Below are 144,179 nucleotides of genomic sequence, written 5' to 3' on the forward strand. Positions count from 1 at the left end.
TGTGTGTGTGTATGTGTATAACTCTGTCTGTAATTGTGTCTGTGAATGTGTGTGTATGTTTGTGTTTGTGGTTGTGTGTGTATGTTTGTATATGTGTATGCACTATGCCAGTAAGCCTGATCTTCAGTTTCTTGGCAATTTCTCGCATGGAATAGCTTTCATTTTTCAGAACGAGAATAGACTGGCAAGTTTCAGAAGAAAGTTATTTGTTTCTGCCCAAATTGAGCGTGTACTTGAACCCACAGTTGTTGATGCTCCAGATACTCAACTAGTCTAATAAAGGCCAGTTTTATTGCTTCTTTAACCCCTTAGTGACCAGACCACTTTTCCATTTGTTGACCGTTTGGGACCAAGGCTATTTTTACATTTCTGCGGTGTTTGTGTTTAGCTATAATTTTTCTCTTACTCATTTACTATACCCACACATATTATATACCGTTTTTCTTGCCATTAAATGGACTTTCTAAAGATATCATTATTTTCATCATATCTTGTAATTTACTATAATTTTTTTTATAAAATATGATGAAAAAATGGAAAAAAACACACTTTTTCTAACGTTGACCCCCAAAATCTAGACATTGATACCACCCATTAATAGTTTTGTTGGGTTCTCAGAGGGCTAAAAGGCCTTATTTTTATGGGGACGCATTCCAGTTTTCCAACTTGGAATTTTCACATCTGTCATCATGCACCCATGTCCTATTGGGGACATTTCTGAAGCCGGCCAATGTAATTTACCCCCATTAAACCATATATTTTTGAAAAGTAGACACCCTAGGGTATTTGAAATGCTGGTATTTTGTACACTTTCCATGCACTTATTCAACCACCAGTCTTTGTCGAACTTTTGGGTAGTTATTTTTTTTGTGCTATTTTTCACACACATTGTACTTTAGGCATGGATTCTTAGTTCCTGTTATGTGTTACTGCAAAAAAACACCTAAATATGTGTTCAACAACATCTCCTGAGTATAGTGATACCACCCGTAAATAGGTTTGTTGGGTTCTCAGGGGGTTAAAAGGCCTTATTTTTAAGGGGCGCATTCTAGTTTTCCAACTTGGAATTTTCACATCTGTCATCATGCACCCATATCCTATTTGGGTAATTTCTAAAGCCGGCCAATGTAATTTACCAATATCAAACCATATATTTTTGAAAAGTAGACACCCGAGGGTATTTGAAATGCTGGTGTTTTAACACTTTCCAAGCACTAATTCAAACACCAGTCTTTTGGGTAGTCATTTTTGTGTTATTTTTCACACACATTGTACTTTAGGCATGGATTCTCAGTTCCTGTTATTTGTTACTGCCAAAGAATACCCCAATATTTGTTCAGCAAGATCTCCTGAGTACAGGGATACCACCTATGCATAAGATGGTTTGGTTGTTTGGGGTTTGCAATGCCAAACTTTTGACATGTGTTTGTGATTTTTTTCAAATTTAACATATTTTCTTTGACTATTTTCTTTTGGGGGGCCTTTTTACATACCCCATATTATTTGCTCACCATGAACATGCATATATTTCAGAAGTTGAGACCCCAAGGTATTGTATATGGTGTGCTTTGATGCCTTTGATGCAATCGTTTTAGCCAAATAAATTGGAGAAAGTGTATGGTGGTATTTTTTTAATTTTCATTTTTACACACACATTGCTTTTTGGCTATGATTTAGGAGAGACTGTTGTAAGTTATTGCAAAAAAACACTCCAGGTTGTTTTCTGCAAGACCTCCTGAGTACACCTATGCCCCCATGCAAAGGTATGCCAGGATTTTGGGAAGGTCCTGTTACAATTTTATGACTTGTAAATTTAGTTAAAAATGAGAGTATTTCTTCTGATAGGCCTATCTTTAGTTTGGGGCCTATCGCATACTCCAGTTTTATTTATTGCCATGAAAGTGTATATATTTGAAATGTTGATACCCAAAGTTATTTTATATGGTGTGCTTTGATGCCTTTGATGCAATTGTTTTAGGCAAAGAAATTTAAGAAAGTATATGGTGGTTATTTTTCGATTTTCATTTTTACACACACATTGCTTTTGACTATGATTTAGGAGAGCCTTTTGTAAGTTTTTGCAAAAAAAACCCACTCCAGATTGTTTTATGCAATGCACCCTGAGTACACCTATGCCCCCCATGCATAGGTTTGACAGAGGTTTTGGCAAAAATAAAAAAACAGCCCCAAATTTAGAACTTATAAAAATAGAGTTGTGAAATGTAAAAATCTGGCACAGTAAAAGTAAAAAAAAAAAAAAAAAAAAGAAAACCTCTAACAGTGAACATAGCCAAAAAAAGAATAACGGCAATTTTTAATTTTTTACATTTTTTTAAATGGACCATTGTATGATACCGCTTGAAGCAGTCCCCAATGCAGAGTCTAGGCTGTCCAGGGCAATCAGGACAGTAATATATGGTGTCCTTTCTCTGCCCCCTCTTGGTACAGACTCTGCATTTTTTTTTTTAGGTTTCTGCTTTGCGGCAGTATGGGGGATTTTAAAAATAAAATGTGTAGCCCCAACTCTCCCATCACCGCCCGGGGAGCAGGTGCAACTTGGTACAAAATCCCCAAAATGATCTCGAGCTGAAACTGTAAAAAAGCGTTGTGGGTTGCAATCTGCATAAAAGGGACTTGAAACCCAAATTTTTTCTTTCATGATTCAGATAGAGAGTACAGTTTTAAACAACTTTCTAATTTACTTCTATTATCTAATCTGTTTCATTCTCTTGGTATCATTTGTTGAAGGAGCAGCAATGCACTAATTGTTTCTAACTGAAAACATGGGTGAGCCAATCACAATCGATATATATATATATATGCAGCCACCAATCAACAGCTAGAACCTAGCTTCTCTGCTGCTCCTGAGCTTGCATAGATAACCTTTTGGCAAAGGATAACACGAGAAGGAAGCTAATTAAATAATAGAAGTAAATTGGAAAGTTGTTTAAAATTGTATTCTCTATCTGAATCGTGAAAGAAAAACTTTGGGTTTCATGTCCCTTTAAGCAAATTGCAACCTATTTGTACCAGTCCCTTGTCTTCTGCATAATTAGGTAGGACTGCAGCAGCTGATCTGCCAGATCAGCCCCACCCATATGCCGGTTATAATCCTTGATGCACACTGGCTTCCTTATGATCTCAGCTCTGCCACATACAGAAACTTCCACAGTCCTCTCTGTGTGGATAGTGGTAAGAAGGAATACATCATTTTTGTCTTTGTACTTAAAGGGACATTAAACCCCACATTTTTCTATTATGATTCAGATAGAGAATATAATTTTAAACAACATCTCAATTTACTTCTATTATCTAATATGCTTCATTCTTTAGATATCCTTTGTTAAAGAAATAGCAGTGCACATGGGTGAGCCAATCACATTGCAGCCCCCATTGCTATATGCAGCCACCAATCAGCAACTAATGAGCATATCTAGATATGCTTTTCAGCAAAGGATATCAAGAGAATTAGGCAAATTAAATAATAGAAGTAAATTAAAAAGTCGTTTAAAATTGCTTGCTCTTTGAAAATCATGAAAGAAAAAATGTGGATTTCATGTCCCTTTAACTGCCAATAGCTCCTCTTGGTGCAGAGCTGAGATCTACCCCCTTCGTAGCCAGGTGTGAGCAAGTTGTCCTGGGAAACCTGCGCGGTTCATTTTTTTTTTTGAGTTTGAGGATTTTTTATTTTTTTTAAAGCTTCAAAAGAGCTTTATTAAAATATTTATGTTTTCACAATTACAAAAACATCAAGTCAATTTAGTTTACATTGCTTTAAAACACAACTTTCTGCAACATATAATAATCCACTCTCTGCTGTTCATATATAAATGCATAACTATGTCTGTGGAACCTTGACTTTTGCCCCCCCGTTTTGCGGACCACTTTTGGGTCCTGTATCCTATCTGTGTGGGCTTAAAATTGAGGTTGATTTGCATGTGGTTCTATGGGGATGACAAAGAAAGATCTGCATATACCTAATCCGAGCCCTCACTGGGTCTCGTTAAGATTAACTGAAACAGTAAGATTGTGAGATTGTGCACTCCCAGAGACATCGGTCCAAGTCGAGTCCTACTTTTAGCTTGGTCTTTGCCTTATATGTGTTCCACCTTGCTTTATTCAATTTGACCGAGGGGGAGAGGCATAAGGGGAGAGGAAGGAGATTGCTGTCTTGAAGGGGGGGGGGGGAGGTGGGTTTGTTGTATGCATGAATGATATTATTGTTTTGGGTTCCAGATATGTAACATCATTTTGTGTATCTCCACTGTACTGCTTCTGACATAATAGTACCGTTTTAGCTATAAAGGGTATCTACCTGTTTTTCCCATTCCTGGAAGGTGGGACTTACGGTGGTCTTCCAGTGTCGGGGATTAAGATTTTTGCACTGCTTATCGTTGTTAAAAGTAGTTTATGTTTCGCAGTGTGATTGAATCATGGTAGGTTTGAGAATAGGAGTATCTTAGGGTCTCTAGGGACTATAACCTCTAGTATTTTACAAATATGTGCTATGGTGTCTATCCAAAATTGTTGGAGTTTGGGGCATTCCCACCACATATGCAGGATAGTGCCCTCTTTTGAGCAGCCCTTCAAGCACTTGCCAGAGGAGGATGGGTATATGGTTTTTAGTCTGCTCGGGGTGAGATACTACCTGGTTAAAAATGTAAGGTTAGTCTCCTGTACCTGTTCTGAAATGGAGGCTGTTTTTGTTATTGATGAATATGCTTTTCCAGGTGCTTAGCGTTAAATCTAGGCCCATATCTCTTCCCCAAGCCCTTGTGTATGTCGGGAGGTGGTCCATATTATGTATTTGGTGTTTCTTGTACAGGATGGATATTAAGTGTGGGTGGGAACTCTTAGCAGTACAGAGTTTTTCAAAGTCAGTCATTTCCCTTAGCAATGATTTCTTGTTTTTGTGTGAGGAGATAAAGTGATTTATCTGTGCATATGCCAACCAGTTTAGATGTGGTTCTATATCCGTTAAGTCCTCTCACATTTTTATTTTGTGTTGCTGTGTCAAGTGAGATATTGTGTTTTGCTCAACTGACTGTCCTAGGTCTGTGTACCGTCTTGCCAAACCCAAGGGGATGGCCGGGTTACCCATGTATGGTGTCATGGGGGATGTTGGGGTAGATATATGCGTGGAGGTGGGGATTATCCTATCCCAGGCTACAAAAAATTCCTTGAGGAGAGGGTATTTCTCTATAATTGGGGGCCGGTCTTTTCTTTGTATCCATGCTATATGCCCAGGATTGTTTGTGTGTAGGATAGATCTATCTACTTGTATCCAGTGTTTTGTGGTATCGTTCGTGCTCCACTCCACAAGTCTTTATAACATTATAACTTGTCTGTAAGTCTGAATGTTTGGGACGCCCAATCCCCCCTCGTCCTTTGGCAGGTACAAGGTCTGCTTGTTAATTCTTGATTCCAAATATATGCCTCCAATGCGTTCTGGAGTTTTGCAATATAATCTGCCGGTAATGGGACAGGGAGTGTCTGTAGGATGTAAAGGATTCTGGGCAGGACATTCATCTTTATGACGCTTACCCTACCCAGCCAGAACAGGTTTTTATTTTTCCAGTTAGAGAGGTCGCCAATTAGCGACCCCTCCAGCTGTTTGTAATTGGCCTCGAACAGTATGTCTGGGTCCGCTGACAGGTACACCCCTAAGTATTTCATTCTATTTAACTGTCTTCTGAGCGGGCACAGTGACATTAATTGAGATATTCTCTCCTCTGTTAAGGTTATATTCAGAACTTGATGATTTGGTGACATTTAATAGAAAGTTGGAGTGTACTCCGTAGTCCTGTATTATTTCCAGGAACCGTAGGAGGGATGATTCCGAATTCCTAAGTGTTAACAGGATATCATCATTGCTAATTTATGCTCTGTGTCGTCGAGTCTAACACCTGTAACCCGGGAGTCCGCGCGGATCTTAAGGGCCAAGATTTCTATAGATATTGTGAATGGAATTGGAGAGAGGGGGCATCCCTGCCTAGTACCATTCATAATTCTGAAGCTCTCGGATAAAAGTCTGTTAACCTTAATCCTGGCTGATGGGACTGTGTAGAGGGAGAAGATCATCTCTATGGAAGGCCCACTGAAGTCCATTTTCGACAGGGTAGCCCTTAACCCTTTTCACCCTGTCAATGGCCTTCTCGGCATCCGTGGATCTCAGTGTCAGTGGTACCTCCTTATTTTTTGCATGCGAGATTAGTTGCAACACCTTCAGGGTGTTGTCCTGTGCCTCTTGGCCAGGGACAAAGCCCACTTGATCTGGGTTGATCAGCATCAGGAGAATTTTGTTTATGCGCATGGCCAATATTTTTGCATATATTTTTACGTCGGAGTTAAGCAAAAAGATTGGACGGAAATTCTCAAGCCTGTCAGGTGTTTTGCCCGGCTTTGGGAATTCTGACATGTTTGCCTTAAGTAGGTTTTGTGAGAACCCGTCATCCTCCCGGAGCGTATTGTATGTGTCTGCTAGATGTGGGATTAGTATCTGTGAAAATTTTTTGTAGTAAGCAATTCCAAAACCATCTTGGCCAGGACTTTTTCCAGTAGGTGTATCTTTTATCGCTTTTAAAATTACATTGTGCGTTATATGTGCTTCTAATTGTTTTGCTTCTTCTGCACTAATCTGTGGAATTTCCAGATCCCCAAAGTAAATTTCTAGGTCAGGTTCTATGTCTCTGTTGTGTATAGTTGTGTCTAGCAGTGAAGTATTCATTTTCAAGTTGTATAATGAGGAGTAGTAAATTCTCACTGCTAGATTACGAGTTTTGTCGGTAAGGCTGTGCGGTGCTAACGAGCAGTTTCTGCTCACCACTCACCTACAGACAACGCTGGTATTACGTTTTTTTTTAAACCCGGCGTTATCCGCAGAAAAGTGAGCGGAGAGCAAAATTTTGCTCAACATCTCACTTCAATACCAGCGCTGCTTACGGTAGCGGTGAGCTGGAAAAACGTGCTTGTGCACGATTTCCCCATAGGAATCAATGGGGCAGAGCTTGCTGAAAAAAAAAATAACACCTGCAAAAAAACAGCGTTCAGCTCCTAACGCAGCCCCATTGATTCCTATGGGGAAATACATTTTATGTCTACACCTAACACCCTAACATGAACCTGAATCTAAATACCCATAATCTTAGACTTATTAACCCCTAATCTGCCGCCCTCAACATCGAAGCCACCTGCGTTATATTATTAACCCCTAATCTGCCGCTCTGGACACCGCCGCCACCTACATTATAGTTATGAACCCCTAATCTGCTGCCCCCAACATCGCTGACATCTGCATTATATTTATTAACCCCTAATCTGCCGCCCCCAAATGTCGCTGCAACCTACCTACACTTATTAACCTCTAATCTGCCGCCACCGACATCGCCGCCACCTGCATTATATTATTAACCCCTAATCTGCCGCTCCAGACACCGCCACCACCTAGATAATAGTTATGAACCCCTAATCTGCTGCCCCCAACATCGCCGACACCTACATTATATTTATTAACCCCTAATCTGCTGCCCCCAACGTCGCTGCCACTATATTAAAGTTATTAACCCCTAATCATAACACCCTCCTAACTTAAATATAATTAAAATAAATCTAAATAAAATAACTATAATTAACTAAATTATTCCTATTTAAAACTAAATACTTACCTATAAAATAAACCCTAAGCTAGCTACAATAAAACTAATAGTTACATTGTAGCTAGCTTAGGGTTTATTTTTATTTTACAGGCAACTACCCTATACTAAATTACAAATAGCCCTTAAAAGGCCTTTTTGAATCAGCTCTTTTACCTGAAAAAAAATTACAATAACCCCCCAACATTAAAACCCACCACCCACACACCCAACCCTACTCTAAAAACCACCCAGTCCCCCCTTAATAAAACCTAACACTAACCCCTTGAAGATCACCCTACCTTGAGAAGTCTTCACCCAACCAGGCCTCAACGAATCCGGGTGAAGTGGTCCTCCAGACGGGCAGAAGTCTTTATCCAAGCCAGGAAGAAGAGGTCCTCCAGACGGGTAGAAGTCTTCATCCAGACGACATCTTCTATCTTCATCCAACCGGCGCGGAGCGGGTCCATCTTCAAGAAATGCGTCTCGGAGCATCCTCTTCTGTCTTCATCCGACGACTAATTGGATCAGCCAATAGGATTGGATCAGCCAATAGGACTGATTGGATCAGCCAATAGGATTGAACTTCAATCCTATTGGCTGATTGCATCAGCCAATAGGATTTTTTCTACCTTAATTCCGATTGGCTGATAGAATTCAATCGGAATTGAAGGAACGCCATCTTGGATGATGTCACTTAAAGGTACTGTCATTTAGTCGTCGGATGAAGACAGAAGAGGATGCTCCACGTCGGATGTCTTGAAGATGGACCCGCTCCGCTCCGGATGGATGAAGATAGAAGATACCGTCTGGATGAAGACTTCTGCCCGTCTGGAGGACCTCTTCTTCCCGGCTTGGATGAAGACTTCTGCCTGTCTGGAGGACCACTTCACCCTGCTTCGTTGAGGACTTCGGCCCGGTTGGGTGAAGACTTCTCAAGGTAGGGTGATCTTCAAGGGGTTAGTGTTAGATTTTATTAAGGGGGGATTGGGTTGTATTTTTTTTTACAGGTAAAAGAGCTGATTACTTTGGGGCAATGCCCCGCAAAAAGCCCTTTTAAGGGCTATTTGTAATTTAGTGAAGGGTAGGGCTTTTTATTATTTTGGGGGGCATTTTTATTTTATTAGGGGGATTAGATTAGGTGTAATTATTTTTAAAAACTTGTAATTATTTTATTATTTTCTTTAATTTTGTGTTTTTTGTTTTTCGTACTTTAGATAATTTTATTTATTTTTCTTTAATTGTAGTTAATGTAGGTAATTCATTTAATTATAGTGTAGTGTTAGGTGTAATTGTAACTTAGGTTAGGTTTTATTTTATAGGTAATTTTTTATTTTTTTAGCTAGCTAGTTATTAAATAGTTAATAACTATTTAATAACTATTGTACCTAGTTAAAATAAATACAAAGTTGCCTGTAAAATAAAAATAAACCCCAAGCTAGCTACAATGTAACTATTAGTTATATTGTAGCTATCTTAGGGTTTATTTTATAGGAAAGTATTTAGTTTTAAATAGGAATAATTTAGTTAATTGTAGTAATTTTATTTAGATTTATTTAAATTATATTTAAGTTAGGGGGGTGTTAGGGTTAGACTTAGGTTTAGGGGTTAATACATTTAATATAATGGCGGCGACGTTGGGGGCGGCAAATTAGGGGTTAATAAATGTAGGTAGGTGGCGGCGATGTTAGAGACGGCAGATTAGGGGTTAATAAAATGTAACTAGTGTTTGCGAGGCTGGAGTGCGGCGGTTTAGGGGTTAATATATTTATTATAGTGGCGGCGATGTCCGGTTTGGCAGATTAGGGGTTAAAATTTTTATTTTAGTGTTTGCGATGTGGGGGGGGGGGCTTGGTTTAGGGGTTAATAGGTAGGAAAAATCCCATTGAAGAAATAGGATACGCAATTGAAGTAAGTGGATTTGCGGTATTTTAGAGTTGCGCCAAAAAAGCTAGTGGTACACCTGTACCTGCAAGACTCGTAATACCAGTGGGTGTTAAAAAGCAGCGTTGGGATCTCTCAACGTTGCTTTTTAACCCTAACACAAATCTCGTAATCTAGCAGTCAGTGTTTCTGCGATGCCCCCACTATACTCGTGTTTTTTTCCCTTGTTTGTCTGTGATACTTGTTATGTATGCCTTAAACTGCTTCCGTTTTATAGCTTTTGAAAGTAATGCACCGGGCTTATTGCCAAACTCAAAATAATGTTGTTTTAAATGGAGTGCTCTTCTTTGCACTTCCTTAATTTGTAGTGTCTGGAGTTCTCTCTTTGCCCCCATCAGGGAGTTAAATATGTCAATAGAGGTTGTGTCTTTCTTATGCTCCCTCTCCCAATAGGCAATTTGAGCTTTTAATGAGTTATAATACTGTCTAGCCTGGTTACGTTGTTGTCCCTTGAGTTTGATCATTACCCCTCTGATGACAGCTTTATGAGCTTCCCATAGTAATGAGCGCTTGACTTGGTCAGTTTTGTTTAGCCTAAAGTAGTCCTCTAGTTCTTTTGTTATCTCTAGTTTAGTTAATGGGTTATTTAACAGATTCTCGTCTAGGCGCCAAATGTACTGGAGGATTGGCTTCTCTGGCCACTCAAAGTCACTTATCACTGGTGCGTGGTCCGACCAGGTGATTGGTGAGATGTCTGTGTGATAGACTTGTGAAAGCATTGCTGGGTCTGTCAGTATGTAGTCTATTCTAGAGTACGATTGGTGGGGGTGCGAGTAAAAGGTGTAATTCCTTTCTTTTGGGTGTAACACCCTTCATGTGTCCCACAGCAGGAGCTGTTGCAGCTGTGAATTTATTGATTTTAGAACTCTTTTGGGAACGCTGGAGGAGCCGCTAGATGTATCTACGTTTGGGTCCAGGGGTGCATTAAAGTCCCCTCCCAATACCACCTCGCCCTTGCCAACCTTCAATATCTTTTGCGCAACTATTTTCATAGTGACATGCTGTTGTTGGTTGGGCAGGTATACGTTTACCAAGGTTACATATCTATTGTATAATAGACCTACCACCAATATATATCTTCCCCCTTTGTCTCTTTCCACATGCGTAGGATGAAATTGTGTGGTGTTATTAATAAAGATTCCTACTCTTCCTACTTTTGCTGGGCCGGAGGCCATAAATATGTTTTGGTATCTGGGATTGAGTACTTTTGATTCCCTGCCTTTTCTAAAATGGGTCTCATGTATGAAGAGTATGTCTCCTTCTTGTCTATACATTTCTTTAAAGGCTATGGACCTCTTTTCAGGGCTGTTAAGGCCCTTGGCCCTTGTGTTATCCCATACCCCCAGAGTGGCATTCTGGTAATGTTTGCCCGCACGTATCATGTATTTACTAAAGTCTTTTTGCATAAATTTTCTATTAGTTCCTGGGGATTCTGCCAGTGTAAGTATTGCACCTGTGAGTATACCCTGCAGGGAGTGTGTGGATGTTTAAGTTATTTCTGCATTCCCTATGTCCCTGTGAGCTGTACCCTGTGTGTGGGACCCTTGGTGGCCTCGTAGGTTTTGGTACCTCCGGCCTGGGTGTGGCGCCTGTTCGGCATATTTTGCCCTTGTTTTGAAGGTATAGGCGTATGAGTTGTATGAGTTTAATCACTGGCTAGAGTTGTGCCTGTGGCATCCCGTGTCTTAACAAACAAAAAACATTGAACAACAGGACAGTCAAATAACATAGCAATTATCAACATTACTACTTGCTACTTATTAGATTTTTATTAACTCTACGTGTGTGCCTTCGCCCAGGTCTACTCATGGACAATACGCCCTTAGCCCATTGTTTAGGGTAATCAGTTAAGACAAATTAGTCCCAGTTACCAAAATAGCTCTGTTCTGCCCTCTTGAATGCTGGGTGCGTACCACACTTCTCCCTCCAGAAAGTGGAGTGCACGTGACCTGTGCTAATCCCTATCTAACTCCATGAACTGAAATTTAAACTAAATAACATTAGGCGGATGACAAACCTCAACCGTGGAACTATAATAACATTACCCCTCTGCTGCCGACCTGTCTACTTTCTCAACCCTTGCTATCAGTTGTACCAAGCAGCAAGCAACTGGACACTGGAATACCTTAGCAGCTATCCAAAGTGTTATCTGCTACTCATTTAACCTTTATTTACCCTGTATGTGTATCATCACCTAAACTTATTCAAGTGCAATATACCCTTAACACATTGTTTGGGATGAGCGATTAAGGTAGGATGGGCCTCACGGCCAGTATGATTCTGTTCTGACCCTTCTCTGTGTTGACTATGTGCAGTACCTCTAGCTCTACTGTGTAGGGTGCGCTTAACCTGCTCTAATCCCAATCTGAATTAACATTCTTTAAATTGAACAATATAACATTAGGCACATAATACATTTTGGCAATAGAACTTTAACAACATTACCCATCCGCTACTGAGCTGTCTGCATTTTTAGTCCCTACTGCCATTTTGCAGTATATGTGGAGTCCTTTCATTATTGATTTTGCAGAACATCAGGACTTTTTGCGTATTTCTCCTTTTCTTGTAGGATTTTCTGGTGGGGTATTTCTATCCGGTAGAGACTGTTCTTTGGGAGGTGTGATTCGTACCTGTAGTACCTCGCAAAATTGTTCAAAATCATCTGGGCCTCTGTACACTACTGACTTATCTCCTTTTGTTATGGTTATGCTGACCGGGAACCCCCATCTGTATGGTATGCCCCGTCCTCTCAGAACCGTGGTGATGAATTGCAACTCTCTTCGCTTCTGGAGGGTGATTGGTCTGAGGTCCGCGTACACTTGGATAGGCACTCCAGCATGTGTGAATTGGGGTTTCTGTCGTGTATGTCGCAAAATTTCTTCTTTTTCTTGACGGTTCAGGAATTTTATTATGACATCCCTCGGCGGGGCTTTGGTCGACGGCTTGGCTCTAAGGGCTCTGTGCACCCTCTCCATAATCACATCTGGTGACGTGCTGGTGCCTTTGATTGTTCTAAAGAAGTCTTGTAGGTACCCCAATAAGGCTGTTGGTAGAACACTCTCTGGTATTCCTCTAATGCGAAGTTGTTTCTATGCCCTCTGTTATCAAGGTCCTCCACTTTTTCTAACAGGTTTTGAATAGTTTCCTCCTGATTGTACATGAGTTGCGACAAGTGGTGTACATCTTGGGTTGTGATATTATGGCTTTCCTCCAAAGTAACTTCCCTGTTGTCACTTTTAATTTCTTTGAACATATTGTGCATATCCGCCATAGCAGATTTTATGTCTTCTTTCAAGGCCAGTAGTTTTAAATCTTCTCTTGTGATTTCTGTGTGCCTTGTGGATGATGGTGGGGCCTCAGGGCTCACTTCTTGCATCTCCCTTAATGGCTGCGCTTCCTGCGGACTGTCTGCTGTAGTGTGTGACAGGCCTTCCACTGTTTTCAGATATTGGTCCATCATCTTTCTTTTGGGATGGATGTCTACTTTTAATGCCTTTTTGGCTGGCATTACCCCTCTGTCTATCTGTGTGGTGCCTCCTTTATAATGTTCAGTTGTTTTATATAACCTGCATTGTGGTGCTACTTCTATGCCACCTAGTGTCAGTGCCGTGAGGGGGCCTGTTTATGCTTTAGATCTTTCACTATCCTCTCTGTAAATACTGCCCCTTAGCTATGGTGTTATTCTGCATAATATGCCCTCTTATGTACCTTTTGGAATGTTGGTTGCTCACCCCTGATATTTAGCTTGCCGGGTCCTTTACTGTGGCTGTTAGACTCCCAAGTCCAGCAAGCCACATGATGTACTAGACACCACCGGCCCAACCCACAGCTGCCGGTTCTTTGTAGCATGGCTTTCTCTGTCGCAACTTTCTACCGCACACTGCCAGTTAGGGTGTTGTACGTCCTTATCCCTTCTGCTGTGATGAACAGCCTGGCTCCGGTGATGTCCGGCGTTTGAACTGCGGATGCTGCAGCCTCAGCTGTTACGAGTGAGTGTCGCTCCGGGAGTTCCGTTGTTCCCCCTGTGCTGCAGGAACAGGCTGCTTGGCTGCTGTATGTAAGGCCTCCACCTATGTGACTGCTCACTTGATCGGGTGGGCACTGATAAGGTCAGCAATGTACTTCCCTGCTGCGTCTGTTGGCCTATGCGCCCCGGTCTGTGTTAGGCCTCCTCGGTTGCACAAGTGGTTACCGGCTCAGTTGATATTAAGGGCGGGACTGCGGGTATGCTCGCCAAATATTCTGTGGTGGTTGTTTAGACTTTTAATTGCTCATTCATTTGCCACACTGGAGGATCATGGCCTAGGAGCTGTTCTAGCAAGCAGCCATCTCACTGCGTGGCCAAGCTCCGCCCCCTGCACTGTTCTTTTTAATTGTACTGCAAGCTACTGTATCAAAGCAATACAGTAGCTTGAACCAAAGGATACTTGTATAATAATTATCTAAATACAAGTGGTACCTTTTGTTCATTAAGGGTAATATCAGGTCCCAGACAATCTTGCCAGTGGTTCCCATATGTTCTGGGCAACCTGGAGGGTCAAGGTGGCTAAACTTTCCCTCATACACCCGGAAGGCCTGAGTATACCCAGTCTCGCTGTCACAGAGCATATACACCTTTACCCCATACCTGGAGTGCTTGGAAGGAATATACTGCTTGAATCCCAGCCTTCCCTTATACTTCATCAGGGATTCATCCACGCATATATTAATTCCAGGTGTATAAGCCTCTGCAAAACTGGCAGCAAAGTGGGTAATTAGGGGGCGGATTATACAGCCTGTCAAATTGCGGATGCTCACTAGGGGGGCACAGGCTGTTGTCGCTGAAGTGCATGAAATGTAGAATCATTTCATACCTCTTCCTTGACATACTCTGGGAGAAAATGGGGGTAAAGCAGATGGGGCTGCTGCTCCAGTAGGAGCGAATGGAGGGTTTCTTTATGATGCTCATCAACATAGCCAATGCCCAGAATTTTTTTAATTCTGGCACATCGATGGGGGCACATTGCTGCTTTGTCAAATATGTTTCAGGCTTTGCAGCATGGAACTGATGGGCATATAAATTAGTTTGGGCGACAATGTTCCCCAATACATCATCGCCCAGAAACACCTCCAGAAACTGTTGGGGACTAAATCCTGCAACATCTATATTGATGCCAGGATTTGCTGTGATGAGGCGTTACCCACACTTCAGTGGCAATGGCAGCAACATGCCTCCTTCTGGAGCAGCCACAGATACATTAGTTGAGACTGTATCTAAAGATGTACCTGGCAGGGTCAAAATTGGGGTCTGATTCAGACATAGAGGCATCTGACTCTGATGCAAGGATGGCATATGTCTCCTCAGTACTATATATTCTCTGTGACAATATTTTATCTGTCACAGAAAAAAAAAATTACTTAAAAAAAAATCCACACAAAATTTAAATTAACTTAATTAACTAATTGGCTCTGAAAAGAGCCTTTGGGTTTTACAAAAACAAATCCTAAAAAAAATTAACCCCTAAAAAAATGCACAGAAAAAAAAGTACAGCTATGCTACTGTCAGGGATTTATAGTGATCACTGGCAAGCTAGGGGTTAATGGCTCTGAAAATTAAATTAGCTAAATGGCTCTGAAAAGAGCCTGGGTCTCACAAAAAAAATTAACCCCTAAAAAATGCAAAAATGTACAGCTATGCCACTGCCAGTGATTTACAGTGATCACTGGCAACTTGGCAAGCTAGGGGTTAATGGTTCTGAAAATTAAATTAAACTAGCTAAATGGCTCTGAAAAGAACTTTTGGGTCTCACAAAAAAATTGCTAAAAAAAAATAAACCCCTAAAAAAATGCACAGAGAGAAAACAAGTGCATCTATGCTACTGCCAGTGATTTATAGTGATTACTGGCAAGCTAGCGGTTAATGGCTCTGAAAAGAACCTTTGGGTCTCACAATTTTTAACAAATATAGGAAATAAATCTCTCTCTCCTAAACACAGATCTCTCTCTCTCCCACAAAAACGCAAGTGAGGAGAGGGAGGGAGATCCACACTGGTCAGAGTCAATATTTACAAATATTGACATGATCAGACAAATGGGATATTTTATTGTAATTTTTTTTATTGTGGCAAGCTCAGATTAGATGACCCTAGCCTGCCCCTATGATGAGGCAGGCTAGGGACACCCCCAGAGGCCCCATGATGCACTGGGCATCTCCATCTTTGAAGCCTCATGGGGGTGGGGGAGGGGGGCTATATGGGGCTTATTTTACATAAAATATATATTTTTATGTTGTGTTTTTATTATTTTTTTGTTACTAACTAAGTGCCTCGACCCACCGAGGCACTCAGCACACAGGCAGAGCATCGGAAGCCTGTCCGATCACTTCCGATGCTCTGCTAGACTGCCGGGCTCCACATGGAGTGAAACCAGAAGTGATCACTCGTGGGGAGTGATCAATCTGGGTCCCGGCAGTCGGGAACAGTATTGCAGGATGCCGCATCGCTGCAATACTGTTAGAGTGGCTGGAAGCGATCTCGATTGCTTCCAGCCCTCAGATTAGCCGACAACGTGCAGGGTAAGTCCTTGGCCGTTAACGACCATTTTTGGAGGACGTACCCTGTTTGTCGACGGTCGTTAAGGGGTTAATCAGCACAACAGTTTTCAGCTGTGCTAATATAATTGCAAAAGGGTTTTCTAATGATCAATTGACCTTTTTAAATGATAAACTTGGATTAGCAAATGTCATGTGCCATTGGAACACAGGACAGATGGATTTATAGTGATCACTGGCAAGATGGGGGTTAATGGCTCTGAAAAGAACCTTTGGGTCTCACAATTTTTAACTAATATATGAAATAAATCTCTCTCTCCTAAACACAGATCTCTCTATATCTCCCACAAAAACGCAAGTGAGGAGAGGGAGGGAGATCCATACTGGTCAGAGCCAATATTTACAAATATTGACATGATCAGACAAATGGGATATTTTATTATCATTTTTTTTATTGTGGCAAGCTCAGATTGGATGACCCTAGCCTGCCCCTATGATGAGGCAGGCTAGGGACACCCCCCAAAGGCCCCATGATGCACTGGGCATTGCCATCTTTGAAGCCTCATGGGGGTGGGGGAGGGGGGCTATATAGGGCTTATTTTATATAAAATATATATTTTTATGTTGTGTTTTTATTATATTTTTGTTACTAAGTGCCTCAACCCACCGAAGCACTCAACACACAAGCAGAGCATCGGAAGCCTGTCCGATCGCTTCCAATGCTCTGCTAGACTGCTGGGCTCCACGTGGAGCGAAACCGGAAGTGATCACTCGTGGGGAGTGATCAATCCGGGTCCCGGCAGTCGGGAACAGTATTGCAGGATGCCTCACTGCAATACTGTTATAGCGACTGGAAGCCGTCTCGATCGCTTCCAGCCCTCAGATTAGCCGACAACGTGTAGGGTACGTCCTTGGCCGTATATATATTTTTAAATTTAATATACACAATGTATTTAGGTAATGGCGGTCATTTGCTAGTATTTTTGTCTGTTATTCTTACATAGCCTTTTGCACACATTGCTCTAGAGAGAGCAGAAGACAAAAGTTGTGGCTTTCCAAGTGTTTGAGACTTAGCTGTGCAACAATATTATTATTTTTTTGTTACTAACTAAGTGCCTTGACCCACCGAGGCACTCAGCACACAAGCAGAGCATCGGAAGCCTGTCATCGGAAGCAGAGCATCGGAAGACTGCCGGGCTCCACGTGGAGCGAAACAGGATGTGAGTGATCAATGGGGGTCCCGGCAGTCGGGAACAGTATTGCAGGATGCCTCAACATTGCTTCCAGCCCTCAGATTAGCCGACGACATGCAGGGCACGTCCTTGGCCGTATATATATATATATATATATATATATATATATATATACAGGGAGTGCAGAATTATTAGGCAAATTAGTATTTTGACCACATCATCCTCTTTATGCATGTTGTCTTACTCCAAGCTGTATAGGCTCGAAAGCCTACTACCAATTAAGCATATTAGGTGATGTGCATCTCTGTAATGAGAAGGGGTGTGGTCTAATTACATCAACACCCTATATCAGGTGTGCATAATTATTAGGCAACTTCCTTTCCTTTGGCAAAATGGGTCAAAAGAAGGACTTGACAGGCTCAGAAAAGTAAAAAATAGTGAGATATCTTGCAGAGGGATGCAGCACTCTTAAAATTGCAAAGCTTCTGAAGCGTGATCATCGAACAATCAAGCGTTTCATTCAAAATAGTCAACAGGGTCGCAAGAAGCGTGTGGAAAAACCAAGGCGCAAAATAACTGCCCATGAACTGAGAAAAGTCAAGCGTGCAGCTGCCAAGATGCCACCTGCCACCAGTTTGGCCATATTTCAGAGCTGCAACATCACTGGAGTGCCTAAAAGCACAAGGTGTGCAATACTCAGAGACATGGCCAAGGTAAGAAAGGCTGAAAGACGACCACCACTGAACAAGACACACAAGCTGAAACGTCAAGACTGGGCCAAGAAATATCTCAAGACTGATTTTTCTAAGGTTTTATGGACTGATGAAATGAGAGTGAGTCTTGATGGGCCAGATGGATGGGCCCGTGGCTGGATTGGTAAAGGGCAGCGAGCTCCAGTCCGACTCAGACGCCAGCAAGGTGGAGGTGGAGTACTGGTTTGGTCTGGTATCATCAAAGATGAGTTTGTGGGGCCTTTTTGTGTTGAGGATGGAGTCAAGCTCAACTCCCAGTCCTACTGCCAGTTTCTGGAAGACACCTTCTTCAAGCAGTGGTACAGGAAGAAGTCTGCATCCTTCAAGAAAAACATGATTTTCATGCAGGACAATGCTCCATCACACGCGTTCAAGTACTCCACAGCGTGGCTGGCAAGAAAGGGTATAAAAGAAGAAAATCTAATGACATGGCCTCCTTGTTCACCTGATCTGAACCCCATTGAGAACCTGTGGTCCATCATCAAATGTGAGATTTACAAGGAGGGAAAACAGTACACCTCTCTGAACAGTGTCTGGGAGGCTGTGGTTGCTGCTGCACGCAATGTTGATGGTGAACAGATCAAAACACTGACAGAATCCATGGATGGCAGGCTTTTGAGTGTCCTTGCAAAGAAAGGTGGCTATATTGGTCACTGATTTGTTTTTGTTTTGTTTTTGAATGTCAGAAATGTATATTTGTGAATGTTGAGATGTTATATTGGTTTCACTGGTAAAAATAAATAATTGAAATGGGTATATATTTGTTTTTTGTTAAGTTGCCTAATAATTACGCACAGTAATAGTCACCTGCACACACAGATATCCCCCTAAAATAGCTATAACTAAAAACAAACTAAAAACTACTTCCAAAACTATTCAGCTTTGATATTAATGAGTTTTTTGGGTTCATTGAGAACATGGTTGTTGTTCAATAATAAAATTAATCCTCAAAAATACAACTTGCCTAATAATTCTGCACTCCCTGTATATATATATATATATATATACATATATTTAAATTTAATATACACAATATATTTAGGTAATGGCGGTCATTTGCTAGTATTTTTGTCTGTTATTCTTACATAGCCATGAACCAATCAGCCAATCGGATTGAACTTGAATCTGATTGGCTGATTCAATCAGCCAATCAGATTTTTCTACCTTAATTCCGATTGGCTGATAGAATCCTATCAGCCAATCGGAATTTGACGGACGCCATCTTGGATGACGTCATTTAAAGGTACCTCATTCGTCGTTCAGTCATCGGCCGGGATGGATGCTCCGCGTTGGAGGATCGAAGAATGAAGATTGAAGATGCCGCTTGATGGAAGATGCTGCCCGATGGAAGAAGACTTTGCTGCCGCTTGGAGAAAGACATCACCGGGATGAAGAATTCTTCTTTGCCGCTTGATTGGACATCGCCCGGATCGGATGAAGAGTTCTGCCCGGCGGGGTGAATACAAGGTAGGGAGATCTTCAGGGGGGTAGTGTTAGGTTTATTTAAGGGGGGTTTGGGTTAGATTAGGGGTATGTGGGTGGTGGGTTGTAATGTTGGGGGGTGGTATTGTGTTTTTTTTTCAGGCAAAAGAGCAGTTTTCTTTGGGGCATGCCCCCACAAAAGGCCCTTTTAAGGGCTGGTAAGGTAAAAGAGCTTTGAACTATTTTTAATTTAGAATAGGGTAGGGAATTTTTTTATTTTGGGGGTTTATTATTTTATTAGGGGGCTTAGAATAGGTGTAATTAGCTTAAAAATCTTGTAATCTTTTTTTTATTTTTTGTAATTTAGTGTTTGTTTTTTTTTGTAATTTAGTTTAGTTTAGTTTAATTGTATTTTTAGATACATATTTGTAGTTTATTTAATTTATTGATAGTGTAGGTGTATTTGTAACTTAGGTTAGGATTTATTTTACAGGTAATTGGGTAATTATTTTAACTAGGTAGCTATTAAATAGGTAATAACTATTTAATAGCTATTATACCTAGTTAAAATAATTAACAATTTACCTGTAAAATAAATATAAACCCTAACATAGCTACAATGTAATTATTAATTATATTGTAGCTATCTTAGGGTTTATTTTATAGGTAAGTATTTAGATTTAAATAGGAATATTTTAGTTTATAATATAAATTAGATTTATTTAATAAGAATTTAGTTAGGGGTGTTAGGGTTAGATAGAGTTAATATAGTTAATATAAATACTATAGTAACTATATTAACTATATTAACCCTAATATAATTAGGGTTAATATAGTTAATATATATAATATAATAACCCTAATATAATTAGGGTTAATATAGTTAATATAGCTGGCGGCGGTGTAGGGGGATTAGATTAGGGGTTAATACATTTATTATAGGTGGCCGCGGTGTAGGGGGATGTAGATTGTAGGCAAAAGAGCAGTTTACTTTGTGACAAAGCCCCGCCAAAAGCCCTTTTAAGGGCTGGCAAAAGAGCTGAATTCTTTGGGGCATGCCCCGCAAAAAGCCCTTTTAAGGGCTGGCAAAAGAGCTGTTACTTTGGGGCAATGCCACGCAAAAAGCCCTTTTCAGGGCTATTTGTAGGGTTAGACTTAGGTTTAGTGGTAGGGATAGTTTAGTATTTTAGGGGTTAAATAATTTAATATAGATGGCGGCGGGGTAGGGGGATTAGATTAGGGGTTAATAATTTTAAAATAGATAGCGGCGGGGTAGGGGCTCACTTTAGGGGGTAGGTAAGGTAGATGGTGGCGGTGTTAGAGGCTCACTTTAGGGGGTTATAGATTTAATATAGCTGGCGGCGGTTTAGGGGTTAATAACTTTATTAGGTTGCGGCGGGCTCCGGGAGCGGCGGTTTAGGGGTTAATACATATTTTATTGTTAGGCTAGTGAGGGGGGATAGCGGATAGAGGGTTAGACGTGTCGGGCTATGTTAGGGAGGCGTGTTAGACAGTGCGGGTGATTTAGACTTTAGTCAGGTTTTGTAGGCGCCGGCAGTTTCTAACGTGCCGTAAGTCACTGGCGACGCCAGAAATTTGTACTTGCTCAGATTTCTGGACATCGCTGGTTTATCCGACTTACGGCACGTTAGCATCTGACGGCGCCGTATATGGGATAGCTCGAGTTGCGAGCTGAAACTGCGGGCGACGCGGGTTCCCTCGCTTGCGCCGCAAACTACGATCTATATCGGATCGCACCCCAGATTTGCATAATCAACAAATGCATGAAAAAAAAAGAAAAGAAAATGTGATAGCAATTAGTCTGAACTTTAAATGAGTAGTGAATTTTTTTCTGACAAATTTCAGTTATCTCTATTTCCACTCCCACTGCATCATGTGACAACCATCAGCCAATCACAAATGCATATATGTATATTCTGTGAATTCTTGCACATGCTCAGAAGGAGCTAGTGACACAAAAAGTGTAAATAAAAAAGTGTGCACATTTTTTTAATGGAAGTAAATTGAAAAGTTGTTTAAAATTGCATTCTCTATCTGAACCATGAAAGTTTAATTTTGACTTGAGTGTTACTTTAAAGGGACAGTCTAGTCAAAATTAAACTTTCATGATTGAGATAGGGCATGCAATTTTAAACAATTTTCCGATTTACTTTTATCGTCAAATTTGCCTTGGTCTCTTGGTATTCTTTGTTGAAAGCTAAACCTAGGTAGCCTTGTATGCTCATTTCTAAGCCCTTGAAGGCCACATCTTATCTCAGTGCATTTTGACAGTTTTTCACAGCTAGATAGCACTAGCTCATGTGTGCCATATAGATAACATGTGCTCACTCTTGTAGAATTATTTATGAGTCAGCACTGATTGGCTAAAATGCAAGTGTGTCAAAAGAATTGAGATAAGGGGCAGTTTGAAGAGGCTATTTATACAAGGCAATCACAGAGGTAAAAAGTGTATTAATATAAGTGTTGGTTATGCAAAACTGGGGAACTGGTAATAAAGGGATTATTTTTGACCAGGGGATTGTTTTGCCCAGAGCTTTTATTTGGCAGTGATGATGGGACCCAGGACTTCACTGGGGGAGTGTAGTGTAACTCTCAGTGAGACTGTGGGACAAACTGAGTCTGAGCAGGCAGCAGCAGAGACAGTAAGGAGCAGCAGCAGAGGAGGACAAGCAATGGGGCTGAGCAAGGTATGTGCCGCCAAGTACAGTTGCCTTATACTTATAGTGAGGTTTTTTGTGTGTGTCTCTATCTAAGATAGGGACTGTATAGCTTGCTTTGTTTAACATATTGCCATGCCATAACATGTGTGTGTGTGTGTGTGTAGGTCTCTGTGTGTGTGTGGGGGTCTGTGTGTGTTTGTGAGGGGGTCTGTGTGTGTATGTATGTGGGTCTGTGTGTGGGTCTGTGTGTGTGTGGGTGTGTTTATGTGTGGGTCTGTGTGTGTCTGTGTGTGTGTGTGGGTCTGTGTGTGCATGTGTGTGTGCGGGAGTATGTGTGGGGGGTCTGTATATGTGTGTGTGGGTCTGTGTGTGTGCGTAGCTCTGTGTGTATGTGTGGGTCTGTGTGTGTGTCTGGGTCTGTGTGTGTGTTTCTGTGGGTGGGTGGGTTTGTGTGTGTGTGTGTGTGGTTCTGTGTTTGCAGGTCTGTGTGGGTCTGTGTGTGTATGTGTGGGTCTGTGTGTGTGTGTGTGTTAGTCTATGTGTGTATGTGTGAGTATGTATGTGTGGGTCTGTGTGGGTGTGTGTATGTGTGGGTCTGTGTGTGGGTGTGGGTCTGTGTGTGTATGTGTGGGTCTGTGTCTATGTGGGTATGTGTGGGTCTGTTTGTGTATGTGTGAGTTTGTGTGTGTGGGTCTGGGTGTGTGTGGGTGGGTCTGTGTATGTGTGGGTCTTTGTGTGTGTTTGTGTGGGTGTGTGTGGTTCTGTGTGTGTTTGTGTATGTGTGGGTCTGTGTGTGTATAAGTGGGTCTGTGTGTGTATGTGTGGGTGTGTGTGGGTCTGTGTGTGTGTATGTATGTGTGTGTATGTGTGGGTCTGTGTCTATGTGGGTATGTGTGGGTCTGGGTGTGTGTGGGTGGGTCTGTGTATGTGTGGGTCTTTGTGTGTGTTTGTCTGGGTGTGTGTGGTTCTGTGTGTGTTTGTGTATGTGTGGGTCTGTGTGTGTATGTGTGGGTGTGTGTGGGTCTGTGTGTGTGTGTATGTATGTGTGTGTATGTGTGGGTCTGTGTGTGTGTATGTGTAGGTCTGTATGTGTGTGTGAGTATGTGTGTGTGTGTATGTATGTGTGTGTATGTGTGGGTCTGTGTGTGTGTATGTGTGGGTCTGTATGTGTGTGTGAGTCTGTGTGTGTGTGTATGCATATGTGTGTATGTGTGGGTCTGTATGTGTGTGTGAGTCTGTGTTTGTGTGTATGTATGTGTGTGTATGTGTGGGTCTGTGTGTGTGTATGTGTGGGTCTGTATGTGTGTGTGAGTCTGTGTGTGTCTATGTGTGTATGTGTGTGTGTGTGTGTATGTGGGTCTGTATGTGTATGTGTGGGTCTGGGTGTGTATGTAATGATAACAATCTGTATATATATGCAGCCACCAATCAGCAGCTAGAACCTAGGTTCTTTGCTGCTCCTGAGCTTACCTAGATAAACCATTCTGCAAAGGACAACAAGAGAAGGAAGGAAATTAAATCAGGGGTCTCAAACTTAACTTACCTTGGGGCCACTAGTCAAGTTTTCTTCTCCCATGGAGGCCTCTTCCAAAATTTTGTGTGTGTGTATGTGGGTCTGTATGTGTGGGTCTGGGTGTGTATGTAATGATTACACATATGACACACAGTCATCACTGATAGTATCTGTTTAACAGAGCATTCATATATATATATATATATATATATATATATATATATATATATATATATATATATATATATATATATATATATATATATATATATATATATATATATATAGTTTAATTTTGTTCAAAATTGTGGAAGCGGCCTCCATCGGAGAAGAAAACTTAACTAGTGGCCCCAAGGTAAGTTAAGTTTGAGACCCCTGATTTAGACAGAACATACAATTGTTTAACAACTTTCCAATTTACTTCTATTATTTAATTTGCTTCCTTCTCTTGTTATCCTTTGCAGAATGGTTTATCTAGGTAAGCTCAGGAGGAGCAAAGAACCTAGGTTCTAGCTGCTGATTGGTGGCTGCATATATATACAAATTGTTATTGGCTCTCCCATGTGTTCAATTAGCAACCAGGAATGCATTGCTGCTCCCTCAACAAATGATACCAGAGAATGAAACAAATTTGATGATAGAAGTAAACTGTAAATTTGTTTAAAATTGTACGTTCTACCTAAATCATGAAAGAAAAAATTTGGGTTTCATGTCTCTTAAAGGAAGATGAAGTGAGAGAAAAGGGAATGCAGGTGTCTATTTTGTGGTAAAATAGAGAATGTATATTTCCTGATTTTGGGAAAGGATAGGGTACAAAGCTTTATGCAACCTCTAGAATGTCCCTTGCCCATCACTGACTAAAAAGTACATTAAACATATCTTGCTAATGTGTAAAAACTGTACTTTGTCCCACGCTCCCTAAAGAAGCCAAAAAGCTAGTTCTGTAACCTGCAATGCGGCAAATCAATTTACTGGATTTTGAAAACCCAGATTACTGTTCAGCTTTGCTAGGTAGTGTGGGACAAGCACAATATTTTACACCAAAGCAAGAGGTGATAAATGTCCCTTTAATGCTAATGCATTGTTATTTTACAACATTGGGATGACAATAAAAATATTGTGTATAGTCTAGATACCCTGTTGTTGTTGGTACCTGGTGGTAAAGTTTATAACTTCAATAGCATTTAGATAGAATTATTTTAATACTGTGTTAAGGTCAATAGCAATAAAGGCTGTGTAAGTATTTCTTAGCAACAGATTCCCTTAATCAACTGCGACACCTCTTTAGAGAGGGTATTACAATCTCTACATGGAAACTGTCTTATTTAATGAAGCACTATTAGGAGCAGATAATTAAGCAGGCACAATACTGTTCCCTGATGTCCCTTTGTAGCAATATGTGGCTCTGTCCTGTTTCCTCTCCTGTTCTTTGTGCCTTAAGTACAATGTCAACAAGTGAGACTAATTCTCAACACCACACTCATTCTGGACGTTACAGACAAAGTGTCGCCAGTATAACCCTGCGTGGAAAATCCAGAGGTGGAAGGGAACCAGTATTAATTAGTTTGGAAGACGCCAACTTCTTCACATGTGTAACGTGAGCTTTTTTATTGGGAAAAAGTAAAACAAGCATTACATTGCTTTCTGTTAGCCCAGTAAAACAGAAGGTGATCCATAAATATGTATGTTACGCTGGGTTGAAAGTATTTTCTAGGCTGGTTTCCAGAATCTTACAGTAACAGCCCTGCTATTGTAAAGCCGCAGGTTTGTTAGAGCTATAATTTTCAAGTGATCTTAGTTACTCTCACTAAAAAAATTAAGCCTGTAGTGGTATATATGGTGAAAGTGTTTTCTCTGAGAAAGGTATATCTTTTGTGCAAATGGAAGAAAGGAAAATTAGAAAATGCAGCGCAATATGGGTTGCGATACCTTTGTTTTCTTGGATTTCATCTATCATCTATCTATCATCTGTTGGTCCATCTATCTATCTATCTGTCTGTCTATCTATATCTATCTGTCTGTCTGTCTGTCTGTCTATCTATATGTCTGTCTCTATCTGTCTAACTATCACCTATCCATCTATCTATCTATCTATCTATCTATCTATCTATCTATCTATCTGTCTCTATATCTGTCTATCTATCACCTATCCATCAATCAATCAATCTATCTATCTATTTGTCTATCTGTCTATCTATCACCTATCCATCTATCTATCTATCTATCTATCTATCTATCTATCTATCTATCTATCTATCTGTCTGTCTGTCTGTCTGTCTATCTATCTGTCTCTATATCTGTCTATCACCTATCAATCAATCAATCAATCAATCAATCTGTCTATCTATCAATCACCTATCCATCTACCTATCTGTCTGTCTATCTATCTATCTATCTATCTATCTATCTATCTATCTATTTATCTATGTGCAAAGCCTTTAACCATCACCAGTAAGTCTAAACTCTACAAAAAGGGCTAGTAGGGGCTTGCAGAATTTGCTAATTTTGTCAGTGTAATCTATCTTTGCATATGTCAAACCTTTGAGTTTACAAATATACTGCAAATATTAAGTGGTAATAGTCCAGCAATCATGTGATGAATCAAAATGTTCTCACTTAAAACGACTATGACAAGATTCTGTGCAAGATTATATAACTGAGTCACTATGAAAAATGTACCTAAGAACATCATTTTTTTATATCTATTTAGTAGCAGTGTCCTATACACAAAAGCATCCAACCATCCTCTATTTTGAAGGATCTCTGTCTGCTGTGACTCCTACATCTACCCAGACCCTTATAAAGGTTTGCAGAGGAACACCTAGCCATGTGTCTAATCTGTCCAATTCACACCCAGCACTGCACCGCTCCTCCTCTAATATGATGTGACTCCAACCAGTTTGTAAGAACTTCCACCCCACATCTCCTTAATTAAGCCACAAGCCATACCATCTAGGTAGTTTCCTTCTTTATCAATAAATAAGACACATTTCTTTTAGGTTTACTTGTCTTTCATTCCAAATCTCCAGACATAATTCAATACTGAATATCAGTAATCACGAATTGGATAATTTATTACATCCCTTAGACCTTTTTAAGTTCTGAAAACTGGAAGTAGTTATTGGCTGGTATCTTTGGATATAAATGGCACTTGGGGCCTATGGTAAGCTCTTTCTTCCCTTGTTCTATCCGTATGTGCACGGTTTCCTAACCAAAACTAACAAAAAATGCTCTGAAAACAGGCTTAAAAACCTTTTGAACCTGGCTCTGTAATTTATCTCTCTGACAGAGTTACACATGCCCTCTCTCCTACGCTCTGTGTTCATTCACCATTTCCAGATTTGCTCTATTTATAATTTAAATGCACGTCCTAAGCAACTACAGATCAAATTGTTAGGGAAAAAAATGACTTTTCTCTTGTCTGGTGTTTGTCAGCTCTCTCAAGGAAATCTTTAATCAAAATTTGAGATAGCAATCTGAGTTTTCCAATCACTAGTAAAACCTGCCCAAAAAAAGTAATCTAATTTTGATAAATATTCTAGCAAGATATTTTTATTATATAATTCCTACTTTATTTTTAAGAAAAGCTAATTGACTTTAGATAATTTAAGAAAATTAATTTATTGAAGAGGATAACATATACATTTTGAAATCCCCTGTTTTGTATTGATTTTAAATAACATTTGACAACAATGTTTTTTAAAGGAAATACAGTAGGTTTGCATAACCAACACATGCATGAAAAATAGATAATGCAATAGCATTTAGCCAGCCTGAATTCCAAATGAGTACTGTAGTAGATTTATTCCTGAAAAATATCAAAGATATGTTTATTTCCACTACTCCTGTATCAGCCAATCACAAATGCATATACATATATTATGAAATATTGCACATGCTCATTAGAAAGTTGGTTAAAATGGCATGCTCTATGTGACCTGAGTGTCCCTTTAAAGTAAGCACAAAAAAAGTGTAGCAGGTTTATCTATCTCATTTCTAAAGTCAATGCTTTCTTAAATCATGATGCATGGATATACCGGAAGTAGTCCCATCAGAACAATCCTTATCCTTTCCTAGAATTATAATTTACATTTTAATGAGGTGGAACCATTCGTTAACAGGACTTCAAACACTATGTATTGCTATATTTAACATCTTCAAGGGATCGCAAATGTCCCTCATCTATCAGGACACTCCTAAATTGGGTCTTCTGTCACTGCTTTTTATTATACATTCTGGAAAACCAATTACATTCCAGGTTATCTTTATGCTTTGTGTGACCAAATGGCCCCTAGATAACAAAATCCAGTTTAGATTACAAAATCTCCTACCTAAGCCTCCCAAACCTCACCCTTGTGTTGTGCAATAGCCTGATATCAGAGGACCAAGCCAACTTGGGAAAAATGCAAGTCTGTATTCAAAATCAAAATGACCTACCTAATGTACGCGATTTGTCAGCAGATACATGAATTGTAGGAAAATATACACGTTGCAATATGTTATGCTTCAGGCAGCCATATTGTTTTGGAATGCCATTTAAAAAGCAAGCAAAAATACAAACAAGCTGAAAATCTTTACCATCTACTTTGTAAGAAATGGAAGAAACAGATAAATAGATGTGCAAAAAAATACATAATTTTCTTCTTAAACGGAAAGAGTCCACGGCTGCATTCATTACTTTTGGGAAATACAGAACCTGGCCACCAGGAGGAGGCAAAGACACCCCAGCTAAAAGGCTTAAATACCTCCCCCACTTCCCTCATCCCCCAGTTATTCTTTGCCTTTTGTCACAGGAGGTTGGCAGAGAAGTGTCAGAAGTTTGAGATAGTCTCTTATGGACGGTAGTACTCTTCGTAATGGGACTTGAGTTTTAAGTAATCCTGTCAGCCTCTCAGTGATAGTATGGATGATGAGTCCGGAGATGCAGGGAGAGTTTTCCTGCAAACCCATCATGACTCATATTAACAGCTCCTTGGTAATCAGCGTTGATGAGTTTCGCTGCCTACCTTTATTCACTCAAGTCTATGTCAGAAGCGAGGCTACTATCTGTCACACTTGAAGGGCCGTGTTCCTGTTTCACGGCATAGATTCCAGTAAGATTGTTTCATTTTATTTCGATATGTGAATTTAATGTTAACGAAACAAGGTAGGGTCCCAGTGGGACTCCTTTTATCTTAATAAAGAATCATGGGTTAATATCTCCTGAGGGGGGTTATTGAACAGAGGGGGACTTTAATCATGTTTGTTATGTGGTTCTGTCTGCTAATGTGTAGTAATACCTAGGCTCATGGCTTTACGGAACATAACGGTCTTATCGTAATGACGCGATCTCTCAAGATTGCGCACCCTTTTTGTCACTGGCACGGTGCACCTTGTGACGGGTGTGGTTACGTTGATCCTCACGTCTGTATGCTGACTGTGTGCGACAGAGAGAGTCTAAAGTTGTCCAGTTTACAGGAGGTGGTGAGTGCCCCAACCATGGGGGGTTGTAAAGAGGATGCCAGTTAGTTTTTGTCATTTGTGTAATCCCAAGATTATGGAGGATTCTGATATGTTAGACACAGATGTCTCCGATACGGAGAATGCATCTGGTGATAAATATGAAATGACCCGGGTAATCATTGCCCATCAGTTATGTTTTGATTGCCGTTCTAGAGTACTCTCTTTTTTTTCCGAATCAGGGAGCTTAGAGTGCGTTGAGCCACCCGCCTCCGAGGTTTCCATGTCCTGTGAGGCGCGTGCCCAGACCCTTTATCGGCTACACAAGCAGGTGTCCCTATGGCCTTTACTCCTTCTCCGGAGGGTGGCTTGTTTCCTCCAGAGGTTACGGCACGGTTCCGCATGGCCATTTCTATGGCCAGATACTGTCCATTTTCTGTTAACCAGGGCCCGTCGGGCGTTGGATCGTCTGATTCAGTTCGGCCTCCTGGGGAAGCGTTGGTCTCTGAGGCTTCAGGGGCCCCAACCTCAGGGTCAGGGTCTTTCATTGATCTGATGAGGGATGATTTTGCCTTCCGTTATATAGGCTGGCACGTTTTTGTGTTCTTTTAAGGCATGTTTTGTTGATGTTAGAGGATCCAGTCCTAGTGGGCTGAGGGATCCAAGGCCTTAGATGCTGGATGGCAAATTGGATGCAACGTTTGGGGATTAAGCCAATCTCCTTACCGTCTCTGTTTTATTTTTTCTTTATGTTTCGGTTCCAGTTCTGAGCTTAGGTGAATGGGGCCTCTGATCGGCTGGTCCCGTTGGCGTTCTCATTCACCTTGGGTGTTCACCCGATGGGTGCTGCTTGCCTTTTATTTTTGATCCGGATGGATGTGTTTAATTTGTTTTTCTTAAGCTCATGTCTGTTAGATTTTCGTTTGTGAGAACGTTCTCCTCTGGAACCAATACTTGCGATTTTGGTCACGTGGGCACTTCCACGGAAGTTGCGCACTTTTTGAATAATAGAATTAAGTTTTCTAGTTCATGTATCGATCCTTCGGGTTGAATTTTCTTGGACCTTGGGCAGTTCTGGAGTGCCTTTATACCATGCAGGTACTGGTCGGATGCTTTTCTGCTGTTACCTGGGGTCACCCTCGTAGTGCTGATTTAATCCTGTCAGACCTATTGCTATGGACTCTGGGCTTGGATCCTATTCGAAGTATGAGGCCTAGTGTTTAGATACAACCCCTCTGATAGAGGGTTGTGAGTGCCGATCAATGACTGGCTTTTTCTGGCTACTCGCTTGGGATACGGATCTGTTTTTGCAGACGTCATCATGGTTCTTTCAAGTCCCTGGGGACTCAGAACCATAGTTTCCATTCCTTTGGAGTTGGGAGATGTGAGTGACCTATGTGGTCTGGTTTTCCAAGTAGTGAAAAATTTGCGTCTTCAATTGAGGTTCTTCTGGATGCTGACTCTTGGCCTATTAAGCATTATCTTGCAGTGGCGGAGTCTTCTCCCTTCCCGCCTTGGTTGGGTCATCTGGTTTGGAAGCACGGGCATGTCCTTCTTCCTTTGCTCAGAGTTGCAATACTCTAAGACGTGGAGTGCAGGGGTTTCCTGCCTTCTGTGGGGAGCTGTGAGGCTTCCAGCTTTTACCCTGTTAAGGTTTTTTTTTTGGAAGATCGATCCTAAAATGATCTCTGGCTGTTGTCTCTTCCATATTATACCCTTGGTCTGACCATAGTCCTCAACGTTTGGGTGTTATCTTCGTCCTCGTTGCATATCTCTCTGGGATGGCAAGTAAGGTTCAGCGTTCACATTCACCTTCGGGTGTTGGTTGCTACCTTGCCAGTGTATGTAACACGTGGTTACGCTTTTCTATGAGATTTTTCCTTGTGATCCAAGAACACTGAGTGACAAATTCTCAAGCTCTTCAGGAGTTCTTTCAGACTCTTGGGTTTGAGGCTGTTGCTAGATCGCCAAGTCTATGGACTTTAGATGGTGCACTCCTAATCATAGGAGGCAGCTTAGGGTTCCTCAGGAAGTTAGATCTTTCGATCGATTCCGTTTTTTGAGGACTCTGTCCTAGGTCCATGTCTCTCCCTGGATGGGTGTGGATGGTTCAGTTTCACCTTAGGTGTTTGTGGTCCCACGTGCCCCTCTCAGAGGGGGGCGGGCTCTGTTTCTCATGGGAGATGCCTATCTGCCTGTGGCTTAGGTTCTAGGTCTCTCTGATGGGTCCCTACTGGTCTTCTGGCGCATTTGATGTCTTTCAACTGGGTTGGCGATATGGCCGAAGAGTCTCGCCTCTATGGTAGGGTGGTTTCCGTTGCTTTAGTCTCCTTCTCTCCTAGAGTGGGGGATGGGTTCTCCTGGTTCAGAGTTACCTTAGTATCTGTGGCGACCTGTGGGTCCTTGTTTTCTTACCTTGTGAGGGTTTTTCCCTTCTTGCATTTTCAGAATCCTGGAAAGGGAGATGTGGAGTAGTAACTAATTCCACCATTCCTGCAGTGGGAGGCTGGGGGTTTGAACCCTGTTGGGGCTCCTGTTTAATGTTGGATTCTGATATATAGATGCTGGGGGTTTGTGAGCCCTCTTCCTTTGGGAAGTTTTCCTCTTTGAGGAAAACAGCAGGGTAGGGAGGTCTCGTACCCAAGCACAATGTCTATCCTTATTCAAATTAGCATGCCATTTGTAGTAGTGGTCAGAGGTCTACTCGGGGGCTTTGTTCCTTGTTGACCCATCCCTTTTTCTTCCAGAGGTCTGGGACTCTTGTCTTTGGTCTTTGACTAGCCTTTGGGCTGGGACCATTACCCTGGAGGGAAGTTCGGGGATCGGTTACTCTATGCAGTGTTGACCGTTTTCTTCCAGAGTCGGTCCTCCCCTTCGGTGGGAGGACTTTTGATGTCCTCCTATTTTCTACTGGCGTCTGGTGCTGGGACGCTCCTTAGAGCCTGGTATCGGAGGGCTGTTGTTGAGTCTTTGGAAGGTTTGCAGTTTGAAACCAGCTACAGCTATTGCACTTTAAATGTGTGCTAGCAGACTTTAAAATGCTTTCGGTGGTTTGGGTTTAATGATGGTTGAGTCAGCTTTCCTACATGGAAGCTGGACATTGTGAGTTCCTGTTCAGACGGTTTGGTGTTCTCCTGGAGAGCTCTTTACTTACTGCTGGGATAGTTATCCTATTTCTGCTGTCTCTGATTGCCTAGCCTCGAGGTTTCGATCTGATATGAGACAACATGAAACTCATGTTTTTCTGGAGTATCTTATGGTATGGTACTGGGTTGGGGATATGAGGGTGCCCCTCGGGTCCCTTTTGGGACATGTTTCCCTGTGTATGGATCTCTTTTTTTATTGGATCCTTGTGTTTCTAGGGAGTTTGTCTCCCTGAGCGCTACTATCATAAGACAACCGTGGGTTGTTCTCGGTCTATGAGCTGTCTGGATTGATCCTTTGGATTCTTCTGGGAATCTGTTCTCCTTTTTGGGGGCAGGTAGCGGTCCTTGTTTTTTCGGCCGGGTACCTTCATGGGAGTTGAGAGCCACGGGGCTGACTCTTCGGAGGCTGTTTGTGCTCGACCCACTCTGGGACTGAGTGGTCTCTAGCTCGGCTTGGTGGCGGTGTAACTAATGTGCAGTTACCTGGGCTTCGGGTTTTCACCCGTGTCATTTTTTTTACAGGGTGTAAGGTAATTCAGGCTGTGGTGCTTTTCGAAGAGGCTGCATTTTGTACCCACCCGTTGATTGCATTCAGTGTCCTCTAGCTTGGGTATTTTTTTCCCAAAAATAATGAATGCAGCTGTGGACTCTTCTCATTTAAGAAGAAAAACATAAATTATGCTCACCTGATTTTCTTTTCTTCTGATGGGAAGAGTCCACAGCTCTCGCCCGTGTTTTTATCTATGAGGCGACTGTAATTTTTTATTCTTCATGCACAAAAATACATTACAAAGTATAGTTACACGCATAATAACACTAATAACAAATATTAAAAAAAAATATTGCACACAAAAGTTAGAAAGGATAAAAAAAAGGAGGTCTCAGGTGTTAGAAAAAAAAAGGCAGGCAAAGGGCTTTAACATTGAGATACATACATATACATTGCTAAGATGGATATGTATGTATATATAAATATATATATATATATATATATATATATATATATATATATATACTCTCTCTCTCTCTCTCTCATAAATACATATAGACAAATTTAGAAGTGTATTGGAGCCCTTTGCAGTTATGTAGATGACATCATGAAAAAAATATAATGCAATATTAATTTTTAATAAAGGTTTTAACTATGTATTTACTGTAAATATTTTCACATTCCAATGTTCTGTACATAGCAGAATATGTTCTATGTATTTTTAAATAGATATTCCTATATTTATCTTAATATATCTATACCTATATATATTCGTGTGAATATATAGGTATATACTGTATATATATATATATATATATATATATATATATATATATATATATATATATATATATATATATTGTACCAGAATACCATCAAATATATATAGAAATATGTATTTATTAATAAATAGAACATATTCTGCTATGTAAAGAACAATGGAATAATGTGAAATGCTTATATTCCCATGTCAGATTAGAGCACATGAGAATATGCAATTGATATTCTAACCTTTTTTTTTTTCGTCGAGTTAGCACGCAAGCGAACAGTTTACTTTCAGCTCATAATATGAGCCCAACCAAGTAAAAAAAGCCTACTTCTAGCGCAATTAACGTAAGAGCGGGAGCGTTAATTAGTGCTCCACTTGTAATTTGGCCCTTCATCTTTTTTATGTCTCATAGGACCCCTTAAGTTTTTACAGAAAAAAAACTGAAAATTAAACCCGAACATGCTTGAATATATGGGGTGTGTCTGTTTGAATAAAGTTCTTAGACCATGGTTCTAATGTTACAGTGCATAATATTGTATCATTTGTATATTTGCATAACTAGCATGTATTTTTTTTTTGTACCATTTTAATATTGTAAAGAGTTTTAAGAAAATGTAATAATGACTACTGCCTGTGGATGTCTGTTTGTATTATTTCTCTCTGATAGTGCATTTGACCCCCATACTTAGGCACTACGCTCTCTTATCCTAAAATAAACACAACGTTCTTGGGGTTAAAAGGCTGCAGCCAATTTATTCTTTAACATGTAAACAATTTAACTTCTACATCACATAAAACATTGGCTACAAAGTAACCCACATTAGTGCATGCCCCATAGGGGCTCAATAACTCTTAAAACTTAAGTAACATATTGCAACTCTCCTGGACCACAGGAGGAACCAACATTGCTTCACAACTTCTCATACATCAACACCGCCACCGGCCTGGCCACTGGCCGAGCCCTGCCAAACACTCAAGGCCTTTAAAACCCCTTCTTTCAGGTTAAAATGAAACAACTGCAGACCGACCTCATTCAGGTGTACCCCGTCTTTCAAGAAAAAACACCTGCCAGATTCACCTTCGAACTCCACGTTTCATATCGACACCCCTCCTTTTTGCCTCACAAAACTACTCAAAACCCTGTTAATTTTTTTCCTGGAAGTATCCAGCTTCCTGTTATCCCACGCTGCCCTCCAAAAAACCCTGGGTTCCAACTCCAACCAAACCACCCGTAGCTGAGGAAAGAGCTCCCATATTCTCCCTAAATCATCCTTCATTCTAGACACTAGATCTCTCTGTGCCGTAAACCCCAGATCGTTCCCCCCCGCATGAATTACCAAAATCCCTGGAGGGCGGAAGAGCCTGGCATACTCCACAACTTTCAACAAAACCTGGTCCCATTTCAAACCCCGGAAACCCAGCCATCTCAACACCACCTCCTCAACCGATAAGCCAAGTTGACAACAATAGATGTAAGAGTGCCCGATGACCCAGCACTCCACCGGACCTGGAAAACAGTAGATAACCTTATAGTGCCAAATACTGCCGAATGTAAGTCTTAAACCTCCCTGAAGACCACCTCCCAATCCCTTTAATTCTCTCATCACTCATCCCCAGCATTCTCGCCTCAGTAGCTGCTCCGATTCTAAACGAATGTGAACTAAATTCTAACGCCGGCAACCCGACCCACGCCAACGCCTTCCAAAACACTGCTATGAACTGAAATTTAGACAGTGACGAACCGTCAGAATGTACCAAGAATGGCCCGCTCCCACTCGACCGTACTTGCAAGAAATTCAAAACTGCTCCAAATGGGCAGCAAGGCCCCCAATCATCCCCAACCGGTTTAAGCGGCCCTTCCCCGCTTGGTCCGTCTTGGACTGCCGGAGCCATATACAAATCTGTCAATCCTCTATAACTACATCAGCCACCTGAATACCCCTCTATCTTGCTTATTAAGCACCACAATCTCCGAAATGCGGAAAGCCACAAAAAACGACGACGGCGGAAAGCCGCAAAAAACAGACTGGCGGCAATGCTCCCACTACCCTCTCAAGTATAGAAAATATGACAGGTCTCCTGCCATCCACCCTAACTTTACCTCTGACCAATCCAAGTCCAGCCAACCGGACCACAAAAGACTTAGTAATATCCCTAAAACCCAACAGCTGACACAGTAAAGCTAAGGCCACCAAACGCCTCTGTACCATCGCTTTAGAAATGTGTCCCCTACCCCAAACTGCAATCCAACGAACTAAAGCCTGAAAACAAGCCTCCTCCGAAAAGGAATAGCCCCCTTACCTCAAAAATAAGTGCCAATCACTCCATACCTTAATGTACGCCTTCCATGTACTGTCGGCTAAAGCCGCCCTCACTAAGCTCATCAATCTGGGAAAGCCTCCTTCCACAAACCTGCCGGACATCGCTCCCCTTCCACAGCTGCCGCTGGAGCCAGAGTTCGGAACTGGTCCCACTGCACACGGGAAAGAGCATTAGCAATGTAATTAGATGCCCCAGGGACATGAGCGACCCTAAACCATACGTTCAATCTCAGGCATTCTAAAACAAACAAGCGGAGCAAGAACACAACCAGGGGGGGAAGAAGCCATCAAGTTATTAAGAGCCATGACCACCCCCATGTTGTCAGAATGAAACAAAACCTTCCTGTCCCTCAACCTACACGGCCCCAACTTCAAGGACACCAACAAGGGAAATAGCTCCAAGAACACCAGGTTCTTGTTCAGACCTGCTGAAACCCAATCCGCGGGCCATGTATCGGCGCACCATTTCCCATCAAGGAAAACCCCGAAACCATGAGCACTGGATGCATCAGTAAACAGGTTCAACTCAGACCATAAAACAGCGCCCTGTATCATGGACCTACCATTGAAATCCTGGAGAAATAAAAGCCACACCCGCAGATCTTCCCTAATGTGACGGGTCACTCGGACATGATGAAAAGGCTCCGTAGCCACCACCGTCGCCAAAGCTAGTCTCCAACAAAAAATCCGGCAGGCAAAGTTAAGTTTCCCCAACACCGATAGCATCTCCCACAACGTCAGCTTAGGCCGCCCCACTGTCATTCTTAACGTGTCCACCAAATCAACCACCTTGTCTCTCGACAAACTGCACTCCATCAACACCGAGTCAATCTGTATCCCTAAAAAGCATAATACTGTCCCTGGGCCTTCCGACTTATCTGCTGCAATCGGAATTCCGAAGTCACTCGCAACCCGCATAAAAGACGCCATCAACTTCGCGCAAACAGCAGACTGGGGAAGCCCGACCAATAAAAAATCATCCAGGTAATAGACCACAGACTTTAGACCAGACACCCGTTTTACTACCCACTCCACAAAGCAGCTAAACTTTTCGAAATAGGAGCATGAGATGGAACAACCCATCGGTAAACACAGGTCTACAAAATACTCCTCGTCAAAAAAACAAATGGTGGCATTTTGGATGCACTGGCAAAAGCCGAAAGGCAGCCTCCACGTTGACCTTTGCCAACAAAGCCCCGGTCCCAGCTGCCCTAACCAATTGCACCGCTGCATCAAAAGACGCATAGGAAACTGCAGACAATAAAGGGTCAATACCGTCGTTAACAGATGATCCCTTTGGGTAGGACAGGTGGTGGATCATCCGGTACTGCCCCTGAACCTTTTTTGTCACTACCCCCAAAGGAGAGATCCACAAGTTGGCCAAAGGCAGTTCCTTAAAGGGACCTGCCATGCGGCCTAAAGCTACCTCCTTCGCTAGCTTGTCCCACACCACCTCCGGATGCTCCCTAACCGATTTTAAATTCCCCACATTCTGCGTTCCCTCTCTGGGCTGAAACAGGATCCAAAAACCTGAACTGAAAACCGTAAGCTCAGCGTCGCCCGCCTTACCCTTCAACCTACCGTACTGTTTTAGCCAGGGCACCATCTTTTTTATATTCACCAGAGTCTTGGCCCAGAACAACCACCTCCCCCGGCATACCACTCGTCCGACCTCTTTTAAAGCATTTCGCGAAGGAATGCAAACCCCTGCACCGTGAACACTCATGTCTATATTTACAGGAGACTCCAAAACGACACTGGCTCTCGTTATATTGGAAACACAACTCCTTTCTGATGGGGGCAGCAGTACTGGCACTCGTGCCACCGCTGAGCATGGTTCCCCTAACTCGAAAGGACCCCCCGACCTTAAGGGGGTCATGATCTCCAGCCATATCCCCATGTCACTATCATCCCAGCGCGGGCCAGATGGCCAACCGTTGACGGAATTGCTCGTCGTATCGCCACCATACAAGCCCACCGTATATACAATAAGCTGAGGAAATCTCATCATAATAACAAAATAACGACGACCCTTGCTCCAGAAACTTCTCAGTTATCACAGTAGCAAGGATACAAAAGGCCCTTGACCAATTGCTTAACATTTTTGGCAATTTACAGTACTGCTTCTTCCTCTCCTCCGTTTTCTTTCTTTCCTGACTCTCCCTTGGTATCCTCCTTAACCTTCAGGAACTGGTCCACTGGAAGTAATGAAAAAATCTCAAGAAACTCGCGTTTCCAGATCTTTTCTTTGATTTCTGATGCCAAGTGGAGCCCCAACGGGCCAATGGAACACAAACAGGGGCGCCTAAAAGGCCTCCTCAGTCACTTTAAGCCCCCTGGCTCCGCCAGCAACACCCGATATGGCCGCATCACTCACGAGTCCCACTGCCCCCCCCCACCTCTCCCTGCTCACTAACCTTCGGCTGCGACAGTTTGGACCCATGCACCTCTAGCAACCTGACTCCCCGATCCCGGGGATCCATCACCCTTCTCAAACTTAGCAAGCAGTTCTTTCAAACCTTGCACCAAGACATTCAGCTGAACCCACCGCCCGTCCCCACAGCCCCCCCCCATAAGGCACCTCACCTGCTCCTCCAGGCGCCGTCACTGGTCCCGTTGCACGACAATCGCTCCCATCACGCCTATGCTCAGGTGGCCGCAGACTGGGCCCACGTTCCTCTCTCCTTCCTGAATGCCTCCTGTGTAAAGGCAACCTCCTCCTACTCTCCCCAGGCCACCTCCGTTCCTTGCTCTGGCCACGAGGCGAGCACTCTAAACACCCCCAGGTCGGTATTGAACGGACATCCACCTCCCTTCTCCTGGGAAAAGGCAACTGAGACTTGCCGAGCCGTGAACTGGCACCAATAGCCCCTTGCCTCACTCCCTGATTACTCCTGCTCTCCTGTAAGAAAACATGACAGCCCGTGACATTAGGCCCCCATCAGTTGTACCCAAACTTCCTAGCTCACCACTGCAGGCAGCTGTAGTCTCCACCACTCTCCTACTCCGCTGCCCACCCTGTTTTTGCAGCTGTGGAGACAAACAACGTAAAAGCTGCGCCAAAGCATCTAATTCGCCTACCTGGCCAGCCGATTCCACCCCTGCCGATGTGCCTTCCCCTGGGTTCTCATCAAAATCAGTGAAGGCGCCCTCCAAATTAATAAATTCACTGTGTGCCTCCAGATCACCGCCGGTACCATCCAGACTTTGCCCAGCCGCCCCTGGGCCTCTCACAGTAACCACCGGTACCTCCACTAGGAAAGAAACAGGGCACAATTCACCCCTTCACCCAGACCCGCCCTCCCTATTACAAAAATTAAATACCCTGTGTGTGTGTGTGTGTGTGGGGGGGTGCTATTAGGAGACAGATTCTGGCCCCTAGTCACTTACCCTAGCACCCAAAGCAACCGAAAAGCCTATGCTACCCACGTCCTCCCCGAAATCAAATACCCCAGGGGAGGGAGGGGGGAGAAGGGGGGAAGGGAGGGGAAAGAGGGGCGAGGGGGAGAGGGAGGGGGGAAGGGGAAGAGGAAGAGAGGGGAAGAGGGAGAGGGGGGAAGAGGGAGAGGGGGGAAGAGGGAGGGGGAAGAGAGAGGGAGGGGGGGAGAGGGAGAGAGGGGGGAATAGGGAGGGAGGGGGAAGAGGGGGGGGGATTCCAGTCACAAGCACCACCCTAGCAACCCCAAAGTATCTGTACCACTCATGCTACCCACGTGCTTGCTAAGACCAAACTTCTGGCCACCACCCATATTCACTTGGGGGCAAACTGCGCCCCAGCAACACTCCATGACTCCCAAACCAATTGCCCCAACCTAACATGAGCCTCAGGAACCTCTCGCTTTGTAGTAGGCCTGGTCTTGTTCCCCACACCGGGCCCCATTAACATGCCACAGTGCCTATAGCCTAAGCCATCCCTGGAGCAAAACCCCTCTTATATCCCCCTCTGGTAACATAAAGCAAGTTCACACCTCATCATATCTCCCACCCATACTACCGCCCACACCTGAGACACTGCAGCTTGTTCCCCCCCCCCCTTCCAGCCTCTTATCCCCGGAGCCCCCCCCCGCGCAGGCCAGTACCCTTTCCTATTTATTCTCTAATGCGTAGTCCAGCTCCCCTACCACCCCCACCAAGCCTGGAGGACCATCCTTACCATTGCACTACATGGCCTTTGCCGTCAGCGTGCCCTTCCGGATCCCAGCGGACTGCTCACCAGTTGACTCACAGCCGCCAACCGCCCACGGCGATGATGTCACCGCTCCCGCCACAGCAGCTCCAGGGGCCTCAGCAAGAGCAGCCGCCGCCTCACCATCTGACCTCACCAGCACCAAGCTCCTCCCCACGGATATCCGATTCCGGCCTCCAGCCCGGCGTGGCCCAGCACTAGAAGCCCCCCGTGATCGCCTCACAGGGGCCTCCAGACTCAATTGCTCTGGGGCTTTGGACCTCCCTGCAGGTCTCTGCATCCGACCAGGCTCCTCTTCAGCTCCTCCCGTATCCGGCAGGGCGCCCACCGTCTGCAGCTGCTCCCGTAGCCAACCTGCACCACGCTCCTTGGAAAGGGCAGGGGCAGCTGCCAACACCTCCTGAAGCTTCTCCATGGTGAAGGTATGTGCGATCAGACAAGTAACCTTCAGCTCCGGATCAGCAGCTTCTTCTCACCACTGGTCCAGAATTGAAGAGGACCCTCAGCTTCCAGTCTCCCTTTAAGTACCCCCAACCCTTAGCACCTCCTTTCCACATCTGTATCACCCACCACTAAACTGGCCTGCTTTGGGGTCAAATGCCCCTAAATCACATTCCTTCCTCCAGGGCTGTATTTACATGTGATGACAAGTGCTTAGGTGCCTTTCATTTGAAGTGACTACTGGCTGATAGCAATAAGCATTTATTCTTTATTTAAATGTGAACTTTAATAGCTTCTGTTTTATTTTATTACTTTTGACCTTTTTTACTATTTAATGGCAACTGATTTACAAAATACAGTGACAGTAGGGTGTTACAAATTGTAAATGTTTTTGTAAATCAAACTAGTACATTATACTTGTCAGTGTTTGGGTATTGTTAAATAACAAAAGGATGGGGGGGGGGGGGCTGCTCTGCCTTAAAATGCCCTATTTTTGGTCCCTGTATGCCCCTATCCATTTGGTCTTGCCCAAGTGGATAATCAAAAAACATGCAAAAATATATTTAATTGTGCAGAGATTGCACATCATTTATTCACGTGGTGCTATATTAGTTGGAGGCAAAGAAGGGTTGCTGATCCTACTCTTGAAATAAAAATAAAATAAAGCTTTTTGCCTGAACATCTCCTGTATTCTCAACATTGTTGTCAAAGTTCCACTACTTTAGACTCATGCTAAGCTTGTTTTACTATTCGCTTATGAAAACATTGTCTGTCTGATATTTCTTAAGCTGATAAATGACACTTGCGAAGCCCCTCTGTTTATTCCATTTCACACTCCTATGTAAACGATGTGACTTTTATAGAAATTGGTTTATTGCTGATAAATTATCATTGTTTATTAAAAGCCACTAGAGTGTGCAGTAGGATTAAAGGGATAGTATACACCAATTTTCAAATAACTGCACGTAAAGAATATACACATATACTGATCTAAAAATACAGTATAAACCCTTTAGAAATGTACTTAGAAGCTCCCAGTTTTGCACTGTCGATGAGGTTAGGCTGGGACACCCACTGAAAGGGGCTAAAAAAGTAGGAAGAGATAGGAAAAGACAGATTACACAAACAGGAGCAAGCAGGAATCTGTGGACTTGAGTCTACATCTGATACTTTGGAGCTTGGTTTGGAGTCTGAAAATCAGTACAATGTTATTAAAAAATAAGCAAAACATTTTTATAAAAACACTACCATATTGGCTATATAAATGGAATACCTACAAAACATTTCTGCAAAGAAAAATCTAGTGTACAATGTCCCTTTAAGTGAAAAATACTATTTCAGGTAACAGGATTTGGTAGGGTTCAGTAACACAAGAAATGTACTTAGCACACAACCAAATGCCCAATTGTAAACTTCTTCAGATCTCTAAGCCCATGCAGTCTGTTAAAAACATAAATATAGTTTTATTTTAAATGTATCTAATGTTTTGGTTTTATTTGCACATTCTCCAACGTCTGAGTTAATTGACCTGTTGATGATCTTAGAATGTTGTCCCTGATCACTGGTTTAAAAAGGTAAATGAAACGGACAATGAGTTAGACATTTTTATTTTCCCCATTCTTCTTGTGTATCCAGACAACATGCATTATCCTTAGGAATTACATTTATCGAAGAAAACTGAGAATATTGAGTGAAAATATGAGATGTGTTCCTTTATCCTGACCTAATCTAAGGCCAGACTCTTCTGTTTAAGGGAGAAACCATTACTGTAGGTGCCTTTGGACAATCTAATAACTACATATTTACATATCTAAGGTCCCAGTCAGTTCTAGACATGTAATACATAGGAGATTCACAAATGGCCACAAAGGTAAATGTCAAATATGGTGAGAGGTTCTGTGGAGCTTGTAGTCTTCTGCTACCTACTATACACCAATTATTATTTAAATGCATCCATTTCTCTTCCTCTGTATCAGAAACCCTCTTCTTCTCTCCTCCCCCTCTTCTCTCATCCTTATTTGACTCTTTGTTTTCGTATTTGAGTTCCCTTTTCCTGTACAGATTTTTGCAGCAGTCCAAATAAACTGTGTAGGTATAAAGCTAATAATAATAATACAAGTGGAGAGCAATTAAATACCAAGTAATCATGTGTATGGCATTTAGCCAGTAATTACAAGTACAAAGACTAATGTATAGACAGAAAATCTACATGCAGAGTGTGGTTATATAGCCAGTAATTCCACATTTAGAGTTTAGTAATATAGCATATACTGTATTCCCTGTCTTTATCTCACTGCCCCTCACCATCTCTCTCTCTCTGCTTTCCCATTTCTGCTTACTCTTTCTTCTTGCCTCTTTCAATTTGTCCTTGTTTGTTTTATTTCTGCTTTTTTATCCTGATATTATAACCTGAATTTTCCTACCATCTAGCAACTCACTATTGAGAGGAGCTGCAAGTTGCTGTGGTTTATGATAATAGGGACTTAAAAAAAAATTAACTGTAGGAAGAAGTGTCAGTTCGTCCCAAAACCTCCATGGCACAAGTGTTTAAAGGGACATAATACTCATATGCTAAATCACTTGAAACCGATGCAGTATAACTATAAAAAGCTGACAGGAAAATATCACCTGAGCATCTCTATGTAAAAAAGGAAGATATTTTACCTCACAATTTCCTCAGCTCAGCAGAGTAAGTTCTGTGTAAAAAGTTATACTCAGCTGCTCCCAGCTGCAGGTAAAAAAATAAAAAAAATGAAGAAATGAACAGCAGCCAATCAGCATCAGCAGTGCTGAGGTCATGAACTCTTACTGTGATCTCATGAGATTTGACTTAACTCTCATGAGATTTCATAGTAAGCTTCCTTTACCTGATTGGTGAAATAATGTGAGAGTTCACGAGGCTCATCCTTTCAGCTGTCCCAGGACAGACACACTAAAATGCTGCTTAGAAATCCTTTACAATGGGAGGTGGCTACTGAGGAACTTTTGAGGTAAAATATCTTTCTTTTTTACATAGAGATGTTCAGGTGATATTTTCTAGTCAGCTTTTTACAGCTATGCTGCAGCACTTTAAAGTGTTTAAACATTTGGGTATTATGGCCCTTTAAAGGAAAAAAGGAAAATGAGTCAAGGACCATGACAAGGAAACTCCAACACAGAAAACATCTCATGAACAAAATAATGTTTAACATATATGTTTGTTAATATGATAAACCAGTAAATAAATATGTGGGCATTGGATCACAGACGCACATGTGACCAACCAGGAAGTAAGCACACAGTCCTACCACGCTGCAGTCTCAGCGTGCAGCATTCAACTGGCTCAGTAAACTGTTTCATGGGACTCAATTACAAGGCAGTATTTCAGGAGGCAACCGATAACAAACAGCGGACCTCAATTGTGGACACCTCCAGAAGCAGATAAGTGCATGCTTATGGTTTAACATAGGAATATAGCTGCTTTCACGTGCAATATGGGGGGTTAGCCTGGACTGACTCCCACTGCTCATTTGGCTTGTTTGCTGTTTTTATACAACATCTTCAGCAATAAGAAGTACTATGCTTTACTAACACGCATGCAGCTTTGGCAGCACTTATCCCATTTTGCACACCTTGGACTTATGCTAAGTCTGGCTGAAGACAATACCGCTATATGTGGAAAATCATCCTGGTGTGATTTGGTTGTTTTCTTCAGCAATACACTCTTGTGAGAATTTTATCTCAATATATGCAGGCATCTCTATGTAAACAGCTGTGTCTCTATGTAACTGCTGTACTGAGGCAATTCATTATGGAGGATGTATTACTATGTTCCACTATCTATCTTATTGCTAATAACCATTGCAATAGTTATTCTTCATACTTGCATGTAACTCACTATCTATCTTATTGCTAATAACCATTGCAATAGCTATTCTTCATACTTGTATGTAATTCTTTTTGTTACTATACTGCCATTATTGTTGTTCCTGAAATCTTTACAAAGCACCTATCACTGCTTAGATCCCTAAAAATTTACCTGTCCGGTAATTATCCCTTGTATTGACTTGGGTACCGTGTACAGCTTGGGTGTAGCAGTGTACTAGGTGTCTTTGGATTGTATTTTTGCCAATATTATGATTATGATGTGCACATCTTCAGGGTTTTAATTGGCCACATGTACTATATTGTTTGTTCAACATACTTTACTTTGTGTTGCTAACATATAACTGAGGCCAGCGCACAACTGGCCTATTGCTATGTTTGGACAGTTAGGATTTACTTCTTTCTGTACTATTAATAAATTATTTTTTGTTCTCAATGATTGTACTGGTCAGAGATTCATTCCATTTGTTTAATTTAGCTACACTTTTGTGCTATTTTTTTTATAAAAAAGGAGTGCTTGATTCCCTATCTATACAGGGCCTTAAGAAATTTTTGATGGTCCTTGTTCTCCTCTTGTAGTTTGTTGAAAAATAAATATATGTACAGACAAAGTGATAGAAAGGTCAGTGCATAAAGTAGTCTGTGTAATAATACAGAGAATTGGCTAATAAGGATGTGCAGTGAATGCCACCTAGTCAGAATAAAGAAATGGAAAAACTGCTGGTAACAAAAACCACACATTATAATTGCAGTTTAATTTAAGATTGAAAAATGCCAGTACTTCAGCTGACTTCAACGAACAAGGAGGGGCATTTGATTTATTTTTAAATATCTCTCAACCATGTTGAAAATGCCTATTTGCAAATAAGAACTAATTATGAAAAGAATGACAAACTATATGGCAGGAAGTCAATTATGATGCTGTACAGTATATCCACCCACTACACAACCACAAGCAGCTTGTGGGTTTTGGCCAAGGATATATTTTTCCAGTTCTTTGCCCTGAACTTGATGTAATAGTGAATTGGAATAAATATATATGCAAACCACAAAGAAAGTGGGAACAACGCAACTCAAACCTGACACACGTTGAGTGACTTAAAGCAGGGATATGCAGCCTAAAAGGCTAACTGTACAAAACTCTATGTATGTTTGCACACTGGTAATGTGTGAAAGAAGGAGTGTATCTCCTTTATTGAAAGGCCAAACACAGGATGCTCATATTATTATTATTATTCTTTATTTATAAAGCACCAACAGATTCCGCAGCGCTGTCCATGGGTACAAAAGATAAAAGTACAGAACAATACAATATAAAAGACACCAGACAAAGTTTAACAAAACAAATACACGGGGAATTGAGGGCCCTGTTCCCATGAGAACTTTACAATCTAGATGGTAGGAGGGTGAGAAACAGGAGGTTTATACCTATATACTTGCCCTTTGCCATATAACACATTTACAACAAAACTTACTTAAAGAATACACAAATACCTATCTTGGAAGCAGGAAAGGTACAAACTTTGTTTTAGCATAAGCTTTTAATAATATTGTTTTAGATTCATTCCACCATAAAGTTTATTGTTCATATTTGAATGCCAAGCAGGGGTTTGCAGTAGGTTGGCATGCCAACATCTACTAAGGTTTTTATATACCCTTACAAGGCCGGACTGGGAAATCAGACCTGCCCTGGAAATTTGTATGGACCAGCCCCGCCCACCCAGCTCAGCCCCACCCATCCATATTAGCCCCACCCCTCCATCGTAGCCCCGCCCCTCCAGCTTAGCAATGCCCCTCCGGCTCATGGCCCAATCCGGCCCTGATTCTGATTAATTTTGTGCATCAATGGCTTTATATACAGATTCCCTTCCTTATTATGCATAAGAAGAGAAAACAGGACATTTATAAAAATATAAAGATAGAGGACCATTTCCCAAAAACACTTCTAGAAACTAATATTATTCTTACCTCAATCCACTTCTGAGCCTCCTTGAACGCAGAATCAGGGGTGGTGACTCCTGTGGATGTGCAATGTCTGTAGATCTAGAGCAGGGGCAGGGCTAGCCATTTCCAGAGTCCAGTGGTAGTTCTGTGACTTGCAGAGTTGCCAACAACAAACAGGCGACCTTTTGTAGAATGAAGATTCTGGCTCAGGGGTACAAGGATCCTCCAACCCTACTGCTATCCTATCCCCAGCCAGAAAGAAGCATGCACCGAGTGAGTCCCCTCTAAACCTATTCCCAGCCAGAAAGAAGCACTGAGTCCCCTCTAAACAGCCGCTCAAATTATAAAAGTGGTCTACAGGTTCTCAGTTTGGGCGGGGCTAAGGGAATACAGTTAGAAGTGGCGCATGCATGGTTTTTGAGCGCGCACATCCCTCACAACTCAACTGTGCTCTTCCCACACCGCAGCTGCCCCTGCCAGCCCAACGGCTGCCAGCCCACCAGGATTTTTCCCAGTATCCTGGTGGCCCAATCCGGCCCTGTACCCTTATGAAGACAGTGTTCCCTGTTTTATTCACAAATAAATCCTTCTTAAGAATAAATTAACATTTATTCTGATTTAAAGGGACATTAAACACTAAGGGCCAGATTACAAGTGGAGTGCTAAATATCAATTTCTTGAAAGAGATATTTACGCTCCACTGGGTAATACCAGTGCACAAGTTAACAGCAATGCGAACGTGAGCTTGCGTTCGCATTGCTGGAAAACATTGCGCTCACGCAAGCACGCTTCCAGAGCCTTCAAATAGAGCCTCATTCTCATGCCACGAGACACAGCATGAGAATGTAGTGCAGCAAAGGGGTAAGTAGCGCATCGATGGCAGCAATTGTAAATATATATGTATATGTTTATATGCATATGTATGTATGTGTTAATATGTGTATATACACATATTAACACATAAATATATAAGTATATAAGCATATACATATATATTTACTGGGAACACACAGTTCCCATAGACCGCAATGTAAAGGCACTGTTTCGTAGAATAATGGCTTAAAAAATACTATGTACATATGTACTACATACCTTAATTAAAAAATACTTTATTGCTAAAAAATGCTTACCATCATCTGAGCCTTCAGCATGTCGTAATATTTTTGCTGGTGGTATAAACACACACATACCTAGTCCTCTTTATTTGAAAAAAAGCAAGAATGTAAGGTTAGGAGCCGGCCCATTTTTGGTTCAGCACCCTGGGTAGCGCTTGCTAAATGGTAGCTACATTTAGCCACCAATCAGCAAGGGCAACCCAGGTGCTGAACCAAAAATGGTCTGGCTCCTTAAATTAGATTTCTGCTTTTTCAAATAAAGATAGCAAGAGAACAAAGAAAAGGAGTAATTTAGAAAGATGCTTAAAATTGCATGCTCTTTCTGAATCACAAAAGAAAATAATTGGGTTAAGTAAACTGCAACAACCAGGGTTCAGTTCATCCAATATTCAAACCATAAAAAAGGGCCGCACTCACTAGATTTCAAAAAGTGGAAGAAATTTTAATATGTACATATTAAAAGTTCTTTCCTTTTTTTGAAATTCAGTGAGTGTGGCCCTTTTTTATGGTTTATATATATATATATATATATATATGTGTGTGTGTGTGTGTGTGTGTGTGTACATGTGTATTTATGTGTTTATATGTTGGAAATTTGATGCCAACAGACTTGCTCAACTCAGGGTTGCCACAAACATTCAATTTGTTAACAACACAATATGTGTGAAGCGCAATAAAGCGAAGCACAATAAAACAAGGTACGCCTGTACATTGTTGCATTTCAATAGAAATAATAAAATTAATGTTTTAAACTACATTTTAAGAAACAGTATTGCCTTTGAGTGGCCTCTTCATATTTTGGGTTGCAGGGTCGATCACAAACACCGCCTATATCTTGTATCACTGCTATGTCACTAAATAGCTGAATCCTGTGAATAAAAGCAGCACTGAGATATTTTCCTTATGAGCTATTAAAAAAAAAGATATTTACAATGAGACATTTTCTGCCGCCTTACCCATACATTATCTAGTTACACACCATTTATAAAGCTCCATATAGAACACATTTTATAACATAGTTCAAACAACTACTAATGGTCACTTCCAGGCAAGTTTCACATTTTATAATTTGCGGTAGATTTCAGTGGACCAAGAAGAGTAGAACATTATTTCAAACCTTAAAATCCCCAGAGAACATTTGGAAAAAGCACATAAAAATGAAGACATTAACTCCCCATAAAAAACTATTCTGTATTCCTGCCCTAGCAGCTTATTTCAATTTATATGACAATAAAACCTGACAGTTATCTCACTAGAATTGTGCAAACAAATAATTAAGCACATCCTTTCTGCTTACACAACTCTTAAAGGGGTATAAAACTCAAATCTGCATTCTTCATAAAATGTGTAGCAAAAATACAAATTTGAATATCTTTAGGGCTATTACAAGGGGAGCGCAAAATATCGGTTTCGTGAAAGCGATACTTGTGCTCCACTGAGTAATACCAGTGCATGCAAATGTGCACTGGTATTACAAGTTAGCCGTAATGCGAACATGACCTGGCGTTTGCATTGCTCGGAAGCATTGCACTAAAGAGAGCGCGCTTCCATAGGCTGCAATGGGAGCCTCATTCTCATGCCCTCAGGAACGGCATGAGAACTAGCGCAGCGATGGCAGCTAATTGTAAATATATACATATACACACACATACATACACACATACAAACTCACACACACACATGCACAAACACAAACACATATACACACACATATACACATATACACACACATACACATATACACACACATACACACACACATATAAACACACATACACACACACACATGCACAAACACACATACACACATACACATATACACACACACACAAACACACACATACACACACATACACGCACACACAAGCACATATACACACACATACACATATACACACACACATACACATATACACACACACACACACGAACAAACAAACACACACACAAACATACATACACACACATACACGCAAACACACAAGCACATATACACATATACACACACACACACATACACACACATACACACACGCACAAACACACACTCAAACACACATACACACACATACATGCAAACACACATACACACACAAACACACAACACATACACACACACACATGCACAAACACACATACACATATACACACACACATACACATATACACACACACGCACAAAAACACACACACACACACATGCACGCAAACACACAAGCACATATACACATATACACACACACATACATATATACACACACACATACACATATACACACACACATACACATATACACAAACACACATACACATATACACACACGCACGAACAAACACACACACAAACATACATACACACACATACACGCAAACACATAAGCACATATACACATATACACACACACACATACACACACATACACACACACACACAAACACACACGCAAACACATACACACACAAACACACAACACATACACACACATATAAGCTTGAGTGCACTCAGAAATATTTGTCACCAGGATTTATGTAATTTATGTATTTAAGCACCTCTCTAATGTGTAATAAAAAGGTATTACTGCATGCTGCAATACTCTTTTTATTTTGAGATATAATTATATATATATGTTTCGGACAAAATTTTAGAATATTTGAGGAAATCTGTTTCCCCAAATATTCGTTCCCTGCACTATTCGGGTTTTCATTAAAACAAATGTAAATGTTTCAAAGCTACAGGTGAAAAGTTCATCTGTATCTAAATATCTACCCTAACGCACTCTGGAGAGCGCGCTAACCTGTTCCTCTTCTTGCCAGAGCCCTGGCTGCACTAACAGGAGGCTTAGCAGTTCACCTCTAGGGACCTGCACTAAAGTTACTGCAGATCATGAGTGCCAAGCGAGCGAAGCCTCCTGTTAGTGCGGCCAGGGACCTGGCAAGAAGAGAAAAGGGTTATTGCGCTCTCCAGAGCATGTTAAGGTTATAAGTATAAAGCCATAAAAATCAATTAAAAGGAAACAAATAAATAATAAAAAATTCCGTCAGTACTTTTTTGTTTTCTTTAAATTTCGTTGGTACATTCATTTAGATATTTGTTTTCGCAAGCAAAAATGTATATCTGATTTTCGGTACGAATGTACATTCGTCCAAAAAGAAATACCCATCCCTAATATCTCTCAGACTGGACTGGGTACACATCTAATGACCCTGCAACATGCTCAGCCCTGGGTGCTCAATGGCACTCGCAGGAAGCTGTGCTGTCCCCAGAGTCACCGGCAGTTAACACCAGACAGGTCTGGGTGCAAGGCCCATAGGGAAAATTACAAAACAAATTAATACAAAACACAGAGAAAGTCCAGCACTCACTTACAAGCTCTTAGCTAAGATTAAAAGCAAAAATGGAAGCGTTAGTTACCGCATCTGGCCAAATGAGACAAGCTCAGGTACCACATCAAGGTCCCTTTCAAAACCTGGGTCCCTAAACCAGCCAAACAATGCATTCTCTCAATCAAACAAACTGGGAACAAGTGAAGGATGCACAGGCTTATAATCACTCTAGACATATACAAAGCACGGAAGGGGACTGCACTCTCAGACTGGACTGGGTACACATCCCATGACCCTGCAACATGCCCAGTCCAGTCTGAGAGTGCAGTTTCCTTCTGTGCTTTGTATATGTCTAGGGTGATTACATAAGCCTGTGCACCCTTCACTTGGTTTATGGACCCAGGTTTTGGAAGGGACCTTGACATGGTACCTGGGCTTGTCCCATTTGGCCAGATGTGGTAACTAACCCTTCCATTTTTTTACTTTAATCTTAGCTGAGAGCTTGTAAGTGAGTGCTGGACTTTCTCTGTGTGTTGTATAAATTTGTTTTGTAATTTTCCCTATGGGCCTTGCACCCAGACCTGTCTGGGGTTAACTGCCTGTGACTCTGGGGACAGCACAACTTCCTGTGAGTGCCATTGAGCACCCAGGGCTGAGCATGTTGCAGGGTCATGGGATGTGTACCCAGTCCAGTCTGAGAGTGCAGTCCCCTTCTGTGCTTTGTATAAGTCTAGGGTGATTACATAAGCCTGTGCATGCTTCACTTGTTCCCAGTTTGATTGAATGAGAGCATGCATTGTTTGGCTGGTTTAGGGACCCAGGTTTTGGAAGAGACCAAACATGATGAAAACACCAAATCCACAATCTCAGAAAATTTGAATATTACATGCAATCAATAAAACAAGGATTGTACATAGAACAATATCGGACCTCTGAAAAGTATAAGCATGCATACTGTATGTACTCAGTACTTGATTTTGGCCCCTTTTGCAGCAATTACTGCCTCAATGCGGCGTGGCATGGAAGCTATCAACCTGTGGCACTGCTGAGGTGTTATGGAATACCAGGATGCTTCAATAGCGGCCTTCAGCTCTTCTGCATTGTTCGGTCTCATGTCTCTCATCTTTCTCTTGGCAATGCCCCATAGATTCTCTATGGGGTTCAGGTCAGGCGAGTTTGCTAGCCAATCAAGCAAAGTAATCCCACGGTCATTGAACCAGGTTTTGGTGCTTTTGGCAGTGTGGGCAGGTGACAAGTCCTGCTGGAAAATGAAGTCAGCATCCCCATAGAGCTCGTCTGCGGAAGGAAGCATGAAGTGCTCCAAAATCTCCTGGTAGACGGCTGCGTTGACCGTGGACTTAATGAAGCACAGTGGACCCACACCAGCAGATGACATGGCTCCCAAAATCAACACAGACTGTGAAAGCTTCACACTGGACTTCAAGCATCTTGCAGTGTGTGCCTCTCCATTCTTCCTCCATTACTTTGGGTCCTTGGTATCCAAATGAGATGCAAAATTTGCTCTCATCAGAAAAGAGGACTTTGGACCACTGAGCAACAGACCAGGTCTGTTTTTCTTTAGCCCAGGTAAGACGCTTCTGACATTGTTTGTTGTTCAGGAGTGGCTTGACAAGAGGAATACGACATTTGAAGCCCATGTCCAGGATCCGTCTGTGTGTGGTGGCTCTTGATGCACTGACTCCAGCCTCAGTCCACTCCTTGTGAAAGTCCCCAACACTTTTGAATGGCCTTTTCCTGACAATCCTCTCCAGGTTGCGGTCATCCCTGCTGCTTGTGCACCTTTTCCTTCCACACTTTTCCCTTCCACATAACTTTCTATTAATGTGCTTTGATACAGCACTTTGGGAACATCCAACTTCTTTTGCAATTACCTTTTGAGGCTTTCCCTCCTTATGGAGGGTGTCAAGGATGGTTTTCTGCACAACTGTCAGGTCAGCAGTCTTTCCCATGATTGTGATTCCTACTGAACCAGACTGAGAGACCATTTAAAGGCTCAGAAACCCTTTGCAGGGATATATATATATATATATATATATATATATATATATATATATATATATATATATATATATATATATATATATATATGAAAGAGTATGAGACAAGACAAGCGCCCAGGGGCACACTTCGTGTAATACGTTCAGATCATTTACTTATAATATAGCAGTGGGTAAAATCCGCTCTCACCTGGTTCAACCTCAACTTATGAGGTATGCAAAAAGCACTTCTGTTAGTGTACTCTCAGCTCTTGTAGTCCTCCTGCGTGTCCTCAGGTCTCCAGTAAATCCGTGGAGTCTGCAGCGTATCCCTGGAACTCTGCAACCTTTATTTAAAGGGGACTCACACAGGGAAGTCTCCGCGTCCGCTACCAATGATCTTAGTCACCAATGGCCTGCCGTAGGGACATGAGACGTGTGCGTCACGCTTTTTGAGCGTGACGCACACGTCTCATGTCCCTACGGCAGGCCATTGGTGTGTGAGTCCCCTTTAAATAAAGGTTGCAGAGTTCCAGGGATACGCTGCAGACTCCACGGATTTACTGGAGACCTGAGGACACGCAGGAGGACTACAAGAGCTGAGAGTACACTAACAGAAGTGCTTTTTGCATACCTCATAAGTTGAGGTTGAACCAGGTGAGAGCGGATTTTACCCACTGCTATATTATAAGTAAATGATCTGAACGTATTACACGAAGTGTGCCCCTGGGCGCTTGTCTTGTCTCATACTCTTTCAGATTTCTAAGAGGAACCTCGCCCCGCGGGGGATCATTCTTCTTCTCTCAGACGAGCAGCCTACTTCTCCATAGCACACAGGAACCAGTATTGTGGATATTAATGAACAATACATATCCATAGACTTGCCACATTTGACTGAATGAGACTGTTTTCTGTTTAACCTGCAAGTGTCTTGTGTACACATATATTTTCCAGTAGTGGATGGGAAGATATATTAAGATTAACAGCATACTCATACACTTCTAGCGCTGATCTCTATAATCTCTCTCTCTCTCTCTCTCTCTCTCTCTCTCTCTCTCTCTCTCTCTCTCTCTCTCTCTCTCTCTCTCTCTCTCTCTCTATATATATATATATATATATATATATATATATATATATATATATATATATATATATATATATATATATATATATATATAAAATTTCCATTTAATTATGAAATAAAGGATCTTAATTCATCCCATGCCCTGTGCCTCTCTAGTGTAAAGAAATTCAATGGAAAATGTATAAACTAATTACATTTTTTACTGTGTTTGTTTGTAGTTTTCTGAAGAAAGTGAAAAAATAAGTTGCAAATTTAAAATGTATTTTGTTTCTTGTTACAGTATATCAACTTCACAATATATTGTTAGGCAGGCTGCAGAGGTGTATTCATCAGATTAACCTTTCACAAATAAACATTAAAACAAGGAAGGAAAACAAAGTATACAGAATGATTTGTTCAAAGTAACAGCACAGCTTTATCTGTGAAGCAATATAATAAGATATTATAGCCTTATGAATGAACTGTGTTAGTTTTTAATATAACTGTCGGAAGCAGATACAATAACTACACCTGCAGATCTGTTTGTGAACTTAACCTGTTATGGGTAACTGTTAAATGATGAAACCTCTTGACTTAGCTGTGTGTTGACATGTGACTGGTGCATAATGTCTCTGCTGCACCTGCTCAATAACTCACAGAACTGCTAATGTACAGACAAAGCTTTAAAACTTGTAATTAGCAAGTACACAGGGTAGTCTCTTATATACTGAGATATATGTTACCATTGTAACTCTCAGACAATTATCAATGTATTCTAACAACCAAGAGTCCAAGGGGCAACTGCCAGGTGTGAAGCTTACATTTTATTAGTAAATGTCTTGCTACTGCTTCGTTTCTAGATTCTGTAATGATAATGGATAAATGTGTGTAATTGATTTGAAAATTAGACAAAATATAATGTTTTCATTGGTTTTCTGTTTAAAGGACCAGTCAACACATTAGATTTGCATAATCAACAAATGCAAGATAACAAGACAATGCAATAGCACTTAGTCTGAACTTCAAATGAGTAGTAGATTTTTTTATAACAAATTTGAAAGTTATGTATATTTCCACTCCCCTTGTACCATGTGATAACAATCAGCCAATCACAAATGCATATACGTATAGTCTGTGAATTTTTGCACATGCTCAGTAGGATCTGGTGACTCAAAAATTGTAATTATAAAAGACTGCACATTTTTTTTTAATGGAAGTAAATTGGAAAGTTGTTTAAAATTACATGCTGTATCTGAATTATGAAAATTTGATTTAACCTGAGTGTCCCTTTAAGGTCTGTCTTTGTGCACCTCTTTACTGTGCTATGCATTCCCTACTGATATGAGCTATGCTGTGTATGAAGAAGGGTTGGGAAATACTTTGGCTGATGGGCTGGGCTGGTTTAAGAGGGCCACATGGGGATTCTAATAAGCCCACTAAGTGCAGTGACTGTCACACCAGAAAGGGTCCATACACCAGTATAAAATCAGATTTTTTATTTATTAATTTAAAATTGCAAAATTTGTATTGAGCTGGAGATATGATGGTGTCTCATTACAAAATGGAGTTTAGATAAAATATTTTTGTAATGGCTTTGCCACCTCTGTAATGTCACAATGACCTAGAGTTAATATTGGCTGTTCATAAAACTAATGTGTTACCGGAAAAACGTGCCACAACATTGCAACTCACAAATTGTAAATTTGTAGGCTCCACCTTGCCACGTCTGTGAGCTGTGAGTAACTCTGCATTATAATCAATGGAGCAGCATATATTTCATAACCATTCAACTCTTATAGAGGTAGAGCGAGTTATACTGTGAAGGATACTGCCATCATTAGAAACATGCCTTCAAAGCAATTGAGAACAAATGAAATCGAAAACAAGACTACCTCTATAAAACAGTCCTCACTAACATAGGCAAAATAAAGAAAACTTGAAAACAGTTACAAAAACTAAAAACAAGACAATATTGTCAGTTTATTGAGATCTGCCATATAATATACATTAGATAGATGACCATATGACACAAAGATATTCAATCATTAGGGTAAATACAACATTCCATTCCATAGACTTATAAGCATAATCAGCAATGAATAAGAAGGAAAATGTACATCATATTGATGAATAATGCCTAAGTCTTGCAAAAGAGAAATCATTACACTTTGTCATTGAGAAAGTAAATAACGTAATTCCTGATAAGGTCAAAGTAAAAAAGACCAAACTACATGTAACTTTCATAAACAAAATATATCATATAACTGTCTTATAAGCATATATTAACTAAATTGTATTTAATTTGATAGGTATGAACCTTGGATAGACAACCTATTTTTTGATTCATTTAATCTTAAATTAAAACTTAAAGGACCAGTCAACATTGTAGATTTGCATAATCAACAAATGCATGATAAGAAGACAATGCAATAGCACTTAGTCTAAACTTCAAATTAGTAGTAGATTTTTGTTAAATAAATTGCAAAGTTATGTCTATTTCCCCTCCCCCTGTATCATGTGACAGTCATCAGCCAATCACAAATGCATATACGTATATGCTGTGAATTCTTGCACATGCTCAGTATAGGAGTTGGTGACTCAAAAAGTTTAAATATAAAAAGACTGTGCACATTTTTTTAATGGAAGTAAATTGGAAAGTTGTTTAAAATTGCATGCTGTAACTGAATCATGAAGTTTAATTTTGACTTGAGTGTCCCTCATAATCCTAAAAAAAAATTGTCAGTTTTTAAATATCGAGGAACCACCACAAAATGAGATACTTCACCTTGGCAATAGTGTTTATGAATTTTGCATGCTGGTGAAAAATCCTGACCACGCCTTTAGAACACCACAAAACATCACTCATTTACAATTGCGAAATCGCCAAGACAGTTGTTTTTGTTCCATGGCAAGTGATTCGCATTTTTAATGAACAAGTTAGAACGTATTAGGCACCTGACGCAGCTGTAGATGTTGATGATAGTAATTCCCACTAACAAAATAATGGAAATTAGATCAAGCCATGTTCAATAAGGTTTAAATATGAACTTGTATTTACAATAAGGCCCCTCAGCAATGTCACACATGTCTATATATCTAGCCCAGTGATATAGCCATGTGAAAAATGTGTTATAAATATACTGGTAGAAGAGGGTTAAATCATCCATAGCAGATCATGTCTATGAGGTAGAAAACCTTTATAAAATGAAAGTATGTTAATAGGAAACATCTTAACAAGAGGAATCAAACAGCAAAGCATGAGCAAGAAGTAGATTTTCAGCTTAGTGTGGTGGCGGCTTGCAAAATGTTCCGGGGATTTACAGTAATTGATAAAATATGTTCTGTGTCCGTCAAGAAGCCTGAATATCCATGTTGTAATGAACATGCATGAAAAGTATCAAACATACAGGAGAGATGTAGAATACTAAGGCACATGTGACAGATATGGGGATCATGTGACTGAGTAGATATTCAGCTATAGTTATGAATGAGACATATGGATGTACTGACTGCTCCCTTGTGGATTATGGAATTTTATCACTAGTGCTGCCCGGAAAAAAAAAACATTTCCTACTTGGTGAAACTTGTACATTAAAACTGAAATTTTTAGGTGTCATACATTCCTTGTAAATTAAATCATTGTTCTAAGAAATATCATATGACTAATTAATCCCCACAAGTTATGCTATTTAGTGTTGTGATACTGGCATTTACCACTCACTACATGCCCCCCCCCCCCACCAAAATAACTTTCAAATCAAATACTATCAAAGAAACCAGTAGCGTTTGGAATCCCACTTTTATAGTAGCTCAAGTTAATGCATTATTCCTGGTTGCTGCAATAACCCAAATTCTACCTAAATGGGTATTTTCTTTAAACCACCCCAACACAAAAAAAACCCACCGATGCACTCCAAATCCAATTGGGCAACTAAACTCTAAACTCGGGATGCCACAAACCTATGGATCCTCGGCCATACCAGGTCAATAACTCTAACCTAAGGCACGATTATACAAAAAAATTCTATCATAATCCTTGTTTCACTAATGTCTCACTGATAAGTAATTTCTCACAATTAGTCACTTGAAGATATTCTCTTTATCACGTAATGACAGTGTGTGAATTTTTCTTTTTCTTTTATTTATGAAATGCAAGAAATACCAATTAGTTGAAGGAATACTAAATCCAATTATTTTCTTTCGTGATTCAGATAGAGCATGCAATTTTAAGAAACTTTCTAATTTACTCCAATTATAATTTTTTTCTTTGTACTCTGCTATCTTTATTTGAAAAAGAAGGCATCTAAGCTAAGGAGCCAGCCATTTTTTTATTCAGAACCCTGGATAGCACTTGTTTATTGATGCTGTCCAATCAGCAAGGACAACCCAGGTTGTGAACCAAAAATAGGCCGGCTTCTAAACTCACATTCTTGCTTTTCAAATAAAGACAGCAAGAGAATGAAGAAAATTTGATAATAGGAGTATTTTGAGAGAATTTAAAAATCAATATCCTTTAAATGAGTTGCTAGTTTAATAAATCAACTTTATTTTGGAATAATTAAAATCTCCCTTTCATATTTACATTAGCAGTTGGGTTTCCATGTCAGTAATGTTGGGGGGCTTGTTGCATGTTCCTGGTAATATTTTTTAAGGATATTCCCCCCACTCTTTATTTCAACCCACAGTGTCTCTACATTATCACCTGCGTCATCATAAATATCTTCCCTTATTGTAGGTTTAAGGAAAGAGCAGTAGCTACACGTTTTAAAACTTTTGCCTAAAAAAAGTAAAAGCTTAAAGGGACAGTTGTTAAAATTCAACTTTCATGATTCAGATAGCACATGCAATTTTAAACAACTTTCTAGTTTATGTTTATTATAAGTGTAGCTTTGTTCTGTTAGTATCCTTTGTTGAAGATATATCAAGGTAGGCTCATAGGAGCTCAGGAGCGTGCATGTGTCTTTAGTACTGTATCACAGCAGTCTTTGCAACAAAGTATAATACTTCTACAAACAATGTTGCAAAATGCTGCTGCCATAGAGTAATAACGATATGTACACGCTCCAATGAGCCTACCTAGATTATCTCTCCAACAATGGACATTATGAGAACAAAGCATATTTGATAATAGAAGTAAAGTCAAAACTGGTTTAAAATTACATGATGTATCTGAATCATGGAAGTAGAATTTTTACTTTACTGTCCCTTTAAGTTAAAACTAATACTGCAGTATTGGTTTTGTATTTGCTGTTAATCCTTACTGGGTGATGGGTTATAAGGACAACTGCCTCTGGTTTATTGGTGGAGATGGGCAGATTATGATAGGAAAATAAATGTAAAAGTCTCAAAGAATCTGTGCATACAAATACAAAAAAAAACTTTTATTATAATACTTACTTTTTTCTCTAGGTATCCTTTGTTGAAACATATATACTTTCCATGACAACATACTGAAATATGTTCAGGAACATATAAACCCTATGTTGTAGTTGTGTGTGTAGCAATGTTGTGTAAGTAACTTGTCCATTCAATGAAAACAGAGGCTATACATATATCTATATATATACAAAGGTATATATATATATATATATATATATATATATATATATATATATATATATATATATATATATATATATATATATATATATATATATATATAAATAATGTGAAAAAAAAGGTTTAACAATATTTTTAAATAAATTAATTGTCTTACAAAGAAATCTTTGAATGTGCCTCAGCAATAAAGCACTGCATTGCGAAAGATTTGCTTATAGAATCTGTTTTTAAACCAACTTGTTAGTAACACTTTTATTGTTGTCCAGGGATATATCCCATAAAACTAGTTCATGTCTGATATTGCTTATGTGACCAATTAGAGACAGTTATGAATAAACTCTGGCACACTTCAAACAATCACTGTGTAGCATTTGGGAGGTTGAGCATTATGAGTTTTAAAGAATGCTCTCCAGCCTATCTGTAGGGAGTGGAAATCTACAATTATCACATTTTATTTCAGAAAAAGCTGGAAAATAAATAATAATAAAGTGCATTGCAAATGTTTGTGTGTGTGTTTATTTTTTATTTTAAGCTTGAAATACCCTAATTAAACAGAATTTCTGTTCTAGGAGCAGTTTGCTCCTAGAGACACGTAACATTTTCTGAAACTCTTCCCACACATCCCATACAGGTCCCATGATGCAACAAACTCCAGCTGTTGTTTTTGATTGGTCATCAGTTTTGGATTTAATTTTACATGATTGTACAACCACAAAGTCCTGTTATCCAGTCACACTGTTAGTATGAGATGGTCTGAATCATTTTGCTGTGTCATGTTTGCAAAATTATTGTTTAGATTAAATTCTCAAGAGGTCTGAGTCTCAGTTAATCTCAGTTAAAGGGACAGTCAAGTCAAAATTAAACTTTCATGATTCACATAGGGCATACAATTTTAAACAATTTACAATTTACGTTTATCATAAAATTTGCTTTGTTTTCTTGGTATTCTTTGTTAAAAGCTAAACCTAGGTAGGCTCATAACTGATGTCTAAGCCCTTGAAGGCCACCTGTCTTCTCAGTGCATTTTTACAGTTTTTCACAGACAGTGCTAGTTCATGTTTGCCATATAGATAACATTGTGCTCATTCCGTGGCGTTATTTATGAGTCAAAAGCAGTGAGATATGGGTGTAGTCTGCAGCAGCTTATATACAAGTAATCACAGAGGTAAAAAGTATATTAATGTAACAGTGTTGAAAACTGGAGAATAAGTAATAAAGGGATTATCTATCATTTTAAACAATACAAATTTTCAAGTAGACTGTCCCTTTAAAGGGACACTCAATCAAAATTAAACTTTCATTATTCAGATAGAGCATGCCATTTTAAACAACTTTCCAATTTACTTCCATTAACAAAATGTGCACAGTCTTTTTATATTTACACTTTTTGAGTCACCAGCTCCTACTGAGCATGTGCAAGAATAAGTGTGTATGCATTTGTGAATGGCTGATGGCTGTCACATGGTACGTGTATGCATTTGTGAATGGCTGATGGCTGTCACATGGTACAGGGGGAGAGGAAAAAGAGATAACTTTTAAAATTGTCAGAAAAAAAATCTACTACTCATTTGAAGTTCAGAATAAGTGCTATGGCATTTTCTTGTTATCTTGCATTTGTTGATTATGCAAATCTACTGTGTTGACTGGTCCTTTAACAATATCAAGCATGAGCTGATTCTTATAGGACATAATACTCAATCGTTTGTTTTTGTTTGTTTTCTTCCATATCAGACAGTAAGCAGCAGAATCCAGAACTCACACCGTCATACACTTCACTTTAAAGGAATAGAGATGTGCACGGGAGAACATTTCATATGAAATTTTCTTTTCCATACATTTAAAATTTTCATTTTTGTTTATGGTCGTATTCATTTCAAACGAATTTCGGAAATACAGTGTAGATTCTTGACATTCTCCTTTATTTGAAGCTGTAATCAGCTATATTAGCTTTAAAGGGACATGAAACCCAAAATTTTTCATTCATGATTTATGATAGAGCATACAATTTTAAACAACTTTCCAATTTACTTCTATTATTTAATTTGCTTCCTTCTCTTGTTATCCTTTGCTGAAAGGTTTATCTAGGCAAGTTCAGGAGCAGCAGGGAACCTAGGTTCTAGCTGCTGATTGGTGCCTGCATATATATATCAATGTGATTGACTCACCCATGTGTTCAGTTAGAAACCAGTAGTGCATTGCTGCTCCTTCAACAAAGCATACAAAGAGAATGAAACAAATTAGATAATAGAAGAAAATTAGAAAGTTGTTTAAAATTGTATTCTCTATTTGAATCACAAAAGAAAATTTTGGGGTTTCATGTCCCTTTAATTTTGTAATTCTATGTAACTCTTAAAGGGATAGGAAACTCAAAAAAATCCTTCATATTACAGATAGAACATAACATTTTTAACAACGTTCAAATTTACTTTTATCATCAAATATGCTTCATTCCTTTATTATCCTTTTCTGAAGGAACAGCATTGCATTACTGGCAGATAGAGGACCACATCTAGTTAGCAGATCACAAGATACAAATGTATACAGGCACCAATCACCAGCTAGCTCCCAGTAGTGTAGGATACGTGCGTATTCATTTTCAAAATGGATACCAAGAGAACAAAGCACATTTGAAAATAGAAGTGATTTTAAACGTGTTGTACAATTTCATGCTCTCTCTGATTCTTGCAAGTTTAATTTTGACTTAACTATCCCTTTAAACGTATTCTTTTATTTATACATCTAATTTTTGTGCAGTGCATTTTTGGTAAAACTAAAAGTTTACTTGAATGTACAGTAACTATACTACTAGTACACTTACTGTACTGAAACTTAAAGGCACCTGAAACACAATATATATATTTTTTTTAAAAAAAATTTTATTGAGACATAGTAAAAGGCATACAGGTCATAAATGTCAATACAAATTGTACAAAAAGTATATTCTCACAAGGTCAACCAATAATAACTAGCGGCTAGATTACTTGCAAGTTATTGTCACCGCTCACCTCCCTATAGCGCTGCTATTACAGGTTTACATAAACCCGGCGTTAGCAGGCAATAAGTGAGCGTTGAGCAAAATTGAACTCCATACCGCACTCCAATACCAGCGCTGCGGTGAGCTGCGGTAAACTGTTTTTACGTGCTCGTGCACGATTTCCTCATAGACATCAATGGGGAGGGCCAGCTAAAAAAAAGCCTAACACCTGCAATAAAGGAGCGTAAAGCTCTGTAACGCAGCCCCATTGATTACTATGGGGAAAGAAAATTTATGTTTAAACCTAACACCCTAACATAAACCCCGAGTCTAACACGCCTAATCTGCTGCCCCCGACATTGCCGACAACTACATTACAGTTATTAACCCCTAATCTGCTGCCCCCGACATTGCCGCCACCTACATTACACTTATTAACCCCTAAGCTGCCGACCCGACATCGCCGCCACCTACATTATACTTATTAACCCCTAATCTGCCGCCCCTTACATCGCCGCCACCTACCTACACTTATTAACTCCTAATCGGCCGCCCCCGACATCGCCGCCAGCTACATTATACTTATTAACCCCTAATCTACCGCCCTAGACATCGCCTCCACCTACCTACACTTATTAACGCCCAATGTCGCCGCCACTATACTAAAGTTATTAAACCCTAACCCTAAGTCTAACCCTAACCCTAACACCCACTAACTTTAATGTAATTTAAAAAAAATCTAAATAAAAACTACTATTAATAACTAAATAATTCCTATTTAAAACTAAATGCCTGTAAAATAAACCCTAAGCTAGCTACAATATAACTAATAGTTACATTGTAGCTATCTTAGGTTTTATTTTTATTTCACAGCTAAGTTTGTATTTATTTTAACTAGGTAGATTAGTTAGTAAATAGTTATTAAGTATTTACTAACTACCTAGCTAAAATAAATACAAACTTACCTGTAAAATAAAACCTAACCTGAGTTTCACTAAAACCTAACTTTACTCTTCAATTAAATGCATTACATTTATTAAATACAATTAACTAAATTACAAAAACAAAGAAACACTAACTTACACAAAATAAAAAATAAATGATCAACTATTTAAACTAATTACACCTAATCTAATAGCAATATCAAAATAAAAAAGCCCCCCCAAAATAAAAAAAACCCTAGCCTAAACTAAACTGCCAATAGCCCTTAAAAGGGCCTTTTGCGGGGCATTGCCCCAAAGAAATCAGCTCTTTTACCTGTAAAAAAAAAATACAAACACCACCCCTACAGTAAAACCCACCACCCACACAACCAAACCCCCCAAATAAAAACCTACCTAAAAAACCTAAGCTCCCCATTGCTCTGAAAAGGGCATTTGGATGGGCATTGCCCTTAAAAGGGCATTTAGCTCTTTTTCTGCCCAAACCCTAAGGTAAAAATAAAACCCACCCAATAAACCCTTAAAAAAACCTAACACTAACCCCCGAAGATCCACTTACAGTTTTCACAAGTCCTCAGCGAAGCCGGCAGAAATCTTCATCCAAGCGGGCCGAAGTCTTCATCCAATCCGGCAGAAGTCTTTATCCAGACGGCATCTTCTATCTTCATCCATCCGGCACGGAGCGGCTCCATCTTCAAGACACCCAATAGAAGGAGAGCTGAATCCTATTGGCTGATTGCATCAGCCAATAGGATTTTTTCACCTTTAATTCCAATTAATCGGAATTCAAGGGACGCCATCTTGCATGACATCACTTAAAGGAACCTTCATTCGAAAAGAGCCGTCGGAAGAAGAGTATGCTGCGCGCCGGATGTCTTGAAGATGGAGCCACTCCGCGCCGGATGGATGAAGATAGAGGATGCCGTCTGGATGAAGACTTCTGCCGGCTTGGACGAAGACTTCGGCCCGCTTGGATGAAGACTTCTGCCGGCTTATCTGAGGACTTCTGCCGCTTCGTTGAGGATGGATGTCGGGTCTACAAAAACTGTAAGTGGACCTTCGGGGGTAAGTGTTAGGTTTTCTTAAGGGTTTATTGGGTGGGTTTTATTTTTAGCTTAGAGTTTGGGCATAAAAAGAGCTAAATGCCCTTTTAAGGACAATGCCCATCCAAATGCCCTTTTCAGGGCAATGGGGAGCTTAGGTTTTTTAGGTAGGTTTTTATTTGGGGGTTTGGTTGTGTGGGTGGTGGGTTTTACTGTTGGGGGGCTGTTTGTATTTTTTTTTTTAAGGGTTATTGGCAATTTAGTTTAGGCAAGGTTTTTTTTATTTTGTGTAATTTAGTGTTTGTTTATGTAATTTAGTTAATTGTATTTAATTAATGTAATTTATTTAATTGCAGTGTAAGGTTAGGTGTTAGTGTAAGACAGGTTAGGTTTTATTTTACAGGTAAATTTGTATTTATCTTAACTAGGTAGTTAGTAAATAGTTAATAACTATTTACTAACTAGTTAAAATAAATACAAACTTAACTGTGAAATAAAAATAAAGCCTAAGATAGCTACAATGTAACTATTAGTTATATTGTAGCTAGCTTAGGGTTTATTTTATAGGTAAGTATTTAGTTTTAAATAGGAATTATTTAGTTATTAATAGTAGGTTTTATTTAGATTTATTTTAATTACATTGAAGTTAGGGGTGTTAGGGTTAGGTTTAGGGGTTAATAACTTTAGTATAGTGGCAGTGATTTTGGGGGCAGCAGATTAGGGGTTAATAACAGTAATGTAGGTTGCGGCGATGTTAGGGACAGCAGATTAGGGGTTAATAATATTTAACTAATGTTTGCGATACAGGAGTACGGTGGTTTAGGGGTTAATATGTTTATTATAGTGGCAGCAATGTCGGGAGCGGCAGATTAGGGGTTAATAATTTTATTTTAATGTTTGCGATGCGGGAGGGCCTCAGTTTAGGGGTTAATAGGTAGTTTATGGGTGTTAGTGTAATTTTTAGCACTTTAGTTATGAGTTTTATGTTACGGCGTTGTAAAATTTGTAATACCAGCGGTAGTGAAAAGGAGCCTTAACGCTGCTTTTTCACTCATACTGCAAAACTCATAATCTTGCCGTAGGTCATTTAAACAGAGTGTGGTTAGATGACATTACATAACCAAATTAGGAAACTCAATTGATGCCAAAGAAACCTGTGCCTTCCAAATAACCTTGGAGGCCACTCTTGGGCCTCATATGAATAAATAAATGTAACTAAAGAAGGCACCTACTGAGAATATGGAGACCACTCTTCGGTCTCCCATAGTGAGTCTCTATTTTCTAATTTTATAGGGTGCAGAACAGTTAATTAAACTTAGACTAAAAACTTCTATAAAACTGATAAACTGGAGTTTCAATAAGGTGATATAAGCACTAGAAATAGATCCATATGTAGGAGGACTGTGTAACTGTATATATTGTGAATATTAGCTCATGCCGGCTAGGATTACAGAATTTTGAGCAGTATTGTGAGATCTTTGTCATCTGTCCTAGATCCTGGTGGTTGATATAGGAAGTGAGTTACTAAGTTCTGACACCGTATGGCGTATTCAGTGATGTGAGGCATTGTAATCCAACGAACTTCTCTGAACTAGGGCAAAATCTCGCTACCTAATACAGGTAAGATAAAATAAATTAAATGACTGGTCGGTGGGTTAATGTAGGTTACAGTGAAAGTCATCAGTGCCAGTCACTTGCCAAGTAGGGAAAGGTAGAGATAAGAAAAGTGTATCAGGAGGCAATTGCCCATGGTCAATCGAAATTCGGCCAAATTTGTTAAATTCGGAGATTCGGATCGATTCGAATTTCCGAATTACGGTAGTACCGAATCTACTGAATAAATCCGAATTAGTTCGGATTTATTCGTTACATTCGGATGGCCATGGATTACACTAGTATTGTACAGTATATTAGGTTATATCACTCTGCTATGGGTTACACCTAATATACAGTACATAATACTAGTTTAATACACAGCACATCCCACCTAACACATACCAAAATTCCAAATTTCCGAATCGAACCGAACCAAATCCAGCCGAATTTATTCGAATCCGAATGAATCCGAAATGAATCCGAAACGTATTCATTCAAATTTTTCCGAATTCTAATCGATCCGAACCGAAATTCAAAAACATCCGAATCGATCCGAACCGAACCAAAACAAATTTTTCGGCCGTGCACAAGTCTAATTATCATGATCATTATCAGCTCTCGCATGAATCCACACACTAGGCTCACAAAATGTATAAAAAAAGATGAGTGGTAGACATATTCACATTGTACAGTTATGGTAGTAATCTATCTTAATGGGAGTGACCAACTTCTTAATCTATCTATCTATGTGCTACTAAAATTGCGGTTTATGGGGCAAGTGTTAATGTGTACTTGCAGGATATACCTTCCCTAATACAGGATAAGCATTGCAGTAAAATATACATTGGAGAAAAGCTGTAATTCGAACATCACAAAGAGATATAGCAATACACCATTTTGAAAATTAGTTAAGAGCGTAATTGCTAGGTAACTGTAATTGCTTTTTCCCTTAACGGAGACTGGACACACAGCCAGCCAAAGTGACATTAAGGTCCCAAAATATAGAACCCAGAAGGGTCTCAGATCAGCAGATTTTCAGTCCCAGTGGAACGTCATTGATTAGGATAAAAGTAATGTAAATGAGAGTCTTACAGATAACCGGGGGTTGGACTGGTTCTAAGTGTAAATAGATTTTAGCCCACTCCTCTGCAACTCACCAAACTTACATGTCCGTGCCAGAAAAAGTCACGTCGGTAGGTGCTTAGGGGCATTGTACCACCTGGAAGCCTGAGGGGATCAGACCTGCAATCTAAGAGAGGCACTGCAGGCTGGAGAAAACGCAGTAACCAGACTTCCACCCTCTCAGTATGCTCATTAGGCTCCATTGTTGTGGGATGCGTTAGATGAAAACACACTGCGTGTAAGCTGACTTGTCCTCCCGAGCCACTTGTTGCAGCGCTGTGGTCATCTAGAAGGCATTGCAGGGAAATAAGGCTGCTTTTATCAAAATGGCCCTGTAGGGGCCTCTTAAATTCTCGGATCTCGCGTGCAGAAGTGTATGCGGCCCAATCGTCCCGAGGGCCCGTTGTATAATCCATGTCAGCACGGCACAACTGTCTAAGCAAGTCGTTTGTTTAGCTCTCGATAAAGGCAGTAGAAGTGGTGTCATCCTTCGAGAGTTCAGGTATCTCCTGAGCACTTCCTCTCAATTGGGAATGTTAGTCACTATGTTCCTCTTGTTCCAGCCCAAGAACGTTATCCATACTACAGTCCTGTAGAGGTTGCTTGGCTGTGATCTTGTAGCGCAGTAGGATTAATGATATGTCATGCTCCAAATCCTCAAAGTATTCGGCAATCGCTTGTGTTATGGTAGTTTCCCATATAGCAACCGCCTCCATATTAGCAATGTCCTGTGGTGGTACGACCATTAGAAGTTTTAGCTTATACCCAGTAATTAGGTATATGTCAATATTTGAGTAATGCTTGAAATGATCAGTAGAACAGTTTCATAGAAGCTTAGAAGCTGCTCATACACCGGTTTATTACTTGCGGGGGGGGGGGGGGGGGTTGAGATCCTCCATGAGGGTTGCTGCAGGCCTTAACGCTTCAGATTAGTTTTCTGGTGTGGAAGTCGGCACATTTCTGGTATCAAATGTTCAGCAGAATCTGTAGAATCCACTCAGTAATATGTACAGATTAAATGGCTTCATAGACAACTGATATGTGGCAAATTATCAGTTCTCCCCACGCAGCAACCAATTTTGCAACTACTCAAGGTGCCGCCTGAAGACACGCCACCGAAACACAATATTTTTTATTTATGATTCAGATAGAGCTTGCATTTTTAAACAATATTCTATTTTACTTATTTTATCTAATTAGTTTTCTTTTCTTGGTATCTTTTGTTGAAAAGCATACCTACAGGTAGGCTGAGGCTCAGAAGCAGGAAGGAAGCTAGTGGATGATTGGTGGTTGCACATATTTGCCTCTTCTCATTGACTTAACAATGTGTTCAGCTAGCTCCCTCCAAGAAGTGCATTGCTGCACCTTCAACAAAGGATACCAAGATAATGAAGCAAAATTGGTAATATAAATAAAATGTAAAATTGCTTACAAATGTATGCTCTGGTTGCGTTTCTCATGGCCTTCTCTGCCGGGATGGTCATGTTTTTGTTAATAATTACTTTCTATTTAGGTTACAAATGATTAAAACAAAGAACAAATACAACACAGTACACAGTCACATACGTATACACACTCATTTTCCATACCACACAAACTTGTCGGTTGACAAGCACAATGTAGTGTTACTCATGCTCTGTCAGTAACACCATCTTATTGCGTCAACCATTTTACTGTGTCCACACAATCCCATATTACCACACATACTTGTCATCGGTTCAATTAGCCCAATATAGTTTTAGTCTTGCAGTGTCAGTAACACCATAGTATTGCGTCAACCGACAACCATTTTTACTCACCGCACAGACACAATCTCACTCTCAAATGCCCACTTTGATTTTTAAAATGTATTGACCCTGTTGTTGCATTGGTAAGTGGCTGCTGGCTTTGCACTTGGGATATAAGTTTTATTGTACTTTCTAGGTGTTTGAAGCTGAACTCGGTTAGTTTTTTTAGTTATACTGTTATTAAAAAGTTTCTGCTGGCAGCAACCATTTCTTTTTAACAACAAAAAAAAATGTTGAGAAATAATCCTGCCAGGAAGGGCCCTGCCCCCTCAAAGTGCAGCGGCAGACCCTTTCCTTCACGAGCAACCGCAGGAGCCACAAGAACATCAGTGGCAGCCCCCACACAGCCATGACAGTATATGCAATGGTGTGACCCTCTGCCACTGCCTTCACCACCAACAGCACTGTTAGTGAGTTAGAGGGGGGCAGTGTTGTTGGTTCACGGCTGGGACCAGCAGTGGTGGCAGTGGCATCCCAACACTCAAAAAGCGGGCATCCTTTGTTGAATCTCAGCCACAGCTACCAGCTGGGAAAACTAGCAGAACAACTGGCAGTCTGTTTCGATTATTTGGGTCACGACCTTCGTCCAGTGTTACATGAAAATTATTTGTGACTAACCCACCTAAAAAAAAGTAACCCTTTTACTTCCCTCCCCTGAGAATGCTGGCTAGCTAGGAAACATCACTGGCTTCTACTGACTGTCAATCTATTCCGCTGCTCCTTCTTTCTTTTTTGCATTCATTGGATAATGCCTGCATCATAAAACAGCATACGCCGCCCAAAAACGAAAACACATTTTTTAAAAGAAAATAAAGTGCTTTTGTTTTTTTTTTATTTGTTTTTTTTTCATTTTCAGTTGTTTTAAAGTGAAGGTAAAGTTACATGGTTTACCACACATCCAGGCATTGTATGTCATTAACATATCCAGATTGCTATATTATTTTTTTAAAAATAATATGATTAACAGTTTTATTCTTAGTCTTATAATTCCTACCGTTATCTAGCACGCTCCGCCCACCTTCTACTTCCTATCTCTCAGTGAGTTTATGTATAGAGCGGTCCCAACCACTCTATACGTAGCTGCAATGCGCGTTCACAAGCACCGAGCGCATTGCCCCTCCAATGGCAATTCAGCTATTCATTACAATTTCATCATATTGAAAATTCTCAATCATACAAAGTTATTTTTGTTCATGGATAAAACGATTGATAACATTATTGTGTTATCAATCGTTTTATCCATGAACAAAAATAGCTTTGTCTGATTGAGAATTTTCAATATGATGAAACTGTAATGAATAGCATTCTAAGTGTAAGGCATTGCGATTACTTCAGCACTCGGCAGCACTCACTCAGGCAGGCTACAACGCTGAGGCTCTGCTCTTCCGTGCACACGCTGAGGGAGTCTCCTAGCACCGAGTTACAGTTTCTGCACATAAATACCGCGCAGTCCTCAGGCCGCTGACACCCGTGCTGCTCAGGCACTGGCAAGTTTGCTTCATCCATATCTCTGCTCAACAATCAGAAATACAGCCAGAGAAACCAACCACAAATGCCGCCTTACCGCTTGCTTTTATATAAACCCTGTCTATCGCTCTGATTGGTAATAAAATGTAAAGAGACCTTCATTTCACCCAAACATATAAATTCTCGTTTAGTCAATATATTATATGTAACTAAAGAATATAACTGCAAGCAGAGAGACCCGTAAACCTCTTACAATGCTGTTTACTCCGGTTCATAAATATTCATACACTCGATAAAAGATGTCAGCATTATCCAATCAGTGCACAGAAAAATTGACGTATCCATGGTAATTTCTGTTTACTACAGAAACCGGGTAGGCGCATGCGCGCATCGGGAACGCGCAACTTAAGGCATAAAAAATGTCACGCATGCGCAAATCGATCTATAGTCTAATGACGTAGCTGCCCGGCCGCCTAACGGCCAGAAAGTCAATTGGAAGATCACACAACGTGATCAGGACGTAAAAAAAAAAAAAAAAAACGGGTTGAATTGTAACTTGTCAAAAATTATATTTCATTGCTGATAAAAATGTATTTAGAACGAACTTTCTAAAAAATCATGAATGAAACTACTATTGATTTTACATGAACTATTTAACTAAGGATAGTGAAGCATGTAACTTTACCTTCACTTTAAGTTTTCCAAAAAGGAAAGAAAATACAGAAAATGCCATTTTAGTTATTTTCTTTGATTCTTCTGAAAACGAATGCACATGTCTATAAAGGAATAGGAAACCCCAAAAAATATTTTGTGATTCAGACAGAACATACAATTTTAAAAAAAGTTTCCAATTATTTTCTACTATTAAAGGGACATGTCCGATCAAAATTTAAATGCACATACATGAATAACATCTTATAGATGAATAGAAACATATTTGCAATATACATGTATTGGCAAAATGCTTCTAGTAAAAGTTATCGCTGTTTTAGAGTTAACATTTTTCTCTGCACGTGCATGTGAAGCATAGCTAGATATTCTCAGTGCGCCAGCATTTTAAATACTGCAGCTGCTCAGAGCTCCAGTGGGGGTTGTATAATTTCCGCAATTAACAAATTGAGTCATTACCAGATGATCCAAGCACCCTAGGCTCCCTGAGCAAGTGCTGTATTTAAAATGCTGGTGCATACTTGAATACACTTTTAAAACAGCTATTTATTTTATTAGAAGCATTTCTACTAATACATATACATATAAAATGCTTTTATTCAAAACTGAAATGCACCCATGTGGATTCCAATTTTGGCTGCTTTTCAACAAAAGATACCCATAGAACATAAATTTCATAATATAAGTAATTAGAAAGTGGTTTAAAAATCCTGAAAGTAACATTTTGAGTTTACTGTCCCTTTAAATTTATACATTTTTTACAAAACCTTTTTTTATACAAAAATATTTTCAATGTTTAATTGCTGCTCTTTTTTCGACATTTTTTAATAATATGTTCTTATTGATTCAGTTCTACAGTATCTCAAAGAACAAAGCCCCCCCACACACACTTCCAGAAACAGGAGTTAAGAAGCAGCAGTCTTAAGACCGCTGCTCCTTAACTCATATGCCTCCTCTGAGGCTGCGGACATCAATCTGCCCAATCTCATACGATAGGGTTGATTGACACCCCTTGCTAGTGGCCAATTGGCCGCAAATGTGCAGGGGGCGGCATTGCAGAAGCAGTAAGCTTGCAGCTCGTCACCATAGCAACCGGTAGCTGCTATAACACGCCGCTTCCGGTTGCTATGGTGAAGAGCAGCGCCTGTATGGTCTGAAGATAATATCCCCGAAACGTCACTGTTATGAGCTAATAAATGTAATATTTATTTTGAAGGCTGAGTGGGTGCTTTCTACTTTGATTCACTGCATTCTGCTCTAAATGCACCCTGGGCAGTTGTAATTTAAAAAAGTGAGTGCATAGCCCTCAGGAGGAAGATTTTATATATATTTCTGAAATAAATACTAGGAAATGATGACTATATATATATATATATATATATATATATACAGTATATATATATATATATATATATATATATATCATTAGAGGGTTCATCTGCACACACAAACAAATTTGTCAGGTAAATGAATAATGCAGGGAACAGACTGACCACACTCACTAGATTTAGCAAACAAAAAACTACTGTTTATTGCATGGGGTTTGTTTGTTAAATCCAGCGAGTGCGGTCAGTCTGCTCCGTATATATATATAAATATATATATATATATGTTTGCGTGTGTTAAATCATAAGAGCATAAGAGCACAGATGCTATTATAAATAAACTCTTGGAATGTTATTTTCTATTAATTTTGTCATTTTATGTCTATACAAAATCTTTTGTTCTATTGTTCTACTATTCCATTGCACTTCAGGGGACCTGCTCAAAACCTTGCAGAACATTTCATGGTGTTCTGGCATCTCAAGTGTTACCTTAAACGCATTCCCTTAACCCTGCAATAAGGTGGAATTACCGCTTCAAGCTATTTGGTTGATGCCTGCGCTTTTCTGTTTATTTTTCTTCCCTTAACAGAGAGCCAAAAGGGAATGACAAAGTTACTTTTCCATATATTATATAAGTACAGTTACTTTTCCAGAGTTAACTAGCAATGTGACATGTAATATTTCCTGCTTTGAGGAACACCATGTGTTGTGGTGAGTGAGGAAGTTTAATTTTATGGAGCAATCTTACTGCGGTATGCTCACTGCATGGAAAATTAACATAGAAACTCAATATCCTGTGAATGCATAGGGATAATATAACTAGACTTCTCTAACCCTTTTAGTATTAGAGCATCAATGCATCATATAACCTGACTTTTACTTAATATTTAGAAACCATTGTTTCACAGATAAATAGTTGAGTTTAGTTAAATAAGGATAGTTGTGAACCTGTTCAAGCTTAAAGGGACAGTAAAGTCAAAATTAAACTTTTAAAGTTCAGGTCTAGTTGGCTAAGGCCAATATATGTCCCTAGACACATGGTTTTCTGTGAGGTAAGGGACATTGAACACTAGATTTTTCTTTGCATGAATGTTTTGTAGATGATCCATTTATATAGTCCATGGGGTAATGTTTTTTTTAAAATGTATAGTTTTGCTTATTTTTTATATTTCAATAATTTTTATTGATATTTTTCAATTTTTGACAAAAGAAAACAACATACAAAAAGTAATAATAAGAAAAAGAAAAATGGTTACAAGGTTTGCATAATCAAACAATCGGTTGTTTGGCAATCATCTTTTACATGGCCGTTACAATAAGAGAAGAAGAAAAAAAAGTAACACTTAAAGGTAACAAGTTGCTTTCTTCTTGTAAAGAGGGTTCCCCTACTAAACTGTAGAACCTGTTGAAGAAAAAGAAACAAAATATAAAATGTACAAGGACACCAAGATTGGAATTTCTAGTGATTGGCTCTCTACTGTTTTCTTTAACCCACAAAGCAATACTAAAAGTTAGGAATGTGTGTGTGTGTGGGGGGGGGGGGGGTTAAAAATCACTGATCTAGGGTTCCCATATCAGGAAGAACTGGTCTTTGGAGTCTAGTAAATCTGCCGCTGTGTTGGACACTTGATAAATATGTTCTTTCTTGTGTTCCACTATTTTGAAATCTAGCAAATGGTCTTCCAGAATCTAGCAATGCAGAGTCTGGAAGCAGTGCATATATTAAAGATGAGCTTGTTCGTGTGTTTAGGTAGGATTCTAATAGGGTGATGTAGTAATGCAGTTTCTGGGGAAAGTTGAATCTCTATGTCAAGTATTTTAGATAGTAACTTAGAGGTTTTATTCCAGATATGTGTTACGTGTTTGTAAGTCAACCATATGTGGAAATATGATCCATCAAGTTGGCAAACTCTATAGCAGTGCAGTCTTTCAGGAATTCCCTGAGGAGTAAATGTAAGGGGGGTCTGATACCACCTAAATGTGTTTTTTAAATAGTTTTCCTTTAGTTGAGCACTGTAACTGAATGAGGTACCCTGATTTAGTATTTTAGTCCATTGCAGATGGGCAAATTCTTTGTTTAAGTCAAGTTCCCATTTGGTCATGAAACCTGACTTTGGTAGGGTGGGAGGACTATTAATAAGTGGATATAATAATTTCGTTCATTTTGTGTTTAGCTTTAGCTAAAAAATGATTCTCTGGGGAAACTAATGAGGATAACAGAGCTGGTTTGCGGCCTATTCCATTTAGAGAAAATTTGTTTTGTAAGTAATCCCAGATATGAATTGTGTGGGCTATAGTTAGATAGGTCTTCCAGGAGGAGGGGCGACCACCCTTGTCTACCCAGAGTAGATGTTCTATAAAGTGAAGGGACATCATTTTGGATTCTAAAGTGACCCAGAGGGAGTCCTCCTTCCCACTGTGCCACAATGTCGCTTGTGCTAGTCTAGCTGAATAATAATATGAGATTAAGTCTGGCACTCCCATTCCTCCATGGTCTCTAGTCATAACTTTGTAATTGATTCAATGGGGCCTATTTATCAAATGGCTTGCAGACCTGATCCGACAGTGCGGATCAGGTCCGCAAGACATCGCTGAATGCGTAGAGCAATACGCTCTCCGTATCCAGAATTGCAACAGCAGCTCACAATAGCTGCTGGTGCAATGCCGCCCCCTGCAGACTCGCTGCTTCATAACTGCTGTTTCTGGCGAGTCTGAAGACTCGCCAGAAACACGGGCCCACAAGCTCCATTCTGAGCTTGATAAATGGGCCCCAATGTCTGCCTTTTCCCCAGATAAAGTTTATAAGGTCTTTTTGTATACTTTTTAATTCTGACATTTTAATAGTAATAGGTAAAGCCATAAATAGGTAATGAATCTTTGGTAAGATGATCATTTTAAGGGCTGCTATACGTCCACACAGAGACAGTTTTAAATGGTGCCATTTTTCCAGTAGTTTCCTAATATTTGTAAAAAGGGTCTGTAATTTAGATTTTATAAGTCCCGTAAATTGCTAGCTATATTGACTCCCAGGTATTTGATGCTTTTTTTTGCCCAAGAAAAATCGAAGTTAAGTTCAATAAATTTCTTAGTATGTGGAGGAATCAAAATTCCTATACCCTCACATTTCCCTTGGTTAATTTTATGTCTGAGAACGACCGGATGAGATTGTATAGGGTTGGTAAGGAGAGTAGTAGTTTTGTGATCGTAGGTCATCAGCAAATAAAGATAATTTATGGGATGTATCTCCAACTAAAATTCCTGAGATGTCAGGGTTCCTACGGATTTGGGTCGCTAATGGTTCAATACATAGGGCGAATGGGGAAAGGGGACAACCCTGTCTGGTTCCGTTTTTTATATTTGGGATTTGTATCCTGCAGTCTTGACAAATGCTGTGGGAGTTGAATAGATGGCTCGAACTGCCTTTAAAAAATCACCTTTAATTCCAAAGTGCTTTAGTGTTTGTATAAGGTAGGTCCAATTTACCCCTTCAAATGCCTTCTCTGCACTGAAGGCACTCCATTTTGTGTTGACATGTCTATCAGATCAATAAGTTTACAGACATTATCCTGTGTTTCCCTTCTCAAAATGAAACCTACTTGGTCTAAATTGATAAGATGGGGCAATAGGTTAAGCCTATTTGCTAGGATCTTTGTGAGAATTTTGACGTCCTGGTTTATCATGGAGATTGGACGATAGTTTTCACATTGTAATTTATTTTTCCCTGGTTGTGGGACTACTGTAATTCTGGCCAATAATAAGTCAGGAGGGATAAGGTGGCCTTTAAGGACTGAGTGGCAAAAGGAGACTAGATGGAGAAGAAGCACAAGTGAGAATGTTTTATAGTAACTGCTCAAGAACCCATCAGGACCTGGGGCTTTGGAAGTTTTCAGGTTTTTAATGACTCCTAGTACTTCAGAGGGGGAAACCTCTGCATTCAGCGAATCTAATTCTTCTTGGGTTAGTGAGGGTGTTTGGCATTCTGATAGGAAAGTGTGAATCCTAGCTTGGATTGTGTTATCTTTAGTATTCTGGGGGATATTGTGGAGTTTCTGTCAGGGTTTTTTCCCTGCTTTGTTTGCCATGTGCTGCAGGCAGCCATTTTACTCACCTCTCTTGATGACTCTGGTGCATAGTGTGTGATGCTGCTCATTTCCTGCACGCCCTTTTATGGCCAGACTGGTGTACATCATCCATGTGAGACAGGTGGCAGTCTCAGAATTGTGATGTCATCACTTATTATTTAAAGGGCCTCTGTTCAGTATGCTTTGTCCTTGCGTTGTCTCAATCCTGTTTGTGAGTTCCTGTGTATAACATGGCTGTCTGATGTCCCTCCTGGTTCCTGATTCCTGGCTTGTTCCTGAGTCCGGCTCGTCTGACTACTCGTTTTGGCTCCTTTCTTTGCTTGTCTTGACTATTCGCTTTGACTCCTGACTCATCTCGTCTGACTACCAGCTCTGGTTTTGACTCCTGGCTTGTTATTTGACTTGTAGACTTTTTATTATTTTTTGTTATTAATAAAGGTGTGATTATTTTTGCACTTCTCGTCTGATTCCTGGCACCCTGACAGTTTCTGGTAATATTTGGCGAATGTTTCAGCTATTTCTATGGGAACATTGGTGGATTTACCTTTTTGTGTTTGAATTTGTGGGACTCCCGAGGTTCTAGTAATGTCTCTTAACCTTTTGGCTAGTAGTTTATCAGGTTTATTCGCGAATACAAAGTTTTGCTAATCTACCAGGTATTATGTTTGCTTAGTATAAATCATCAATTAAATGCTGCATTACAAAAGGTCTGCGAACCAAATACATGTTTGAAATCCATTTTTTTTAGCACAATTTACATTGTTTTTGCAGTTCAGAAACATATCTATTTAAAAGCCTTTAATTTGATTTTTTTGAGCTTAGATAAGTTATAAATTAAAATAAAACAGCCTTCACAAACAATCACTGTGTATAATGTAGCAAGGTTAGCCTTGGGAAGTCAGCAGTGTCCACTTCCAATTTTTGCAGAATTTGAAAAAATAGCTTTAAATAGATTTTGTGTGTAAGACGCATGAATTAAAATAATAAACTGTTGCTATTTATGTTGAAACAGTAGTAGAGAGTGTGGAAGTTCACTTTACAATTGTATCTATTGAGTCATGTAGGTTATTAAGAACCAATCGCAATGTATATTAAAAATGGGTGTCCCTTTATTGCTGCATTAGATGCATGTTTGGCCAGTTGTGTTTTTAAATTGTGACCAAATAAAGTTTCAATTTTATTATTTAGGAGTGCCGGCAATTTGTACATTTTTAGGATTTTGAAAACCCATAATTTTTGGACAAATAATACATCATGTTGGATATATTACTCAAATAATTTCTTTTTTTGCATCTAAAATATGGTATTTTGAAAATCTATTACAGCTTTCACCAGTTTGTAAATTGGATATCCCTGTGCTCAGTAAGCACTGATGTGTAGTGGCATCATAGTTCTGAGAGTTGTTTTTTTTTTGTCAGCCAATCACATTAAAATAGCAGTAGTAAATAAGCACACACATTTTACAATGTCTCTTTTCATTCACAGATGGTATAAATCTAGTATATACATCTAGTAGCTACCCAACTTCACATGATGTCATCCTGAGGGACTGCTCATTATACTTGAGCTGCTATGACATTGGGCTAAATCTTTCCTTGGGTCTAGTGTGGGCTACTTAATAAATAATTAGGTCATTATTCATTAGCTAGTATGGTTCAATAATGATAAAAAATACATATATTGCTATAACATAAACATCTTAATACTCTAAACAGTGTACACCAACAAAGAGTAAATTACATTTTGTTATCTTAATTGTGCACAATAAACACTAAAATCAATTAAACGGTTTGCTCATACACCCTAAATACATTAAAAGGACATCCAGCACTAAGAAATACTAGACAAAATGATGTATTCAAAGTAAAGATTAGACTAAGAATTCTATGCAGATTCATTTTTAAAAATGCTATTAATTGTTTGAGAATTAAAGAATTAAGTGTAAACTTTTCCAAGTTGTAACCTGGGTTTCCCTGAAAATAAATATAAATCAACTGGCATTCATCCATTCCAAGCGATCAGCAAGACATTTATTGACTGTCTCTACTGGAACATTTGAGTTTGTCTTTATTGTCACCTGTATAACATCGAAAGCTGAGGCCATTCTGCCTTATGATATCTCCCATTGGAAAATACACACTGCAAATAACATTGGAGATAATATGGAACCCTGTGGGACTCCATACGCCAAGGGGAAAGGTGCAGAGGTGTATAGTCCAGATGACACTCTCTGGGTTCTGCCAGACAGAAATGATTTGAACCATCTTAGAACTTTACCACTCAGCCCACAGACATCCTGCAGGCGGTTTAGTAAAATGCCATTGTCTCCAGTGTCAAATGTAGCAGAGAGGTCAAGGAGTATTAGTACTGAACACTTATCCCTGTCTTTTGCAACCAAAAGATCATTTAGTACCTGTACAAATGCAGTTTAAGTTCTATGACTTGTCCTGAAACCTGACAGCCATGTTTCTAGTTGGGTTGCAGCAACTTTCTCAATTGACTTTCCCTTGGAAAGGAAGGTTTGAGATAGGCCTGTAATTCTCAATGCAGTCGGGATCCAGAGAGTTTTTTTAAGAGAACACAGGGAACTGCTTGTTTTATAATGTTGGAAATGTTCCTGTCTGCAGAGAGCTCTGAGTAATTTTGGTGGACTGGTACAATGAGGTCCTAATAAAAGACATCTTGGGCAAGGATCCAGATTGCAGGTTGTGGCACACAGCATTTTTATTGTTTGTATGATGTTGTTGACAGCAATGTAATCAAATCTTGATCTGTGTGATAAGGAATTATTTTGGGCCCTTCTAAGTACTGTGAGAGTGTTAGTTGGTGATGATATGTTAGAACGAATAATTGTCATTTTGGCCTACTTTCCATTGAGTTGGTAAAGTTTGGGTTGCAAAGTTTTTAAATTGTGCGAAAAAGCTAGGCTAGTTTGTTCTTTGCTTTTGTGATTTCTTGAGAGAAGGACTCTGGGGGGTAGTTATCAACTTGTCAACTTTCCTGCCTTTGCCGGCCCAATACGCCCGCCTAAGCTCGCCTCACATCGCCGCCGCGGACCTGAAAAATTTCGCCTAAGTTATCAAATAAAGCTGTCAAAAAGCCACGCACCAAGTACGGGACGATGAGCAGCGGACTGTGATAGTTATCACTCATCCGATCTCGCTGCTCTTCGGCTTTTTCCCAGCTTTATTGCTAGCCTGTCACTAAGCACTCACACTAAACTGCACTGTTCTACCCCCTATACCGGCGCCCCCGGAGCCCCCCGCAACTCAATAAAGTTATTAACCCCTAAACCGCTGCTCCTAGACCCTGCCGCAACTCTGATAAATGTATTAACCCCTAAACCTCCGCTCCTAGACCCTGCCGCAACTCTGATAAATGTATTAACCCTCTAAACCACCGCTCCCGGACACCGCTGCCACCTACATCATACCTAGTAACCCCTATCCTGCCCCCCCTATAGCGTCCCCCTCTATAATAAAGTTATTAACCCCTATCCTGCTGATCCCGCACCTCGCCGCAACTAAATAAATAGTTTAACCCCTAAACCGCCGCTCCCAGACCCTGCCGCAACCTATATTAAATTTATTAACCCCTAATCTGCCCCCCACTACACCGTCGCCACCATAATACATTTATTAACCCCTATCCTGCCCCCCACTACACCGCCGCCACTGTAATAAAATTATTAACCCCTAAACCTAAGTCTAACACTAACCCTAACACCCCCCTAACTTAAATATTAATTAAATAAATCTAAATAATATTTCTATTATGAACTAAATTAATCCTATTTAAAACTAAATACTTACCTTTAAAATAAACCCTAATATAGCTACAATATAAATAATAATTATATTGTAGCTATCTTAGGATTTATTTTTATTTTACAGGCAACTTTCAATTTATTTTAACTAGGTACAATAGCTATTAAATAGTTATTATCTATTTAATAGCTTACCTAGCTAAAATAAAGAGAAATTTACCTGTAAAATAAAAACTAACCTAAGTTACAATTACACCTAACACTACACTATACTTAAATAAATTATTCCTATTTAAAACTAAATACTTACCTGTAAAATAAACCCTAAGATAGCTACAATGTAATTAATAATTACATTGTAGCTATCTTAGGGTTTATTTTACAGGTAAGTATTTAGTTTTAAATAGGAATAATTTAGTTCATAATAGAAATATTATTTAGATTTATTTAATTAATATTTAAGTTAGGGGGGTGTTAGTGTTAGACTTAGGTTTAGGGGTTAATAATTTTATTTCAGTGGCGGCGGTATAGTGGGGGGCAGGATAGGGGTTAATAAATGTATTATAGGTTGCGGGGGTCCGGGAGCGGCGGTTTAGGGGTTTAACTATTTATTTAGTTGCGGCGAGGTTCGGGATCGGCAAGATAGGGGTTAATAACTTTATTATAGAGGGCGGCGGTGTAGGGGGGGTAGGATAGAGGTTACTAGGTATAATGTAGGTGGCGATGGGCTCCGGGAGCGGCGGTTTAGGGGTTAATATGTATAGAGTAGCTTGCGGTGGGCTCCGGGAGCGGCGGTTTAGGGGTTAATATGTATAGAGTAGCTTGCGGTGGGCTTCGGGAGCAGCGGTTTAGGGGGTAATACATTTATTTAGTTGCGGCGGTGTAGGGGGGACAGATTAGTGGTGTTTAGACTCGGGGTACATGTTAGGGTGTTAGGTGTAGACAGCTCCCATAGTTTCAGCATATTTGAGGTTGACGGCTTGATAACTAGGCCCCTCTGACTTTTTCTGTTTGACTGCTTTTTGGTAAGCATTTGTGTGTTCTAACAGTTTAAGTTTATTCTCCACTGTCTGGGATTTCCTCCATCTCTGTTCAAGAGCACGCCATCTCTTTTTCATGTCTCTGATTGCACTGTCAAACCAAGGAGCCTTATGATGAGTGATAATGGTTTGAGTGCTTATTGGAGTCCAGGACATTCTTTACATTCATATTGTAGTGTTCTACCAGAGTTGACATTGTCACAGCTGTTTAACATGCATGTAAGATCAAGCTTACATATGAGTATTTGAGGGGTTACACCCTTTAGTGGTTGAAAACTTGTCATCTCTACAGGAGTAGGGGTATTTCAGTGACTAGTTAAATACAGGGAGTGCAGAATTATTAGGCAAGTTGTATTTTTGAGGATTAATTTTATTATTGAACAACAACCATGTTCTCAATGAACCCAAAAAACTCATTAATATCAAAGCTGAATATTTTTGGAAGTAGTTTTTAGTTTGTTTTTAGTTTTAGCTATTTTAGGGGGATATCTGTGTGTGCAGGTGACTATTACTGTGCATAATTATTAGGCAACTTAACAAAAAACAAATATATACCCATTTCAATTATTTATTTTTACCAGTGAAACCAATATAACATCTCAACATTCACAAATATACATTTCTGACATTCAAAAACAAAACAAAAACAAATCAGTGACCAATATAGCCACCTTTCTTTGCAAGGGCACTCAAAAGTCTGCCATCCATGGATTCTGTCAGTGTTTTGATCTGTTCACCATCAACATTGCGTGCAGCAGCAACCACAGCCTCCCAGACACTGTTCAGACAGGTGTACTGTTTTCCCTCCTTGTAAATCTCACATTTGATGATGGAACACAGGTTCTCAATGGGGTTCAGATCAGGTGAACAAGGAGGCCATGTCATTAGATTTTCTTCTTTTATACCCTTTCTTGCCAGCCACGCTGTGGAGTACTTGGACGCGTGTGATGGAGCATTGTCCTGCATGAAAATCATGTTTTTCTTGAAGGATGCAGACTTCTTCCTGTACCACTGCTTGAAGAAGGTGTCTTCCAGAAACTGGCAGTAGGACTGGGAGTTGAGCTTGACTCCATCCTCAACCCGAAAAGGCCCCACAAGCTCATCTTTGATGATACCAGCCCAAACCAGTACTCCACCTCCACCTTGCTGGCGTCTGAGTCGGACTGGAGCTCTCTGCCCTTTACCAATCCAGCCACGGGCCCATCCATCTGGCCCATCAAGACTCACTCTCATTTCATCAGTCCATAAAACCTTAGAAAAATCAGTCTTGAGATATTTCTTGGCCCAGTCTTGACGTTTCAGCTTGTGTGTCTTGTTCAGTGGTGGTCGTCTTTCAGCCTTTCTTACCTTGGCCATGTCTCTGAGTATTGCACACATTGTGCTTTTGGGCACTCCAGTGATGTTGCAGCTCTGAAATATGGCCAAACTGGTGGCAAGTGGCATCTTGGCAGCTGCACGCTTGACTTTTCTCAGTTCATGGGCAGTTATTTTGCACCTTGGTTTTTCCACACGCTTCTTGCGACCCTGTTGACTATTTTGAATGAAACGCTTGATTGTTCGATGATCACGCTTCAGAAGCTTTGCAATTTTAAGAGTGCTGCATCCCTCTGCAAGATATCTCACTATTTTTTACTTTTCTGAGCCTGTCAAGTCCTTCTTTTGACCCATTTTGCCAAAGGAAAGGAAGTTGCCTAATAATTATGCACACCTGATATAGGGTGTTGATGTCATTAGACCACACCCCTTCTCATTACAGAGATGCACATCACCTAATATGCTTAATTGGTAGTAGGCTTTCGAGCCTATACAGCTTGGAGTAAGACAACATGCATAAAGAGGATGATGTGGTCAAAATACTCATTTGCCTAATAATTCTGCACTCCCTGTATAAGTTAATAGAATGGTGATCAGACAACATGTTTAGTTTTATTATTACGTTTGAGACTTTTTATGTCAGTGATAAATAGAAGGTCTAGTGTATGACTGCTTTTGTGGGTAGCAGAAGGGGCAGCTTGGGTAAAAGCCAGTGAATGGATCATGCAAAGTAGGTCTTGTCCAAACTGTGAAGACTTATCATCCACCCATGCATTGAAATCCCCCAGTATAAGCCATCTGTGATGTTCTAAAATAAATGTGGATACCAGCTCTATAAAAAATGCAATAATTGCTTTTCATCTCTAGATGGATGACAGGCCAGGAGAATTATAAGCCCTGTGCCTGTTGCATTTCTGGCAGCCACACATTCAAATGATGTTGATTGCCCACCAGAAAAGGGCCTGAGGTTTAAACTTGTTTTAAACTAGATTGATACACCTCCAGCTTTTCTGTTCTGCCTTGAGCAGTGAATTGTTCAATAGTTTAGTAGTACTGCTGCTTCTAGAATTGGGTCAGAATTTACATAAAGCCAGGTTTCTAAAATGCAGAGGTGGGACATGTCATTGCTTATCAAGAGACCAGTAAGTCTCAAGTCTATGCTTTTAAGTCTCAAGCCAAGTCCTGAGTCAACACAGGCAAGTCCTGAGTCAACACAGGCAAGTCCTGAGTCAACACAGGCAAGTCCTAAGTCATTTCCCAAGTCAAGACAAGCAAGTCCAATTCAAGTTGAAAGTCCTCACCATTAAGCTTCAAGTGTTAAACAAGTCATTAGTGCTCAGAGTATAAATTACTTTAGTAAATTGAAACTAATTTACATCAGGAAGGCTTTTAAAATATGTTCATAACTTTCCAGTTCAATCTAAACCTTAGAAAAATGATTTGGTACCTAAAGGAAATAGATAAAGAAAAGCATGTGATAGAGGAAATACAAATGCAGATGAACCCATGAAGTCATTTAAAAATGCTGTGCTACCATACTTTAGACTTAAAGATAAAGTCAATGTGAGTGAGGGAATGAATTTTTGAGTCAGTGATCGTTCTTTTCTTTGGACCTATGATGCATTGCACTTGCAAAAGATCAAATTAGCCAAAAGTCTGTCAGTCATTTGTGCACAATGGGGGCGTAGTATGATGCCTCCATGGCTGCAAATATACTCCACCAGAGCACTAGAGACGGGCACTGCCAAGACCCTGATGGGAAGTCAGAATAGTACAGGAATAGTCTTTATGTTTATAGCCAAGAAACAGAGGGTACTCTATCCTTCAGATATGTCAAGATTGTGTTCAGGCTGTTGACCCACTTGCTCTTCATCCTCAATTAAATAGCAAACTCCCATAACACCCAGCCACCATGTTAATAGCCCAGAACAAGAGGGTGGTTTGTCCTTCAGATATATCAAGGTAGTTATTTGGAAAATCCACAGACTTTTTAGGGATTAAATTAAAGGAAAAGGGGACAAAATAAAGAGTTATTGCATTTTAAGAAGTTTTTTTTTGTTTAGTTTATTTTTACTAACCATAACTAAACATTTGACATTACAGTCTTAAATCATTAAATGACCCTCTACATAGAATAATTTTAAGAAGCATGTGATGCTGATGTGGCAACAAATCCTGTCTTCTTGTTATTGGCCTCCCCATCATGTGTGTCTTTACTGCAGACTAAGGGCTAGATTACAAGTGAAGCGATAAATTATTGCGTGATAAATAACCTGCCATTACAAGTGGCTGGTAAGTGCTACTGCAACCTCGTGGTAGCAATTAGCGCACCAAAAATTCACCAGAGATTAGATCTCTGGTTAATTTTCTAAAAGTGCCCAAATGCCCTCAAAATAGAGGGCATTGTAGTTTTTTATTTAAAAAAAGTAGCATTTTTTTTATTAAAAACACTGCGCTCTGCAGTTTTGGGGCTTTAAAACTAGCTGGTGTGGGGTATTAGGAAAAAAATAAAACGGCACTGAAAGTGCCTTTACATTACAGTCTATGGGGGGTAGTTATCAAGCCGTCTACTTTTCTGGCTTCGCCGGCCCAATACGCCCGCCTAAGCTCGCCTACCTTCGCCGCCGCGGACCTGAAAAAATACGCCTAAGTTATCAAATAAAGCTGTCAAAAAGCCGTGGGGCGATGAGCAGCGGACTGTGACAGTTATCACTCATCCGATCTCGCTGCTCTTCGGCTTTTTCCCAGCTTTATTGCTAGCCTGTCACTAAGCACTCACACTAAACTGCACTGTTCTACCCCCTATACCGGCGCCCCCGGAGCCTCCCGCAACTCAATAAAGTTACTAACCCCTAAACCGCCGCTACTAGACCCTGCCGCAACTCTGATAAATGTATTAACCCCTAAACCGCCGCTCCTAGACCCTGCCGCAACTCTTATAAATGTATTAACCCCTAAACCGCCGCTCCCGGAGCCCACCGCCACCTACATTATACCTAGTAACCCCTATCCTGCCCCCCCTATACCGTCGCCCTCTATAATAAAATTATTAACCCCTATACTGCTGATCCCGCACCTCGCCGCAACTAAATAAATAGTTTAACCCCTAAACCGCCGCTCCCTGAAGCCGCCGCAACCTATAATAAATTTATTAACCCCTATCCTGCCCCCCCTACACCGTCGCCACCTATAATAAATTTATTAACCCCTATCCTGCCCCCCACTACGACGCCGCCACTGTAATAAATTTATTAACCCCTAAACCTAAGTCTAACACTAACCCTAACGCCCCCCTAACTTAAATATTAATTAAATAAATCTAAATAATATTTATATTATGAACTAAATTAATCCTATTTAAAACTAAATACTTACCTTTAAAATAAACCCTAATATAGCTACAATATAAATAATAATTATATTGTAGCTATCTTAGGATTTATTTTTATTTTACAGGCATCTTTCAATTTATTTTAACTAGGTACAATAGCTATTAAATAGTTATTAACTATTTAATAGCTTACCTAGCTAAAATAAAGAGAAATTTACCTGTAAAATAAATCCCAACCTAAGTTACAATTACACCTAACACTACACTATACTTTAATAAATTAATCCTATTTAAAACTAAATACTTACCTGTAAAATAAACCTTAAGATAGCTACAATATATCTAATAGTTACATTGTAGCTATCTTAGGATTTATATTTATTTTACAGTTAACTTTGTATTTATTTTAGCTAGTTAGAATAGTTATTAAATAGTTATTAACTATTTAATAACTACCTAGCTAAAAGAAATACAAAATTACCTGTAAAATAAATGCTAACCTAAGTTACAATTAAACCTAATACTACACTATCATTAAATTAATTAAATAAACTACCTACAAATAACTACAATTAAATACAATTACATAAACTAACTAAAGTACAAAAAATAAAAAAAGCTAAGTTACAAACATTTTACAAATATTACAACAATTTTAAGCTACTTACACCTAATCTAAGCCCCCTAATAAAATAACAAACCCCCCAAAATAAAAAAAATGCCCTACCCTATTCTAAATTAAATAAAGTTCAACGCTCTTTTACCTTACCAGCCCTTAAAAGGGCCATTTGTGGGGGCATGCCCCCAAAAGTTCAGCTCTTTTGCCTGTAAATGAAAAATACAAACCCCCCCAACATTAAAACCCACCACCCACATACCCCTAATCTAACCCAAACCCCCCTTACAAAAACCTAACACTAATCCCCTGAAGATCATCCTACCTTGAGTCGTCTTTACTCAGCCGAGCAGCGATGGAACCCAAGTGGACATCCGGACCGGCAGAAGTGATCATCCAAGGGGCGCTGAAGAAATCTTCCATCCGATGAAGTCATAGGATTCTATCAGCCAATCGGAATTAAGGTAGGAAAAATCTGATTGGCTGATGGAATCAGCCAATCAGATTCAAGTCGGAACAGCCAATAGAATGCGAGCTCAATCTGATTGGCTGATTGGATCAGCCAATCGGATTGAACTTGAATTCCATCAGCCAATCAGATTTTTCCTACCTTAATTCCGATTGGCTGATAGAATCCTATCAGCCAATCAGAATTGAGGGGACACCATCTTGGATGACGTCCCTTAAAGGAGCCTTCATTCATCGTAGTCCATCGGTGAAGAAGGAGGTTCCGCGGCGGCGGAAGGAAGATTCAAGACCCGGCTTGGAAGATGACATCGCCCGGATCGAAGACTTCTTCAGCGCCGCCTGGATGATGACTTCATCGGATGGAAGATTTCTTCAGCGCCCCTTGGATGATCACTTCTGCCGGTCCGGATGTCTACTTGGGTTCCATCGCTGCTCGGCTGAGTGAAGATGACTCAAGGTAGGATGATCTTCAGGGGATTAGTGTTAGGTTTTTGTAAGGGGGGTTTGGGTTAGATTAGGGGTATGTGGGTGGTGGGTTTTAATGTTGGGGGGGGTTTGTATTTTTCATTTACAGGCAAAAGAGCTGAACTTTTGGGGGCATGCCCCCACAAATGGCCCTTTTAAGGGCTGGTAAGGTAAAAGAGCGTTGAACTTTATTTAATTTAGAATAGGGTAGGGCATTTTTTTTATTTTGGGGGGTTTGTTATTTTATTAGGGGGCTTAGATTAGGTGTAAGTAGCTTAAAATTGTTGTAATATTTGTAAAATTTTTGTAACTTATTTTTTTATTTTCTGTAACTTAGCTTTTTTTATTTTTTGTACTTTAGTTAGTTTATGTAATTGTATTTAATTGTAGTTATTTGTAGGTAGTTTATTTAATTAATTTAATGATAGTGTAGTATTAGGTTTAATTGTAACTTAGGTTAGCATTTATTTTACAGGTAATTTTGTATTTCTTTTAGCTAGGTAGTTACTATTCTAACTAGCTAAAATAAATACAAAGTTACCTGTAAAATAAATATAATTCCTAAAATAGCTACAATGTAATTATTAATTACATTGTAGCTATCTTAGGGTTTATTTTACAGGTAAGTATTTAGTTTTAAATAGAAATAATTTATTAAAGTATAGTGTAGTGTTAGGTGTAATTGTAACTTAGGTTAGGATTTATTTTACAGGTAAATTTCTCTTTATTTTAGCTAGGTAAGCTATTAAATAGTTAATAACTATTTAATAGCTATTGTACCTAGTTAAAATAAATTGAAAGTTGCCTGTAAAATAAAAATAAATCCTAAGATAGCTACAATATAATTATTATTTATATTGTAGCTATATTAGGGTTTATTTTACAGGTAAGCATTTAGTTTTAAATAGGATTAATTTAGTTCATAATATAAATATTATTTAGATTTATTTAATTAATATTTAAGTTAGGGGGGCGTTAGGGTTAGTGTTAGACTTAGGTTTAGGGGTTAATAACGTTATTATAGAGGGCGGCGGTATAGGGGGGCAGGATAGGGGTTAATAGGTATAATGTAGGTGGCGGTGGGCTCCGTTAGCGGCGGTTTAGGGGTTAATACATTTATTATAGTTGCGGTGGGCTCCGGGAGGCGGCGGTTTAGGGGTTAAACTATTTATTTAGTTGTGGCGAGGTGTGGGATCTGCAGGATAGGGGTTAATACATTTATTATAGAGGGCGGCGGTATAGGGGGGGCAGGATAGGGGTTAATAGGTATAATGTAGTTGGCGGTGGGCTCCGGGAGCGGCGGTTTAGGGGTTAATATGTATAGAGTAGCTTGCGGTGGGCTCCGGGAGCGGCGGTTTAGGGGGTAAGAACTTTATTTAGTTGCGGCGGTGTAGGGGGGACAGATTAGTGATGTTTAGACTCGGGGTACATGTTAGGGTGTTAGGTGCAGACAGATCCCATAGGAATCAATGGGATGTCTGGCAGCAGCGAACTTGTACTTTCGCTATGGTCAGACTCCTATTGATTCCTATGGGATCCGCCGCCTCCAGGCTGGCGCTTTGAAAACCAGGTACGCTGGGCCGTAAAAGTGCCGAGCGTACCTGCTAGTTTTTTGATAACTAGCAAAAGTAGTCAGATTGTGCCGCACTTGTGTGCGGAACATCTGGAGTGACGTAAGAATCGATCTGTGTCGGACTGAGTCCGGCGGATCGAAGCTTACGTCACAAAATTCTACTTTTGCCGGTCTCGAGCCTTTGATAACTAAGGCGAATCAGCCTCGCCACAAATACGCTGCGGAATTCCAGCGTATTTGAGGTTGACGGCTTGATAACTAGGCCCCTATATATACACATATTAACAGATATATATAAAAAAGCATATATATTTAAAAATGCTGCAATTGCTGCACTACTTACTCCCTTTGCTGCGCTTAGGTTCACAGCATCAGAACAAGGCTCCCATTGAAGCCTATGGAAGCGAGCACGTCTTTGCATTGCGCTTTACTTGTAATACCAACGCACATTAGCGTGTGCTGGTATTACTCAGTGGAGCGTTAATATTACTTGAACGCAATCGATATTTAGCACTCAACTTGTAATCTGGCCCTTAATTTGTTAAAATTAGTGGAATTAATTATCGGCTAGATTACGAGTTTTGCTTGTTATGTCTCTTTTTCACTACCGCTGGTATTACGAGTTTTGCAGGTATAGCTGTAACGCACAATTTTTTGGCCATAACGCAACGTAACAACCGCAGCTTTCAAAAAGTCCTTTTTCAATGGGACTTCCACAGCGCCGGTATTACAAGTTTGCCTGTCCGGACAAAAAGTGAGCGGTACAGCCAATACCGTCAAGAATATCCATACCGTAAACTTACAGTTAGTAGTTATGGGTTTTACGCTACAAAGCTGTAACATAAAACTCATAACTAAAGTGTTAAAAGTACACTAACACCCATAAATTACCTATTAACCCCTTAATCGAGGCCCTCCCGCATCGCAAACACTAAAATAAAATTATTAACTCCTAATCTGCCGCTTCGGACATTGCCGCCACTATAATAAACATATTAACCCCCGCATCGCAAACACTAGTTAAATATTATTAACCCCTAATCTGCTGTCCCTAACATCGCTGCCACTATACTAAAGTTATAAACCCCTAAACCTAACCCTAAGTGTAACCCTAACGCCCATTAACTTTAATATAATTAAAATAAATCTAAATAAAAATTACTATCATTAACTAAATAATTCCTATTTAAAACTAAATACTTACCTATAAAATAAACCCTAAGCTAGCTACAATATAACTAATAGTTACATTGTAGCTAGCTTAGGTTTTATTTTTATTTCACAGGCAAGTTTGTGTTTATTTTAACTAGGTAGAATAGTTAGTAAATAGTTATTAACTATTTACTAGCTACTTAGCTAAAATAAATACAAATATACCTGTAAAATAAAACCTAACCTGAGTTACACTAACACCTAACCTTACACTATAATTAAATAAATGACATTAATTAAATACAATTAACTAAATTACAAAAACAAACAAACACTCAATTGCACAAAATAAAAAAGAAATTATCAAATATTTAAACGAATTACACCTAATCTAATAGCCCTATCAAAATAAAAAAGCCCCCCCAAAATAAAAAAAACCATAGCATAAACTAAACTACCAAAAGCCCTTAAAAGGGTCTTTTGCGGGGCATTGCGCCAAATAAATCAGCTATTTTACCTGTAAAAAAAAATACAAACACCCCCCCAACAGTAACCACCACCCACACAACTAAACCCCCCCAAATAAAATCCTACCTAAAAAACCTAAGCTCCCCATTGCCCTGAAAAGGGCATTTGGATGGGCATTGCCCTTTAAAGGGCATGTAGATCTTTTTCAGCCAAAAACCTAAGCTGTAATGCTTGTGGGATACTGCTCTATCAGACCAAACTCGGCCAGTAGTCTTGTTATCCCGGCGTCGAGAAGGAATGATAGGGAATATCCCAGAGCAGAGAAAGATAAAGAGATGAGGAGAGCGGCACTCACCACAGGCAGGACAGTCCCCAGCAGTAACAGGAGCAGTCCAAAGATAAACCACTTGAAAAGTCAGACAGGCAGGGTTTGGCAACAGTAAAGCAGTCCAATGGCATACCACTAGAATGGTCAGGCAGGCAGGGTTTGGCAACAGTAAAGCAGTCCAAGGGCACACCACTAGAATGGTCAGGCAGGCAGGGTTTGGCAATAGTAAAGCAATCCAGCAGTTTAAGAGTTAAGGAAGGTAGAGTAGGCAGGCAGGCAGGTTCAGCAACAGCAAACAATCCAGCAGTTCAAAGGTTAAGGAAGGTAGATTAGTCAGGCAGGCAGGTTTAATAACGATAAGAGGCACAGGAGAGAACGATCTGTCACACCCAGGAGCACACAAGGCAACACCTATACTTGGGCAGTGACGGATCATTCCTCCCAGATTCAAATAGGTGCAGATTCACGCCTCAGAGGTCCGCCCGGCATCTGGAGCGTGCGGCAATGATGTCAGCACCGCACGCATCTAGAGCCGACACTTCCCCTGACAACGAGCAGAGAAGGAGACGCCGCACCCCTAGCAATGGCTAGAGCGGCATGGCGTGACATAGCCCCCTCCTCAAGGGTTCCCTCCGTGAACCAGAGTCGGCCTCAAAGGATGAGCAGCATGGAATCTGGAAACCAAAGAAGGAGCATGCACATCACGGGCAGGAACCCAGGAACGATCTGCCACGGAGTAACCCTTCCAATGTATCATATACTGCAGTTGTCTGCGCCTGTATCTGGAGTCCAGAATCTTAGCTACTTCATATCCAGGGTCACCACGAACCAAGAGCGGAGGAGGAGGAGCTCGGAGTCGGGTATATCTGTTCTTGATGTACGGTTTAAGTAGTGAGATGTGGAAGACTGGATGTATGAGTAAGGTTTTTAGCAAGGCCACTTTGTAGGCAACAGGAGACCTTTTCAGGACCTTGTAAGGACCGATAAACCTAGGCCCCAATTTGTGACAGGGTTGACATAGACGAATGTGTCGAGTGGAGATCCAAACACGTTCACCCACTGGGATGGCACGTACAGAAGCCCTATGATCAGCAAACTTCTTATATCTAGAAACAGCTGAACGTAGCTGAGAGCGAATACATTGCTAATGTGTGGTGAGTTCTGTGACATGTCGGTCTGTGGCAGGGACACCAGTGGACTGAGCTGAAAGAGGGAATACATGAGGTTGATACCCTGCTGCGGCTTGAAATAGAGAACATCGAAGGGAAGAGTGCCAATGTGTGTTTCTTGCCAGCTCAGCTAGTAGTAGCAATTCAGACCAGTTGGTATGGCGAGCGTTGACAAAGGCTTTAAAATAGGCTTTAAGATCCTGGTTTGTTCTCTAAGTTAGTCCATTGGTCTGAGGATGGTAGCCAGATGATAAGGAAACAGTGGTTCTAATCAACTTACAAAAAGGCTTCCAGAAGGCAGAGATGAACTTTGGACTTCTGTCGGAAACAATATTCACAGGAATGCAATGAAGTCGCACCACATGCAAGAGAAAAAGGGACGACAATTCCTGAGCAGAAGGTAGTTTGGTTAAGGATACAAAGTGAGCCAGTCTGGAAAAGCGGTCCACTGCAACCCAGATAACTGTATGGTGGTTGGAAGAAGGAAGGTCCACAATGAAGTCCATTGTAATGTGTGTCCAGGGTCGTTTAGGAATGGACAATGGTTGGAGCAAGCCAGGAGGTAAGGATCGGGGAGTCTTGTTGGCTGCACAAATTGTGCAGGCTTTTACATAATCCTGAGCATCAGACTTCATAGTAGGCCACCATACATGCTGGGAAAGACGCTTGAAAGTCTTTGTTGAACCAGGATGTCCTGAGAGTTTGCTATCATTAGCCCAGGCTAGCACAGGGATGCGTAGGTTCAGAGGTACAAAGAGGATATCCGAGGCCATGGGGGCACCAGGAGGTTTACTAGACTGAGCTTGTTGCAATCTTTGCAGAAGGGGGGTACTGAGTTTAGCAACCACACAGGAGGGGCGTATAATGTGTTTGATAGGAGCTTCTGAGGAATCATTTGAGTGAGGGAACTGACGGGAAAGGGCGTCCACCTTCTTGTTCTTGATCCCAGGAAGATAAGAGACCACAAAGTTAAAACGGGAAAAGAATAAAGCCCACCTGGCCTTTCGAGGATTGAGTCGATGAGCAGTCTCTTGGTAAGTCAGATTCTTGTGGTTGGTGAGAATCTGAATAGGATTGGGGTGCCCTCTAACCAGTGATGCCATTCAGTCAAGGCCATCTTAATGGCTAAGAGTTCACGATTACCCACATCGTAGTTCTTTTCAGCAGGAGTAAAGCATTTAGAAAAAAAGTCTACAGGGTGTGACTTGGAAGTCAAGGGGTCCCTCTGGGTAAGAACTGCTCCAGCCCCTATCTCAGAGGCATCAACCTCTAAATTGAACTGTAGGTCAGAGTCAGGATGGTGAAGCACAGGAGCTGAACAAAAAGCCTTTTTCAGACAAGAGAAGGCGTTTATGGCCTCAGGAGGCCAATGTTTACAGTCTTTGTTCCATTTTGTAAATTCAGTGAGAGGAGCTACTGTTTGAGAAAAGTTCCTTATGAACTTGCGGTAATAATTGGAGAATCCCAAGAACCTCTGCAATTTCTTTAAAGAGGTAGGTTGTGGCCACACCAGTACTGTGGTGAGTTTAGCAGGATCCATGGCAAAACCCTCCTTCAAGATGACATAACCAAGAAATTGGATTTGCTCTTGATCAAACTCACACTTTTCTAGCTTGGCTACCAAGGAATTATCTCTTAGGCAAAGAAGCACCTGTCTCACATGCCTATGATGCTCCTCTAAAGTGGAAGAGGAAACAAGGATATCATCCAGATAAATGATGACAGTGCGGTTGAGGAGGTCACAGAAGACATTGTTGATGCCTGAATACTGCAGGGGCGTTACACAGCTCAAAGGGCATTACTAGGTATTCATAATGCCATGATCTTGTGTCAAAGGCAGTCTTCCATTTGTGGCCTGGAAAGATGCGAATCAGATTGTATGCCCTACGTAAGTCCAATTTGGTGAAAAAGCGAGCATCCTGGAGTGAGTCATACAGTTCAGTGATCAATGGTATAGGATAGCGATTCTTGATGGTTATGTTGTTCATAGCCCTGTAGTCAATGCAGGGTCTGAGCCCACCATCCTTCTTACTGACAAAAAAGAAGCCAGCCCCAGCAGGAGAGGAGGAAGTGCAAATGAACCCTTTAGCTAGGTTCTCCTAGATGTACTCCTCCATGGATTTGGTTTCAGCCTTGGAGAGAGGATAAGTCCTCCCTTTAGGAAGTAAGGCTCCAGGAAAGAGGTCGATCTTGCAGTCATAAGGATGGTGGGGTGGCAACACGTCGGCTGCTTTTTTCTCGAAGACGTCCGCAAAGTCTGTGTATACTGAAGGAAGGTTTGAAGGAGTCTTTATACTGGCTATTGGAATACGGAGCAGAGGAGTGACTTTAGCAAGGCAGGAGTGGAAACAGGAGGTACCCCAGAAGGCCAGTTGTGTTGTCCCTCAGCCCAGTCGAACTGTGGATCGTGTAACCTAAGCCAAGGAAGACCAAGGATGACAGGCTGTGCTGGGGAATGAATGACCTCAAATTGCAGCTGTTCAGAGTGGAGGACTCAAAATGGATCATGCCTGAACCAAGGGGGGGGGGGTGCCATCCAGGGTGGTTATTTTGAGACAATGTCTTTTCTGTTGAAGAGGCAAACCAGCTTGAATCATAAAACAGTGATCCAGGAAATTTCCAGCTGCCCTGAATCAATGAAGGCTTGAGTGTGGACAGTATTCTGAAGGAAGTTAAGGGTAACGGGTACCAGGATTCTAGGGGAGTGAGGGGATTTTGTTGATACCATGCTTAGAGGTACCCCAGCATTATCCCCTAAGCATTGGCTTTTCCCGAACGAATGTCACAGTCCTTCAGTTGGTGGGTGTTAGATCCTCAATAAAAACATAGTCTCAGTCTCCTTCTTCTCTGTCTTTCAGACTTTGAAGGTTTGAAGGAGGAGAGATCCATGGGTTCCTTTACTGAGGTAACTGGAGTAGCTGAAGGGGTAGCAGATGCTGCTGAAACTGGGTGAACAGGAGGTTGGGAGGGAAGGACCCTGCTAGTTCTATCTCTCTCGACTTGCCTTTCCTGAAAGCGAGAGTCCAGATTGATACAAAGCGCTATAAAATCGTACAAAGAAGAAGTAATATCACGATAGGTGAGTTCATCTTTGATGCATTCATGGAGACCCCTCCTAAAGGCTTCCTTGAGAGCACTGCCATCCCAAGTGGTTTCCAGTGCCAAGGTGCGGAACTCAATGGCAAACTGTGCCACAGTATTACTGCCTTGGCGGAGATCCAGGAGTGAATATTCTGCAGCAGAGGTACGGCCCAAAATCCCAAACACAGAGGACAAAGCAGAAATGAACTCATCAGCATCATGTAGGAGTGTAGTGTTCTGTTCCAGAAGAGGAGAGACCCAGGCTAGAGCTTTGTCCTTTAGCAAGGAAATGACAAAGTTGACCCTTGACTGATGAGACTGGAAGGTGTGAGGATCATTGTGGAAGTGCAGCCTGCATTGGTTAAGAAAGCCCCTATAGTCAGTGGTACTGTCATACTTGTCAGGGAAGGGTATCTGGGGTATGCTTCCAGAAGTGGAGGAAGAAGCCACAGCACTGGGAGCAGGGGCTGGTGGTGTAGCAACAGGAGCGGCATCCCTTGCTGCAACTAGTAGGGAGAGTTGAGCGGTAATAGCCTCAGATTCCCGTCTCAGAGGTCTACCCGGCATCTGGAGCGTGCAGCGATGACGTCAGCGCTGCATGCATCCAGAGCCGACACTTACCCTGACAGTGAGCAGAGGAGAAGCCGCGCCCCTAGCAACGGCTAGAGCGGCGTATCATGACATAAGCTAAAAAAAAACCCCACCCAATAAACCCTTAAAAAAACCTAACACTAACCCCCGAAGATCCATTTACAGTTTTTGAAGACCGGACATCCATCCTCACTGAATTCTATCAGCCAATAGGAATTCAAGGGACATCATCTTGGATGACGCCCCTTATAGGAACCTTCATTCTTCGTTAGCCATCGTCAGAAAAGGATGCTCTGCACCGGATGTCTTGAAGATGGAGCCGCTCCGCATCATGTAGGAGTGTAGTGTTCTGTTCCAGAAGGGGAGAGACCCAGGCCAGAGCTTTGTCCTTTAGCAAGGAAATGACAAAGGTGACCCTTGACTGATGAGACTGGACGGTGTGAGGATCATTGCGGAAGTGCAGCCTGCATTGGTTTAGAAATCCCCTACAGTCAGTGGTACTGTCATACTTGTCAGGGAAGGGTATCTGGGGTATGCTTCCAGAAGTGGAGGAAGAAGCCACAGCACTGGGAGCATGGGCTGGTGGTGTAGCAACAGGAGCGGCATCCCTTGCTGCAACTAGTAGGGAGCGTTGAGCAGTAATAGCCTCTAGCTTGGAATCCATATTCTGCAACTGTGTGGTATGGGTTCCCAACATCTGTCCCTGGAGATAAACAGCTCATGCCACCTCATCTGGCTGCATGGCCCAAGTATAATGCAATGCTCGTGGGATACTCCTCTATCAGACCGAACTCGGCCAGTAGTCTTGTTATCCCGGCGTCGAGCCGGAATGATAGGGAATATCCCAGAGCAGAGAAAGATAAAGAGATGAGGAGAACGGCACTCACCACAGGCAGGACAGTCCCCAGCGGTAACAGGAGCAGTCCAAAGATAAACCACTTGAAAAGTCAGACAGGCAGGGTTTGGCAACAGTAAAGCAGTCCAATGGCACACCACTAGAATAGTCAGGCAGGCAGGCAGGGTTTGGCAACAGTAAAGCAGTCCAAGGGCACACCACTAGAATGGTCAGACAGGCAGGGTTTGGCAACAGTAAAGCAATCCAGCAGTTTAAGGGTTAAGGAAGGTAGAGTAGTCAGGCAGGCAGGTTCAGCAACAGCAAACAATCCAGCAGTTCAAGGGTTAAGGCAGGTAGATTAGTCAGGCAGGCAGGTTCAGTAATGATAAGAGGCACAGGAGAGAACGACCTGTCACATCCAGGAGCACACAAGGCAACACCTATACTTGGGCAGTGAGGGATCATTCCTCCCAGATTCAAATAGGTGCAGATCCGCACCTCAGAGGTCCGCCCGGCATCTGGAATGTGTGGCGATGACGTCAGCGCCGCATGCATCCAGAGCCGACACTTCCCCTGACAATAAGCAGAGAAGGAGACGCCGCACCCCTAGCAACGGCTAGAGCGGCGTGGCGTGACATAAGCTAAACATAGGACCCACCCAATAAACCCTTAAAAAAACCTAATCAGCCAATAGGAATTCAAGGGACGCCATCTTGGATGACGCCCCTTATAGGATCCTTCATTCTTCGTTAGCCATCGTCAGAAGAGGATTCTCCGCAATGGATGTCTTGAAGATGGAGCCGCTCCGAGCCGGATGGATGAAGATAGAAGATGCCGTCTGGATGAAGACTTCTGCTGGCTTGGATGAAGACTTTGGCCCGCTTGGATGAAGACTTCTGCCGGATTTGCTGAAGACTTCTGCAGCTTCGTTGAGGATAGATTTCCGGTCTTCAAAAACTGTAAGTGGATCTTCAGGGGTTAGTGTTAGGTTTTTTAAGGGTTTATTGGCTGGGTTTTATATTTAGCTTAGGGTTTGGGCTGAAAAAGAGCTAAATGCCCTTTTAAGGGCAATGACCATCCAAATGTCCTTTTCAGGGCAATGGGCAGCTTAGTTTTTTTAGATAGGATTTTATTTGGGGGGTTTGGTTGTGTCGGTGATGGGTTTTACTGTTGGGGGGTGTTTGTATTTTTTTTTACAGGTAAAAGAGCTGATTTCTTTGGGACAATGCCCCACAAAAGGCCCTTTTAAGGGCTATTGGTAGTTTAGTTTAGGCTAGGGTTTTTTTTTATTTTGGGGGGGCTTTTTTATTTTGATAGGGCTATTAGATTAGGTGTAATTAGTTTAAAAATTTGATCATTTCTTTTTAATTTTGTGTGTTTTTTGTAATTTAGTTAATTGTATTTAATTAATGTAATTTATTTAATTGTGGTGTAAGGTTAGGTGTTAGTGTAACTCAGGTTTTATTTTACGGGTAACTTTGTATTTATTTTAACTAGGTAGTAATAGTAAATAGTTAATAACTATTTACTAACTATTCTACCTAGTTAAAATAAATACAAACTTAGCAGTGAAATAAAAATAAAACCTAAGATAGCTACAATGTAACTATTAGTTATATTGTAGCTAGCTTAGGGTTTATTTTACAGGTAAGTATTTAGTTTTAAATAGGAATAATTTAGGTATTAATTGTAAGTTTTATTTAGATTTATTTTAATTATGGTCAAGTTAGAGGGTGTTAGGGTTACACTTAGGGTTAGGTTTAGGGGTTAATAACTTTAGTATAGTGGCAGCGACTTTGGGGGCGGCAGATTAGGGGTTAATAAGTGTAGGTAGGTGGCGGCGATGCCGGGGATGGCAGATTAGGTGTTAATAAGTGTAGGTAGGTGGCGGCGATGCCGGGGACGGCAGATTAGGGGTTAATAAGTGTAATGTAGGTGTCGGCGATGTCAGGGGTGGCAGATTAGGGGTTAATAAGTATAATGTAGGTGTCGGCGATGTCTGGGGCAGCAGATTAGGGGTATTTAGATTCAGGGTTTATGTTAGGGTGTTAGGTGTAAACATAAATTTTGTTTCCCCATAGGAATCAATGGGGCTGCGTTATTGTGCTTTACGCTCCTTTATTGCAGCTGTTAGGCTTTTTTTTAGCCGGCTCTCCCCATTGATCTCTATGGGGAAAACATGCACGAGCACGTAAAACCAGCTCAAAACAGTGCTGGTATTTGGGTGCGTTATGGAGATGGAGCTTTACGCTGTAATATTGCCTGCTAACGCCGGGTTTTTGCAAACCTGTAATAGCAGCGCTATAGGGAGGTGAGCGGTGACAATAACTAGCACCGAGCCACTCATAACGCAAAACTCGTAATCTAGCCATATGATTGCTAAAAACTAAAACAGATGAAGTTCATAATGTATTATATTTATAGATATAGAAAACGTTATATTCAAGTAAGCAGGTGGTATATTTCTGTTAAAATATTTTTCAAAAAGGGCTGTAATGCACTGCTTTTCATTTCTGGCAGACAAATTGTTAAAGTTTACTTTGATACAGCAATAGATTTGCCAACAAATAATTGATAATTACCTGCTATTTAATGGGCAGGATCACATTGATGATGATGATGATGATGATGCTTGTGGGAGAGAGGAAGCCTTATGCAGATGTTCTCCCAGGGAGGAGGGAGGCTGCAACATGTACTGTTGTAATCATTTTTATTTTGTTAAGAGACGGGGTTAATAATAACTAGTTCCAGCTGTACTTTAAAAGCTGGTGCCTTCCAGCCTTACACAAAATGCTTTTTAATCCCCTGTCCCTGTGCAGATCTGGAATGCATTATGTTATGCAAGTGCACAAGGAACATGGAAGATTTATATATACGTTATGGTATTCCGGCAATGCACAGCTCTCCTCTGTATTTTTCTATGCCTTGTTTATAAAGTCTCTCCTTGAAACCTGCACACAAAAAAAAAATCAGATGGAGTTGAAATATGTTTAGTTTTCTTAGTTTGAGAATCTCAAAACTTATTTATTATAGGCTAGATTACAAGTGGAGCAGTAATTTGTTGCACGCCCATAAATGGACAAATCCCCCCGTTTAAGGGCGAGCGATAAGTAACCTAGGTTCTGACGGCATGAGAACGAGGCTCCCATTGGAGCCTATGGAAGTGTGCTCTCGTGAGCACAACGTTTCCATGAAATGCGAACGTGAGGTATAACTTGTCATACCGGCGCACATTTGTGTGTGCTAGTATTACCAAGTGCAGCGCAAATATTGCCCTCACAAAAGCGATATTTTGCGGTACACTTGTAATCTAGCCCTATATATGCAACATCCTCATTACATTTCATAGAACCATTTATTCTTTTAAAGTTAAATGTTGACATGTAGGTCATTTCACTACTCACATTTTCAGTTTTGGAAAAAAATTACATACTGGATGAACGTAGTCTTACATTTGGAGCACCAATTGACATCTATGGAGATTTTTTTTCTGGAGAAATTTCAAGAGGTAGCCAAAAACTATAGTCTTATAAACACAATTATATTAACTGGGCGTATTCTTATTCTTAAATTATGGAAGTCACAGACGGTCAGCACCCAAGGTGTAACACTTTAAAAACGCTCTAATCTTACATCTTACGACAGAGCAATTCAATATACCATATCCATTTGAGGAGCATTTGGCTGCTTTTTTTAAGAAATGGGAAATGTTTATTCTGTCCTTACCATCATTATGCCAAAAGAAATTGATCAAACCATTTTGTAATTCTGTATTTGTCTTGACAAATATACATGCTGGTCGTTTCCCTGAAGATTGGGCGGAGGGGATTGAGTAAGGGGTGATGGGGGGTGGGGAGGCCGAGGGAGGGGGTAGAAATGTCTCCCTTTATTGTTTTCTTCTCCTCTATTATTTTTTTTAATTATTTTTTATTTTTATTATTTTTATATATTTTTTATTCTTTTTTTTTTTTTCGTTGTTGTTTGTGATGTTGTTTTGATTCTCTGTAGGGTTTTGACCTTAACATTAAAAAAAAAGAAAATTAACAAGACATATACATAAGATGTACGTAAAATATTATACTTTGTTGGTTTTGTATTTATCACAGGATGTTATTTAAGTAGGGGCTGGGACAAATGTGTTATGACAATCCTATCTACATAGGTACAAATTAAGTGCTTGTGTAATTGATTTAAAACTTATGCTGTTGTAGAATTTGTTTATTTTTGGCCCTGTTTGCCAACTTGTGAATAATATGTACTATTTATTTCTTGTTATAAATAAAGATTAAAAAAAAAAGCTTTATACATTTAGATTATAATTAAACCGTTGTACCTGAATTTTTTTTATTAAAGGTAAAGTAAAGCCAAAATTAAACCTTCATGATTCAAATAGAGCATGCAGTTTTAAACACCTTTCCAATTTACTGCTATTATCAAATGTATTTTGTTCTATTGGTGTCCTTTGTTGAAAAGCATACCTCACAATGCACTACTGGGAGCTAGCTGCTGCACATATATGTCCCTTGTCATTGTTTTTTTTTGTTTTTGTTTTTTTTTTGTCATTTTTTCAGTAAGCTCCCAGTAGTGCATAGCAGCTCCTTCAAAAAAAGGATATCATATAGAATGAAGCAAATTTGAACAAAATATAATTTAGAAAGTTTTTTAAAACTGTATGCCCCATCTGTATCATGAAAGTAAAATTTGGGGTTTTATGTCTGTTTAAAGGGACATAATACTCATAAGTTAAATCACTTGCAACTGGTGCAGTATTACTGTAAAAAGCTGACAGGAAAATATCACCTGAGCATCTCTATGTACAAAAGGAAGATATTTTACCTCACAATTTCCTCAGCTGACCAGAGTCAGTTCTGTGTAAAAAGTTATACTTCAGCTGCTGTCCAGCTGCAGGAAAAATAAAAAATGAACAGCAGCCAATCAGCATCAGCAGTGCTTAGGTCATAAACTCTTTTACTGTGATCTCATGAGATTTCACTTAACTCTCATGAGATTTCATAGTAAACTTCCTTAAACTGAATAGGGAAATAACACAAGTGTGCACGAAGCTCACTCCCTTGCCTATCCCGGGACAGGCATACTGATTTGCTGCTTAAAGTCCTTTACAATGGGGAGTGAATACTTAGGACATTTTGAGGTAAAATATCTTTCTTTTTTACATAGAGATGTTCAGGTGATATTTTCTAGTCAGCCTTTTGCAGCTATGCTGCATCACTTTCAAGTGCTTTAACATTTGGGTATCATGTCTCTTTATCATAACACATACACACACTCACAGATGCATGCACACACACAAACACTTTAATAAAATAGGGGTTATACAAAAGATAGATGGGAGCTCGTGCCGATTGACAAAATGGGCCTTTATTTCTCTTTTTGAGCTACTAAAAATGCAAGCGTCATTAATGTACTTACATATGTTAATATCAAGAGAAAGGTTTCATACTTTATCTCTTGTACCGGATAATGCTCCTGTAAACGCAAGGTGTGTAAATGTAACATCTACACCCCTTATACTGTCTATATGCAGGAACACAAATTATCTTTTTGTTTCAGTCATTACTGTACAAACATCACAATATTATAGAGGCCGGAGATGCAGCTGTAGCAGAACATGGTTTAGAAATATCCTTTCAATCAGCTTATCACCAAACTGCACTAATATAAAACACCTGCAGCACTAATTATTTTTTAAGACGACGTTCCATGGCAAGCCTCATCGCAGAGAGAATAGAGTCTCTGTCTGACTCCAAAAGAGCATACAATGTTCTCTTTACAACTAGAAATGTTGGTAAAAAGAAAGTAACTAAATGATAATAAAACAGATACATTAGTATCTCTCACATTAGTTCATTCAGGCCTTTTCAAAGTGGGAGGCCCAGTTTGACAACATTTCCACAAATATGATATTATCATGGGAGGAAAGGAGGTAATGGAGCTGTTCAAATGCAAGCTCAGCCAATAAAACATTCAAGGAGTCCCCCAAATGTGCTATTATTTTGGTGGAAGAACTGGTTTCCATCCAGTTCAGATTGAAAACACACATCGTCTCTCCACAGCCAACCAGGAAAACTAATATAGACGTTTGTCTAAATTGTTGTTCTAATTCTCGACTTTACTCATTCTTAATGTCCTATACATCCCGCAGAGCAGTACAGTGACAGTGAGTGATATTTAATATGCAAGTGAAGCCCAGCCAGATTTTTTATTCCCCAAGATGTGGTTAAAGTGCATTTGTATTTGTTAAAAGGACATTTTATATAACTGTAACCTTTCACATTTCATTTAGGTTGTGTATCTAGTGTCACAAATAGCTGCTTGGGTTGGTTATTTATTCAGCTGTATTTGTATGAATAAAATACATTAAAAGACAATTTGGTGGATGCATTAATGAAACTCCCTGCAGAGGTGGTAACATTTGTAAAATAAGGAAAATAAAAAATAAAGTTAATACAAATAAGGCTGTAGGAAATGTAAAATAAGGGCAATGAGCAAAAAGTCCCAGAGATATATAATATGCCACCAAATTTCATGCCACAGCTAGCTACAACACATTGCAAATACATGTATTACATTTCTCAGAGGCAATCAAGGGGTTAATATTAGCTGTCAGACTTGAGGCTAGTGGTTGTGCCCTTCCTTCCCAAAAATATCATGTAAATTTGGACAGGCCAGATCCTATTGTTGTTCTATTTTGTATTTGCAAGTGATCATATGATTAACCAATCATATGCTCTGCTCATGCAGAATCCCAAGCATTTTTGCAGTATACATGTATTAGTAAAAATGCTTCTAATAAAAGCTATAGCTGTTTCAAAAGTGTATTTAACCCCTTAAGGGTACATCGCTGGTCTTTCTATGGGGATTGTATTAAAGGGACACTGAACCAAAATTTTTTTATTTCATGATTCAGATAGAACCTGCAATTTTAAGCAACTTTCTAATTTACTCCTATTATCAAATTTTCTTCATTCTCTTGGTATGTTTATTTGAAAAGCAAGAATGTAAGTTTAGATGCCGGACCATTTTTTGGTGAACAACCTGGGTAGTTTGTGCTGATTGGTGGATAAATTCATCCACCAATAAACAAGTGCTGTCCAGGGTCTAAACCAAAAATTGGCTGGCTCCTTAGCTTAGATGCCTTCTTTTTCAAATAAAGATAGCAAGAGAATGAAGATAGGAGTAAATTAGAAAGTTGCTTAAAATTGCATGCTCTATCTGAATCACAAAAAGGAAAAATTTGTGTTCAGTGTCCATTTTATAGTGTGGTCTCGCTGCCAGCGGTGACCAGCAGGAGGCAAAGCGGTTATAATATCATTGTCCCACCGATTGTGGTGGGACCAGTGCTATTATAAATAAGAAAACCCTTAATGACCAGCAACATACAGGGTAAATTGTGGTTGTTAACGGGTTAAATATGCAACATACACCAGCATTTTAAACACAGCACTTGCTGAGAGATCCTATGGTGCTCATACCATCTGGTAATGACTCATTTTGTTAATTGCTCACATGATACAAGTCCCAGTGACACTCTGAGCAGCTACAGTATTTAAAATGCTAGTGCACTGAAAGTATCTAGCTATACTTCACGTGCACGTGCAAGAAAAATGTTAACACAAAAACAGTGATAACTTTTACTAGAAGCATTTCTACCAATGCATGTATATTACAAATATACATCTTCTATGTTTGTGTAATTCATCAATGTGCATTTAAATGTTGACCAGAACATAATATGGGACATTGTATGTGATATCAGTGCTATATTTACTTAAAGGGACATTAAACACTTTGAGATGGTAATATAAAATGATAAATTATATATATTTAAAAACTGCAATATACTATCATTATTTTTGTTCTGTCCCCTTTTCCTGTAATTCAATTCTGAAATTGTGAGCTTTTCACTCCCTTGTAAAAATTGAGGTGCAGAACACTGTTATATTCTACACAGCCATTGGCTGCACACTCTAGTGACCTATTTATAACTGTCCCTAATTGGCCACAGCAGAGAAAGTAACCTAAGTTACAACATGGCAGTTCCCATTGTTACATTTATTGTATCAATATTTAAATAGCTAATGAAACTTTAAAAATACATCTACATGTTATTCTCAGACTAATATTTTCTTTGAATGCTTCATTCTATCTAGCATTCATTTAGGGCTAGATTATGAGTGGAGTGCACGCAATTGTGCGCTAGTATTTGAGGTGACCCGATATGCGAACGCTACCTCTCGTTCGCTTTGCATGGAAGCTTTGCACTCATGAGAGCATGCTTTTATAGGCTCCAATGGGAAACTCGTTCTCATGCCATGATACATGGCATGAGATCCTAGTGCAGCGAAGAGGGTAAGCCGAACAGAGATGGGCAGCAAATTGAAATATATATGAATATATACATATACTGTATATTTATATGTTTATATGTGTATATACACATATTAGCACATAAATCTATATGTATATAAGCATGTACATATATATTTACAGGGAACACACTGTCCCCATAGACCGCTATGTAAAGGCACTTTTCAGCGCCGTTCTGTTTTCTAACACTTTACATCCGCTTTAAGCCCTAAAAACTGCTTTGTGCATAAATTTGACATAAATGTAAGGGCAATTGGGGCACTTTCAGAAACTTAACTAGAGACGTGATCTCTGGTTAATTTTTGGAGCATTAATTGCTACCCCAAGCTCATGGTAGCTATAATCAGCCACTTGTAAACAAGCGAATTTGCCCATTTGCAAGCACGCAATAAATTAGCGCTTTATTTGCAATCTAGCCCTTAGTGTTTAATGTCTCTTTAAAATGAGATGAAACCCTTCTTTCAGGCTCGACATTTCCTGCACGACTTTCCATATGAGCCTGTAGAGGAACTTGCGTGGAAAATCCTGGAACCCGTCCTAAACTTCTTCAAAGCGGGGAGATACAATATCACCACACTATATAAAATAGTTATGAGCTCAAAAGGGAGCGATAATGTTAAAAAAATAGCAGAAGGTTGGAAGGTCCCGGTAGAAATCATACATAAAAGTTTTACGTTGGCAGATTTATCAACACTCTCTACTTCTTGGAGAGAATCCCACACTAAAATTATAAATAGAACGTATATTACACCAAGTATAAAAGCGAAATGGGATAATTCAAATATTTTATGTCATAAATGTAAAGTACCCAACGCAGATTTGAAACACTGCTTCTGGGACTAAGGTCAGGAAATGCTGGTATAAGGTCAATTATTGGGTAAACAAAATTAATCATATTCAGCTCCAACTCTCCGACAAACACATTTTTTTTTATTTTATTTTATTTTCTTCTATCATAACATTTACTTAGTTCTCTTGGAGGCCTATTTATGAAATGTCTGTCGGACCTGATCCGACAGTGCGGATCAGGTCCGACAGACATCGCTGAATGTGGAGAGCAATACGCTCTCCGTATTCAGCATTGCACCAGCAGCTCTTGTGATCTGCTAGTGCAACGCCACCCCCTGCAGACTCGCGGCCAATTGGCCGCCAGCAGGGGGGTGTCAATCAACCCGATCGTACTCGAACGGGTTGAATTCCGGCGATTCCTGTCAGTCTCATCAGAGCAGGCGGACAGGTTATGGAGCAGCGGTCTTTAGACCGCTGCTTCATAACTGGTGTTTCTGGCGAGCCTGCAAGCTCACCAGAAACACAGGCCCTCAAGCTCCGTACGGAGCTTGATAGATAGGCCCCATCGTATCCATTGTTGCACGTGTCTTGAACATTGTGGCAGCTGTGTTTGCAACACTATTTTAATAGTGTTATGCATTCATGCAAACACGGTTGCCCTATAGTGCTCAACAATGTATAACATTAGTAAAAACATTGTTACAATTAGTTCTGTGGCTTTCGCCATATAATTCTCAGGACCTGTGCAAACTCTTGACCCTATTTATGTGCTCTTCAGCAAAGAATACCAATAGAACAAAGTCAATTAAATAATAGAAGTAAACAGGAAACGTGTTTAAAATTGTACACTCTATCTGAATTAGGGAAATGTCATTTTGATTTTCATTTCCCTTTAGCTAACACAAATCCTTTGGCAGTTGGAGGGCTACATTTCTATGTGTTAAGTTAGCACTCATATTTTCTGTTTCTTTTCATTACAAGCTAAATTGTACTTTATACATAAGTCTAAAACTTTTTCAGTGGTTACTTGTAAGTGATTATTTGCAGAAAACCATAGAATTCAAGCTATTTTCTGCTGGAAAACAAAGGCCTGTAACATATTAGCATTGCAAATACTTTCCAGGCTCCCATGGACAATGTTGTTAAATGTAATGGAGACAGTCCTAATAATTGTCCTTTTACTTACAAGATAAAAAGGAACTTTAAAAGAGAACAGGCCTGTTACGTCACATGGTCCCTGGTATCTTAGATCATTGTATACCAAGGACTTTTCTTCTGTCTAAAATCACCCAGATTGTGATAAGCGAACTGTTTCAAGACGCCTCTTCAATGTCCCCTGACTTCCTCCCATAATACCCTGCTAGCATATGGTTTGCATTTTTGTTTCTAATGACTGGTAGCAATTACAAGTGATTCAACATACAAATACTTAAACATGTCTGCCAGCAGAAGAAAAAAAAAAACAGTTTCAAAAAGTTTACATCAAGCCATAATTATGTACAGGACTTCAAATATTCTAAGAAGATTAAGAGCAAAAACATGACTTGTTGGATACACCACTTGCATGTTCCTTCCTAATAACCATATTAATTCCCATAGAAAATAAACCATGATTTGTGAGCCCAGAATAATGCACATTATTTTATCTTGAATCTATCTTTTGTGATATCTCCTCCAATAGGAGATAAGTGATGTTGATCACTTTTAATGTATATATAATAAAGTTAACAATTTTATACATTAAGTAACACATTTTATTAACTGTTTAATAACAGTAAGATACAAACTTAGCAGCCGTGAGTGCTATAAATTCCCACTTTTTGTCCTTTCTTCCCCCTTTTCCTTCTAATGTAACTGAGTAATTGGGAATAGCACCGAGGTCATCACCTCTTAGACTCCTAACCTTACATAACACTGTGCCAACATTATCTCTTTTGCCCAGAATAATGCAATCATCATTTGTGTATTTTTTAATTTTATATAATTTCAGACTTTTTTGCGCCAATAAGCTCAACTGTTTTCTGTAGTTATTAATGCTCTTTATGGTAATCTGTGTCTCTGTTTACAGGTCAGAGAAATAAAGGAAAAGAGAGTGTATCAGTTTTGTATCAGTTTCGGGAACGCTTACTGTGCATAATGTTAGTGCTTTGTGAACGGTTATCCTTCTGCTACTGTCATCTGTATGGTGAAAATAAAAAAGCAACAGTCAATCAGCATCATCGGTGGGACTTTCACCATAATCTCACAAGATTTGATAGTAAACTCCATTAAACTGAGGTAAATCAAGTAACTGTGCCTGCAGATGCCAGATATTTGCTCCCTTGCCAGTCCTAGGACCAGCATCCTAATTGGATGTTTATTGTCCCTTTACAGTAGGATGGGGGTAAAATATACATTTTTACATAGATATTTTCATGTGATATTTTCTAGTCAGGGATTCAAGTTGTTAGACACAACAGAACAAGTACCTGGGGATTAATGCAAAACAGGAAGGAGCATGAGATTTATTGTAGCTCTTCACATAATTGGGCAATTTTTTTACTTCAAATTTACCGCAAGATTTAGTTATATAAGACTGGTGTTTCAGAAGACTCGAGACCAGGAACCAGATCCTCCTCTCAGAAAGTTGATTCATAATTGATACATTTAGGCCATCATCCTAACCCTTTCAATTAGATATTGGCCTAGATTCAATAAAACCCATTTGTAAAAATAATATTTTGTAGGAAAACCTTGCTTGAACACTGCAACTCAAAATACAGTAGAATTGCATAATTAACAAGTGCATAATAAAAATACAATACAATGAAACCTACTCTGACTTTCAAATTAGCAGTATATGTTTTTCTGCCAAATTTATTTTACTCCCATTTTAGGGCCCCCTGTTATCACGTGACAGACATCAGCCAATCACAGACTTGTATACGAAAACCTTAAAATTTATGCACATGCTCAATAGGAGCTTGTTTTTTTGAAAGTGTGTGTACAAAAAGTGTGCAAAATTTGATAATGGAAGTAACTTGGAAAGTGTCCTAAAACTGCATGCTCTATCTGATTCATAAAACTTTATTTTGACTAGAGAGTCCCTTTAAGCTCCATTATAAACAATGGAGCTGCATCTATCTAATAACTGTTCATTTCTCTATGAATAAAATGAGTTCCAATGTGAAGGATAGGGCCATCACACCAACACCTTCAAAACTCTGTAGAGCAAATGAATTAAAAAGCTCCCTCTATAAAACAATACACTTTACCATATGCACAAATAAACACATAAAAACAGTAAAACAGAAAAATAAAAATAATCAAACCTTGTCTGGTTTGATATAGTGTGACATGATACAACAATAAGGGCAACAGTGTCTTTATGAATTCCACATACTGGGCCGTGGACAGCAACACAACTGCCATATGTAAAGTATGAAAACAATTTCAGAAAATGTTGTGTCTTACTATATAAAAACAGCACAGAGAGTAATAGAGAGAGAAGACAGTTAAGCAGAAACAATCTTTCAGACATCTAACTGGCATTGTCTGGATTTACTCTGTTGGCACCCATAAGCACAACAGCTACTCAACGACACTAGATGTCCCTACCAAGTCAACCACTTTCTGGGTGCCATAGACAGCCCCTGTACCACACTCACTTATTATTTATATTGCATTATTAATTGTATGTTACTTGCTCCTCCCATTATTGAGTTGGCGTTTTTAGATTCGTTTGTCCTACACCATGTGAAGAGCAGGCTGGGTAATGTTTGTGTCTACATAATCATATCATTATATAATATCATAGCCCTGAATAATAGTGATTAAGAATCTTCACCCAAGTATATGCAAACATTATTGGCACTTACAATACTTACAATATATCAGTATAAATCCAATTTCAACAGTAATATATATATATACACATAACAGTCACATTCCATTTATAGAAAAGTAATAGCCCATTAAGTCACCATGATGGCTTACATGTTTATTGAAAACTGTTTTATTATTTAGACTAAGTAGGAAATTATTAAATATTAAGTGAATCTAATATATATATACAGTATATATATATATATAATACAGTTTTGGTGGTCACCTGTTTCGAACTGTATATTAATTTCCTCATAAAAGAAACCTGGAATTATTATTACGGCATTGTAAAGAGGTACCTAGATGAAGTGGGAATACTGCAGAAGGAAATCATTTATGTCCCTGCTGTTTTCTGGTTTAACAATGAAAGCCCCACACGTCGAAAAGTGTCTTTTATATTAGTTTGTTTTCATAATGAAAGCAGGACATGGAAGACGGATTGAAAAATAATTTTTTTAAATTTGATTTTCTGACTTGCAAAAGAGAAAACCTCATACAATTTTAATGTTAGAAACACAGTGCTGTGTGCATTGTTGCATTTTAATGAGAAACTAAAGGTCTTGCTATTAAAATTAAAAAAAATTGATTCACTACAAACATATTTGCCATAATTTTTCAAGCACTTGGTTTGCTCTGAAGTCATTATGTAAGAGCACATTAAAAATAAATGACTAGTGATAAAATATTTTTTTTTATAAACTACTCCCTTTAATGGAATTTAAAAGTATTTTAATGTTTTATAATAAAATAAAGACATCTAGTATGACTCCTACTTACATATCCCAGTAACAGCCTATGTCCTAGATTCAATGAAACCCGTTTGTGAAACTAACATAGTGGGGAAAAAGGCTCCGCAAATTTGAAACTTTAAAATTGCTGTATTCATAAAAAATACAAAATTGTAACCACCCATTAATAAATTTGCAGCATATACCTAGTAACTGTTCATTTGTCAGAGAAGTGTAGGTGAAAAAATTCTGACAGCGCCTTCGAAATGCCTATGGCCAACCTCTCCAGACACCTTTTAGTTCTATCCAGTGAGACTACTTTGGCATAAGGAAACAGACAAGCAAATATCTTATGATGCCATACATTTAGAGAAACTGTTTTACAAGTGTGCTTATTTACAGTTATTATTATTGTTTTTTCACGTTTCTAACAATTCACATTTGATGTATGAGATATCATGCATTGGACACCTAATGCAGCTATAAGATGTTAATGGCAGGCATGCCTACTAATGAAACTATAGAAGCTCTGCATTCAGCAACGGTGGAGGTGAGGGCTACCGGAGTTGCGTCATCTGACGCACATGATGGAGGCGTACGTTGGAGCGGCTAGACACGCTGTTAGATACATGCGTGTTGCTAGAGCGGGGAAGTGACGGAGGTTCTGTGGCATGGATCCAGAGGTCCCGAGTTTGTGCCCCAAAGATACAGAGTCGAGCCGCTGAAAATAGCTACGCCTGCAGAGTTTGCAACGCCATCGCTCTTGGCTGGTTCACCCTGCCTGAGTATAGCCGCGGACAGCAGCTGCAGCGACGTCGTACAAGTGCCTACAGTTCATCAGCGTTTGGTCCGGTAACCCATTAACAGGCCTAAAATGTCTATTGGCCATGGACACTCTATTTGGTTTTAGCATTCCATAAATCTTCATTGCTTATTAACTTTTTGAGCTTTATAGGATATATTATTCCTGGTTTATATTCATCATGCTTGCTGGGTATAACTAGTCTGGTGTTTTTTCTTACGCTTGAGGGTGAAGAAGGCTAGTACCAGATAAAGACCGGATAAAGACTAAAACTGTGTTAAAGGTTTTTCCAAGCTGTTATTGCAGTGGGCTAGCTAAATAAGTCCCTCACAATAAAAGAGAAAGAATAGCCAGTGAAGCAACCTGGTTAAGCTGGCATGTATTGGTGTCTTGCAAGGCAGTGACTTACTGTATGTATTTGGACTCCTGGCTACTTTAAAAACATAGGGCTCAACAAGTCTGGTCTAACTGGGTAGTGTGAAGATTGGATGTGATAAGGCTTGGAATGGCACTATAATATCCCGTGTGCAGGTGTTATTTGGTCAATTGGCCTTTTCTATATGTGTAAGTCCCTTATAGTGTGACCAGTGAAGCACCCTTGGAACTAGCACGCCAGTGTTATACCAATTCCTTGTATCAGGGATTCTCCTATTGCTGAATACTGCGAATACCGTAGGTCAGGAGGCCTACATAATAAATTGCTTCAATCAAGGTCTTAAGGTGTTTCTCACTGTATATTGTTTTGGTTCCTGCAGGACAGCAAGGCTGAATAAAAGGACCCTATCTGGTGTAAAGGTGTTGCCAGATCCCAAATGGGCTGTATATCTTTTTTTCCACAGTTGGATACTGCTGAATAAAGTACAGAGTAAATATAAAAGTGGAAATTTGAAGCTAACTATCTTAATACCTTTTTGTAGCACAAAAATTTGATTCTTTGTGAACACTTCCTGGTTCCTTAATGTTGTGTTCTTCTAATATCATATATGTGTAATACAGTGTGACTCTAAAGTTTTGTAAAGCACTGTAAGGCTCTGGCCGCTATTGATAAAACAGAGGCAATCCTGCATATAGAGTTTGAAGTCACAAGGCTAGATAGAGAGCCTCAGGTTATGCCAGGGCATGCAATATAATTCTGTATATGATGTAGTCGAAGGTTAAGAATATTGTTTTATAACGTAAAATCCATTATACTGTGTTAGCTAAGCTATTTTTGCTCTATTACACCTGTTTTATTGTCTCACACTAGTCGGTTAAAAAAGAGGAAAAGGAGATGTGATTACATTGCATTGCATTTTTACTTTTTTTTGTGTTTTTTTTTTTTTCTATATGTAGCACTGTTTAAATCTAGTAGAGATAAACACATAGGGGTTTAGATCACTTGTAAAATGTCAACTAAAGGTAGAGATAACTAAATTGCACTTTATATTTTAAACTTCACGTTAACTTGCTTATATTTACTGAAAATAAATTTTGGGTTTATTTTTAGACACGAATAGATATTGAGAAATTATAGGTTCATTTATAATTTAGTCTCACAAGCACTTCACAGGATTTGTCTAGTCCTGTTGTACACACATGGAGAAATTTGAACACACTGTTAGAGTCAAATCCCCAGGTATGGCTCCCAAAAAAGATAAAAAGAGTAAAATAGGCACTATGCTGCAAAAGAGTATTGGTGAAGAAAATCTTAACACAAAGATGGATACAGATTCACAATCCCTAGTTAACGCTATTTATGATGCAATGACTCCTCAGTTTGATCAGATTCGTCAGGATGTCTTTTTACTTATTAATGAGATACATGTATTTAATAATAGAATCGAAGCAGTTGAGTTACGTATCTCAGACATTGAAATAGAATGAATACAACAGAACAGGATACAAGTGTATACAGGGCATCACTTAAAAAAATACAAGATAGGGTAGATGATCTTGAGGATAGATCGAGGAGGAACAACCTCAGAATTATAGGTATACCAGAAACAACAGATTACTCAGATCTTAGAAAGTTCATGACAGAGAAACTACCAGTATTATTAGAAATGCCTGGGCCCAAACGTCAGCTTGTAGTCGAAAGAGTACACTGGATAGGCCAGTGTAGGAAAGATTTAGATCAGACGAGGAAAAGATAGCGCGGCCTGTAATCGCCAAAATGCTCAATTTTCAAGATAAAGTTGAACTATTAAATGCATACCGCAAAAAGAAAGAGGTCCTGTTGGAGGGTGGTAAATTACTCCTTTTCCAGGATTATTCGACCGAAACTATGAATCGGCGAAAGGGTATGGCTCCATTATGCACTCGTATTATCCAGAAGGGGTATGAAGCTTTCTTACTATACCCAGCTAGGATCAAGGTGCTTAAAGAGAACTCCTTGATAAGTACCCAACAGGAAGCAATTACATTTTTAGATGAAGGAAAATAGGTTAGAGGTGTTCTGTAGAATAACTTAAAGATTAAGGCTCGATAATGGAATGTTTATATGTGTCTTTGTTTTTTAAAGTTTCTATGCTCTTCTTTTTTCTTTCTTTTTTTTTTTCCCCCGCTTGGTTTACCTACCCCATTGTCTGCCCATTGGTGGTATATATCTATCTCTCGGTCAACCGAATAAAACTATCAGTCTTTTTTTTTCTGGGTGTATGACAGATAAAGTAAATATAGAGTTAATATCATGGAATGTCAGAGGCATTACGTCGCCAATCAAAAGGAAAATGATTGTTAAAAATCTTAAGAAATTTAGATGTAATATAGCATTTTTGCAGGAAACATATATAGTACAAAATGAAGCAAATAAACTTAGAACAGGTTGGGTGGGGGAAGTGATTGCATCAGCAGGGATCACTAGAAAACGAGGCGTAGCAATTTTGCTTCACAAAGATTTAGAGTATAAGATCACCCATATGGAGATAGATGTTAATGGCAGATATATAATTTAACAGATGCATATAAGAGGTCAAAGCTATATATTCTGTAACGTTTATGGCCCTAATAATAACATACGTGAATTTTGGGATAAAGTGCAGGCGAAATTAGCCCAGTTTATTGAAAGTAAACTGATAGTTGCAGGTGACTTTAATTTGATAGCGCAATATCCACTTGATAGATGGCCCTGCAAAGGAAAACGAAGCTGTAAAGAAAAACAGGATATAACACTTTTTAGAAAGTTTAGGAACGCCCTTAATTTAAAAGACATCTGGCGCATTAAAAATCCGGAGTTGAAAGGATACACCTGTAAATCTAATACCTTTAAAACTCTCTCTCGCATAGATTATATCCTTGTTAATGAAAGATTAATGGCATCTGCTGAAGCAGAGATTCCGGATATTATTATCTCAGATCATGCCCCAATTTCGCTGACGCTACCAGTTGCCTCACATCAGAAAAAGAACCCAGTATATTCTTTCCCTAAGTTTCTATATGCAAATAGTGGATTCAGAAATGGGCTAATTGATTCTTGGAGGAAGTTTGTGCATTATAATGCACAGTCAGTCTTGAGTCCAGAGACTTATTGGGAGGCGGCAAAGGGGTTTTTACGAGGGGAAATAAAAGCTTACCTCCATAAATTATGGAAAAAAAGCCATAAACGTGATTTGCAGTTAGCTAATCAGCTGTCCAATGCCTATAATGCATACATTCAAGAGGCTTCCCTAATCAATTGGCAGAGATATGTATCGGCTAAAAAAGAGAGAGATATTTTTCTCCAACAAAAAGCGGCCAGTGAAATCAAAAGGATCAATGCGCGGATGTATAAGTATTGTGGCAAGATTGGGAGAAATCTAGCTAATTTGGTTAAACAAAGTCGTGGCTCTAACTATATTGTGGCAATCTCTAATAATGATAGAAGAGTTACCCACGCCTCCGAAATCAGAGCAGAATTCTTGGAATATTACAGATTTTTCGTCCTAGAGAAATCAATGAAAATAATAAAAAAGGCTTTTGGAACACGTATAAGGTACCTTGTTTAGATAGAGAAACCGCTAAGGATATGAGTAATTCAATCTCAAAAGAGGAAGTTATACAGGCCATAAAAGAGTGCAGCCTGGGCAAAGCAGCAGGCCCTGATACATTGCTGGCAGAGTTTTATAAAATTCTGTCAGAGCAGATTATAGGCCCTCTGCAGGATTTGTTTAACGCTTATTATGAGCAAGGGCACCCAATATCGGTGAATTTTAGTGCCTCATTAATTGTACTGGTTCCGAAAAAGGGTAAGAATGTTGAAAAACTTGATTCATATCGCCCAATCTCATTGCTAAATACGGACTATAAGCTTTTAACAAGTATTCTTGCGGCCAGACTACAGAAAGTCCTTGTTAACTTGATACATGTAGACCAAACCGGCTTTCTAAAGGGTAGATCTTCCTTTATGAACCTACGGAAATGCCTATTGACAGTTGAATATATTAATACTAGAAAGAAGCTTAACAAACTTGATGTGGAGGATACAGCTATTATTGCATTGGATGCTGAAAAGGCCTTTGATGCCATTACCTGGGAACACCTAGCTTTCACCTTAGATCAATTTGGCTTTAAAGGTCCCTTCTTATCTTTTATACAGGTGCTTTATGATAAACCCAGATCGGCGTTAATAGTTAACGGGGAATGTACAGAATATTTTCAATTATTTTGTGGAACCCGTCAAGGTTGCCCATTATCTCCTCTTTTGTTCAATCTGAGTATTGAACCATTACCTATTGCTCTCTGGAGTTCTATTAGGGGGATAAAAGTGGAAGACATGAACACTCAAATATCCTTATATTCGGACGACCTTTTAGTATTCCTTTCTAAGACCCGGCAGGAGGTACCAGTGCTACTGCACTTGCTTGAAATTTTTGGATCCTTTTCCGGATACACAATAAATTCAAAAAAATCGTAAATGTTATGGTTAAATCGGACTAGTGACTCTCATGCTGCAATACCATTTCAGGAAGTCAAATATATTAGGTATCTGGGTATTTGCATATCAGCATGTCCGGAGCACTGGTACAGGGCAAATTTCTCTGAGGTCATTAATAAGATCATGGAGGATATGAGAAAATGGTCCTCTTTTCCCTTATCATTGCCTGCTAAAATTAATTTAATCAAAATGATTGCTCTACCTAAACTGTTATATGTGATGCAGAACATTCCTCTCTTTCTACATAAATCTGATTTAAAACAGCTTAATGCTGCTTTTGTGCGGTTTCTATGGGTTAAAACCAAAGCAAAACTATCTCTAAAAAGGCTGTACCAGCCTAAAGAACAGGCTGGCCTTAGCTTTCCTTCGATTCAAAAGTATAATCTAGCATGTCTCATAAAAATAGTCCCGGATTGGTTAACGGAGAAATGGTTCTTGACATTTAGGGATATGGAAAAAGATATGTTTAAACCCTACTCGTTAAAAGCACTAGTTCACATCAATCAGAAAGAATGGCCTTTAGATCTTAAAGCAATGTACACCTTCAAAAATCCCATAATTGCTTGGCACAAGTTATGCCATGCCTTGAATATTAATTTTCAATGTTCTAAATATCTCCCTATACAAAATAATCCGAGATTTCCGGCAGGTTATGAAACGGATGTTTTCAGAAGGTGGAAAGCACAAGGACTTGAATCATTCATTCAGTGTATAGATCTGGACAACTGTATTATTCATACATTCAGTGCTCTGAAAGAAAAATTTAACCTTCCAAATTGTGACCTATTTGGATTTTTTCAAGTTAGGCATTTTCTGAATACATAACAGCTACAAGACTTTAATCGAAACTGGGAGAGAGTATATATGGGCTTAAACTGGTTTCAAAAGGGTAAGGTTACCATATCACAATGGCATAATCTTTTGTTGCTTAAAGAAGGACAAGTTGCTATGCAACATCTGCAAGAAAAATGGGTTTTGGATATCCCTGCTATAGAGCCCAAGACAATTGAAAAGAGTATAGCAAGGGCGTGGGCAGCGACGCCACAATTATATTGGCGCGAATCTCATATTAAACTAATAAATAGAGTTTATATTACACCGGAGGATGTCGGAAGATGGAATAGAGCCCAGACCTTTTCTTGTCCACGTTGTAGTAGGCATAATGCCAATCTGATGCATTGTATATGGGACTGTCCAAAAGTAAATCAATTCTGGAGTAAAGTATCGTTTTGGCTTTCCCGGATATTAAAGTATGAAGTAGTTTTGAATAAGGTTGTGATTATCTTTCTGAAAAGATACAGGGATTATGAGGAGAATATTATCTTTATTAATTTTATAATACTTTGTGCAAGAAATGTTATATTTTCCTAGTGGAAGTCAAATAAACAACCTTCCTTTAATAGGTTGCTTAACCAAGTAGATGCTAAAATGATCTTGGAACAATATGAAATCTCACTAATTTCAGAAAGTGAAATTGACAACTTTTTTAGAAAATGGAGTGATTATATATTCTCAAATCCTATAGAGCTACAAATAAGATTTATCTCCCCCATCAAAAATTCTAGTTGGATTCAAAATGCTCTATTAAGGGGTGTAATTAGTAGTGAGATTCTTTTATAAAACTCCTAATTACTGACCGATGGGCAGACAGTGGGGTTTGGTTTCCTTTTTTTTTTTCTCTCTTTTCTTTCTTTCTCTTTTGTTTTCTTTTTCCTTTGTGGCCTTTTGTGTCCGTTTAATAATTATAAAATTCCTCCAACAAGTGTACTGTTTGTTTTCGGCATTAAATCTGAACTAAATCAATGTAGGTCATACAGATAGGAAAATGAGCTATAGGATAGCTTAAGGCCCGATCTTGAGGCTCTTAATTGGCTCAAGTCACGTCTTAATGAATTGTAATTCTCGGGTATTTATCTTACGTGACCAGGGTCGTAGATGCTGTAATTATATTCAAATAAGGCTCAATGTATTGTCCATAATATAGATATATGCGTTAGATAAAATTTCAAGGCCGAAGATTGTTGCTTTTCTTTGGATTAAGTAAGATCATGTTGTAATAAAATGTTTGGAATTATTTACCCTGCGAGGTGCAACGATGTAGCAATAATGGTCAAATGATGTTTTGTACCCTGTTGGATAATAAATAAATAAAAAAAAAATGAAACTATAGAATATATAGGTAAAGGGAGGCACAAATAATTTTTTACATGATTTTTCCTTTAAAATGAGGCCCCTCGTCAACTAGATCTTACTAGACCCCAAGGCAAAGGCTGTGGCAGACTACCCTCCCCATTTAAACATTGCCCTGTATGACTGTTTGCAGTTGGCAGAAGTTGAGTTAGCATCTTCTCTGTGGCTAGATCATCTGTTTCCCTCTGGTAAGTCTGTGCCAGAGGTTATGCACTTATGCCGGCTTTCTGAAGAAAAATGATGGCATGTTTTTCTGTACAGCAACTCATTGACAGCCATCTTGGAAACCCTGCCACCATATTTGTGAAGGCATAGCTATGTAATCTGGGACTATTTTTTTTTTTTACAGGGGAGCATACAGATGGGGGAGAGGAGACATTTTGCGGATGTATGTCACTACTGATTGTGGATCAGATGAGCTCCCTAGAGATGTGTGCCCTGTCTCAATTGAGACCTCTGAGACCCTTATAGTTACACCCATGGACTAGATGGCTTTGCATGGAAATGACGTACAGTATATGGGATATCTGTTTGACTATTACGCTTTAATATTGCAACAAAGAGCTCAAGGCACTTTTGATATTACACTTACAGCATTATAATCACTTTATTATTATTATCTTTGACCACGTTTTTCTGCTGTATCTGGTTGTTCTGGCCATGAAGAGCATTGGAAATACTATGGAGATGGCAGAGCCTTTTTATAAGATTGTGAAGCTATAACTACTAATTTTTGACTACAACATTTCAAATGATTCCATACTAAGCAAATATTCTCAACTCAGAATCCCAGATTGTATTTTTTATGTTGTAGTGCCACCAAAAGCACTTCTGGTAGAATTATAACATACGGTATATAAGATGACCAAACTATACTGCAGCTTGTGACATAAATAGTTCCTGCAGACATAGCTGATCATTTGTATTGAATAACATGAGAAGTGTAAGCTATATGCAACAAGTTACCTGGAAACTGTTTTCTGCTTCCACTGGACCAAAGTACGTTAGAAGACAGAAGGCCATGTAACAGCTATTATCTGCTATATAAAAGGTGACCATTAATCTGGATTTATGAAACACCCATCCTATTGGACTCTGTTGACATTGATGAGAGTGTTGAGTGCTATAGGAGGTCAGCAAAATGTAGATCTTTTATTTACCTTTGTGTATAGTCCACATACAGTAGTATGATATCTACCACTGCTACAATACATAAAATACCCTTTTTTTCTAAATTATTACATACATCTAGAAATATATAGTTGATATTTGCATTTACTAAAATTACAGGTGTTTTTTTTTTCTTTATTTCCCTTTCCCATGAAATTAAATACAGTATATCCACTTAAAAAAACGTATTTCATTTCACCATAAACATCCTAGTTAAATAATTTCAATGCTTGATGTATCTGGGAAGTAACCTTTTTTCAGTGACTGCACTGTTCCTTTAATATCAAAGGGTTAGTTAATTTGATAATCTGATTAAAAACTAATGGATTCTTCCTCAGTGGGAAGAAAGAGGATTGTATAATGCACCATGTATAGGTTTTCTCCAGGTTGTATTTTTCTAATTGAAGTTAGTCCTCATTGTTCCTCTCCGCTCTGCATGGGCCTCACATGCAGAACACCTTGCAATTATACCTGGGTAACTGGATTACCACAATCAGCAGGTGATTAAAGGCACTTGCAAAGAATAAAATAAAAAAGGCTTTTGTGCTAGTGATAAACCCTCCAGGTATTTTTCAGCTCTTCATGAAAAGACCAGTGAAATCTTTTCATTTCATGCTGCCATTTTCCACTATGATTTGTGTTCCCTGATTTTTTTTGTTCTATTAAAGAATAAAACCAGGTCCTTAGGCTAGTTTTAAGGACCATCCCAAGCAAAAGGTAAGACATGGTCAAGTAATTAAGGATGAAAGTCAGAAAGGATGGACATTAACAGTAAACTGTAGCAAAATATGTTAGACAAACTTGGTTTCAACTTCATAAAATGGTACCTGGGGGCATTCAGCTCAAATTATACCCCCTTTAAAAGAATTTAACTATTTAAAACACACCAACATTGTACTATTAGTTTCTTATTTATTATGCTTGATTTTGCAGTAAAATACCTTTGAAAATTGTCCTGTCACACTCTGATGAGCATAAATTCTACAACCCAGACATCCTGTAAAGTGCTGACAATTGCCGACCTAGATACATATTACACAATGATTGCTTAGAGCATTTGCTTAAAGGACCAGTAAATACAGTAGATTTGCATAATCAACAAATGCATGATAAAAAAACAATGCAATAGCACTTATTCTGAACTTTAAGTGAGTGGTAGTTTTTTTTCTGACAAATTATGTCTATTTCCACTCCTGTATCATGTGACAGGCATTAACCAATCACAAATGCCTATACGTATATTCTGTGACTTCTTGCACATGCTCAGTAGGAGCTGGTGACTAAAAAAGTGTAAATATAAAAAGACTGTGCACATTTTTTTAATAAAACTAAATCATGAAAGTTAAATTAAATTAAATCTTAAATTGAGTGTCCATTTAAACTTATTTACAGCTAGAGTTGTGATAAAAGTACCCACAAGGGTATTCAATTACTTTATTACTGATTTGCAAAACTGTAAATTTTATTACCTCTTTAATAAGTCACAAGGTTAAAAGCAATAAGATTACAGAAATACTGAGGCATATAAACTGAAAGGAGAAATACAAGATTAGACAGGAGGTAAAACAGTTGTAGGCATGAGGCAGTTTTAGCATGACTGATGCCTCTAATTTTACACCATAATACAACTGAAAGAGATTAGATATATTTTGACTAATAAGGGAAATTGAAAGGCGAAACAATATATGAAAAAGTTACCAAACAAAAATAAAAGAATTTCACATTGATTCATTGACATTTTACTCAAAACAGATACAACATGGGGACATTTATTATTAATAATGCTGAAGATATTTTTCCCGGCAGTTAACAAATAGAACGTTTTAATTATCATAAAGTTTGTAAGGTTCTTTTGCTAAAATTGGTAAGTAGTTTTTATTCTTCATCACAAGCACTGCAATAAATAAATAAATTAAAAAAAGACAGTGAAAAACTTAGAGAACCTCTTGCAATTTTTACAGTGACTGTGTAGAAAGTCATCAGAAATGAGAATACAAATAAATAATACATGGGGCAGAAAACTTATTTGAAAAACTTTATTTAAAAACAATATTATATCATGTTAAATTCTTTGTTTAAAATAAATAAATAAATAAATAAATAAATAAATAAATAAATAAATAAAGCTTTAAATTGTCATAAAGGCATCCTTTCCTGTGACTCCCACATTCAGAGCCGGACTGGGACCAAAAATAGGCCCGGGCATTTTAAGGCAAAGCAGCGCCCCCCTTATTTCTTATTGAACCGTATAACAAATATAACAAGTATAATAGATATATTTTGTGAATAGGTTTGTACAAAAAAAAGCTTGTAGCCATAGCAACCATATTGCAGTAAACTATGATACATACTGTCATAAGAAACAATATATTAAATTCATCACAACAGTGTATATTTGTATCACATATTACACAGTTAGTTAAAAGATAAACAAACCCTTTAATACATTATGATATAAGTTGGTTCGCACCACTTTAATACAGTACAGCAACCTATCTGCTTGCTTGATATTTTACTTGTGGCACGATCCATTATATCATTCTGCCTAAATGAGTTGACTACTCGATTAGTATTTACAAATGGCTTGTACCTGTGCCGCTCTGTATATAGCTCTAGGGCTGCTGCTATTGACATCCTGCATATATTATTTGCAGTGGAACATTGCAATGTGCTTGCTAGTAGGCTACGTTAGGCTAGTAGGCTGGCGTTCCATGTTTGCCCATGCTGATGCGGAAACCAGGGGGCGCTTCCAATCATTATGCTTCATTAGTATATCGACTTAGCTGATTGGCTAATAGCTGTGCAAATAAGAAAATGTACAGACAGGATTATATTATTACGGCATGGCGGCTCACATCTGCTTAACCAAGTAGGGGATAGAATCATCATCCACAACAAAACTTTCTATACACTTGTACTTCACATGAGTTTTCAGAAACTACTCAAAGACTAGATGTTGGAATCAGTTTTTGTATTTTTTTTTTTTGCAAAAACATATGCATAGTTTAAAAAATATATGCGCAGCAGCATTACGATCCTCCGACACAGCAGACACTTACTTTATCTCAGCACTATGCTTCCTCCCCAAGTGGCGATCCTCCATAATCCCCATAAACACTCTGGGTTTAACTATGTGCACTGCTATGGATGGTAGCTCCACACAGTCCACTGAATGGTACTGCTGCTAGCCTGCTCCTAGCCCGTGCTTTTTAATAGCACTCAGGTCACCTGATATTTAAATAAAAAAAAAACAAATTCTGGGTCTGACTATATGGATTGCAGGGCAGTAACATACTACAGTTATCCTGGGCCCGCCCGGGTCCCTCCTGCTCCTGTTCCTGATTTCCTGGGCTGCCTGGGCATCTCAACAGTGACTGGTTGCACCTGCTGGGCCTGAGTGGCGACCGTGGTAGCAGGTCCGTCCGCCACTGGGGAAATACCCACAGTCAGAAAGGCGAAGATAGTGCCAGTAGCTGTACTAGCAAGCAATATTAGGGGGTAACTGTAGTATAGAAAGTCGGCTGCTCAGCTGCTGCATAGTATAGTCGTACATTACACAAGCGATTTACCCTTGCAGCCTTAAACCTTGTACAGCCTATAGTAATCGTGTGAGAGGTAATGTTGGGTGGAGCTGAGGTAATCTGCGGCCCAACAGCCACACCGGCACCACATTATAATAAAATTTTGGGGCACTCTGTATGTGTGATAATAGTGGGCGGAGCTAAGATAATCAGCGGCCCACCGGGCAAATGCCGGTATGCCCTATGGTCAGTCCGGGCCTGCCCACATTTATCATGTAGTTCCCATGTCTTAGTGACCCTAGTTGGAATACTTCCAGTTCTTTTGAATCATTCAATGAGCCAGAAAAGACATTGGGGCCGATTTATCAAGGGCTGAACGGCCCCTGATGCCCCTGTTTCCGTGCGAGCCTTCAGGCTCACCGGAAACAGCAGTTATGAAGCAGCGGTCTTAAGACCGCTACTCCTTAACGGGTCTGCAATCTCTGAGGCTGCGGACATCAATCCGCCCGATCCTATACGATTGGCCGCAAATCTGCAGGGGGGAGGCATTGCACAAGCAGTTCAATACAACTGCTTGTGCAATGTTAAATGCAGACAGCATATGCTGTCGGCATTCAGCAATGTCTGGCGGACATGATACGCTATAGCGTATCATGTCAGCCAGACAATGATAATTCGGCCCTATAAACATGGATAGGTAGGATTTAATTAAACTTTAGCTTGATAATCCATATTAAAACTATATAGAGATTACCACTTTATCAAATTGCAATTTAGAAGCCATTGGATAAAATATTAGTTTGTCAAAATACTCTCGATTTATCGTTAATAGTCATTTTTTAACTCTAAATATGTAAAACACATAAAAAAAAACTTGTATAGGCAATTAGTTTATAACCTATAGGCAATTAGTTTATAACCAATTATATGACAACTATTGCATTTTCCTGTCGTAAGCACTACTTTATTATTTTTCTGATTACTGAAGGAGGTTGAAGGGCACGGGTGATGAGAGGCTATATGTAACTTTCACAGATAGTCTCATGGAAAAGAGAGCACTGGGATTCATTAATCTGATCAACATCTGCCAGGATCAGTATCAGCAAACCTTTAAAATTACCAAATAAAAAAAAAAAGAAAAGAAAAATAAGATTTTCTGGGAATTGTGTTCCAGGAATAAAATAATATAGCTGTGAAGCAATAGCAACATTGCAACACTGGATTCTCCAACAGAGAGGAGCATTCAGGGTAATCACCAGGACACCAGTAAAGAAAACGGCCATTGGAATCATAATCTGAGGGCCTTAAGTCAGGGTGTTTGGGTCACAATGAGACCAGCTCACTATTATATACGGTTATTGTGATAATGCACAAATAAACTGATTGAAAATTTGTGCAAAACTAATGTGTGTTAATTAATGTTTTTATATTTTTTTTTTGCTTGTTACATGTTGAAGTATAAGATAAAACCAGATTTCAATTTATCTATTTTATACTAGTAGTGATGTGATATGATGCATCACCAATACAGTTGTCTCATGGGACTTTTCCACCATTGCCCTAACTAAATCAAGGCTAAGTCGTTTTAATTTGGAAAAAAATGTTTTGTCATTCACACACTAAAGTTTATTAAATCAAAATTTAACCACACATACACTTAGCAGAAGCTAAAGATTAAAAACACTACACCTAAGTTGAACTAAGATTTTGGATTAATCTGAAATCAGTATCACTGGTATCAAGCAGCAAAGATTATAGTTGTAAGCTAAGCCCTTACAATCCGAGGGCTATTTTAAATTTTAACTTTTTACAAATTATTAAAGCTGCATTTTTACCAGATCAACTAAGGTGAGCAAATTAAAAGGAAGGGGAAAGACAAAGCTTATCCCCAGGACCCCTGACGTACGTTTCACAAAAAACGCTTCCTCAGAGGGGTGTGGAGCTGCTGCAAAATGCTCTATTTATGAGTCATATATCTCTGACAATGAAGCAGAGATAGGTAATCCTAACCAACACACCAATCAGAGAAGCAATAGCAGTGATAATGCCTCCCAATCCACCAGACCTAAGACACATAGTGCAGCACAGTCACTAAATACATCCTCCTCTTCTTTTTTAGTTCAAACTCCACACAATCCAACTCCTCCAACATTGCAGACCAATCACACAATACCCAATTCACGGGGGAACAAAAGGAAATTCACTGGTCCAACACGTCAATCCACCAGGAGGAGGGAACTAAGTCCCTTCTCCAAAATCAGGATGACAAACTAAGGGTCATCAATCTGTCAGATCACACACTGAACCAAGATCATATAGATGTATTATCTAAGGGATTATCTTTTTGTCCAGTTAATTCTCTCAATAAATTTGAATTAATAAAAGACATACATTTATTTTCACGCAAGTTGATGCTGAAAAAAATATATGCCTATAATCCCAATATATTAGACGCAGAAGATCTAAGTACAGTTGATCTATTAGAACAACTCAGTGATGAGAATATGACTGATATCAATGATGTTACCCCACCTGATTCCAGTACATGGAAATCCACACTGAAACCTAAATCCAAATATGTTCCCTCTATGTCAAATTCACCTGAAATTCAGGTATTCTGTAAAATGGTCTGTAATCAAATTGAGCAATTGCCTGTTACTCGAAAGAATTACAATTTGACAATATCAGAATTTAAAGCTCTGAATGAGATTGAATCTTGGAAAGACATCACTATAAAGCCGTCTGACAAGGGTGGGAATGTGGTATTGTGGCCATCCAAAATGTATATAGACGAAGCCTCCAGACAGCTATCCAATTCTACCTGCTATAAACAATTGATCTTTAATCCTCAAAGCTCATATTTGACACAATATAACAACTTAGTCAAACAAGCCTGGACAGACAATATCATTACCAATACTGAGAAAAAGTATTTAACTGTAGATCACCCTAAAGTCGCTACGTTATATTTCTTACCAAAGGTGCACAAGAACTCCCAAATACCCCCTGGCAGACCTATCGTTTCTGGGAATGAAAATCTAACAGAAAAGGCCAGCAGATATGTCGACCAAAGATTAAGAGAGTACTTAAATACATTACCTTCATACGTCCGTGATACCATGGAGGTATTGCAAATATTACAAAATATTCAGCTCTCTGATGACATGTGGCTTGTAACTGCAGATGTAGAGTCACTCTACACTAATATCAGACACACAGATGGAATAGCAGCCATCAAGTATTTCTTGTCAACAAATACAAATGACAATGATGATCATAATAATTTTGTAATCCAACTACTGCAGTTTATCTTGACACATAATTTCTTCACCTTTAACGATAGGTACTATTTACAGACGCAGGGTACCGCGATGGGTACGGCCTGCGCACCTACATATGCCAATCTGTTTTTGGGGTACTGGGAGCTCTTTAATGTATTCTCAACTGAATTACAACATCATACTGATCATATTCCGCTATGGATAAGATATATAGATGATGTCTTATTCATATGGCAAGGAACATCTCTGGAATTAGATCAATTCATGAACAAAATAAACATGAATAATAAAAACATCAAATTAACATATTCAGCCGATCAACATAAAATTTCCTTTCTGGATATAACCATATTCAAGAAAGAAGATGGTTACATTAACACCACCATTTACCGAAAAGAAACAGCGACTAACACTCTATTACATAGGTCTAGTGCTCATCCACCATGTACCCTTAAGGCTATCCCCTTCGGGGAATTTCTGCGCCTAAGACGTAACTGTTCCAGCACTGACATATATCTCACGGAAAGCAAAAACTTAATGGACAGACTTATGGCACGAGGCTATAGCAGAAAAGCAGTCAAACGAGCCAAATATAAGGCCCTAAATACCCACAGAGAAAATTTACTCATTCCCAAGGTCAAAAATACTAGTGAGTCTAATCCAAGATTAATCACTACATATAACCCACAAATGTCAGAAATAACTAAAATAATCAACCAACACTGGAAAATTCTGCAAAATGATCCCTCTCTGAAGGAAAACATCGGTGACAGAATTTCAATTGGGTACAAAAGACCCACAAATCTCAGGGATAGACTCGTATCTAGCCATTATGTAAGAGCCTTTAAGAAAAAGGACACTGATCCAGGGATGTTTCCATGTGGGACTTGCTCAGCATGCCCATACGTAATGAAGTCAAAAACCATTCAAGACAAAGATGGCCAGTTATATAATTTAGCTTCTCATTTCTCCTGTAGAACTATTGCGGTTGTGTATGCTCTTTTTTGCCAATGCAAAATGATCTATGTTGGCATGACAACCCGGGAGATCAGGGTACGTATTCTTGAACATGCTAACAACATAAAAAATGCCAACAAGGATGAAGCCCGTGGCAAAAAGTTAACTTCTGTAGCAAAACACTTCCAAATACATCACAAGTGTTCCACTAGCAATCTGAAATATATGGTCATTCAGAAAGCCTCACTGGGAATACGAGGAGGTAATCTGGAGAAGACATTACTCAAACTTGAATGCAAATGGATTTACCGTTTAAACTCTGTAAAACCTAATGGCATGAATGACTTCAACAATTACTTTGTATATTTATAAATGAAATGGGGTATCACTTTTCATTACTGCTTTGTCTTATCACGTATTTAAAAAAATTTTTCTGGCTTATTCCAGATTTCACTTATATTGATCTGACAATCACCACACTACCCTAATTTCTAGGTTAAGGGTACTACACTTTAACTCGCCTATTTAATTCACAGAATGGTACACATGTCACCCTGTACACTTCGTATAAGCTATATTCATTTAGAGTTATAATCGACTTGTTTATTTATTCACACACGGTACACATGTTAGCCTATACATTTTGTATAAGCAGATTTCATCCAGTGAATATATACACACTAGATTAGGCATGTCTCACCTTTGTCTCCCCCCCCTTTTTATGTTAATTTCATTATGTAACTTTATTCTTTCACACACCATAGCACTCTTCACACATTTTATTTTTATGTTTTATTTTCACTTCTATTTTTGTTCATAATAATTTTTTCATCTATTAATGATAAAGTGATCTGACCTGAACATTGTATACAAAATTAGCATTTGTATTACTGAGAACAATAATATCTCATTAAAATTAAGTATACTATTTATTTTTTAATAAACCTAAGTATACTATTCCACTTTGGAAATATAACCGAATAGGTAACTAATATGAACTAAAGGCTATCTCGGATATACATGTTCCAATAAGAGGCATCATACCATATTTGTGCCTACAATAATATTAACATCTCAACAATTCATCCCTGGTATCTGTTCATTCTCCAACAAACAGTGGTGCCTTTTATGTAACCTTTCTTTTCCTTTTAGAATTTTACATGGGAATTAAATGTATAAGCAGTTCACCCAGATTAGACTAAGTAATTGGTTTTCGTGTAGATATATCTTATTCCTATATATCACTCACATAAGCCAACAGCGGACTAAAATAACATCAAATCTTATAGATCATAATATACGCTTAGATCTGTCAATAACTATTCCATGTTTTAGATTCATGTGTTAACATATGTTATAAGTGATCAGCCAATAAGATCGTTACTACAGAAGTGAATATAAACAAACACGCCCACTCCAGACATAACATTAATGTTAGCGTATATAGCAGTGCACTTGTATAGACGGAATAAATGTTAAGGAGCAGATTCATCACATCCATCAATAATAACCACCGCTGCATACTGTTAAGTAATATCTAATGGGAGATATGATATGCTGATTCTTATTTATATGCACTTATATGCACTATCCCCCGTATCCAGGTATGATTATTTCGGACAGCAATTTTACTAAACGTATTCCCTAAGTGCAATGTTTGTTTATATACAAGGGATATATTAACACGATCTATCTATTTATGGTAAGCGATCTAATTTGTTAAGTTACTGCGGTATACCTCGCATTGACATGTCAGATAAGCAACTATAGACATCAGCATAACATATGGTTGATCAATCCTCCAATGAGATTTGTTCAATAAATGTCAATGTAAACAACAACGCCCATTTTTGGACGCAGCGTGACGTTTTGAATTCCAATCCTTCTATGTACCCTATCTCCAGTTACTTCTGTGACTGACATTTGTATGAGCCAATGGAAATGTAACTTTGGCAATCAAGGGACATCCACTCCAACACCGGAGGAGAGTCTTAATGACTCATAAATAGAGCATTTTGCAGCAGCTCCACACCCCTCTGAGGAAGCGTTTTTTGTGAAACGTACGTCAGGGGTCCTGGGGATAAGCTTTGTCTTTCCCCTTCCTTTTAATTTGCTCACCTTAGTTGATCTGGTAAAAATGCAGCTTTAATAATTTGTAAAAAGTTAAAATTTAAAATAGCCCTCGGATTGTAAGGGCTTAGCTTACAACTATAATCTTTGCTGCTTGATACCAGTGATACTGATTTCAGATTAATCCAAAATCTTAGTTCAACTTAGGTGTAGTGTTTTTAATCTTTAGCTTCTGCTAAGTGTATGTGTGGTTAAATTTTGATTTAATAAACTTTAGTGTGTGAATGACAAAACATTTTTTTCCAAATTAAAACGACTTAGCCTTGATTTAGTTAGGGCAATGGTGGAAATTTCCCTCACAGATTTAAGTTACCTACTTCTACTTGTAAGCCTATTTACAATTATTTATTAGTTGTATTCTGTCCTTAACTTTAAATCTGTGGCAGGAGATCTCTGTGGTTAGGAGATTATAAAACTCAAATTGGGCCACCTGCCCTTAACCACTGAATCTCTTGTTATAATATACTTTGCCCTACCCCCACCCTCTTACTCTAAACTGTCTCATGGGACTTGTAATGGACATTCCTATTACTACTAAGCATGTGCATTTGTCTTGGTGAATATTGCTCCTACTAGCTGCATACGGCTATTTTCATAGACAGATTTCTTGTGAAAGTGCCGGGCTGGGAATTAAAAGCAGCTCTGGAAATTTTAGAGATCAGCCCTATTTTTCATTGAGTTAGTAGAATGCGCACACCCCATTTTTCTCAAAGGGGATTACTGAGATACTCCTTCCACCATAATTTATTTTTCATAATTAAATTATATTAGTTTGTATAACACAAAAGTGCCAGGTTGTTATATAAGCACCCTTCAACCCAACTGCATCTATTAATCCCCCCCTTAAATTGTATCTTTCCAGCCCCAGCTGCTGCAGCCCACCGGGAAATCTCCTGGTATCCTGGTAGGCCAATCCAGCTTTGCTAAGATCTGGCAAATTCTGATCTTCACCAGAAGAAATCTGGCTCTAAAAATAACCAATTGCCTCTAGCAGCTGTCATATTTGCCATTTATTTCATAAAAAATTGGAATGCACATGCCTCTATTTCCACCAGTCCTATTTTTTTCTTTTCTTTCCAAATACATTTGAGATTGGCTATTTGTAAAGTGAAGTCTGCAGGAAATAGAAGGATATAAAATACCTATAAATATTGTGCCTGTACCATCTAGAGTGTCTGAAGCTCAAATTAGTTACTATTAGTTACTTTTTCTCATACACATCCATTTACCTTATAGCCTCATGACCCATGTATTCTGTAAACTAGGATTTCCTAAAATATGCTGCAAATTGCCTCAACCAAATGTTTATTTTCAACATTTTAAAGAAACCCTAGGTTACAAAATGTATTTTTTTTTGCCTGATGTAGGGAGAATGGGACAAACACAATTTTTACACTAAAGCTAGAGGTGCTAGTTTAAAAATCTTGTTTAATAATTTAAAGGGATGTGAAACCCAACATTTTTCTTTCATGATTCAGATAGAGAATACAATTTTAAACAACATTTCAATTTACTTCTATTATCTAATTTACTTCATTCTTTAGATATCCTTTGTTAAAAAAAATAGCAATGCACACGGGTGAGCCAATCACACAAGGCTTCTATGTGCAGCCACCAATCAGCAGCTACTGAGCCTATTTAGATATATTTTTCAACAATGGATATCAAGAGAATATAGCAAATTAGATAATAGAAGTAACTTGGAAAGTTGTATAAAAGTGCATGCTCTTTTTAAATCCTGAAAAACATTTTTTTTTGTTTCATGTCTCATTAAGTAATAAAGCCCATAGTAAACCATTTTAAAAGAAAAAAAAATCGGGTTCCGACGTCCGCTAAATGCTGACAGCATATGTTGTTGGCATTTAACATTGCACAAGCATTTCTGGTGAACTGCTTGTGCAATGCCGCCCCCTGCTCACTTGCGGAAAATCGGCTTTCAATTATCCCGATCCGATCCGCTGATTCCTAAAAGGTGGTAGACAAGTTAAGGAGCGGCGTTCTTATGATCGCTGCTTCTTAACTTCCATTTCAAGCGAGTCTGAAGTGATGGGGCTCAGAAGCAGTATCCGCTGATTCATAAATGAAGCCCATAATCTGTCTGCCTCGATGGCTCCTGCTATTTACAAACCAGTGTCTCAATATGATAAACAATTATAACACAAACAGATTTAAAGGCAAAATAGAAGTTAATTACTTACAGCAATAAAGTATTGCTTTCAGTCTTCTCTGCACTTTGACTTTAATCTTAAAGGGACATAAATGTGCAAAAGGAAAATGCTCTATTTTGCTAGAGCAAGTTATTATCGCACTATTGCTTGCATATCACTATGTGCTTCCCCCTTACAAAGAAGTTAAACATATATTTGAAGTCAGCTCCAGAGTACCAATTCCCTACAGGGATCTAGTTAAACACATTTGGTGAGTCAACGACAAGAAACACGTGTGTAACCATTAATCACCAGCTAGCGGTAGTTCAATTCCGATCCTGATATATACCTAGGTATGTTTGTCAACAAAAGATACCAAGAGAACAAAGTCAAATTTATAATATAATTAAATTAAAAGGTTTCTTAAAGAAATACTAAACCATTTTTTTTTTCTTTTATGATTTGGATAGAGCATGCAATTTTAAGCAACTTTCTAATTTACTCCTATTATCAATTTTTCTTCTTTCTCTTGCTATCTTTATTTGAAAAAGCAGGAATGAAAACTTTGGAGCCGGCCCATTTTAGGTTCAGAACCTGGGTTGTGCTTGTGATTGGATGGCTTAATGTAGCCACCAATCAGCAAGCCCTATCCAGTGTACTGAATCAAAATTAGGCCGGCTACAAAGCTTTCATTCCTGCTTTTTGAAACAAAGATACCAAGAGAACAAAGAAAAAATTATAATAGGAGTAAATTAGAAAGTTGTTTAAAATTGCACGCTCTATCTGAATCATGAAAAAAAAAACAATTTGGGTTTACTATCCCTTTAAAATTGCAATTTTTTTTAATTTTGTTACAGTTAAAAAATGAAATTTGGAAGCCATAAATTACTTAGGGCTAGATTACAAGTGAAGCGCTAGATCGTTAACTTCGGTAAAAGGAGGCTTTTTGAGCGCAAGCTTAAAACCCGATGGGAGTAAAAAAAATATTGTGAACGTATTGTCTCCCATAGAAGACACCGGAGTGTGAAAACCTTAAAACCTTAAAAAAAAACCACATATTTTTGCACTAACCCAACTGCATCTATTCAAGAGCGATAAACCCGCCATTAAATATTAATATTTCACATTCAAATGTTCTTCACATAGCAGAATATGTTCTATTTATTCTTAAATACATATTTCTATATATATGCATATACCTATACCTATATATCTAAACCTATATATCTATTCCTATAGATATATAGCTATAGCTATGTATTTGCAGGAACAGTATCAGATATATAGAAATATATATTTAATAATAAATACAGTGGGGCAAAAAAGTATTTAGTCAGCCACCAATTGTGCAAGTTCTCCCACTTAAGAAGATGAGAGAGGCCTGTAATTTTCATCATAGGTATACCTCAACTATAAGAGACAAAATGTGGAAACAAATCCAGACAATCACATTGTCTGATTTGGAAAGAATTTATTTGCATATTATGGTGGAAAATAAGTATTTGGTCACCTACAAACAAGCAAGATTTCTGGCTCTCACAGACCTGTATCTTCTTCTTTAAGAGGCTCCTCTGTCCTCCACTCATTGCCTGTATTAATGGCACCTGTTTGAACTTGTTATCAGTATAAAAGACACCTGTCCACAACCTCAAACAGTCACACTCCAAACTCCACTATGGTGAAGACCAAAGAGCTGTCGAAGGACACCAGAAACAAAATTGTGGACCTGCACCAGGCTGGGAAGACTGAATCTGCAATAGGCAAGCAGCTTGGTGTGAAGAAATCAACTGTGGGAGCAATAATTAGAAAATGGAAGACATACAAGACCACTGATAATCTCCCTCGATCTGGGGCTCCACGCAAGATCTCACCCCGTGGGGTCAAAATGATCACAAGAACGGTGAGCAAACATCCCAGAACCACACGGGGGGACCTAGTGAATGACCGGCAGAGAGCTGGGAGCAACGTAACAAAGGCTACCATCAGTAACACACTACGCCGCCAGGGACTCAGATCCTGCAGTGCCAGACGTGCCCCCCTGCTTAAGCCAGTACATGTCCGGGCCCGTCTGAAGTATGCTAGAGAGCATTTGGATGATCCAGAAGTGGATTGGGAGAATGTCATATGTCAGATGAAACCAAAGTAGAACTGTTTGGTAGAAACACAACTTGTCGTGTTTGGAGGAGAGAGAATGCTGAGTTGCAACCAAAGAACACCATACCTACTGTGAAGCATGGGGGTGGCAACATCATGCTTTGGGGCTGTTTCTCTGCAAAGGGAAGAGGACGACTGATCCGTGTACATGAAAGAATGAATGGGGCCATGTATCGTGAGATTCTGAGTGCAAACCTCCTTCTATCAGCAAGGGCATTGAAGATGAAATGTGGCTGGGTCTTTCAGCATGACAATGATCCTAAACACACCGCCCGGGCAACGAAGGAGTGGCTTCGTAAGAAGCATTTCAAGGTCCTGGAGTGGCCTAGCCAGTCTCCAGATCTCAACCCCATAGAAAACCTTTGGAGGGAGTTGAAAGTCCGTATTGCCCAGCGACAGCCCCAAAACATCACTGCTCTAAAGGAGTTCTGCATGCAGGTATGGGCCAACATACCAGCAACAGTGTGTGACAACCTTGTGAAGACTTACAGAAAACGTTTGACCTCTGTCATTGCCAACAAAGTATATATAACAAGTATTGAGATTAACTTTTGATATTGACCAAATACTTATTTTCCACCATAATATGCAAATAAATTCTTTCCAAATCAGACAATGTGATTGTCTGGATTTGTTTCCACATTTTGTCTCTCATAGTTGAGGTATACCTATGATGAAAATTACAGGCCTCTCTCATCTTCTTAAGTGGGAGAACTTGCACAATTGGTGGTGGCTGACTAAATACTTTTTTGCCCCACTGTAGTAAATTATGTTCTATGTGAAGAACATAGGAATGTAAAAAATACATTTCGCACATTGTGTCGCAATTTAGATTTTAATGTGGTCAGGCTTGCGCAAAGGGACATTGTACACTAGATTTTTCTTAGCAAAAAATGTTTTGTAGATGATTCATTTATATAGTCTATCTGGGAGTGTTTTTGTAATAATTTATAGTTTTGCTTATTTTAAAATAACATTGTGCTGATTTTCAGACTCCTAACCAAGTTTTACATGTATACTGATGTCTACAGATTCAAGCTTGCTCCTGTTTGTCTAATGGGTCTTTTCATATGCGGTGAGTGGGGAGTGTCTGCTCTCCTGATTTCCCAGCCCCTTTCAGTGGTTGTCCCAGCCTAACCTCATCAACAATGCTAAACTAGGAGCTGCTAAGGAAGTTTTAAAAATGTTTTATATTGGATATTAATATCAGTATCAGTGCATATTCTTCTTTATAGTAGTGTTTATTACATGCAGTTATATGAAAATTGGTGTATACTGTACGTTATTGAAATATTACATATAAAATATTAAAAAAATATTAAAAATGATTAAATATACTGTAAAATATTTAATATAATCCATGGAATATATCTATCTATTTTACAGTATGTTTAATATGTACAGTAAATATACAATAAAATACATAAATACATATGTCCACATATATATATATATATATATATATATATATATATATATATATATATATATATATATATATATATATATACCGTAACCTACACATATTTAGACATGTGTAAGTATGTATCTCTATGTTAAAGCCCTAAGACTTCATATATTTGAGCCCTTATAAATATTTAATGCAATTTTTTTTAATATTTTTTTTTATCATACAGTGTTATTATGATAGCAACTGTACTGTTAAATGTATTCTTGATGTTTTTGTGCAACTTTTTTGCTTGTGTAACAGTTAACCAGAGCTGTGAAGTCATGCTTACTAGATACATTTTAAATTTGGTTGCACTTAAGGGAATACGTTTACTTTGAACTCGTAATATGCTCGCTATTTCCTTCGTGCACAAAGAGCATAATCTAGCCCATAGTAATTTAATAAAATCAAACTGAGTTTTTGTTAAGTATGCATCAGTGCATAAATATTTCTTTTTTAAAGGACCAGTAAATAGAGTAGATTTGCCTAATTAACAAATGCATGATAACAAAACAATGCAATAGCACTTAGTCTGAACTTTAAATGAGTAGTAATTTTTTTTCTGACAAATTTCAGCTATGTCTCTATTACCACTCCTCCTGTATCATGTGACAGCCATCAGCAAATATACATATATACTGTGAAGTCTTGCACATGCTCAGTAGCAGCTGGTAATTCAAGAAGTGTAAATACAAAAAGACTGTGCATATTTTGTAAATGGAAGTAAAATGGAAAGTTGTTCCATGGTCTAACTGAATCATAAAAGTTTAATTTTGATCTGAGTGTTCCTTTAAATTTGGGAGACTACAATAGGAAGACCAATAATGCACTTTAACTTGTATAACTCATATAAAGATGTTCCTCGGTTTCGACTAAGGGACATCGATAAATGCCGACAGCGTACTTAAAATATCTGTGATTGTCTTCCTGTGGAAAGAGTTTATATATATATAATATACAGATTTTTTTATTTCATGTCCATTTAATATTATACATTCTGATTTATCTATATCTTTTGTAATTTACATGTCATAATAACTTCAAACAGAGAAGACTGAAGACCACCCTAGACACTTGTAAAAAGTGTTCATAAGACATTTCTCTTTATGCTTCTCTGCACATTTTATGTTCCTAAACCATACAAAACTGACAAACAAACATGAAAGTGAGGAGCACCGAGTTGGATAGGGTAAATATAATATCTTTATTAAATTTCAAATAGAAAAAGCATAAGGGTTACAATTACCCAAGGTAAAACCGTCAATACGGGAATAGAAAATGAAAACTAGGCTGACATGTTTCGGCTTATAGCCATACTCGTAGCCTCGTAAAAGGACTGACCATCTGAATTGAATATATTTGTCACACCTCCTTTATTCATCACCTTAAGTGCTTTGGGGAGTAGCATTGTTGTTTATCTTCAGAGGGTTACTCACAGGGAGGTGCTACAGTTTGATTATGTATGCTTAATTGGAGAGACTTTTGCATTATATTCATTTATTGTATTTAGGCTTTTTGATAGGTGTGTGTTCTCATACCCTCTATCTGTTTTTGTGCATACAAAACTGAGCCCTGCATCTCTTTACTATTAAATTTAAAATATTAAATACAAAATTCTTTGTGCAGGCCTAGAATCTGTGATGTTCAGCTGAGCAAGATGCCCTATGTCCTATGTTTATTTTGCAGTTTAGCATTTTAAAATGACACCATAGCTACAGATTAAATGAACATTATAATGTGATTGTAATTAAAGTTGTATTTATTGAAACCTAAAAAAGCTAAATTCTCCCCCCCCAAAAAAAAGTAATACTTAAAAAGATCTTCTGCCGAATGTTTGTGTGCATCCGCATTACATCCCAATGATCAGAACAATAACATAGTGTGAAGCCAAACATATTAAGACTTTACCCTTGTGAAGCACCATGTTGGAAATCAACTAAGCTAGTGTTGTACATATAATCAATAGTGTGTTCTGATTATGAGAAATAAATATCAGTCTTATACAAGGCTTCCATATTGATTATGTGTCTACCTCAGCTTCAAATAATTTCCAAAATGGTGCTATAGATTTCTTTTTTTAAATTGGCTTCAGTGTATTTTGGCTGTTTTTGATTAGTTGTCAATATACATATGACATATGACCACACTATGAGCATTCATTCACAGAGGCAAGGTGCTAAATTGTTCAGGATAGTTTCACATTGTGAACGCAATGTCCCATATATATATATATATACACATAACATATACCTACATATACTAACTTGGATTTGTTAAATTAGGACATAAATGCATTCTCATTCAATTGTGCAGATTCAACTCTGTTCATTGTAAAGTAGGGAAAGTAAAATGAGGTAGTAGAAGCCAGGACCTGTCCAACTATAGCAAACAGTAGGCTCAACAGGATATTTTGATTCTCAATGTGGGTTATTTTCATGTGACTCTAATCATAGATATAATGGTCATAAGGTGTTTCTTTTTTGCTGGACAATCATAGTTTTTTACTTCCTGTCCTATGATTTGATTCTCCCAGAAGTGTGTACTGCTTTGTAAAATGTGCCCTGACGTTTACCATCGATGTCCAGAGGCTTTGGGTCTTTGTTGGTCTTCTGTATACATTTGCATATTTTGGCAACTGAGTTTTCTGTACTGTACATTATGGTAGCAGAATAATAAATTGATATATAAATAAGTGAATTGGCATCTTCAGATCTTAAGAAGTTTACAAATTAGAATGAATAGTATAATATTTAAAAATCTTTGCATATTGTATGCAATTTATATTGGATATTTTGAGTTAGAGTAGAGTGGGCGGGGCTATGGAAACTGCCTGTTGTCATAGTTAATACTCTAGTAACCTGCTTACTTGATTGGTCTGCTGGAATGTTTTAATTTTTCTTCGTCAAATGTTGACAGTTATGTATTTGGTCCACTTCATACCCACCCACAACACCACACTACTTCTATATAACTAGAACACACCGAGTGAGCTTTTGGGCATCTTGATAGTTCCTGTGCACTCTGTATATATTCAAAGTATTTCTGTAGTTTCCAATTTCTATATAGATTGCTTATGTTGCCGATTTATTTTTTCTCAAGTAGTAAAATTAGAAACAAAATCTGATTACAGGCCCTGCATGTGAATAAAAATAATAAAATGGCCCCTCATTTGAAAAAAATGTACACACTTTTGTAGATATGTTTCTTGTACTTATGAAGTTTGGGTTATTTGAAAAAGTAAAATGGGAAATGTTCTTGTACTATCAGAACAAATAATGTGTTCTTTCTTCAGTTCTGGCTAGAAACTATGATCTGCTTCCAGGTCTTTACTTGAACAAATAGTACCAATTAATCATGCTGATTGCAAGGGTATATTTAATTCTATTAACTCTTTTATTCTCCTCAAGACCTGTTATCAGCAGATGATTTAAAATGATTCCATATGTATCAACAATATTCAGCTAAGTAAGCTGTAAGGCTCATTTATTTGATGCGAAAAAATGTTTTTGTTACACAGATTGCATCTGTATAATTGAGAAGCTGTTAAGCAGTTTCCTGTATAGAAGAAATGCCAGTGCCTTAAATTTGAGTTTCCAATGTAAAATCTGTAAGGAACAATTTGAACATTGAACTCCTATCAAGTAGATATCCTAACACGTATTTTTTGGGTAAATAAATATGTGGTGTACTTTTATATATTGATAATTATTATTATTATTATTGTTTTCAAAAATATGAAAGCTGTGTATTTGCTATATATTTTTTGGGGGAAAAGATAGATAGACTGAACGGACAAACAAATAGACAGATACATAGATGTTATCCTTAACTTTGTTTTTAAAATCTTCCTTTTACATGTAGCTGGTTCCTTTGAACTTTGAGATGTGCTACAGTATGGAACATGGGTACATTGCACCCCCTCGAACTACATCTTCTTGGTGGTTCTTTTACATGTAGCTGGTTCCTTTGAACTTTGAGATGTGCTACAGTATGGAACATGGGTACATTGCACCCCTTCGAACATACATCTTCTTGGTGGTTCAAAGCTAGTAGCGATTCCAACAACTAATTAATGGTTGGATTTCTTATTCTGAGTCAGGAAATCATATAGACAGGGTAAGGGTGTTCCATGTGCAGGGTCAGTGTGGGTGGGGGCAAGGATTCTGGTGTTCTGTTGGCGGAGCTGGGCATAATGGAAAGTGACTCAGCGATCAGAGTGTGGCTAGATCATCTGGGGGCATAGATAGGCAGAAAGAAACAATAGTAAGGAGAGACTATTCTCTCCCTCCACCTCAGCCCAGTAGAGGTACAACCTAAAAGATTGGGGTGGGTTTGAATCTGGTGCACAACTATACAACCACCACTGCTCAGAGCTGTCAGGTGTAGGGAGCTTACTACTGCTTCTGATGTAGCACTATAACTTGTAAAAACTAAAACAAATTTGTCTTGCCCAGGGTCCTGCAAATGCTAAGGGTGGCCCTGGATGCAGGTGGCATGCACTTGGTCTAGGTTTGATGTGAATTCATAACAATGTGTCTGTATAGATGCTGATATTTTGAAAGCTGGTTTCAAGACAGGTTTAAATTGTTTCTTCAGCCATGATAGTAATATTAAAGAACTATTATATTCTAATAAAAATGTGTTATCATTTGTTAGATCTTTTTAATTATAAAATGAATGATCATTGCAAACTCTTGCATCTAGCAGCCCCTTGTTCTGCTGTTCGTGTGCTGTACATAGTGAGGGATAAGCAGATATGTGTGTATTCATCTTGGCTTCTAAATGTGACTTTAACCATGTGTTAACCTAATTTGCATGGGCTTAAAAGAATAGGGGCCCATTAAATTAGTCATTTTTTTAGGTAAGCCTTATAAAAATAAAATGCTGTTTAGATTGAGTGGACAATCTCTTTCTCCACGCTCTGATTTATTTGCTTGCCAAACATGAATCCTTAGCATTAATAATTTATTTGGTGGCCTAGTGCAAAACCAGTACAATAGCCTTTCCTAAAAATGATACCAAGGACACTGGGATGGGTCTTTTAAAATCAGGAGAAGTAACCCAGTTTATGATGCAATGAAGTGTATTGAGATTTTTGTTTACCTAATTAATTACTCAAAATAATATGAAATGATTATATGCAAAGGTGTTGTAAATTGATATGAATGGTTTCATGAAAAGCTGCATATTAAAGGGACACTGAAGGCTAAATACATTTCAGGCACCTCTAACCATAGGTGCTGCCATTTTGAAACCTAGGTTACACTGCAGGCATCTGAAGGAGAGTTGCTGCATATAGGACAGCACTGGAATGTAATGAAAGACATATTTCAGGGAGCAGGGAAAAACCTCAATACTATGCTTTTAAAACATATTTAGTGTTTAATGTCCCTTTAAGTGGTCATTATCAATAGTAAACAGCTGTCAAGTTTTACTTTCACTTTGGTTGATTATCATTTGCTTCTCTTAAAGGGACATACAACACCTTGTAATTAAAAGATATTTTGGTTGTCTTGCTATAGAATAACATATCAGCCAAGAGTAAACACATAAAAACAATTTAATACAATGTTTGCTACAATTGTTTTCCAGTAGCAAAAATCCACCCACCATTGCCTTATTTGGAGGAGTCAATCTGGAATTGTTACTGAAGTATATAAGGCTAGCCATGTTCATTATGTTAGCAAAAACTATAATTTTTTGCAGTTTGTTATCTGACAACCTCTGCTGAGACCAATTAGGAATATATATCAATCAGGTTTACCACTGAGAGATTATTATTGTACATTTCCTCTTCTGAGGCTTAGAAAACCTGCAATTTTCAGTATTAAATTACATGAAAAGGGGCAAAACAAATAAGTATTATGTAAAGTTGTTTTACTACTCATAATAAATATTTTAAATTATAATCTTAAGGTATTTACTTTCCCTTAAGGGTCTAGGAAAATCCATTTAAAAATCACGAGATGCCCTTGTTACCAATAGTTTTTCCTTATTTGTCTAGATTTTGTTGTTTCATAAGTCAAGCTTTTTGTTGATTAGACTATCACTTAATAAATAACAAATAAGCTGATATATGATGTTTTAATGTGTGAATTGAAACAGTTTAGAACAGGGGCCACTTTTGCAATGAGCCTTTGTTTAATAATATTATTCTCTACCCTATATTGTCTCGTACATTTAGTTATTTTAGAAAGATTGTGACCTGATGCTGGTGAATGCTGAGTTTTTCCATTCGGAGTTAGTGGTTGGTTGATGCAAGTTCAGTAAGCATGAAAGTACAGGGTAGGTCCTGCTTATGATTAATCTACTTATGGCCAGTTGGCTGTGACAATTGCGTGTCTTGACTGTTAGCATCATGGGAAATTCTTGACTAGGGAACCACTGAGTGAACATCCGGTGTTAAAAGAGAGTGGGACCTCCTATCATGAACACAGGAGCTTCTTAAAGCCTATGCGCTTTATTTATATATACATAAACATATTTAATATTGTCTAAACTGCAATTACAAACATTTTACAAAAGAGCCACTTGTCACTAAAGTCTCATGGTCCCTGTCAACACACTGTGAAACAAACACACCCGCTGCAGTGTCTCACTTCACTAAAACATGCTTTCCTTCAAATAAATGTTAAGATTTCTTGATATAGTTCTGGCTGAATCTCTGAGAAAGGAAATAGCTGTCACATAAATAGAGTAATACAAAGTGAAGCTTGAGCAGTAGAATATGTGAACCGGCACTCAAGATAAAACCTTGCCCAGTTCTGAAAAAAAAAAAAAATCATTCCAACAGTAATGGGAATAAGAATACGAATGAAACAGCTCAAGAGTTTGTAAAATGCTAAGATAATTTATGAATGTATTTTTTTATGTACGTAGAACGTGTGTTTGGTTAGTCATGGCGTTATCAGAAGGAGATGTGTGTTTTGGCATCATTTATATTGTCTTTTAGACAGCAGTATAGTTTCTTTATTATTTATGATACAACAGCTATTTGTTCTAGAGATGGAATTATATTTTTTTAAGTACCAAATGTGTTCCATAAGTGTGTGTGATTAGTTATTTATTTTAAATGCATATTACATTTTAAAATAAAAGGTATTCGGTTAAATTGATCAAAATTAAGGATGAAAATGTTGTGATTTTATTTTTGTTTGAAGGTATAAACGTAACTACTTTTCTGTAGTATATTGCTAAGTGTTGCCTGGGATATTATTCTATAAACAAAAATGTTGTAAACATTTATACCTGTCAAAATATCTTATATTGTTATATTGTTGCCACGTGTAGTATGTCTCTTCAGGTTTGGCATGTTTTCAGACGCTGATAAGCACTTCAAACTGATCACAATCATTCATTTTTACATAATTTTGTGGCACCAAAAACTCATTATCTACTTGCTGAAAAAAGGCCTTACGTGTAAAAGGGGACAGTCCTGTTCAACGTGATCACTATCTAATTTCTCAATACTTTTCAATAGATTTTCGGCCCCATTTCCACTTGATAAAATGCTTAACTGGCCTTTTCAAGTTAACAAGTATTCTTAGACATGTTAGAACTAATCAGTTGTTTTTGTGCTTAGGTAAAATAACCCCATATTATGTTATGAAAATATGGTTTGGAGCCTTTCTTCATCTCTCTTGCACAGTCCATTGTTAGTAGGCAGTCCTGAAATTTACGTATGTACATATTTTGTACAGTAAATGAGAACTGCTGGAAACTCAAGAAAACAGAAATCTCTACAGTGATCTAGAAAAGCCATTTAGCAACAATGTTCTTAAAATGTTTGTATATCTTATATTTTTAAACTTCTGTCTTGCTTATTAGTGTTGAAGCTTTTATATGTTTGTTTGTTTTTAAACACAAGTCCATGTTTGTGAAAGATTTTATTTTTCTTATAAAATATCTTATGCCTCTATTTGATGGAAAAAAAGAAAGAACGCAAGAAAGAAAGAATTGTTACCAACCTCATGATTAGTGAAGAAGGGAAGCTTCTCACACAGAAACAGGTGAGCTGTATATGCTTGTACATCAAGGGCAAAACAACAACCTGTTAAATGTTGTGACAAAATATACAAATCTGTAATTCTGCAAAAATATAATGGGGAACAAATATCAATGACACTGTTGAAGGACCCCTCAATGCAGTAGAATTGCATAATTAACAAGTGTATAATGAAAACACAATGATTTAACACCTACTCTGAATTTCAAATAAGCAGTAGATTTTTTTCTAACAAATGTATTTTTTCTCCCATTTTCCGCCCCCCCGTATCATATGACAGACATCAGCCAATCACAGACTAGTATACGTATACCATGTGAGCTTATGCACATACTCAGTAGGATCTTGTTCCCCAGAAAGTGTGAGTATAACAAGACTGTGGAAAATTTGACTCCTAACCAAGCCCCAAAGTTTTAGATATATACTGATGTATACAGACTTCAGACTGCTTCTGTTTCTATAATGGGTCTTTTCCTATGCAGGGGAGGGGGTGTCCCAGGCTTATCTAATTAACAGTGTTAAATTCGGAGCTTCTAAGTAAGTTTTTAAAAGGTTTTACACTGGATTTTTATAACAGTATCTGTGCATATTATTCTTTATAATAGTGTCTATTACATGCAGTTAAATGAAAAAGAAATAAAAATTGGTGTATACTGCCCCTTTAACAATGTTATGTTAAAGATTCCTCTGGTAGTTAAAGGGTTACATGGAAATTGTTGAGCGAAGCAGAAGATGACCGAAACTAGGCCATTCATCATTTCACAACACATATGCATTTCTCTGCAAGCGTCCCCTAAGCCAACTCTCTGGAAAGCCTCTGAAATGCATTTGCTCCCCACGGACAGGAGTTTTGAGATGTTCCATAGCACTGTGGAATACATATGGTCCAAATTGCATATTTTGACAAATGTGTCCTTGCTCTTCTGCTATCTCGCAAGTTGGCTCATTCCATTTCTCATTTAGAACTCTGTGTTCCACTGACTATAACTTATCACCCCGTCTGACTGGACACTTTTAACAAGTATCCCTGGCTCTCAGCAATTATCATCTCTGGAAGTGATTTCCCTCCCTTCAGCTGGAGCAACTTTTCATTTTAAATCCCTAAATTCAAGATCAACCTTCAAATGCTACAGTTTAAGTTTTATATTGAACAGAGTCACTGCCTTAATGAAGTTTAATATCTGCT

This window comes from Bombina bombina, chromosome 1, assembly GCF_027579735.1.
Source record: "Bombina bombina isolate aBomBom1 chromosome 1, aBomBom1.pri, whole genome shotgun sequence".
Taxonomy (NCBI): domain Eukaryota; kingdom Metazoa; phylum Chordata; class Amphibia; order Anura; family Bombinatoridae; genus Bombina; species Bombina bombina.